Source organism: Palaemon carinicauda, chromosome 28 (assembly GCF_036898095.1).
Source record: "Palaemon carinicauda isolate YSFRI2023 chromosome 28, ASM3689809v2, whole genome shotgun sequence".
NCBI lineage: Eukaryota > Metazoa > Arthropoda > Malacostraca > Decapoda > Palaemonidae > Palaemon > Palaemon carinicauda.
In genome coordinates this window covers 1,184,020-1,328,198 of record NC_090752.1, presented here as the reverse complement: position 1 = coordinate 1,328,198, position 144,179 = coordinate 1,184,020, and the positions used below count along the sequence as shown (strand labels likewise).

Below are 144,179 nucleotides of genomic sequence, written 5' to 3'. Positions count from 1 at the left end.
TTTTTTTTTTTTTTTTTTTTTTTTTTTTTTTTTTTTTTTTTTTTGAAGCAGACCGCACTTGGCAAATTATATTCTCGAATAACGCTTCTATAACATATGAGTGTCGTTTATTCAACATTCCTTACACTGTTAAAAAAGCCGTATTTTTTATCGAAAAATTCTCCGTAAAAATATGCTGTTCTCAGCCGTATTCCATTAGAATACAGTGACCGTAATTTTACCATACTTTGTTATTATATTTCACGGGTTGGTGACCATAACATCACTCCTTTACGTCAATATATCCGTTTTTAAAACGGTAAAATAAACCTGGAATAAATGTTGCCAGACATATACAGTTTTTCTAATGCCAATTTTCAACAGTATACCTAAAGGTTATATTAAAACCGGCATTCCTTTTCAATCCTGACTATATGAAATTAGGCTTCTTAATTAGCACTAGGGTCATCCGTAGGTTAACGTGTTGTTATAGCTTTTCTATACACAATAGCCATCGTCGTCTTCGACGTTAGCCGTCTAAGTAAAACTTATTCCAGACAGCTTCGCTATCAAGTCAGGACTAAATTCAGTGTTTTCATTTGTTACTCGGTTTTGCTGGTAAGTCAAAAGTTGATTTTGCGTATATAAGATATTCTGCAATTAGAAGTGTACCGTGCATTGCCTGTCATTTTCTTCGTAACTGGAGGCTTGTTTCTAATCTATCGTAAGTAACTTTGTGTTGCTGAATTTTATAGTGAGATTACTATTATTTTATCGTAATTTTTTTTGTATCTAGAAGAATCTTGTGGTTGCTAAAGGACTTGTTCGACGTTCTAGATTCTAATCTTTAACGGCAGGTCTATCTTGTGCCTATGTTGTTAATTTTGTGGATAATAATTAAATTCGCTATCAAGTCAGGACTAAAATCAGTGTTTTCATTTGTCTCTGGTTTTGCGTACGTAAGTTGCATTTTGAAGTTTGTTTTAATCGCTAGTCATTTACGCTACTGGCTGTTCCTTTCTGTGATCAATCCAAAGGTATTTAGGTCAATTGGATTATTGTGAGTATTGAATATTGTCGGTTTTTTTTTTTTTTTTTTTTTTTTTTTTTTTTTTTTTTTTTTTTTTTTTTTTTTTTTTTTGTGAAATGAATATGTTTTAATGTCATTTTGTATCGAAGTATCGTATTGGTATTGGTGGATTTGAGGATGTTACTATATATAATGACAAGTCTACCTACGATGTCTATGTTGTTAAATTTGTGGATGACCATTTTTTTAAGGAATCTACATTAAAATTTACAGAAATCTAGACCTTGTGTTGGCCATGAAACGAGAGATTGTTATTAATATCGTTAAATTTATATTGATTAAATACTGTACACTGAGTATTCGTGATGTTGGAAAATTTAGGTATGAAAATTTATAAACTTTTTATTATTATAACTTGCTAAGCTGCAACCCTAGTTGGAAAAGTAGGATGCTATAATCCCAGGGGCTCCAATAGGGAAAATATCCCGGTGAGGTATTGAGCATGTTTAATTGGGACAGAAAATATGAAAATTGATAAACTTAATTATTATTATAACTTGCTAAGCTACAACCCTAGTTGGAAAAGTAGGATGCTATAATCCCAGGGGCTCCAATAGGGAAAATATCCCGGTGAGGTATTGAGCATGTATACATTTAATTGAAACATAAAAGATAATACTGAACACTGAGACTGTGATGTAAAATTATAGGCCTGGTTAAACTATCAATACTTAGCATGTACTGTCGTTCGTTAATGTCTTGAATTGTCGGGTGGTTAAATCGGTAGAACTTCAAAAGTTCAAAGTTGGAGCTAATGCTTTTTTGTTGACCAGGCGGACATGAGTCTTGTTATAGTTTATATATGACATATTTGTTTTTGACGTTGTTAATAGTTTATATATGACATATTTGTTTTTGACGTTGTTAATAGTTTATATATGATATATTGGTTTTTGACGTTGTTAATAGTTTATATATGACATATCTCTTTTGACATTACTTTTTTTAGAATGATTTATTGTTAATTGGTTCTCTTCGGTTATTTATTTCCTTATTTCCTTTCCTCACTGGGCTATTTTTCCCTATTGGAGCCCCTGGGCTTATAGCATCTTGCTTTTCCAATTAGGGTTGTAGCTTGGATAGTAATAATGATAATAATAGTAATAATAATAATAATAATAATAATATATTCTGTAGATACGTATATATGAAATTATATCGAATAGTGTTGATTGTTTTGCATTAACAAACTTAAAATTGGAAATGGCAATTTTCTGTTTTTGGCCATTTTACAACTGTAATCGGATAATTAGTGTAACTCTGTAAGTGTTATTCACAAATGAGTCCCTGCCAGTATATTTGATGCGAAAACAAGACCCGGTAATGCGAAAACTAAAACTTCATCGGTATTTGTGACAAGTTTCCCCCCTCCCCCCCCACCCCTGGGTTAATTTTGATGACTGCGCAGAGTAAAAAATTATTTTCTTAATCTCTAACGTTTTCAACGTTTGTATTATTTCGCGAAAACAAGACCTGATAATGCAAAAATTAAAACTTAATCGGTATTATTAATGTTTTCACTCTTGGGTTAATTTTGAAGACTGCACAGAGTAAAAACAATTTTTTTTTAATCTAAGGTTCTCAAAGTTTGTATAATTTCGCGAAAACAAGATCTGATAATGCAAAAATTAAAACTTAATCGGTATTATTAATGTTTTCACCCTTGGGTTAATTTTGAAGACCGCACAGAGTAAAAACATTTTTTTTTTAAATCTGTAAGGTTCTCAACCTTTGTATAATTTCGCGAAAACAAGACCTGATCATGCAAAAATTAAAACTTAATCTGTATTATTAATGTTTTCACCCATGGGTTAATTTTGAAGACTGCACAAAGTAAAAACAACTTTTTTTTTTTTTTTTTTTTTTTTTTTTTTTTTTAATCTAAGGTTCTCAACGATTGTATAATTTCGCGAAAACAAGACCTGATTAATGCCAAAATTAAAACTTAATCGGTATTATTTAATGTTTTCACCCTTGGGTTAAGTTTGAAGACTGCACAGAGTAAAAACATTTTTTTTTTTTTTTACTGTAAGGTTCTCAACATGTGTATAATTTCGCGAAAACAAGACCTGATAATGCAAAAATCAAAACTTAATCAGTATTAATGTTCTCACCCTTGGGTTAATTTTGAAGACTGCACAGAGTAAAAAAAAAAAAAATAATTAATCTGCAAGGTTCTCATTATATGTATAATGTAACTGAAAATAGTTTTCGTATTCGCATTGTTATGTAATTAAAAGTAAAGTTTTTGTATTCGCCTTATATTTTGCGTTCTTTCGGAGATCACGCTTAAGTACACGAACATTGACATAGGCACTTGAAACCAATCAGTTTGAAGTTGTAAACCTAATTTTGCGATATGTTAAAAAGCAAACGTATTAGTCATGATTTTGACAATATTATCAGAAAAATGGTAATGCTTCAAAATTTAGGCTTGGGCCAAAAAAACCACCACGTCCCTCAAGAGGGAGGTGGGCTGGGTAAGCCCTTCCCTAGAGCAAGGGGGAACCTTACCTTAAAGGTTTTGCATTTACTTTCCCTATTCTCTTCTGTAGGTAACTGGTAGCTGGAATTGACTCGGAATAATTAAATGAAATAGAGGGTGAATATGTAGAAACTTTAACTTGCATAACTACCTTAAATAAGTTTTTCCAGTCAAAGACCTCTCCAAACTCGCATCCTCCTCCCACACCTGTCTCCCACTCTCCCAAACCCTTCTTCTCCCACGCCTGTCTCCCACTCTCCCACACTCTTCTCCCACACCTGTCTCCCACTCTCCCACACTATTCTCTCCCACTCTCCCCAACCTGTCTTCCACTCTCCCACCCCCTTCTCCCACAACAGTCTCCTACTCTCACACTTCACCCACAATAGTCTCCCCCTCTCTCACCTCTCCCCCTCACACCCCTCCCCCCATCTCACACCCCTCCCCCCCTCTCACACCCCTCCCCCCACTCATCCCACACTCTTCTCTCACACCTGTCTCCCACACTCTTCTCTCACACCTGTCTCCCACTCTCCCACACCCCTCCCACATCAGTCTCCCACTCTCCCACATCAGTCTCCCACTCTCCCACACCCCTCACACCAGTCTCCCACGCTCTTCTCGCACACCAGTCTCCCACTCTCCCACGCTCTTCTCGCACACCACTCTCCCACGATCTTCTCGCACACCTGTCTCCCACACTCTTCTCACACACCTGTCTCGCACTCTCCCACACCAGTCTCTCCCACTCATCCCTCCCCCACTCCCATCTCTCCTCCCCCACTCTCATCTCTCCCTCTCCCCCACTCTCATCTCTCCCTCTCCCCCACTCTCATCTCTCCCTCTACCCCACTCTCATCCCTCCCCCTCTCTCCCACTCTCATCTCTCCTTCTACCCCACTCACACCCCTCCCCTTCTCCCCCACACTCTCACCCCACTCTTTCACTCTTACATCCTCTCTCACTGCTCTTGACAACTCGCACACTGCTCACTCGCAAACTTCTTCTCTCCTTCTTACTCTTCACACCCTTCTTTTAAGAGTTGTGTAATTAACTAGTTGTTTTCAATACTTCTGGTCTTTACTCTGTTATTTTTTTTTTTTTTTTTTCCGCGTGAACGATATAGGAAATGTGAACCTGATGATATCTCTTTTAGAACGTAATTAATAAGCAACATTAATTCGATAAAGGAAGGAATATCTTTAAAAAGTTTTCAATCGTCATTCAAATTCAAGAAATTGAACCCCTTGCTCCAGCGTTGGGGCCGGGAGACTTTTCGACGCTGAGTTGCAACTGGATATTATGGATACCGTATGCTAATTGACTATAGTCCATTTCTTTTATCGAGGCAGATTTGCACCGACTCGCAGCAGTGCCCTTTTAGCTCGGAAAAGTTTCCTGATCGCTGATTGGTTAGAATTATCTCGTCCAACCAATCAGCGATCAGGAAACTTTTCCCAGCTAAAAGGACACCGCTGCGAGTCGGTGCAAATCTGCCTCGATAAAATAAATTGACTATAGAATAGAAATCTAGTGCATTCTGTGTTAATGGATAATATTAGATTAATTTCTTTAAATACTCATTATGGAAGTTTAAATACCCCCTATTTATTGAAGTCCTCTATAAAATCTTATTTTCAATTATAAATATCCAATTTTTCAAGTTTTTTTTTTCTAGATTTTTTGATATATAAATTCTTATTTTCAATTTGGAATATACCGTTTTCATAGTGGTTTTTTTTTCTGTATAAAATTCTTTTTTTTATTTTCAATATCCAGTCGTCAAGGAATTTTTATCTAAATTTTATTCACTTTATAACATCTTATTTCCAATTTTAAATATCCAGTACGAATTTCGTTTTTTATATTTCATTCCATATATAACATCATATTTTCAACTATGAATACTCAGTTTTCAAGAAATTTGATTTATAAATTTAAATCGCTGTATAGTTAATAGTTTATATGTGACATGTCTGTTTTGACGTTGTTACTCTTTATAGAACGATTTATTGTTAATTTGTTCTCTTCATTTATTTATTTCCTTATTTCCTTTCCTCACTGGGCTATTTTTCCCTGTTGGAGCCCCTAGGCTTATAGCATCTTGCTTTTCCAACTAGGGTTTTAGCTTGGATAATAATAATAATAATAATAATAATAATAATAATAATAATATCCTTTTTTCCAATTGGGAAATATCCATTTTCCAAGGAATTAAGTTTTAGATTTTATGCACAGTATAAAATTCTATTTTTTTTATTTTCAATTGCTCGGTTTTTCAAGGAATTTCGTACCACTATTCACGATATAAAATCTCCTTTTCAAATTTAAATTCTCTTTCTCTAAGAATTTAGTAATAAATTATATCACTGTATAGACAGCTAAATATAAAAATAAAACTAGTGTGGACGAACTGCGAAATACCGTAATTTATAGCATGAAATTCAGTCTGTGACAAGGTTAGCTCTCAGATTATTGTTGTCAACCCTTGGTGTTTTCTAAGCAATGCTTATTTACTATGCGACATGTCACGTCAGCGATAAGAATAATTGACTGGCGCATAAACAAACGGATATACACATGATGTCGAAAACGCGCGCAAAAAAAAAAAAAAAAAAAAATGACATCTTTACTTTTCTTTATATTAAAGTCTTTTTGAAGGTCATAAATTTTATTTAACCACACATTCAGTATTCTATAAATGTACCCACTTTAAAATCTAGTTACCTTAATTCTTAATAGTCGTCAATCGTCAAAACTTTTCGTTCATATTCAAGTCTTTTTGAAGATCATAAATGTTATTTAACCAGACATTCAGTATTCTATAAGTATACTCTTTTGAAATTTAGTAACTATAATGAATAATAATCAAGAGAGAACATTTTCACTAAGGAAAAAAAAAATCTTGACTGTCATCAATCGTAAAAACTTTTCGTTCATATTTAAGTCTTTTTTTTTCTGTTTTTTTAACCCCATAAATGTTATTTAACCAAAGATTAGGTATTCGATAAATATATCCTCTTTAGAATTTAGTTACTATAATTTTTAATAATCGGAGAAAACATTAACACAAAGCAAATAAAGAAAGAGGTGTGGCCGATTACGATACAAATAAAAATAAATAAATACATAAATAAATAAAAAAATTAGCGCACATCTATGATGACTAGCAAACAACCTTAATACAAACAACTTCAGCAAATGGATCTGCCCCCTTGTACAATCACTCCCACTTCCTTCATTTTTCACCCATGTATACACCTACTCTCACCTTCCCTGAACTTATCCCCTCTCTGTGTTTTGACCTATTCTTTCCAAGCACTTTTAATTCACAACAGTATTCCTAACTGTCCATTTATGAGTGATTGAGTCACTCTTCCTAGGTCCCCAACTCTCTCTCTCTCTCTCTCTCTCTCTCTCTCTCTCTCTCTCCTCTCTCTCTCTCTCTCTCTCTCCATGACAAAAAGGATACAAACGCTATTCAATCAACATTGCAACTAAACGTAGGTGATGAATAGAGAGGCGCTCGGTAGAGCGCAGACCTCCGCCGCGGCAGCTTATTTCTCGACCTTTTGCTCTACCTTGACCTTTGACCTTAATATGTATTAATTGGCGTGGATTTTCATACACTGGAATATGAACCAAGTTTGAAGTCTCTGACAATGGTGTCCAAACTTATGGCAGATTACGTGAATTGGACTTTTTGCTTGACTGTGACCTTGACCTTTGACCTTAACATGTATTAATTGGCGTGGATTTTCATACACTCGAATATGAGCCAAGTTTGAAGTCTGTGACAACGATGTCCAAACTTATGGCTGATTACGTGAATTGGACATTTTGCTTGACCTTTGACCTTGACCTTCCAAAATGTAATAATTTCCAGCTTTTTACATTACAGTTAACCCCTAAAAGTTTCATTACTTTACGATTAAAATTGTGGCCAGGAAGCTATTCACAAACAAACACATGCTTGACCTTTGACCTTGACCTTCCAAAATTTAATCATTCCCAGCATTTTACATTAGTTAATCCCTGAAAGTTTCATTACTCTACGAATAAAATTGTGGCCAGGCAGGTGTTAAACAAAAAAACAAACACACACCCACACACACACACAAACATACAAACATGTGTAGAACATAACCTCCTACCAACTTCGTTGGCGGAGTTAATTACCTGTGAATATCTATATAGATATACTCGTCTTCAGACGAGATAAAACCTCGGCAGAGAATAGCCCATTGGATACCAATGCCACCTATCAGCAAGGAGGCTCCGATAGCGCTGTACGAGAAGTCCCGAATGAAAGATAGCCGTAATCCTACGCCAGCCAGCACCAACATGTTCATAGTCATTGCGCCTAGAAGTTTAGAAAGAGAGAATATTTGAATTCGTATAGGAGAAACTATATCTATATATGAAAAAGGACTTAACTAGTATTATATTCTCATAAAATGGGAAAATATTATTATTATTAATGAGTGTTTTTGGGGGAAGGGGGCAAAAAGAGTTTTAAGTGAAATTTAGAATGGCTGGAATGTGAGTTTACTTAGATTTTGGTCATGTGCGTTTATGTATTATTCGAATAGTTGGTAGGACTTAATGTTGAAATTCATTCTCTCTCTCTCTCTCTCTCTCTCTCTCTCTCTCTCTCTCTCTCTCTCTCTCTCTCTCTCTCTCTCTCTCTCTTTTCAAGCAAAGCTTTATCACAAGCATTGCATGAAACTGACATTAGCAGTATCATTAAGAACATTATAAACTTCATTAAAACTAACCAACAAATTAAAGTTCTTAGCTCCTGACAATATTGTGAAAATGGATAAAATCGTTAGAATGTTAATTCTCACACCCCCACAGTCTTCTCAATTCTCACACCCCCACAGTCTTCTCAATTCTCAAACACACTTAGTCTTCTCAATTCTCACACCCTCTTAGTCTTCTCAATTCTCACACCCTCTTAGTCTTCTCAATTCTCACACCCCCACAGTCTTCTCAATTCTCCTACCCCTTTAGTCTTTTCAATTCTCCTACCCCTTTAGTCTTTTCAATTCTCACACACCCCCACAGTCTTTTCAATTATCACACCCCCACTGTCTTTTCAATTATCACACCCCTACAGTCTTCTCAATTCTCACACCCCTACAGTCTTCTCAATTCTCACACCCTCTTAGTCTTCTCAATTCTCACACCCCTACAGTCTTCTCAATTCTCACACCCCCACAGTCTTCTCAATTCTCACACCCCCACAGTCTTCTCAATTCTCACAACCCCACGGTCTTTTCAATTCTCACACCCCCACGGTCTTCTCAATTCTCACACCCCACAAGTCTTCTCAATTCTCACACACCCCACAAGTCTTCTCAATTCTCACACACCCCACAAGTCTTCTCAATTCTCTCACCCCCCACAGTCTTCTCAATTCTCTCACCCCCCACAGTCTTCTCAATTCTCACACCCCCACAGTCTACTAGGTTCTCACCCCACCCCTTTAGTCTTCTCAATTCTTACCCCACCCCCTTAGTCTTCTCAATTCTCACCCCACCCCCTTAGTCTTCTCAATTCTCACCCCACCCCCCTACCCCCACAGTCTTCTCAATTCTCACACACCCCCAGTCTACTCAACTCTCACACACCCCACAAGTCTTCTCAATTCTCACCCCCCCCCCCCTCCAATAGTCTGCTCAATTCTCACACACCCCACAAGTCTTCCCCACAAGTCTTCTCAATTCTCACTCCCCCCAATAGTCTTCTCAATTCTCACCCCCCCCCCCCTCCAATAGTCTGCTCAATTCTCACACACCCCACAAGTCTTCCCCACAAGTCTTCTCAATTCTCACTCCCCCCAATAGTCTTCTCAATTCTCACCCCCCCCCCCCCTCCAATAGTCTGCTCAATTCTCACACACCCCACAAGTCTTCCCCACAAGTCTTCTCAATTCTCACTCCCCCCAATAGTCTTCTCAATTCTCACCCCCCCCCCCTCCAATAGTCTGCTCAATTCTCACACACCCCACAAGTCTTCCCCACAAGTCTTCTCAATTCTCACTCCCCCCAATAGTCTTCTCAATTCTCACCCCCCCCCCCTCCAATAGTCTGCTCAATTCTCACACACCCCACAAGTCTTCCCCACAAGTCTTCTCAATTCTCACTCCCCCCAATAGTCTTCTCAATTCTCACCCCCCCCCCCTCCAATAGTCTGCTCAATTCTCACACACCCCACAAGTCTTCCCCACAAGTCTTCTCAATTCTCACTCCCCCCCAATAGTCTTCTCAATTCTCACACACCCCCTTAGTCTTCTCAATTCTCACCCCACCCCCTTAGTCTTCTCAATTCTCACCCCACCCCCCCCACCCCCACAGTCTTCTCAATTCTCACACACCCCCAGTCTACTCAACTCTCACACACCCCACAAGTCTTCTCAATTCTCACCCCCCCCCCCCCCTCCAATAGTCTGCTCAATTCTCACACACCCCACAAGTCTTCCCCACAAGTCTTCTCAATTCTCACTCCCCCCAATAGTCTTCTCAATTCTCACACACCCCCTTAGTCTTCTCAATTCTCACCCCCCCCCCCACCCCCACAGTCTTCTCAATTCTCACACACCCCCAGTCTACTCAACTCTCACACACCCCACAAGTCTTCTCAATTCTCACACACCCCACAAGTCTTCTCAATTCTCACACCCCCCCCCCATAGTCTTCTCAATTCTCACACCCCCCCCATAGTCTTCTCAATTCTCACACTCCCCCCATAGTCTTCTCAATTCTCACACACCCCCAGTCTACTCAACTCTCACACACCCCCAGTCTACTCAACTCTCACACACCCCACAAGTGGGCCAAAATGTCTTTATTACTGACTATGATAGTGCTGGTGGATTGGGTTGATGTCTGGAACAAATCCTCCCAGGATGGAGTGGTGGTTGTTTCGAGGATGGGACCCGTCAGCCAGAGGAGCATATCTGCAATAAATGAAATAGTCTTAAGTCTTTAAATAGTCTTTATTTTAAGTCTTTGGCGTCCAAATCGTCTTTAGTTTTTAAAGTCTTTGGCTTCCAAATAGTCATTGGTTTTTAAAGTCTTTGGTGGCTTTCGAGAAGGCTTTAGTTTTTAAAGTCTTTGGCTTCCAAAAAATCATTGGTTTTTAAAGTCTATGGTGGCTTTCGAATAATCTTTAGTTTTTAAAGTCTTTGGCTTCCAATTAGTCATTGGTTTTTAAAGTCTTTGGTGGCTTTCGAATAATCTTTAGTTTTTTAAAGTCTTTGGCTTCCAAATAGTCTTTAGTTTTTAAAGTCTTTGGCTTCCAAATAGTCTTTAGTTTTTAAAGTCTTTGGCTTCCAAATAGTCTTTAGTTTTTAAAGTCTTTGGCTTCCAAATAGTCTTTAGTTTTTAAAGTCTTTGGCTTCCAAATAGTCATTGGTTTTTAAAGTCTTTGGCTTCCAAATATTCTTTGGTTTTTAAAGTCTTTGGCTTCCAAATAGTCTTCAGTTTTTAAAGTCTTTGGCTTCCAAATAGTCATTGGTTTTTAAAGTCTCTGGTGGTTTTCGAATAGTCTTTAGTTTTTAAAGTCTTTGGCTTCCAAATAGTCATTGGTTTTTAAAGTCTTTCGCATCCAAATAATCATTGTTTTTTAAAGTTTTTGGCTTCCAAATAATCATTGTTTTTTAAAGTTTTTGGCTTCCAAATAATCATTGTTTTTTAAAGTTTTTGGCTTCCAAATAATCATTGTTTTTTAAAGTTTTTGGCTTCCAAATAATCATTGGTTTTTAAAGTCTTTGGCCTTCAAATAGTGTTTAGATTCTAAAGCCTTTGGCTTTCTAAATAGTCTTTGACTTAGATACTCTTTAGCTGAAAGAGAAGTCTCTAGCTGTGATAGTTTTTGACTTAAAGATAAGTCTGTCTTTCAAATACGTCTTTTCACATAAAAACAGCCTTTCGCATTCACACAGTCGTTAGCTTTCGGGATAGTCTTTGGCAAAAAGAAGTCTCTTTCAAATATGTCTTTCTTTTAAATAAGTCTTTTTCACATAAAAACAGCCTTTCGCATTCACACAGTCGTTAGCTTTCAGGATAGTCTTTGGCAAAAAGAAGTCTCTTTCAAATATGTCTTTTGACATGCAAATAGACTTTGGTGTTCAAACCGTGAGACATTGTATGCTAGAGGCAGGATTTAATGATGGCATGCAGTACTTCGCCTATAATTGATATCACGCAAAGGCTCGGACTGTCTGTTCCAAAGCTTGGCTGGATTCGAGTAGCACTTTACGTTATTTCGAAGCTATTATTATTATTATTATTACTAGCTAAGCTATAACCCTAGTTGTAAAAGAAGGATGCTATAAGCCCAGAGGCTCCAACAGGGAAAATAGCCCAGTGAGGAATGGAAAAAGGGAAAATTGAATATTTTAAGAAGAGTAATATTAAAATAAATATCTCCTATATAAAATATAAAAGCTTTAACAAAACAAAGGAAGAGAAATAAGATAGCATAGTGTGCTCGAGTGTACCCTCAAGCAAGAGAACTCTAACCCAAGACAGAATCTTTTATTCATTAACAAATGGCAACACTGTGTGATACTCTTATTACTTTAACTACTACGAGAAACAGATCCTGTAGTTTCTGTAGGGAACATTGTATCATGTGTGCTAGGACCAGGGAAAACACGCCCAAGTATAGTAACGTGACCTTCTCTTTTTTTACCTCCGCCGAAGTTGGAATGACGTTATATGTTTTACCCCCTTTTTGTGTGTGTTTGTGTTCGTTTGTGAACAGCTTCCTGACCACAATTTTAATCGTAAAGTAATGAGTCTTGCAGGGATTAACTGTTATGTAAAAAGCTGGAAAGCATTAAATTTTGGAAGGTCAAAGTCACGGTCAATTAAAATGCCAACCACCTAGCCTACTATAGTTTCCAGAGGCCGTGTAATAGTGTTTTTTTTTTTTTTTTTAAATAACTCCTAAAATAACTGATGGGTTTCCATGATATCAAAGCAGGGAGCGCTTCATACAAAGGCCTAATTTTGGGAAATACTGTGCATTGCCAATTACGTTTCATTAACTTTTTTACTTTGAGAAAATGAGGCTAAAGCCAGTCTTAGCCACCCACACATTCGCAAAAGTGATGACGTCCCTCAGTGACGTTGTTATAACGTTTCTTCCCCTGTACCTCCCTTCCCCCGAATTGTTAAACGCCTGTTTAACTCCATAGATAATTGCCATATGACCTACCCCAAGCAATACGAAATTCTTTGTCAGTAAAAGTTCAGCATACCTGGTAATGTGATTCGTGACTTTAGACTTTACCTAAACACAAGACCAACCTTTTGTATCTTACCCACTCACTTACATTGAAGATCAAGAATGAGACTTATGACAGGAAACGAAAGAAGCCATGCTAACCCTACACTTCGCACTTCAAGCGAGTGTTGGTAAAGCAATAGAAATATAGTTTTCTTTAGGTTAAGCCGTAGGACTCATTCTTCCATACAACACAGGTTACTCGATACATCAATTGCCAGGAAGAAAATGACTGAGAGCATTGTTTGATATAATTTATCATATCAATTTCACCAGAGAGAGTAGCTTGAATTCCTTAGAAGGTAGACTTCTAAAAGATGTTTCATATAAGGGCATTGACATCGGCCATTTGATAAATTTTGAAATCATATATATATATATATATATATATATATATATATATATATATATATATATATATATATATATATATACATATATATATATATATATATGTGTGTGTGTGTGTGTGTGTTCATACATACATAAGATTTATTATATTTCAACCTATAGTTTTATATATCTATTTACGTTATAAGTACCAGTACCTATTTTTGTTACTTAAAAGGTATGTGACAAATATCATTTCGACTTTGTCACTGGAATTATACCAGACTTCAATTAATGAACCAATCAACCTTACTTTGAGAAATCCATTGACATTGTCTACATGCCAAGCTGATATACTCCTATCAAAGTATTCATTAGCTTTGCTTTTCCAAAATAATGTTATCACCAATTGCTGGAAACCATAGATTTATGAGGGATAAAAAAAAACAAGAATGGACACTTATACATTTTACTCATCATCACTCTCAAGGAAAAAAATTGTTTTCTATTTCTACTAATGTTTTTATTTAATTTTTTTTATTTTATTTTGTTTTTTAGTCGCAAATCTAAAATTTGTAGGAGTCCGAGTAGAATATCTCTCAGTGCGATTCCACACCCCTGTTTTAAACCTCTTCTATTATGTTTGATAATTTGTGTTAACCATCTAATCATTATCTACCACCATAAAACATTTTATTGCTCTTCCGGCTCATTTTATATGTGCAGTACACAGTCTTTCCTAACAGGGATTTACTCGGTAGCCTAATAACAATGGAAATGAAGGAAAGAAGGCAAGAAGGAAGGGGGGGGGGATTACTAGGATAGCCATAGGTGTAAACACCGAAGGAGGGTTGGGGGAACCTCTGCGTCACAGTTATGGGATTAAGTAACACTTCTTCGAAACGCTCTGAAGGAAGGGAAGAAGTTCCTTTTTTTTTTTAAGAGTAAACGGGTTAATTAAACACATCTGTCAATTCATTGTACCACCAAAAATTAGGCCAATGTTTGAAACATTCATTGCTGTAGTTTCATGGAAATTCATAAGCCGGTTTGTTAGATATTTGGGAAAAACACCATTACACGGCCTCTGGAAATGATAGTAGACGTTACTGATAGTGAGGAATCTTATCAGTAATTGAGTCTTTCTTTCAGTTGGTCCATTTTATTCGTCTCTACTTACTTTTAGAGTTCTTGTTTGCCTTTTGAAAGATTGATAGGTTAAAAACTTTCAAGTTTGAGATTTTAACATAACTCAATTTAAAAAAAGGTTAAGATATAACTTGTGCAAAATTTGAACTAGTCAATATTCCTCACTTGTTATAGTTAGAGACCTTTAGTTGAAGATTCCCCCCCCCCCCCAAAGGACCGTCACGGATTGTACAACGTTAAGGCGGTATACCATTAGACATTTTCCATTTTCTTTCTTTAGTCTTGACAATCCTGTTTAATGTTCTACGTAAACGTGTATCACGAAATGAGTGATGTATCGACATTTTCAGAGGGTGTTAGGGGAGAATTATGCGATCAAAGCAGAGTATTCGTCGATAGGGTTGTAGTAGCTTAGAAACGTCCTTGTCTGGGAATCTGTTGGAACGGGGGTTTCCTAAACTTGCTCTCGATAGTTATAAATAATGTGGACAATCTTAAACCATCTCTTTGTGAGTTAGGGATGAGGAGTTTTTGCGGAGCCAATAGATCTACCTGCTGAGTCATCAGCTGCCATTGCCTGGTTTTCCTTGGTCCTAGCTTGAATAGGAGCCTTGGTCACTAATCGTGTATGTATATATATATATATATATATATATATATATATATATATATATATATATATATATATATATATATATATATATATATATATATATATGTGTGTGTGTGTGTGTGGTCAGTCTCTATGGCATTGTACCTGTCCCTTGCCTCTGGCGTTCATGGACGACCTTTAAAAATTTAAAAGTACTAATAATGTCAAAGGGACGAGTTAGCTTTCACTTTCCTTTTGGAAAATACCAAAGTGAAATTGATTATTCGTACATCTCAATATTGATGTTATGCCACTTAGTTGCGTAGGTATTGGATGTTTGGAATTGGGCTACGTGGCCCGTATCTGGGACCGGGGGGTGGGGGGTCATTGTTGCATTTATATGCAACTGATGGTCACTGATTTGCAATAGATTTTAAGGGGTTGCGCACAGAGGGAAGAGAGGAAGCAAGTCGTTGTAATGGCAGTGAAGTAGAAGACTTGAAAGTAGGTGTTGTGGTGGCCGATGGTAACGTCCCTGACTGGTGAACGCCAGACTGGAATTAGACTCGCGTTCAAACTCGTTAGTTTCTTTGGCCACTGCAACCTCACCCTCCTAGTGAGCTGAGGGGGAGCCCATAGCTCTATCTGCTGAGTCATCAGTAGCCATTCCCTGGCCTTCCTTGGTTCTAGCTTGGGTGGACAGGGGGTTTGGATGCTGATCATATGCATATATGGTCATTCTCTAGGCCATTGTCCTGCTTGATAGGGCAATGTTACTGTCCATTGCCTCTGCCATTCATGAGCGGCTTTTAAACCTTCAAGCTAGTTAGCGAAGGGATATTTTTCATCGTATGGTTAAGATTATAAACTCTCTTCTCTTTGAAGTATTTTACCTGAATTTTCAGTCATTTCCATTTTTTTCTTCTTTTACAATTAATCTTCCAACTCTTCTTATATCACACTATTAAGAGAATTTTTTTTGCCCCAGTTTTTTCTATTCCAACCTGAATTTCCAATCCTTCCTTAATCGAACTAAGAGGAAAAGGTATTTTTTTCTAAAAAAAAAGAAAATAAGAAAAAAAATCAATTTAGAAATTGAAACTTTTCCCTTTCAAGTATTTAATTTTCAACACTAACTTTTCAATTCTTTGATCACCTTGTGATGAAAATGAAAAATGTCTAAAGCTTAATCAACCTAGAAGTTAAAATTACATAATCCCACCTAAAGTAAACTTTACCCTTTTACATATTTTTTCTTATTTTTGTTCTTTTACAACCTGAACTTCCAAATCTTTTTATCACATTATGAGGAAAATGGATAATGTCTTGAGCTAAAGAATTAATCTAGAAATTAAAAGTACAAATTTCTCCCTAAGAGAAACTCTGTTTTTTTCTTATTTTGGTTCTTTTACAATTGGAATTTCCAATTCTTCTTTTATAACCTTAATAGGAAAATGGATAAAGTCTTTTAACTAACGAATAGACTTTGAAATTAAAACCACAAATTTCCCCCAAGATAAACTTTTCCCTTATACATATTTTTCTTATTTTTTTCTTTTACAATTGGAACTTCCAATTCTTCTTAAATCACTTTAATGGGGAAAATGGAAATGTCTTGAGTTAAAGAATTAATCTAGAAATTTCCCCCTAAGATCAACTTTTCCCTGTTATGTATTTTGATTTTTTTTTTCAACCTGAACTTCCATTTTTTTTTTATCACCTTAAGAGGAAAATGGATAATGTCTTTAACTAAAGAATAGACTTTGAAATTAAAACTACAAAATCCCAGTACATAAGTCATCTTCCAAAAGCCGTGAAGAAATAGCTCGATATCCTTTGCAATATTCTACCTGAACTTACTATTTTATTAGAGCCTAACCTTCCACCTCATCTCTGATCACCCTATAAGGGAAATCTTAGGTATAAACTTGGAAATAAGTGCTAATAAAAGTCTTTTAGTTAAATAATTATTTTAGAAATAAGAGCTAAATAAGAAATCTTTTAGATAAATAATCAACTTGGAAATAAAAGCTTAAAAAGAAGTCTTTTAGGATAACTTAGAAACAAGAGCTAGAAAAAGTCTTTTACCTAAATAATCAACTTAGAAACAAGAACTAAAAAAGATATCTTTTACCTAAATAATCAATTTAGAAATAAGAGCTAAAAGAATTCCTTTTTAAGATAAGTCACCTTCCAAAAGCCGTGAAGAAATAGCTCGCTATCCTTTGCAGAATTTTACCTAAACTTACTATTTTATTAGAGCCTAAGCTTCCACCTCGCCTCTGATCACCCTATAAGGGAAGTCTTTCAAGTATCAACTTGGAAATAAGAGCTAATAAAAGTCTTTTAGCTAAATAATTATCTTAGAAATAAGAGCTAAATAAGAAATCTTTTAGCTAAATAATTATCTTAGAGATAAGAGCTAAATAAGAAGTCTTTTAGCTAAATAATCAACTTGGAAATAAGACCTTAAAAAAATTCATTTTTAAGATGTCTCCTTCCGAAAGACGAAGAAATACCTCGCTATCCTTTGCAATATTCTACCTGATCTTACTATTTTATTAAGAGCCCAAGCTTCCACCTCGTCTCTGATCATCCTATAAGGGAAATCTCTTACTTAAGAATCAACTTGTAAATAAGAGCTAACAAAAGTCTTTTAGCTAAATAATTATCTTAGAAATAAGAGCTAAATAAGAAGTATTTTAGCAAAATAATAAACTTGGAAAAAAGAGCTAAAAAAATTCATTTTAAGAGGTCGCCTTCCGAAGACGAAGAAATAGCTCGCTCTCCTTTTCAGAATTCTACCTAAACTTACTATTTTATTAGATCCTAAGCTTCCACCTCGCCTCTGATCACTCTATAAGGGAAGTCTTGTACTTAAGAATCAACTTGGAAATAAAATCTAAGCAATTCACCTTCCGAAAGCCGTGAAGAGCGTGATGAAAGTCCCCTGCACCAACAGAATCGATGAGGACGTCCTCGTCAGCCACCACATCGGCTGACCGTCATCCCCCGTGTTGGCGTCCACACCCTCGACGGGAATCGATACGCCGCAGTCGTTTCTAACTTCCGATGACACGAAGCACCTCCTCTCGGAGGAGTCCTGCTTCGGGGAGAACCCAAGGGCGGGGCGTTGCTTGCGCCCTGCGGTAGCACTGAGCCCGTTCAGGTGGACGCCCGGGGTGAAACAGTCGTTTTTTAAGCGGGCCGGTTGGGGAGAGTTGGCTGCTTTGAGACAGCCCACTGGCATGATTGCTGTGTAATTTCTTCTTTATCTATATTATCTGTTATTCATAGATGAAATTTTATATATATTTGCATTAATACATCAAACATTAGTTTAATTACTTCGATAGAAATTGGAGAGTTGTGTCGTAGAGGAATGTGAAAGGGTACAGAGCATTAAAATTATGTTGATTTGATGTGGAGGCTGCCTGGCTGCTTTGAGACAGCCCACTGGCATGATCGTTGTGTAATTTCTTCTTAATCTATATTATTTATCTGTTATTCATAGATAAAATTTTATAGATATTTGTATTATTATATCAAACATTGGTTTAATTAATTAGATAGAAATTTGAGAGTAGTAACATAGAGGAATGTGAAAGGTACGTGGTATCAAAATTATGATTTAATGTGGTTGGCTGGCTGCTTTGAGACAGGCCACTGGCATGATTTCTGTGCAATTTCTTCTGTCTTTTATTTATCTGTTATTCACGGATAAAATTTTATAGATATTTGTAGTAATTCATCAAATATTAGTTTAATTACTTCGATAGAAATTGGAGAATTGTGTCGTAGAGGAATGTGAAAGGGTGCATAGTATAAAAAATATGGAGATTTAATGTGGAGGCTGGCTGGCTGCTTTGAGACAGCCCACTGGCATGATTGCTGTGTAATTTCTTCTTTATCTATATTATTTATCTGTTATTCATAGATAAAATTTTATAGATATTTGTATTAATACATCAAACATTAGTTTAATTAATTAGATATAAATTGGAGAGTTGTGCCATAGAGGAATATGAAAGGGTGCATAGTATAAAAATTATGATTTAATGTGTAGGCTTACTGATAATGCATAATGCAGATGAATAGTTTTATTTGATTTTTACAAGTGTTTAGATATTTAATAACCGAATAATGTATGAAAGTAGGTTTGAGACAAATATGTATAATGTTTACACGGCTATTTAAGATAGAGAATAGATCAAAACTGAGAAGACAGTTACTTTAGTAGGTGCAAAGTTGTTGGAATAGAGCAAAACTTGAGAAAGGACAGTAACTTTAGTAGGTGCAAAGTTGTTGGAATAGAGCAAAACTTGAGAAAGGACAGTAACTTTAGTAGGTGCAAAGTTGTTGGAATAGAGCAAAACTTGAGAAAGGACAGTAACTTTAGTAGGTGCAAAGTTGTTGGAATAGAGCAAAACTTGAGAAAGGACAGTAACTTTAGTAGGTGCAAAGTTGTTGGAATAGAGCAAAACTTGAGAAAGGACAGTAACTTTAGTAGGTGCAAAGTTGTTGGAATAGAGCAAAACTTGAGAAAGGACAGTAACTTTAGTAGGTGCAAAGTTGTTGGAATAGAGCAAAACTTGAGAAAGGACAGTAACTTTAGTAGGTGCAAAGTTGTTGGAATAGAGCAAAACTTGAGAAAGGACAGTAACTTTAGTAGGTGCAAAGTTGTTGGAATAGAGCAAAACTTGAGAAAGGACAGTAACTTTAGTAGGTGCAAAGTTGTTGGAATAGAGCAAAACTTGAGAAAGGACAGTAACTTTAGTAGGTGCAAAGTTGTTGGAATAGAGCAAAACTTGAGAAAGGACAGTAACTTTAGTAGGTGCAAAGTTGTTGGAATAGAGCAAAACTTGAGAAAGGACAGTAACTTTAGTAGGTGCAAAGTTGTTGGAATAGAGCAAAACTTGAGAAAGGACAGTAACTTTAGTAGGTGCAAAGTTGTTGGAATAGAGCAAAACTTGAGAAAGGACAGTAACTTTAGTAGGTGCAAAGTTGTTGGAATAGAGCAAAACTTGAGAAAGGACAGTAACTTTAGTAGGTGCAAAGTTGTTGGAATAGAGCAAAACTTGAGAAAGGACAGTAACTTTAGTAGGTGCAAAGTTGTTGGAATAGAGCAAAACTTGAGAAAGGACAGTAACTTTAGTAGGTGCAAAGTTGTTGGAATAGAGCAAAACTTGAGAAAGGACAGTAACTTTAGTAGGTGCAAAGTTGTTGGAATAGAGCAAAACTTGAGAAAGGACAGTAACTTGGTACTCGAAATGTAGGAACGTATTCAATAAGGAGGTGAAGGGAACAATATTGTGTGGCTACGTACTATTCATTAGCTCGCCTATATAAAATTTCTAGATATATGCACATCAGTTTGTTCTTAATTCAACAGACACATGAGGAATGTTGTAATGCCTCATTTTACTTTTATCATAAGCCAGGGTTGTTATTATTAATATAATTATTACTAGCCAAGCTACAACCCTAGTTGGAAAAGCAAGATGCCATAAGCCCAAGAGCTCCAACAGGGAAAAATGGCAAAGATGCTAAAAGCCCAAGAGTTCAAGACAGTGAATGATAGGCCAGTGAGGAAAGGAAATAAACAATATGAGATTGTTAGCAATTAAAATGAAATATTTTGAAAAACGGTAACACCAAAATAGATATTTCATATATAGAGAAATAATTGGCAATTAAAATAAAAAAAACTTTAAAAGACAATAGCACCAAAACAGTAGTCTTTTTTCATATATAAACTATAAAAAGGCTTATGTCAGCCAGTTCAACACAAAAAAACATTTGCTGTAAGTCTGAACTTTTAAAGGTGCTGGAATAACTTTATTTGTAATAAAAATTCCTACACATAAATATATATAATTAAATATACTTTTCACTTTTCATTTTGATCGTAAAACAATAGTTCCTCACTTAATAGAACAAGACTGATTAAATCCTTAAATCCTTTGGTTCCTGTAGAAGGCCCTCGCGCATAACACAACGACTCTTGTACTACTGAAGACGGGACTAAAATGGTGGGCAGTTCCAGGTGGTTTTAAATAGTTTTACCCCCTGAGGAACAATGAGACTCTATTGAATAGACTATTTACGTTCCCTTTTGACATTAGTTTTGTTTAGATTTATCTTTCATTTGTGTTGGACGCTGATGTTTTTAATACAGAGGTTGCATCGTCAAATGTTGTTGTTGTTGTTGTTAGTAGTAGTAGTAGTAGTAGTAGTAGTAGTAGTAGTAGTAGTAGTAGTAATAACAATAATAATAGTAGTAGTAGTGTTTATTATTATCATTCTTTATATTATATATTTTATTTATTTATTCATTATTAATTATCATTATTTTATTATTTACTATTGATCATTATTAATTATTATTCGTTATTTATTATTTATTAGTATTTTATTATTATTTATTAGTATTTTATTATTATTTGTTGTTGTTGTTTACTAAGCTACAACCCTAGATGGAAAAGCAGGATGCTATGCCCAACGGCTCCAACAAGGAAAATAGCCCGGTAAGGAAAGGAAATAAGGAAATAAACAAAATACAAGAGAAGTAATTAGCAATTAAGTAAAACGGTAACAATAAAATAAATATCATATATAAACTATAAAAACTTCAAAAGAAGAGGGAAAAAATAAGATATTAGACCAGTGTACCCTCAAACAAAAGAACCCTACCCCAAGACAGTGGAAGGCCATGGTATAGAGGCTATGGCACTACCCAAGACTAAAGAACAATGGGTTGATTTTAAGAGTTGGTTGGACTTTATATCTTGACAGTAGTTTAGTTATTAATGCTGGGTAAAGTCCTCGATAATGACTTTAAAAAAAAAAAATTAGTTTTTTTCATATGTAAATAAGTACTATTTTTGATACAATAAGCCTAGGTACCATTTTCAATTAATGTACTAAAAAAAATTTCATGTGCAAACTGTATAACTTTTTTTTATAACACTTGTCATAGTATAGAAAGAAAAAAGTACTTAAAAAAAAGTAAGTTTTTCATGTGCAAGTAAATATATTTTTTTTACAATTGTCATAATTTAAAAAAACAAAAAACCAATGCAACGTTGTAGACGTGCAAGTAAGAATGAACGTAAGAATGGACCAGCCCAGCGGGACGTTCTTTTGTATGTAAACAAAGATAAATTTTCTCTGCTTACTGATAGAATCAGTTTAAGGCTTTTCAGCCTGTCTCTTGTGTACTTCAAATAACTGTAGTGTAAGTACCTGTATATTTATGTTTATTTATTGTTTTAGGTTTGTGTTAATTCCATTGCGTTCGGAATTATAGAAAGTAGGTCCCTATATATGTACTATATGTATACGCGTGTATGTGTGTATGTAAGAGTATAGATGGGGGTGTATAGAATGGGGGCCCCTAAATATGTATAATCTGTATACTTATGTATGTATAGGTGGGTATGTGTATAGAAAGTGGGTCCCTAAATATGTACAATATGTATGAGAGAGAGAGAGAGAGAGAGAGAGAGAGAGAGAGAGAGAGAGAGAGAGAGAGAGAGAGAGAGAGAGAGAGAGAGAGTATAGGTGAGTATGTATATAGGTGGGTATGTGTATAGAAATTGGGTCCCCATGTATGTACAGTATGTATATGCGTGTATGTGTTTGTATGTAAGAGTATAGGTTGGCATGTGTATAGAAAGTATGTCCCTACATATGTACAGTATGTATACGTGAGTATGTGTATGTATAGGTGGGTATGTATATAGAAAGTGGGTCCCTATATATGTACAGTATACGAGTATATGTGTATGTATAGGTGGGTAGGTGAATAGAAAGTGGGTCCCTACATATTTACATTATGTATATGAGAGTATGTGTATATATTGGTGGGTAGGCCTATGTGTATGAAAAGTGGGTCCATATATATGTACAATATGTATACGCGACTATGTATGTATAGGTATGTCTATGTATGTTTATATCTATATATCTAATTTTATTAATTTAAGACGTTGTCCAACTTCATTTCCTATCTAATCAAGATATAATTTCTTGCCCATTCCAACGATCTTAGCGTGCAAGAAAACTTGTCGAAACCCTTTCTACTGGACACTTTAAAGAAGGGACACTTATCCCAAGGCGTGTGTGTCCCGCCATATTGATTGATAATTACGTAAAGTATTCTCGCGTGTGACTTATTACTTCAACAGGAATATAGTGTAAGCTAATGTTGTCAATTATAGGTAGAGGAAAAGTTTGCGTTTTGACAGATCATTGAGAGAAAGAAGCCTTTGCGTCTCTTCGCGTGGCTATAAATATACACTCATCTTATAATCAGTTATTAGCCAATTTAGACTTATTTCTGTATTGTGCAACTGTTGTATATGGGTAGTTTTCTACATAAATAGTTGAGAGACAGAAAACATATAATTGCCAGCGTTGTTATTCTTAGTTAAGATAAGAGTAACAAATAGTTTAACAAAAATAACTTTAAATCTCCCCATGTAGATTCTTCCAGCTATAAGTTTGTGTAGACTTTTTTAATGCATCGAATCTCGGATGTGAATAAATGAAATATCAGTAAAAAATAAAAAGTATAGATTATTATAGTAAATGTACATTCTAGGATAAAAAGGCTAGTATTAGTATCATTTTCGAAGTGAGCGTAATTTTTTCAATAAGAAAAAAGTAGTTTTTTCCCTAAGTTAACATTGTAAAATAATACCAGGTATTATTTATAGTAAATTATTTAGTCTTAAATATTCTATTCTCGTTTTACAAAATATATCATAACAGGTTAAAACACCCCCCCCCCCCCAAATTTTTGACGTAGGTGGAAAATACGAAAGCGTCGTAATAGTTTAGTCAGTGTTAGAACACCCCTCGTTTTCTTTCTCCCTTAGCCAGTCCATTTTCTATAATGAATATCTGTTCTAATGGCCACTTACAGAGAGAGTTTGACATTGTTTCTTTTGTTTCCCAATTTATTAAAATAAAATGGAGGGTCCACAGATAATCCCCAATATAAGAGATCTACACAGGCCACGGACCATTACTAATTGCGTGTGATAAGTCTTATTCTCTTTGGTTATGTCGTCAGAGTTCCCATCTTAGGGGAACTACGAATTACTGGAATCCCCAGATTTACTGGAATCTCCAGGTAAATACTGGAATATCCAGGTAAATACTGGAATCCCCAGGTAAATACTGGAATCCCCTTGGAAATTACCGAAATCCCCTACAATATCACTGAAAACCCTTGGAAATCAATAAATGTGTTTTTATTAATTTACATTACTTTTTAGTAAATTAATTAAATAAAATTTGTATTTTAAAGCATTTTTATATATACCCTTTTAAAGACACAATATATAAAAGGGTACAGAACCTAACAAACCCATCTAACCTGACCAATAGTTCCCAGGTCACAACCCCTAGCCGGGGGCAACCGCCCGGACTCCCTTCCCAGGTCACAAACCTTCTCAGGTCACAACCCTAGCTAGGGGTAAGCCCCCGGACCCCCTTCCCAGGTCACAAACCTTCTCGGGTCGCAACCCTAGCCAGGGCAAGCCCCCGGACCTCCTTCCCAGGTCACAAACCTTCTCGGGTCGCAACCCTAGCCGGGGGCAAGAGCCTGGACTCCCTTCCCAGGTCACAAACCTTCTCGGGTCACAACGCCTAGCCGGGGGCAAGCCCCTGGACCCCCTTCCCAGGTCACAAACCTTCTCAGGTCACAACCCTAGCCAGGGGCAAGCCCCCGGACTCCCTTCCCAGGTCACAAACCTCCTCGGGTCACAACGCCTACCCGGAGGCAAGCCCGTGGACCCCCTTCCCAGGTCACAACCCCTAGCCAAGGTTCTACCTGCAAATATATAAAAAATATAAATGCTAAAAACATAAAAATAGCTATTTTAATAAAAACTTAATATTATTTATCAATTTCTAAGGGTTTGCAGTGATATTGTAGAGGATTTCGGTAATTTTCAAGGGGATTTCCAGTATTTACCTTAAAATTCCAGTGAATCCGGGAGATTCCAGTAATTCGAGGTAGGCCCTACCGCCATCTTAGGGCAATTTTTGGTGCGTTTAACGCTTTGCTAGGTTAACCTGTTCTCATATTTTCTTTTGGCCTTTGGTGCTTTGCTCTTAACTAAAAATATAATAGATAGCATATTGTAAGGACCATGAGGAATATTCCCTTGCAGTTAATTGATTTAACAGGTGAAGTAGTTTTCCATTTAGGCCTATTCTCTTATTTCCCCTGTAAATGTGATTAAGCCCCCAAAGACTTTGAAAGCCCCCATGACACTTGGTTTGTACTGTAGTAGCTCGCTACTTAATATCATTTTTAATCTCGCAGGTGAGTGCCAACTATCTGCCTATTCAAACCAGTGCTTAATTACTTAATTCAGCAAATTACCTGCACTTTGATCATTGGTTTTACTGAATAGTTGTATTGTAGAGTTTCTGTATTTTACAGCATTGGTGTCGAGTTTCACTGCTAAATATTTGCACCAAAAGAACGGCAAATGCCTGGCAACGTTTATTCCAGGATTTTTACTAGTTTTAAAAACTGGATTTATTGCCATGGAGTGATATTACGGTCACCAAGCCGTAAAAGATAACATAGTAGGGTACAATTACGGTCGCCTATGTATTACTGAAATACTACTGAGAACAGTCAATATTTTACGGAGAATTTCGCATTAAGATTACGGTTGTGTTTTTTTTTTTCTTTCGATAGATGCTTTAGTGATGTCTCGTCTGGGGGGGGGGGGGGCGTCGACGTCTGCTTCGTTTCCCAATTCCTGTATGTCGAAACTTTTCGAGCGACGAAAGTACCTCAACCTGTTGTTAGTCGAAATTATTAATTAGCCTGGTAAGATAGGTTCTCTCTTATTTCTGTTCTTCTCTAAATATGATAAAACCCGTATATGACCTTAATTTGAAGTAATTCATTGCTTAATAGCAATATAATTATATAAGTTGTATAATGCATTGACTCATTAAAAGGCTAAATACTTCGAAAACTATTCTAGATATTGACATCCCATTTTCTTCTGCCCATTATAAGATATAATTATAGTTATAAAGTCGAAAGGGAAATATTTTAAGTGTTTTAGAATTTAACATACTCGTTCTTTCATAGGGCCTCGTCAAAATAGTTTACGAAGATTACCTGTGTTTCTGTACAATCAAGGCTGTGTACAATACTGTAGTGTCACTTAAGCAGTTCCTGGAGTACCCAGTGGCAAGATTATTAAGAGTAGGCCTACACTCTCTTAATCCTGCCCAGCAGTTGGCCTGTTTAATTTCCATTTCGAAGGATGGGTGAATTTATGGATAATATGGGAACATTCAGCGCCAATATGCAACCGTAGGGCAATCCTGCACCATGCATCATAGTCACAGATTGGAGGTAAGAAGCATAAATCTAAAAAAACCAGGTAGTTTAAAGACCAATAGACCTATATCGTGTGAGATGTATTGACAACACTTAGGGAATTCTACCTTTCTGTCTAACTCTACTTTCGTATCACAAAATAAAGCTAGAATTTGTCATCAATAATGATCCTGCAAATGTGCTTAGAATATGAAGATATGGCCAAGATGGCTAATGGGATTATGGGACACGCACTAAGTCGGTTAACCTTCAACCTCCCCCTCCCCTTCACCTGTCTCCCCCCTCATTCTCCCCCACGCTTCTCCCTTAACTTCATTTCTCCTACTCGTTTCTCCCTTAACCTCATTTCTCCTACTCTTTTCTCCCTTAACTTCATTTCTTCTACCCGTTTCTCCCTTAACCTCATTTCTCCTACTTGTTTCTCCCTTACCTTAATTTCTCCTCCTCGTTTCTCCCCCACCTTAATTTCTCCTACTCGTTTCTCCCCCAACTTCACTGCTCCTCCTCGTTTCTCCCTCAACTTCACTGCTCCTCCTCATTTCTCCCCAACTTAACTTCCTCCTCATTTCTCCCCAACTTAACTTCTTCCTCACTCTCTCTCCCTCTTCTCCCCAACCTCACCCTCGTTTCTCTCCCAACCCTTACCCTCACTTTTCTCTCCAAATCCTTTCCCTCACTTGTTCCTCGCTTCTCCCCCATCCTCAATTCTTCCCCACCCTTGCTTTTCCCCCAACCAAGATGCCGCATGCCGGAGACTATCGAACAAATCGTATGATTGCATGCCAAATATAGTCGAAGGCCCTGGTTCACCATAGGGTTTCGCCCAAGCCCAGATTGCAATGTAATTTAATGTCAATATGCTTGTAATTGAATGATAGGGGTAATCAGGTTATTACGTAGAATATACTTGTGTATATTGAGGTAGATTGCGCGCCAAAGTAGCACCTTAGTTGCCTCATTGTTTCGAGGTGTGAAAATTGGGGACTTGATGGAGCATACGGATACTCGAAGTGTTTTGGGATTTATCTTAGGATTTTATTTTATTCTTGATTTTTTCAGTTTCTTTGGATAGCCTATTAACTCGTTAACTATAGCTAGGTGAATTATCTGCAAAAGTTTTTTTTTTTTTTTTTTTTTAGCTAATAATTGATAACTCGGATGAGTTGAATTTGGGTGAATTATCTGCAAAAGTTTTTTTTTTTTAACTAATAATTGATAACTCGGATGAGTTAAATTTGGTAAGAGTAATTTCAGTTTGATTTTATAGTAATATGATTAGTAATCAGGAATAGTGGTGTCTTATCCTGGTAATCAGGCACTGTGGCGAGTGATCTCGGGTTCAATGGTGGGGTTAAAAATGATGATTATAGAACTGTCATTGTATGGACACTCATAAGGTATCATCAAAACCTTTAAGGCCATTACGTACATTGACTATGGAATGGGTGTTAGAGAAAATATTCTATTTGGTTGAGTTAAGAAAAGACTAGATTTACTTTGAGTAACTATGGATTTACTAAATGTCTACATAATAATACAATGTAGTTGTTAACTTCTTAAAACTATCTGTTAAAAGTTCATTATGTACATTCACAAATCAATCCTTATTAGAGTGAAGAAAATATTTGAAGTTTTAATCAATCTTGTACCAATCAGTAAGTGTTTTATATAATTTTATTATAGCTATTTTTTATAAACCTTTAATGGTCTTCACTTGATGAGACATTAACTTTTCTTCCAATGTCTTTTAGTTTATTACAAAGTGATCATTTAGATCTAATGGATTTTGCAGTTAAAAAGTATACTATTTCACATAGTTGCCTACTTCCACCTTTTATTTCTTCTAAAACAGCGCGGGGTAAGAATGCTAGCTTTAGTTGTTATTAATGCCCTATATTATTATAAATTAGTGTGCTTATTTTTTCCTTTACACCATACCTTCTACTACTTGTGAGGAAGAGGATTACACAGTCTGATCTGTACTTCTCCCTTTACACAATACCTCTAACTACTGCCTGTGTGCCAGATATCTATCTCGCTTGTTCTGCACTTCTTCATTCACACTACGTCTTCTTCTATTGCCTGTGACACAGATGTTTACCTCGTCTGACCTGTACTTCTTAGTTTATATTATATGTTCTACTTACTATTACATGTGTGCAAGACTTAAGCCTTGCCAAATCCATAGTTATTCCTTTTCACTAAATTTTATTACTGCCTGCATGATAGATGGTTACCTTTCCTGGTCCACAATTCTTCCTTTACATTATACCTGCTACTATTACTGCTCGAGTGCCAGATGTTTACATTGCGTAATCTGTACTTCTTCCTTTACACTATACCCTCAGCTACTGCTTGGTTGTCAGATATCTACTAGCCTGATATGTACATCCTTTACACTACTTTCTACTGGATCTTGGGTGCCAGATATTTACATTTCGTAATCTGTACTTCTTCCTTCACACTAAACCTTCTACTGCTGCTTAAGTGCCAGATGTTTTTATTCCCAAATCTATAATTCTTTCTTTACACTATACCTTCTACTGCTACCTGCGTACCAGATGTTTGTATTACCTAAGCTGTACTTCTTTCTATACACTATACCTTCTACCGCAGCTTGGGTGCCAGATGTTTACAGTGCTTAATCTGAAGGCCTAAATCTTCCTTTATACTATACCTTCTACTACTACCACCTGTGTGCCAGATGTTTAAATTTCCCAATCCTTACACTATACCTTCTACTACTGCCTGTGTGCCAGGTGTTTAAATTTCCCAATCCTTACACTATACCTTCTATTACTGCCTGTGTGCCAGGTGTTTAAATTTCCCAATCCTTACACTATACCTTCTACTACTGCCTGTGTGCCAGGTGTTTAAATTTCCCAATCCTTACACTATACCTTCTACTACTGCCTGTGTGCCAGATGTTTAAATTTCCCAATCCTTACACTATACCTTCTATTACTGCCTGTGTGCCAGGTGTTTAAATTTCCCAATCCTTACACTATACCTTCTACTACTGCCTGTGTGCCAGATGTTTAAATTTCCCAATCCTTACACTATACCTTCTATTACTGCCTGTGTGCCAGATGTTTAAATTTCCCAATCCTTACACTATACCTTCTACTGCTGTCTGTGTGCCAGATGTTTAAATTTCCCAATCCTCACACTATACCTTCTACTGCTGCCTGTGTGCCAGATGTTTAAATTTCCCAATCCTTACACTACACCTTCTACTGCTGCCTGTGTGCCAGATGTTTAAATTTCCCAATCCTTACACTACACCTTCTACTGCTGCCTGTGTGCCAGATGTTTAAATTTCCCAATCCTTACACTATACCTTCTATTACTCCCTGTGTGCCAGGTGTTTAAATTTCCCAATCCTTACACTATACCTTCTATTACTCCCTGTGTGCCAGGTGTTTAAATTTCCCAATCCTTACACTATACCTTCTACTACTGCCTGTGTGCCAGATGTTTAAATTTCCCAATCCTTACACTATACCTTCTATTACTCCCTGTGTGCCAGGTGTTTAAATTTCCCAATCCTTACACTATACCTTCTACTACTGCCTGTGTGCCAGATGTTTAAATTTCCCAATCCTTACACTATACCTTCTATTACTGCCTGTGTGCCAGATGTTTAAATTTCCCAATCCTTACACTATACCTTCTACTGCTGTCTGTGTGCCAGATGTTTAAATTTCCCAATCCTTACACTATACCTTCTACTGCTGCCTGTGTGCCAGATGTTTAAATTTCCCAATCCTTACACTACACCTTCTACTGCTGCCTGTGTGCCAGATGTTTAAATTTCCCAATCCTTACACTACACCTTCTACTGCTGCCTGTGTGCCAGATGTTTAAATTTCCCATTCCTTACACTACACCTTCTACTGCTGCCTGTGTGCCAGATGTTTAAATTTCCCAATCCTTACACTACACCTTCTACTGCTGCCTGTGTGCCAGGTGTTTAAATTTCTCAATCCTTACACTATACCTTCTATTATTGCCTGTGTGCCAGATGTTTAAATTTCCCAATCCTTACACTATACATTCTGTTACTGCCTGTGTGCCAGGTGTTTAAATTTCCCAATCCTTACACTATACCTTCTGTTACTGCCTGTGTGCCAGATGTTTAAATTTCCCAATCCTTACACTATACCTTCTACTACTGCCTGTGTGCCAGATGTTTAAATTTCCCAATCCTTACACTATACCTTCTACTACTGCCTGTGTGCCAGATGTTTAAATTTCCCAATCCTTACACAATACCTTCTACTACTGCCTGTGTGCCAGATGTTTAAATTTCCCAATCCTTACACTATACCTTCTACTACTGCCTGTGTGCCAGATGTTTAAATTTCCCAATCCTTACACTATACCTTCTGTTACTGCCTGTGTGCCAGATGTTTAAATTTCCCAATCCTTACACTATACCTTCTGTTACTGCCTGTGTGCCAGATGTTTAAATTTCCCAATCCTTACACTATACCTTCTACTACTGCCTGTGTGCCAGATGTTTAAATTTCCCAATCCTTACACTATACCTTCTGTTACTGCCTGTGTGCCAGATGTTTAAATTTCCCAATCCTTACACTATACCTTCTGTTACTGCCTGTGTGCCAGATGTTTAAATTTCCCAATCCTTACACTATACCTTCTGTTACTGCCTGTGTGCCAGATGTTTAAATTTCCCAATCCTTACACTATACCTTCTGTTACTGCCTGTGTGCCAGATGTTTAAATTTCCCAATCCTTACACTATACCTTCTGTTACTGCCTGTGTGCCAGATGTTTAAATTTCCCAATCCTTACACTATACCTTCTACTACTGCCTGTGTGCCAGATGTTTAAATTTCCCAATCCTTACACTATACCTTCTACTACTGCCTGTGTGCCAGATGTTTAAATTTCCCAATCCTTACACTATACCTTCTACTACTGCCTGTGTGCCAGATGTTTAAATTTCCCAATCCTTACACTATACCTTCTGTTACTGCCTGTGTGCCAGATGTTTAAATTTCCCAATCCTTACACTATACCTTCTACTACTGCCTGTGTGCCAGATGTTTGAATTTCCCAATCCTTACACGATACCTAATATTACTGCCTGTGTGCCAGATGTTTAAATTTCCCAATCCTTACACTATACCTTCTACTGCTGCCTGTGTGCCAGATTTTTTAATTTCTCAATCCTTACCCTATACCTTCTATTACTGCCTGTGTGCAAGATGTTTAAATTTCCCAATCCTTACACTATACCTTCTACTGCTGCCTGTGTGCCAGATTTTTTAATTTCTCAATCCTTACCCTATACCTTCTATTACTGCCTGTGTGCAAGATGTTTAAATTTCCCAATCCTTACACTATACCTAATATTACTGCCTGTGTGCCAGATGTTTAAATTTCCCAATCCTTACACTATACCTTCTACTGCTGCCTGTGTGCCAGATTTTTTAATTTCTCAATCCTTACCCTATACCTTCTATTACTGCCTCTGTGCAAGATGTTTAAATTTCCCAATCCTTACACTATACCTTCTATTACTGCCTGTGTGCCAGATGTTTAAATTTCCCATTCCTTACACTATACCTTCTACTACTGCCTGTGTGCCAGATGTTTAAATTTCCCAATCCTTACACTATACCTTCTACTACTGCCTGTGTGCCAGATGTTTAAATTTCCCAATTCTTACACTATACCTTCTACTACTGCCTGTGTGCCAGATGTTTAAATTTCCCATTCCTTACACTATACCTTCTACTACTGCCTGTGTGCCAGATGTTTAAATTTCCCATTCCTTACACTATACCTTCTACTACTGCCTGTGTGCCAGGTGTTTAAATTTCCCAATCCTTACACTATATCTAATATTACTGCCTGTGTGCCAGATGTTTAAATTTCCCATTCCTTACACTATACCTTCTACTACTGCCTGTGTGCCAGATGTTTAAATTTCCCATTCCTTACACTATACCTTCTACTACTGCCTGTGTGCCAGATGTTTAAATTTCCCATTCCTTACACTATACCTTCTACTACTGCCTGTGTGCCAGGTGTTTAAATTTCCCAATCCTTACACTATACCTAATATTACTGCCTGTGTGCCAGATGTTTAAATTTCCCATTCCTTACACTATACCTTCTACTACTGCCTGTGTGCCAGATGTTTAAATTTCCCATTCCTTACACTATACCTTCTACTACTGCCTGTGTGCCAGATGTTTAAATTTCCCATTCCTTACACTATACCTTCTACTACTGCCTGTGTGCCAGGTGTTTAAATTTCCCAATCCTTACACTATACCTTCTACTACTGCCTGTGTGCCAGATGTTTAAATTTCCCATTCCTTACACTATACCTTCTACTACTGCCTGTGTGCCAGATGTTTAAATTTCCCATTCCTTACACTATACCTTCTACTACTGCCTGTGTGCCAGGTGTTTAAATTTCCCAATCCTTACACTATATCTAATATTACTGCCTGTGTGCCAGATGTTTAAATTTCCCATTCCTTACACTATACCTTCTACTACTGCCTGTGTGCCAGATTTTTTAATTTCTCAATCCTTACCCTATACCTTCTACTACTGCCTGTGTGCCAGATGTTTAGATTTCCCAATCCTTACACTACACCTTCTACTACTGCCTGTGTGCCAGGTGTTTAAATTTCCCATTCCTTACTCTATACCTTCTATTACTGCCTGTGTGCCAGATGTTTAAATTTCCCAATCCTTAAACTACACCTTCTACTACTGCCTGTGTGCCAGGTGTTTAAATTTCCCATTCCTTACTCTATACCTTCTATTACTGCCTGTGTGCCAGATGTTTAAATTTCCCAATCCTTACACTATACCTTCTACTACTGCCTGTGTGCCAGATGTTTAAATTTCCCAATCCTTACACTATATCTAATATTACTGCCTGTGTGCCAGATGTTTAAATTTCCCAATCCTTAAACTATACCTTCTACTACTGCCTGTGTGCCAGGTGTTTAAATTTCCCATTCCTTACTCTATACCTTCTATTACTGCCTGTGTGCCAGATGTTTAAATTTCCCAATCCTTAAACTATACCTTCTACTACTGCCTGTGTGCCAGGTGTTTAAATTTCCCATTCCTTACTCTATACCTTCTATTACTGCCTGTGTGCCAGATGTTTAAATTTCCCAATCCTTACCCTATACCTTCTACTGCTGCCTGTGTGCCAGATGTTTAAATTTCCCAATCCTTACACTACACCTTCTACTGCTGCCTCTGTGCCAGATGTTTAAATTTCCCAATCCTTACACTACACCTTCTACTGCTGCCTGTGTGCCAGATGTTTAAATTTCCCATTCCTTACACTACACCTTCTACTGCTGCCTGTGTGCCAGATGTTTAAATTTCCCAATCCTTACACTACACCTTCTACTGCTGCCTGTGTGCCAGATGTTTAAATTTCCCAATCCTTACACTACACCTTCTACTGCTGCCTGTGTGCCAGGTGTTTAAATTTCTTAATCCTTACACTATACCTTCTATTATTGCCTGTGTGCCAGATGTTTAAATTTCCCAATCCTTACACTATACATTCTGTTACTGCCTGTGTGCCAGGTGTTTAAATTTCCCAATCCTTACACTATACCTTCTGTTACTGCCTGTGTGCCAGATGTTTAAATTTCCCAATCCTTACACTATACCTTCTACTACTGCCTGTGTGCCAGATGTTTAAATTTCCCAATCCTTACACTATACCTTCTACTACTGCCTGTGTGCCAGATGTTTAAATTTCCCAATCCTTACACTATACCTTCTACTACTGCCTGTGTGCCAGATGTTTAAATTTCCCAATCCTTACACTATACCTTCTACTACTGCCTGTGTGCCAGATGTTTAAATTTCCCAATCCTTACACTTTACCTTCTGTTACTGCCTGTGTGCCAGATGTTTAAATTTCCCAATCCTTACACTATACCTTCTGTTACTGCCTGTGTGCCAGATGTTTAAATTTCCCAATCCTTACACTATACCTTCTACTACTGCCTGTGTGCCAGATGTTTAAATTTCCCAATCCTTACACTATACCTTCTGTTACTGCCTGTGTGCCAGATGTTTAAATTTCCCAATCCTTACACTATACCTTCTGTTACTGCCTGTGTGCCAGATGTTTAAATTTCCCAATCCTTACACTATACCTTCTGTTACTGCCTGTGTGCCAGATGTTTAAATTTCCCAATCCTTACACTATACCTTCTGTTACTGCCTGTGTGCCAGGTGTTTAAATTTCCCAATCCTTACACTATACCTTCTGTTACTGCCTGTGTGCCAGATGTTTAAATTTCCCAATCCTTACACTATACCTTCTACTACTGCCTGTGTGCCAGATGTTTAAATTTCCCAATCCTTACACTATACCTTCTACTACTGCCTGTGTGCCAGATGTTTAAATTTCCCAATCCTTACACTATACCTTCTACTACTGCCTGTGTGCCAGATGTTTAAATTTCCCAATCCTTACACTATACCTTCTGTTACTGCCTGTGTGCCAGATGTTTAAATTTCCCAATCCTTACACTATACCTTCTGTTACTGCCTGTGTGCCAGATGTTTAAATTTCCCAATCCTTACACTATACCTTCTACTACTGCCTGTGTGCCAGATGTTTGAATTTCCCAATCCTTACACGATACCTAATATTACTGCCTGTGTGCCAGATGTTTAAATTTCCCAATCCTTACACTATACCTTCTACTGCTGCCTGTGTGCCAGATTTTTTAATTTCTCAATCCTTACCCTATACCTTCTATTACTGCCTGTGTGCAAGATGTTTAAATTTCCCAATCCTTACACTATACCTTCTACTGCTGCCTGTGTGCCAGATTTTTTAATTTCTCAATCCTTACCCTATACCTTCTATTACTGCCTGTGTGCAAGATGTTTAAATTTCCCAATCCTTACACGATACCTAATATTACTGCCTGTGTGCCAGATGTTTAAATTTCCCAATCCTTACACTATACCTTCTACTGCTGCCTGTGTGCCAGATTTTTTAATTTCTCAATCCTTACCCTATACCTTCTATTACTGCCTGTGTGCAAGATGTTTAAATTTCCCAATCCTTACACTATACCTTCTATTACTGCCTGTGTGCCAGATGTTTAAATTTCCCATTCCTTACACTATACCTTCTACTACTGCCTGTGTGCCAGATGTTTAAATTTCCCAATCCTTACACTATACCTTCTACTACTGCCTGTGTGCCAGATGTTTAAATTTCCCAATTCTTACACTATACCTTCTACTACTGCCTGTGTGCCAGATGTTTAAATTTCCCATTCCTTACACTATACCTTCTACTACTGCCTGTGTGCCAGATGTTTAAATTTCCCATTCCTTACACTATACCTTCTACTACTGCCTGTGTGCCAGGTGTTTAAATTTCCCAATCCTTACACTATATCTAATATTACTGCCTGTGTGCCAGATGTTTAAATTTCCCATTCCTTACACTATACCTTCTACTACTGCCTGTGTGCCAGATGTTTAAATTTCCCATTCCTTACACTATACCTTCTACTACTGCCTGTGTGTCAGATGTTTAAATTTCCCATTCCTTACACTATACCTTCTACTACTGCCTGTGTGCCAGGTGTTTAAATTTCCCAATCCTTACACTATATCTAATATTACTGCCTGTGTGCCAGATGTTTAAATTTCCCATTCCTTACACTATACCTTCTACTACTGCCTGTGTGCCAGATGTTTAAATTTCCCATTCCTTACACTATACCTTCTACTACTGCCTGTGTGCCAGATGTTTAAATTTCCCATTCCTTACACTATACCTTCTACTACTGCCTGTGTGCCAGGTGTTTAAATTTCCCATTCCTTACACTATACCTTCTACTACTGCCTGTGTGCCAGATGTTTAAATTTCCCATTCCTTACACTATACCTTCTACTACTGCCTGTGTGCCAGATGTTTAAATTTCCCATTCCTTACACTATACCTTCTACTACTGCCTGTGTGCCAGGTGTTTAAATTTCCCAATCCTTACACTATATCTAATGTTACTGCCTGTGTGCCAGATGTTTAAATTTCCCATTCCTTACACTATACCTTCTACTACTGCCTGTGTGCCAGATTTTTTAATTTCTCAATCCTTACCCTATACCTTCTACTACTGCCTGTGTGCCAGATGTTTAGATTTCCCAATCCTTACCCTATACCTTCTACTACTGCCTGTGTGCCAGATGTTTAAATTTCCCAATCCTTACACTATATCTAATATTACTGCCTGTGTGCCAGATGTTTAAATTTCCCAATCCTTACACTACACCTTCTACTACTGCCTGTGTGCCAGGTGTTTAGATTTCCCAATCCTTACACTATACCTTCTACTACTGCCTGTGTGCCAGATGTTTAGATTTCCCAATCCTTACACTACACCTTCTACTACTGCCTGTGTGCCAGGTGTTTAAATTTCCCATTCCTTACACTATACCTTCTACTACTGCCTGTGTGCCAGATGTTTAGATTTCCCAATCCTTACACTACACCTTCTACTACTGCCTGTGTGCCAGGTGTTTAAATTTCCCATTCCTTACACTATACCTTCTACTACTGCCTGTGTGCCAGATGTTTAGATTTCCCAATCCTTACACTACACCTTCTACTACTGCCTGTGTGCCAGGTGTTTAAATTTCCCATTCCTTACTCTATACCTTCTATTACTGCCTGTGTGCCAGATGTTTAAATTTCCATATCCTTAAACTATACCTTCTACTACTGCCTGTGTGCCAGGTGTTTAAATTTCCCATTCCTTACTCTATACCTTCTATTACTGCCTGTGTGCCAGATGTTTAAATTTCCCAATCCTTACACTATACCTTCTACTACTGCCTGTGTGCCAGATGTTTAAATTTCCCAATCCTTACACTATATCTAATATTACTGCCTGTGTGCCAGATGTTTAAATTTCCCAATCCTTAAACTATACCTTCTACTACTGCCTGTGTGCCAGGTGTTTAAATTTCCCATTCCTTACTCTATACCTTCTATTACTGCCTGTGTGCCAGATGTTTAAATTTCCCAATCCTTAAACTATACCTTCTACTACTGCCTGTGTGCCAGGTGTTTAAATTTCCCAATCCTTACACTATATCTAATATTACTGCCTGTGTGCCAGATGTTTAAATTTCCCAATCCTTAAACTATACCTTCTACTACTGCCTGTGTGCCAGATGTTTAGATTTCCCAATCCTTACACTACACCTTCTACTACTGCCTGTGTGCCAGGTGTTTAAATTTCCCATTCCTTACACTATACCTTCTACTACTGCCTGTGTGCCAGATGTTCAGATTTCCCAATCCTTACACTACACCTTCTACTACTGCCTGTGTGCCAGGTGTTTAAATTTCCCATTCCTTACTCTATACCTTCTATTACTGCCTGTGTGCCAGATGTTTAAATTTCCCAATCCTTAAACTATACCTTCTACTACTGCCTGTGTGCCAGGTGTTTAAATTTCCCATTCCTTACTCTATACCTTCTACTACTGCCTGTGTGCCAGATGTTTAAATTTCCCAATCCTTAAACTATACCTTCTACTACTGCCTGTGTGCCAGATGTTTAAATTTCCCAATCCTTAAACTATACCTTCTACTACTGCCTGTGTGCCAGATGTTTAAATTTCCCAATCCTTACACTATACCTTCTACTACTGCCTGTGTGCCAGATGTTTAAATTTCCCATTCCTTACACTATGCCTTTTACTACTGCCTGTGTGCAAGATGTTTAAATTTCCCAATCCTTAAACTATACCTTCTACTACTGCCTGTGTGCCAGATGTTTAAATTTCCCATTCCTTACACTATACCTTCTACTACTGCCTGTGTGCCAGATGTTTAAATTTCCCATTCCTTACACTATACCTTCTACTACTGCCTGTGTGCCAGGTGTTTAAATTTCCCAATCCTTACACTATACCTTCTACTACTGCCTGTGTGCCAGGTGTTTAAATTTCCCAATCCTTACACTATACCTTCTACTACTGCCTGTGTGCCAGGTGTTTAAATTTCCCATTCATTACACTATACCTTCTGCTACTGCTTGAGTGCCAAATGTTTATATCGCCAAATCTGTATTTCTTCCTTTACAGTATATTTACTACAGCCTGAATGTTAGATGATAATCTCTCTTGATCCATACTTCATCCACTTTATCAACTGTGCATTTCCAGGTGGTTATGAAGCGACATAACCTTATTGGACTTGCACAGAATCTTTATGGGCATGATGCAGGTGATCTAGCAAAAAGTATTTCACTTCAACCACTGCTGTTTCAACCAAAATTAGTCGGATCCTCAGAGGAAATAACTGCTAAATTGAGGTGAGTCACTGTTATTGGATATATATATTCGTTAGGCCTTGAATAATTAAGGACCAGACTATAAAAACTCCCAGACTTCTTCAAGCATGTTAGCTATATTTGTATTTGCTTTATCTTTATTAGCTGTAGAACCGAAAATTTACTCTAAGCATTCTAAGTTATACATCTTATTTGAAATATAATTATATGCAAATCCTTCTGTATCTTTATGAATTGGTGAACATAGATAAAATAGTTACTGATATCCATAATGATACCTTGGAACAGTAATGTACAAAAGGGCCACAGAGCCCAAACTGACATGTTTAAAATCAATATATGCTACCTTGAGGCCCTTTTTCTAACGTCTAAAAATGACACTTCCCTGCAGGGGGCAGGAAGCACTAACATTGTTATGCTTAGTGATAATGACGGATAACGGTAACGTCATTTGTCTCAATTGGCCCTTTTGGCTGTAGAAATATTGTCCCAAGGTTAAGGCACTGATGAAAATCCACAGATACATTAATTCTCTGGTATGCTTCCATAAGGACGTCATGGCCATCTCGCCCAAAAATAGATTTTTCACTTCGCTCAAAATCCGTTTTTTAACGATTAAACCTCGCAGGATTTATAAGAATAAAATGAGAAGAGGCTTTGCAGCAGTGTCCCACATTATATTAGGATATATTTTTATATATGTTTGTGTTTATATTCATGTATATTTATATACAGTAGTTTATATTCGTGTAATATTTATATTCAGTAAGCTTACATTTAACAATATCAATATTCAAATGTATTTATATTTGTGTTCTTATAATATATGTTTATATTGATATATACTTTTATAGATTCCTACTTTCATATATTAAAATTTGGGCTCTTATGTAAATTGGTTTGGTATTTTTTGGGGTGTTGTCTTAAAAGTTTGTGAAGGGTCAAAAATATTCCATAAATACAAACTTTATTCGTGTAAAAGTTTTAAGAAATGTGGATTCAAGGGAGTTAGTTTAAATAGATATATATTACCCAATGTGGTATTTTTGTATGCTAGTTTTAGTCTTCTTTATGTGTTCTTGTATGCTAAAAGTTTTAGGAAGTATGTATTTAAGGGAGTTAGTTTAAATATCTTTACTGTTCAAGAGACCATTTTGAAAGACGACGAAGTAGAAAGTCTGTGTTGCAAACTGTCAATTAGATTCAAAAGCATGGAGTTTTGGCATCCTGCCACATTATTTTGGCTCACGAAAAAGGACGTCCAAGGTGAGAACAAAAATTGTCCTGATGGACAGGAGGACTTAAGTATGAATTAAGATTGTCAATGAAAATGGAGGAGCAGCTCAAAGTAATAATGGAGGAATAGCAGTTGAGTAAGAAACTTAAAAGAGAAGTATATAATTTTCAATTGAAAGGAGAAAATCAGATGTGAAAGGAACTGGGGGAACCTAATGGAAGTATAAAAAGGGAAGGTAATTTAGAGATAAAGAAAAGAAAGAATGAAGAGTGAGTGGACGAATGAACTGGAGTTATAATGGACCAAGTGATAAAGAAATGGCAGTGTACCAACCGTGTGTCACACAGGAGAGTTTCCTGTACTTTGGGTTGTTAAAAGTGGAATAATAGATTAAGGAAAGTGATAATGGGGAAAGGAAATATTAGTAATAGGGAATTAGGTAAAGGCATTAAGCATGTAAGGACAGCGAAGATAAAAAGGGGAGAGGTAAGGTAAGAGGGATAAAGAAATAAAAATAAAGGGTCAGGATTAGAATGATGATGAGCATGAATGGGAGATGTTAGAAGGGTAAGAAGAATATGATTTAAGGCATGAATACAGGAGTAGATATAGCTTCTTTGTAATCGAAGAAGGAAACTAGAATGAATTTAGTAGTGGGAATGATAGTGAGAGTGGACCTAAAGAAGTATAAGAGATAGTGTATATGAGAGAAGTACCCCGATGTTAAAAAATAAAGTACATAATGGTATGGATGTATGTGACTTTTTTTTCCCTGATTAGGGCAACTATTGTCTAAGTATAGTGATAGCAATGGGTTCGGACTCTAAGAGTTATGTGATTATTTGACTGGATATTTGTTAACTATGCATAGGGTGATAAATGAGTGTAGGAAATGTTGAGTATCGAGTATGAAAGTGTAAAGATTAGAACAAATGAACAGGCAAAACATACGAATGGAATTATTAAGTGTAGGCATAGAAATTAGTTTGATAAGGCACGAACGACTGAGTAAATAAATATTTTATATATGTCTTTTAAAAACTTTAGCAAGGGGAAGAAGTATGGCGATTAAAGGATGAATGAGAATAGGGAACTAAGGAATTAATTTTTTGCTACTTTGCCTGGGAATATATGTTTGTTCATTTGAAAATGAATGAGAATGCAAGGGACAAGAGAAGGGTTGACAAAGGACGATATTTGATGTGATAGTTTAAGATTGCATGTTTTATAGGTGTATGAAAGAAATTAAGCCATATAAGAACTGGAATAGACTAAAGTGTGCCAGAATTATCTGATATCAGCACAATGTACATGAAACACCAGTGATTGCACGTTAACCTATCCAATATAGGAGACCCCAGAGAATTTTAAAATGCTAAATTCTTTCTCCTGAAGCATGGACTTCTAAATTCGTCAAAACCTTACACTAGTGTGAGCTGTAAGATTAAGTTTTATCAACATTTTACAAGTACCATCAGTAAGAAATAAAACTGCCATATCTTTGACAGAAAAGTATGGATGGATGTGTCTCTCGTGTACCAATTACTACCAAGACATAGTCTACTCGATATTTAGCCTTGCTGGCATCCATTTCCTTACACCAAGATAGATACTGACTTGTCTCCTGGACGTTTTCTTGTGGACCCCAAATGGACATAGGCAAGTTCAAATTACTCATTCTTGCATTTCTGCATCACTGTCCACTTCAGTAATTCAAAATATTAAGGCATTTGAGGCACACTTCTAACAACTTTATTCTTTGCATTAAAGAAGTTATTCGAAATCTTGAAATAAACCATTGAAGAAATTACTAGAAATCCTAAAATAAAAAATTAATTTTCTATCTGATACTAGACTTATATTGTTACTTTTCCCCACATTATTGTAGTGTAACTTAACAGTCTTGTTTTATCATATTATTTTGGATTTGCCTCTTGTCAGCTATCTAAGTATCATCCTAACATTTAAAAGTATTCTTTTAGAATTTTGATTTTATAATCGGGGTATACATAGGATTTTTGGGCTCAAGCCATGTCGTCCTGATGGAAGGTTCCTTCAGTAGCTTCCTTTGGGTATATATGACTACTCCATCAGGACGACATGGCCATTTCACCCATAAAATAGATTTTTCGCTTCGCTCAAAATCAGTTATTTTTGCATGTTACTTCTAAACTATTTATTTGATAAACTAAAAGAAAGGTTTGCAATCCACCCTCTCTTAGTTGTGGAAAAGTACTGATATTTTTTTTTTTATTTCTTGTTAATTTTTTGTATTTTCATTCAGTAGTATGAACTTCCTTGTTCATTGTCCCAGCACTGAATATTATGGCCCAATCATGAAATTATACTTTTGCTTTTATTATGTTTCTGAAACTAGGCATGTTCTTTTTCATCTTTTTTTTTCCAATTATGCTTTGTATGCTAGTCAGTGTGTTCCAGGGAGGGATTACCATGCCTTAATACCCAGGAAAAGTAAATGGGCCTTTTTTATTATTCTTTCTGAAACTTGTTGGATTATTTTTTCAGCATTTTTTTTTTCATTGCATGCTTCAATCATGCTTTGTATGCTAGTCAGTATGTTCCAGGGTGGACTTTCTAAGCCTTATTACCCTGGAAAAGTAAATTGATCCACTTTGCAGTTCCTATCACAGCTAGCACATAGGGACATTTGAGCATTGCTCTTTTGCTCATTATGAGCATTGCTCTTTTGCTCATTAGTCTTATCACAAGAGGTGCAGGTCTTGCTAGTCTGGGAGGCAAATGTACCGGCTTCATCTCCCACAAAACTTATGTCTAGGTCAGCTTCTGTATCACTCTTCTTAAGTCAAGGATAAGTGGTAGTGCCTTCTTCCCAGTCTGGCTGTTCTCACCTGCTCTGACTAATGTTTAGTCTGTCCACTCATTCGTTCGTTCGTTTTAGATTGTCCGGGCCTTGTGCCCAGACCGGGGCTCTTTGACCATCAGTCTTAACCCTCAAGAGTAGGAGACCTACTCCATTTTGTCACTCGTTTCTGTACCCAATGAAAATCCAGCCTGTGGTGCTTGTTGCTTTGGTTTTGTATGTTTTAGTATTGAAGAGCTTTTTTTTCAGCTTCTCCTCCATAAAAAAAGGGTTATTCAAGAAAATCTGAACCATGCAATTGTCTTGACTGACTAGCTTGCATCAACCTACATTGCTTGTGATTCATGTTCTGTCTACTGTAAATGTTTCTTTCATTGCTTAACTCATACTTGTGACTGGTGATCTGTTGTCTATGCTGATCATCCTGTGTAAGTACTTGCAACAACTAATTTGCTAACTATACATGTGAATTCAGCTGCTCTGCCTGTGTTTTTCCCAATGGCACTTGGATGGTTCCCTTTTCCTTATAAGCTATGGGTTGTTTGCAGCTTCATTAGGCTACTCTTCTTCCTCCAATTGCTCTTCCTGTGGTGACTGTGTCTTCATCTGGAGTTCTTGCCACTCCTCATTTAACTGTTGCACCCATTGCTTTTCCTACTCATCTGTGGTTTTATGTCTTTCTACAGTAAATGTTACTGTTGTGCTTGCAATATTTTTTTTTCACCTGGGATATTTCAGACTCCAAAATCATCTGCCAAGCTTACTATCCCAAAAGTACCTACTGTTTTGCTCGGTCTGTACTGTACCTGCTGGTATCCTCTTAATCTCTAAACGACGGTTGCTATTGCAAAATTTCTATACATGGAATGCTCTGAATGCCTTCCTTGCCACTACCTCCTGTAGAGGTTTCCAGCAATTTTAAGTATATCTACCTAAACTGAAGGACATCCAGTTGCTAGGATGCCTAAACCTTTGTGTCTTACATTTGTGAAAGTTCAAGCAGAGGTCTACAGTTTACTTATGAGAAATAGAAAGATGGCTACGACAAGGAACAGAACCCTTGTCAGTGAAGATTTTGAAAGTCGTCCTGAAATTCATCCGAAAAATATACATTTTTCTAGAAATCATAGTCACTCCTGGTTGTCAGATTCTCTCATAGCGGACTAAAAGTCCTCATCAGTCCCATATATTTATCTGGTTGGAAGATACTCTCACAGAGGACTCTTACACAAATGAACCCATCTTCTCAACCTAATTTGGTTAGAATTATGCATTCTCTGAGGAATCCCCATCAACTTCCTCTTAATTCCAAGTGACTGTTAGTCCTAGTCAAATCTACTGCAACACCCCGTAAAAGAATTCTGTTTCTTGAGATCTTGGCCACTGTGAAACCAAGAAAGTCTTTAGTTTCCTGCCCAACACACCCAAGGTTAACAATAGATAAGAACCTTCAGGTCATCATTTGCTGCTCCTGTACCATCTTTCCACAACTTTTTAGTAGAATTCTGTGACAAGGAATTCGATAATGACGCTCGAGACACTTTTGAAGTGGGTAATACTATTAGCTTCCAGTAACCAAAAAATCTGGAGGAGGCCTCTGCTGCAAAGCTGCTGTTAGTAGAGAGTTTAGTGGATTCTCGGAGACTTTTGTTACTTCCTCTTACCATTATGACTAGAGACATTGTGGCCTTGATGGCCTAAATTGGATTTAAGAATTTGGGCTAGATCAGCATTGGGTCTGTGAGGCCGTTCCTCACCCAATAGCATTTGGTGGGAAAACTCCAGTCACACTGAAGTGAAAGTTAAGAAGAGAGCAGACAGTAAAAAGGAACTGGGACCAGAAGTAGAGGACTATGCCCTAAGTTTTGATAGGGGCCAAAGGAATGCCTTAGACCTTTTCAGGTAATGCCTACAGAGCACCACATTAGGTGCAATGATGGCACTATACACCTCCTGGATGTCATAAAAGTGGGGATTGTAAATCATTGGTTCAATACGCTCTCTACTGATGTAGAAGGTTAAGTCAAAGAATCATGATGATACTGTAACACCTAAACTTTCCTCTGTTTATCAGACTTTTATCTTATCAGCTACATTATGATGGTTTTTTCTCAGTCCTTGGTTTATCGACATTAACTTTTCTGCTAAATCAAGACTATTTTAACTTTTCTGCTAAACTAGGATTATTTTTTACTGGGTGATCTATTTTGTATGAAAAATATTAAAATTGTATAAGTAGTAAAGTATAGACTAGATTTTTGTTAGTTATAGGATATTTTGAAATTGAGTGTAAAATATACTACAGGGTCTTCATCAACTTACTTAACGAGTTTATTATAATTATTCTTTAATCTCATTTAGGAAGGAACATACTTATATGAAGATCAAACTTCCAAATACAGATAATAAGTTAGGGAGTACTGTATTCAAAATCACATGTGTATTCAGGAATGATTATTGTTCTGCAATCTTCACACAGAATGTCAGCAGAGGCAGTTTGGATTTGGCTATCCTGCACAAGACTCCAGAAATACCTAGTCAAGTGGCTAGAGATTGTAGCAACAGCATCAGTTAAGGCAACAGTTGCAGTCCTTATAGATTGACAGCAACTGGGACATCCCACAAATCTGGAGAAGGGCCTTATAGTTTCATTCTTGTCATGGTAAGCTACACTTTGTTTTTTACTTTGTCGACCAGAGGACAGAATCGGGAAAATATTATCTATCACTTGATAGTATTGAACACCAACAAGTCACGCAACAGAGTATTGCCAGTTTCTAATTTGTAATCTTGTATCACTGAAGAGGTTATGCCACACAAGCTTCAGGATGTTAACCCTGCAACCTCTTTGTCCTAAAGGATCTTGAAGGCTACAGTGGTGGCAAGATCCACTAGGTCACTTGTCAATAGAAATTTATAGTTCATCAACCCCTAGAATTCTCTTCATCCACAACTGCGTGTCCATCTTTGGTCAGCAGACAGGGACTTAATTTAACCATATTAACATCCAGGAGTCGACAGCCTTCCAGCTTTTATCTCCATTACTGGTAGGAAGTATCACCTGAAACATTGGATGATGCAAGTGCAAACTAGCTCAAATCCTGTCGATAAACAAAGCAGCCATGGGAAAATGGTTAGAGCTATGCCTTATGGTGAAGAATTTAATAGGGGATAAGGCCAACAACTAGGGATCCTGACCCTGTCTGTACAATAAAAGGATATCTTGTAGATAACTGAGTGATGAAATTAGTTGTTTCTGTTGGAATGGTTATTGGTTATTGGATGTAGACAAGAAATATACTTTGCCTCTGCCAATCCCAACAGTCTGAAGGCCGGATGCAATGCTGGATTCCTAGAACATACAGTTGGACCAACTTTGAGTCTTGGTAGAGATGGTTTTGTTTGAACTTGCACATTAGTGAAAGTTCAAGCAGAGGTCTACAGTTTACTTATGAGAAATAGAAAGATGGCTACTACAGGGAACAGAACCCTTGTCAGTGAAGATTTTGAAAGTCCTCCTGAAATTCATCCAAAAAATATACATTTTTCTAGAAATCATAGTCACTCCTGGTTGTTAGATTCTCTCATAGAGGACTAAAAGTCCTCATCAGTCCTATATATCTATCTGGTTGGAAGATACTCTCACAGAGGACTCTTATACAAATGCACCCATCTTATCTCCCTAATTTGGTTAGAAACAGTCTTGTGCGTTTTCTGAGGAATCCCCATCAACTTCCTCTTAATTCAAAGTGACTGTTAGTCCTAGTCAAATCTACAGCAACACCCATAAAAAAAATTCTGTTTCCTGAGATCTTGGCCAATGTGAAACCAATCAAAATCTTTAGTTTTCTGCCCAACTACACCCAAGTTTAACTAAAGATAAGAACCTTCAGGTCTTCATTGGCTGCTCCTGTACCAGATTGCCACAACTTTGGTTTAGTAGAATTTTTTAACGAGGATGATTCGGGAAAAACGCTCAAGACAGACTGCTTGCACAATGCAACCAGTCTGTGGCTAAACTTTTGAAGTGGATATTTTTAGCTTCCAGGAACAACACAATCAGGAGGAGTCCTCTGCTGTAAAGCTATGGCTAGTAAAGTTTAGTGGACTCTTGGAGACTGTGAACTCTTTTTACCATTCTGTCTTAGTCTTTGTGGCCTTGAAGGCCAATTTAGGTTAGAGCAGCATTGGGGTCTGTGAAGCCATTCCTCACCCAATAGCATTTGGTGGGAAAACTCTGCAGTAACACTGAAGTGAAAGTCAAGAAGAGGACAGATGGTAAAAAGGAACTGGGACCAGAAGTAGAGGACTACAACAAAAGGGCAGATAGGGCCAAAGAAATGCTATAGACCCTTTAAGGTAATGCCTACACTGCACCATATTAGGTGCAATGAGGGCACTACACACCTACGGGATGTCATGAAAGTGATGATTAAAAATCATTGTTTCAATAGGCGCTTTACTGCTGTAGAAGGTCAAGTCAAAGAAAACTCCTTCATGATGATATATAACCCCTAAACTTTGTCTTTGAACTTCTCAGCTAAATCATGATACTTTTTCTCAGACCTTGGCTTATCAGAGTTTTAACTTTTCTGCTAAATTAGGATTATTTTCTACTGTGTATTCCATTTTTTAATAAATACTGTATATTAAAATTGTCCAAGTAGTAGAGTATAGACTATATATTATTGTTAGTTATGTGATGTTTTGAAATTATGAGTGGAAAATATACAACAGGTCTTCATTAACTTGTTTGGGGAGTTTATTATATGGTATTCTTTAATTATATGAAGATTTTTAACTTGTTTGTAAATATACTTATATGAAGATCAGATCTCCCAATACAAATAATAAGTTAGGGAGTGCTGTATTCAGGAATGATTATATTTCTGTAATCTTCACACAGAATTAGTCGGCAAAGGCAGTTTGGATTTGGCTACCTGCACAGGACTTCAGAAGTACCTAGACAAGTGGCTAGAGATTGTAGCAACAGCATCAGAGTTAAGGCAACATTTGCAGTCCTTATAGGTTGACAGCAACTAGGACATCCCATAAATCTGGAGAAGGCCCTTATAGTTTCATCAATCGGGTCATGGTAAGCTACACCTTGTTTTTTACTATGTCTACTAGAGGACAGATTCAGGAGAATACTATTACTCGGTAGTTTGTGCACCAACCAAGTCGCGCAACAGAGTATTGGCAGTCGTTAATTCATAATTTTGTATCACTGATGAGGTTATGCCACACAAGCTTCAGGATGTAAACCCTGCAGCCTCTTTGTCCTAAAGGATCTTTAAGGCTACAGTGGTGGCAAGATCCACTAGGTAACTTATCAACTGAAAGTTCTGGTTCATCAACCCCTAGAATTCTCTTAATCCACAGCTGGTGGTCCATGTTTGGTCAGCAGACAGGGACTTGATTTAACCATATTAACTAGGGATCCTGACCCTGTCTGTACAATAAAAGGATATCTTGAAGATAACTTAGTGATGAAATTGGTTCCTACTGTTGGAATGGTCTTTGGATCTATACAGGAAATGTTCTTTGCCTCTGCCAATCCCAACAGTCTGAAGGCTGGATGCAATGCTGGATTCCTAGAACATACAGTTGGACCAACTTGAGTCTTGGTATAGATAGTTTTGTTTATATTCTCTAGACCCTTGTAAATAGCACCCCAATTCTGCCATCACTAGCAGTTGTAGACGGAAATCCTTTGAAAAATCCAGCGTGTTTAGTGTTAACACGAAATTTTGTATGTTCTAGTAATATTCTCAAAACTACCACATCAATGAACCATCCTGTTGAGCCAGAACTAACAATTTAAACCAATCAAAGTTTTGTAAATTCTTTGGCTGATCCAGCCAGAAACAGGGTTCCCTAACTCAAGGCTGACTTCCATGCCTATTCTACAAATCGAAGATACAGAGCAGTAATCAGAGAAGATTAACTTATTGCTTTGGAAGATTTAGGGTCTAACATCATTTTGATAAACAAGTACAATCCACAATTGCTTTCCTTCACAAAGCTAATGCCAGGTCTCCTTACAAGCAACATCGTTTGTCATGGAACCAAATTTGACAAGTATTCTTCATTACTTTCACTTATTTTGGAAGGGGAAAGTGAACACCAGGTGTTACCAGGCCATAGTGATTAGTCTCTATAGTTCCATGTTTGTTGAGGTGCATTTTATAGCGACTCTGCATTACTCATTACATTGCTTATTACCTCGCTTTGTCTCAAGTTTCCCAAGGTGATACAGAGTACCGTAATGCTGTCTTAAATCCCCTGGATACTAGCAACCAAGTTTGTCTTAAATCCCCTGGATACTAGCAACCAAGTTAGGAAAAATCAGTTTGACATACATTTTCTCTAAATGGTAATTCAGGCAATATGTGATTGATAGAACTGCGGTGGAATAGATTAAAACCTGAAAACTTAAGTTTCTTCTAACTCTTGGCATTTTGCATACAGTATACGCTTGTAATAAGGAGAATAGTTTGTAACTAATCAAAGATTTCACAAGAATACATGTTAACAAATGTGCATTGTTTTAATTTTGTCCAAATAGCAAATTAAGTACAATCTGGAGACTAAAGACTGCTAATATGGGCATTTTATGATTGATGAGTTTGAAATTTAAAAGTTTTGTTAATAAATATTATTGCAATAGTTTCATATCGCCAATTCTCACTTTTGAAAGATGTCTTAACACAAACAGGGATACAGTATTATGCTTAAATTTTTTTTTTACGTTGATATATGTAGTCTGCAGTACCAATATTTTTACGTAGGAGATATGTATAATTGCAATAACCTATGGTGATCGGGAGTGGATATTTTTCTTTTTAATTATTTTTTGTATTGAATATCTTAGTTTTCACTAACTGTTACACCACCAGTTGCCAAATAATTCTACTTTAGTCCAAATATCAATGTACAGTATATAAACCATCTTGAATAAACCTCTACAATTTAATACAGTATCAAAATAAACATTTAAACATGTTTAATGGCAATGTTGTGAGCTATGCACAAAGTGGAACAGAAAGATTGGTATTCACTTAGCAAGAAAAGACCCCTTTTCTGAATGCTGACAAGTTGAAAAGTGAAGCCAGCACAAATTTGACTTTAAATTAGACTTGTAATTCAGACATCAAGCATAAGAAACCACAACAAATGGAGTGGTAGAGAGTGAGTTATACTCCCTACAAACAAAATTACCTGCTCACGGTAGATCTAAAACTGATCGGCAGAGCCATCAACCCATCAAAAATACTTGAATTTGTAAAAGGTGCAACTTCATTTCAAGTGCTGTACTGTATAAATCATTCAATAATAGGGGTAACAACCAAAAGTTAAACTACATGTCTGTAAAAAGTATATTTAAATTCACAATCACTACAAAACCCCAACAATATTTGAAGTCTAAATTCACAAACAGTAGAAAGTCCAAAAAGTATTTGTAACACTACCTTAAGTATAAGTATTGATGAAAATCATCTTTTATAAAGTTATAGCATATACTGTATATCTTATATTGCAATAAAACAAATATTAAAATAAGTATGTTACAGTGTAGTGCTGTATATAAACTATAATGTGGAAATAAAATTCAGAACTTAATTGGTTTTGAGCACTTTCAACTTTTTTGAAGAGGTGAAACTATTTGGTAACTTCATTTTTCCATTCAAAAAGTTATATTTAATAGCACTTTTCCATTCAAAAAGTTATATTTAATAGCACTACTAACCATTAATAACACTATTAACCTGAACATTCATTACAATAAATTGAGGGACAAAATATTAATTTGAATGATTAAAATTTAAATTTACAATCAAATGAATTATCAAAACTTTTTAAGTATAAAGTCTGGTCTTCTATAACTTTGTGTACAAATTTGTCCCGTGAATGAAAACTTATTTCCCATTAAAATTCTTCTGGAATTCAAACCAAACAGATTTTACAATGACGAGATAGCCATATTCTCGTTCTCATACCCATATTGCCAAGGCCAATTGGATCCAATGTGACAGGATCTCGAAATTGGAAAATAATGAAGTTCTCTCCTTCCTTGCTTTCCTGAATACAAAAACTGCAATTCACTATTAGTTGTAAATAAATTTACACATATAGGTTGAAGAATTATAATGTCCAAAGCACTAGCTGCTGTTTTCATAATTAAAACTTAATCATTAAATGCATAGCAGAAAAAAATAATTCTAAATTTAACAATCGATTCCAATTTACAAAATGTTTATTTTCCTTATCTGTTTTTAAATCTACTTTTAGCTGAATTCAGTAGTTGTCCAGACTATCATAATGGCATTTTAAAAAACCTTCTGTAACATCTATAAATATTATACTAATAATCCTCTATTTCATGTTGACCAGGGTGTAAACCATAATGGACTTTATCTTCTTTCACATAAGCCCACGCCATTCGAGGAGTTGAGAATTTAGTAGCCACATCACCTTTGCAAGAAACAGCTATAGCTCCACCAAAGCCATTTACACGCGATTCCATGTACAACAGGCTCTCATCTAAGGCAGGTAAAACTCCTTTCCCTGAAAAATTTGTTATCATTAACTTTAAAGTTGTTTATATCCATTAAAGAAAATTTATTTACCAATACTTTAAAAAGTTGTGCAGTATTACTTAAATGACCTCGCTGAAATAAATTATATAGTTAGGAATCTAATTTACAAGGCCTTTATTAAATAAAATGTCTTATTTTCCAAAATAAAAAGTTTATTTTTTCTGACCAAATTCTTTTTTATACTTATCAGGAAGCTTACTGTGCAAAATGGTAATTAAAGTAAAAAAGTAGAATTCATAATACTTTAAGTTTATACTAACATTAAAAAAGTAGATTTTGTGTACATCAAGTTAGTTCATACCCTTTATAGACCTACTGCTTTTGTCAATATTAATTTCGTTTTTTGAAAGTAAGGGCTTTATTCCTCTCACTTTACATATTTATCTGTTCCATGAACAAATCTGCCACGGCATGAGGAGCCCAACCCTCAAGTTTGCCACATGCCATGCGGTGGTCCTAGAGTCTGCCTAGCAAACGCCGGACAGGGACCTTGCGAAACCAGACTCCCCCAGGAAGGCACACGGATGTTGTGAGAACAGCTGCCCTAATTTAGTCACATGGAACATGGATCTAGTGGGGAAAAAAGCTGCCTCCATGAAGTAACCCGGACCTTTTGAAAACAGCTGCTATAATGAAGTCGCATGGTCCTTGCAAGAGCCATCGGCCCCATGAAATCAGTTTCTACAATTTGTCATAAGGTTAAACTTTCTATGAGAAGCCACCATGTGATTGCATCCTGTTGTCTTTAAGTCTCCAATGCCCCTACCATATAGACACCTCTTAGCAGCCACTATGGGTTATCTTTTCTGCTAGCAAGCATTTATGTTGCTGCACTTTCTGACTGTGCCACCCATGTTCTCCCTTTAGCAAACAACTGCCAAGGAGCCACACAATCTGCAAGCAGTCAACGTGGAGACACACCATTTACAAGCAGGAGACACACCATTTACAAGCAGCAACCACGGAACTACACCAACTGCAAGCAGCCACCATAGAGCCCCACTATCTGCAAGAAAAACGCCGGAAAGATTCGTAATCTGCAAATAGCCTACCAGGAAGTCTCTTAATCTGCAAGCGGATTGCCAGAAAGCTGCTTATTCTGCTAGCGGAATGACAGAAAACCCCTACATCTACAAATGGGTAGCCAGAAAGCCTCTTAGTCTGCAAGTGGGATGTCTGAAGGCCTAATGGTCTACAAGCGAGACCTCAGAAAGCCTTGGTTTATCAAAGTGAAATGCCAGAAAGCCTCAAAATCTGGATGTAGAACACCAGAAAACCTAGTAATCTGCAAGCGGGAAGTAAGAGAGCCTAGAAATCTGCAAGCTGAACACCAGAAAGCCTCTTGGAATGCGAGCAGGCCCCCCAAAAGCCTTTTAGTCTGTAAGCTAACAGCCGGAAAAACTTGTGGTCTGAGCGACACACCGGATAGCCTCGTGGTTTGCAAAAGAGTTGCCGAAAAACCTAGTTGATGCTGAAAAGCCTCAAAATCTGCAAGTGGGATACCAGAAACTCTAGTACTGTAATCTGGAAGCAGGACGCCAAAAAGCTTAGTAATCTGCAAGCGAGACGCCAGGAAAAACCTTGAAATGCAAGCCAAACGATAGAAAACCTAGTGACCTGCAAGCAGGACGCCAGGAAGGACAATATTCTGCAAGCGGGACGCCAGGAAGGACAATATTCTGCAAGCGGGACGCCAGGAAGGACAATATTCTGCAAGCGGGACGCCAGGAAGGCCAATATTCTGCAAGCGGGACGCCAGGAAGGCCAATATTCTGCAAGCGGGACGCCAAGAAGGCCAATATTCTGCAAGCGGGACGCCAGGAAGGCCAATATTCTGCAAGCGGGACGCCAGGAAGGCCAATATTCTGCAAGCGGGACGCCAGGAAGGCCAATATTCTGCAAGCGGGACGCCAGGAAGGCCAATATTCTGCAAGCGGGACGCCAGGAAGGCCAATATTCTGCAAGCGGGACGCCACAAAGCCTAGTGACCTGCAAGCGGGACGCCACAAAGCCTAGTGACCTGCAAGCGGGACGCCAGGAAGGGCAATATTATGCAAGCGGGACGCCAGGAAGGGCAATATTATGCAAGCGAGACGCCAGGAAGGGCAATACTGTATTATGCAAGCGGGACGCCAGGAAGGGCAATATTCTGCAAGCGGGACGCCAGGAGGGGCAATATTCTGCAAGCGGGACGCCAGGAAGGGCAATATTCTGCAAGCGGGACGCCAGGAAGGGCAATATTCTGCAAGCGGGACGCCAGGAAGGGCAATATTCTGCAAGCGGGACGCCAGGAAGGGCAATATTCGGCAAGCGGGACGCCAGGAAGGGCAATATTCGGCAAGCGGGACGCCAGGAAGGCCAATATTCTGCAAGCGAGACGCCAGGAAGGCCAATATTCTGCAAGCGGGACGCCAACTGCCAATATTCTGCAAGCGGGACGCCAGGAAGGCCATTATTCTGCAAGCGGGAGGCCAGGAAGCCCATTATTCTGCAAGCGGGAGGCCAGGAAGCCCATTATTCTGCAAGCGGGAGGCCAGGAAGCCCATTATTCTGCAAGCGGGAGGCCAGAAATCCTGATATTCTGCAAGCGGAAGGCCAGAAATCCTGATATTCTGCAAGCGGGAGGCCAGAAATCCTGATATTCTGCAAGCGGAAGGACAGAAATCCTGATATTCTGCAAGCGGAAGGCCAGAAATCCTGATATTCTGCAAGCGGGAAGCCAGAAATCCTGATGTTCTGCAAGCGGGACGCCAGGAAGGCCAATATTCTGCAAGCGGGACACCTGGAAGGCCAATATTCTGCAAGCGGGACACCTGGAAGGTCAATATTCTGCAAGCGGGATGCCAGGAAGGTCAATATTCTGCAAGCGGGAGGCCAGGAAGGCCAATATTCTGCAAGCGGGACGCCAGGAAGGCCATTATTCTGCAAGCGGGAGGCCAGGAAGCCCATTATTCTGCAAGCGGGAGGCCAGGAAGCCCATTATTCTGCATGCGGGAGGCCAGAAATCCTGATATTCTGCAAGTGGGGAGGCCAGAAAGCCTTAATATTCTGCAAGCGGGATGCCAGAAGCTCGGTAATCTGCAAGCAGGATGTCAGAATGCCTGTTAACGAGCGTCCAGCTTCCAAATTACCGGACTTTCTGGCATCCCGCTTACAGTTTAACTGGCTTTCAAGCATCCTGCTTACAAATTTTTAGGGTTTCTGGTGTCCCGCTTGCAGATATTTAGGGTTTATGGTGTCCTGCTTGCAGATATTTAGGGTTTCTGGCGTCCCGCTTGCAGATCTTTAGGGTTTCTGGCATCCCGCTTGCAGATTATAAGGCTTTTACAGCATTCCGTTTGCATATTACTGACCTTTCTAATCTCCAAGCGGCACGCCAGAAAGCCCAGTAATCTGCAAGCGGTACGCCAGAAAGCCCAGAAATCTGCAAGCGGCACGCCAGAAAGCCCAGAAATCTGCAAGCGGCACGCCCGAAAGCCCAGAAATCTGCAAGCGGCACGCCCGAAAGCCCAGAAATCTGCAAGCGGCACGCCAGAAAGCCCAGAAATCTGCAAGCGGCACGCCAGAAAGCCCAGAAATCTACAAGCGGCACGCCAGAAAGCCCGTTGATCTGCAAGCGGCACGCCAGAAAGCCCGTTGATCTGCAAGCGGGACGCCAGAAAGCCCGTTGATCTGCAAGCGGCACGCCAGAAAGCCCAGAAATCTGCAAGCGGGACGCCAGAAAGCCCGTTGATCTGCAAGCGGGACGTCAGAAAGCCCGTTAATCAGCAAGCGGGATGCTAGAAAGCCCGTTAATCTGCAAGCGGGACGCCAGAAAGCCCGTTACTCTGCAAGCGGGTTGCCAGAAAAGACCTTAAAATGCAAGCCAGACAATAGAAAGCCTAGTAATCTGCAAGCGAGATGCCAGAAACTCTAGTAATCTGCAAGCGGGACGCCAGAAACTATAATAATCTGCAAGCGGGACGCCAGAAACTCTAATAATCTGCAAGCAAGTCGCCAGAAAGCTTCGTAGTCTGCACGTGAGTTGACAGAAAGCCTAGTAATCTTCAAGCGGCAAGCCAAAAACGCCCTTGACATGCAAGCTAGATGGTAGAAAGCCTAGTAATCTGCAAGCACAATGCCAGGAAGCCTCGTAATTTGCAAGCAGGTCAACAGGGAGGACTTTAAAATGCAAGCCAGACGATAGAAAGCCCAGTAAACCACAAGCAGGAAGCCAGGAAATCCGCAAGCAGGATGCCAGAAACCAGCCAAGTAATCTGCAAGCGGGACGCCAGGAAGCCTTGTAATCTGCAAGCGGGACGCCAGGAAGTCTTGTAATCTGCAAGCGGGACGCCTGGAAGCCTTGTATTCTGCAAGTGGGACACCAGGAAGCCTTGTAATCTGCAAGCAGGAATGCCAGAAAGGCTCTTAAAATGTAAGCAAGTAAGCAAGTGGCCAGAATGCCTAAGTAATCTGCAAGCGGGATGCCGGAAAGCTGCCTAGTAATCTGCAAGCGGGATGCCAGAAAGCTGCCTAGTAATCTGCAAGTGGGAGCCAGAAAGCTGCCTAGTAATCTGCAAGTGGGAGCCAGAAAGCGGGATGCCGGAAAGCTGCCTAGTAATCTGCAAGCGGGATGCCAGAAAGCTGCCTAGTAATCTGCAAGTGGGAGCCAGAAAGCTGCCTAGTAATCTGCAAGTGGGAGCCAGAAAGCTGCTTAGTAATCTGTAAGCGGGACGGCGGGACGACAGAAAGCCTGATTAATCTTCAAGCGGGCGCCAGAAAGCCTGATTAATCTTCAAGTGGGCGCCAGAAAGCCTAATTAATCGGCAAGCGGGACGACAAAAAAGCCATTAAAATGCAAGCGAGCTGCCAGGAAGCTTCGCAGTCTGCAAGCGAGCCGCCAGGAAGATACGCAGTCTGCAAGCGAGCCGCCAGGAAGCCTTGTAATCTGCAAGCGGGATCCCAGGAAGCCTTGTAATCTGCAAGCGAGTATGCCAGAAAGGCCCTTGAAATGTAAGCAAGCGGCCAGAATGCCTAAGTAATCTCTTAGCGGGTGCCAGGAAGCCTCCTAATCCACAAGCGGGACGCCAGAAAGCCCGGTAATCCGCAAGCAGGACGCCAGAAAGTTACATGAAACACCAACATCTCAAGCATACTTTGGAAACTTTGCTCAGGGTGTGGGCATAACTGTAGTCACTCTCTCTCTCTACAATCTGCAAGCTGTTTATCCATATAGGTACACTGCAGAAGGTCCTATACCTTGCAGGCAATTCCTGGAGGTTCCTGTCGGGGCAAGCCTATTCTGAAAACCAATGCTGCTGCAGGCACATACTGGAAGCAGTTTTCATTGCCATGATCAAAGTTTAGAAGCTGCCACTCCTGATGATACAACTTCTGACATTCTTTCTGTCCATTTTGCAAAATGCTATTTTTGGCATTTGTTGATTTTTATAATGTATTATTGTTTCCTCTGCTGCAGGTTTTCTCACGTGAACAACTAATTTCGTTACAAAATGTCACAATTCACAAGAGTAAAATTACAAATTTAAACACTAACCTGCAGACATTGTTGCTGCAACATGTCTGGCTAGACATGCTCTAATAATTGCCTCACCATGACCAGTTGTGGACACAGCCCCAACCTGCAAATCAATAAAGATTAACTAAATAAATTCAATGTTTATCATTACGCTTTCCTTAAACTCTAGGTCATATTAATCTCTCAATTTTCCAAATATATATATATGAATCAGTCTAGTAGCATTTCATTGAGGAAAAGGATATTATGGAAGGTTTTAATATCGATCCCAATACGATCAGTGCTAGTAATTTATAATACAATATAGTACGATACATAAGTAGCTTCAATTAATAGGGAAATCCCAGTCTAGTGCTATTATGGAAAGCCTGATAAAATAGCAAGTCTAACAAGGATGGGGTAATGGCTTTTATTAACAATATATTCTCTCAAAACACTTATTTGCCATCTCTTCTATAACATTCCCTTTTATAACATTCCAGAAAACCTACCATGTCGTCTGCATATCCACCAGCACCAACAATGGGACTGTCCCCAACGCGACCAGGCATCTTGGCTGTAATACCACCCGTAGATGTTGCACAAGCTGTCCGACCAGTACTGTCAACTACTGCACAACCTACTGTATCATGGCCATCACCTTGGACTGGGCTGAAATTTACACAAATGTAACTAATTATTGTATAATAATTGAATCATGCTGCTTAAAAGTACTGAAATATTCATAATAAAGTACAGTTTTTATTAAACCAAATTTAATTTCTGATCAAACTCTTACTGTAATAGACACTATAATATTATGTTAAATACATGCATGTACTGTACAACATAATCAATTACATCCTTGAAATAAAGAATATACAATGATAAAATTTTCTTAATCTCCACAAGATCGCCTAATAATTCAATAATTTATCTACAGCCATATGGTAAACATTAAGGTGGCCTTCAACACTATTTTAAAGTCCTTACTATCAAATATCCAGAGAGTAAATAACACTCAACCCATTCATGTACTGCAATTCGGCAAGATATTATATTTTACAAAACTCAGTAGCTGAAGAAAGTTATTGAGGGTAGTGAAAATTTTTATTTGTCTTTAACAACCATTAAAAAGGGAATGTGAAAGAAACCTGATGAAAATATTACAAAATTAATTCAAAACATAAGAGAACAATGAAATACTATAATGTTGAAACAAAGTGGTTTTCTTTATCCTTATTCAAATGGTATTCAAATTACCTAACACTGACAAAATAATCATCAATATTAGCACATATCTAATGATATACATTAAACTATTCAAGAAGATAAAATGGTAAAGAATACGTACAGTATAAACTTTTGTCGGTCGGTTTGTATTAAAGCCAACGCTTCTTGTTGGCACAGGCCTTTCCCTTGGTCGGCCCATAAAAAACTTTAGCGGTTATCCTTTGGGCTTTATACTTGGCAAATAATTTACAAAAGTTCTACATGCATAATATAGTATGGTCTAATATAATACACTTACAATACTGTATATAATTTTAAAAATTATTTGGATCATAAGACAGGACTCCAGTAAAATAAATTTAGAATTTTTTTATACCAGTTTTGATACAAAAAAATTTGACTACTTTTATAATCTCCAAACCCTTGTGAGAGGATTCCTAAATTTATTTTGTTTTGTTTGTTGTCTTCATAAGATTAATAGATAAATTTCATTTTAAAACAAATTGAAGAGATTCATCTCTATATGATGGGTTCAATACCAGAAGACATAGACGGAACATAATGGGTAGGAGTAACGTTACAAGAATTAGCGAGCGTAACAATCTCTAACAAAAATAAGAACTAACTATAATATATCTATCAAAGGAAGATGATATATGCAGAATACCTTTAACAGCAAATTAGAAAATATATTAAGTTTATACAATGGAAAAATTATAATACAACTGAGAATCAAGGCAAACTACTTGAATCAAGTTAACGTGTGCATATTGCAGGTCGGGTGTGAACCCAACACCGAACAGTATTATACTATGCATCAAATATAATGGAAGGCATCTTAAGATGTTCAGGACTACCAATATAGATGAAGCTATTTTTTTAAGTATAATATAGACAGTATATAAAAATATCATCTTGGGGGGAAAAAGGAGAACTATACTGTTCGTAAAAGGACATACATTACGCAAAATACATTTCTCTAACTGGGGGATAAACTGCCTTGTGATGAACAGACACTAAAAGGGCACTGTAACTAATCTTCTGCTACCATCTATGCTGTGCCATGCAGGGCACAAGGTGAAGAATGGAGTTTTGATAGTAAAAATGGTTATTTCTATGCTCACCCAGAAACAGGTGGGTTCTTTTAAACAGGTAAGCACTTATGGCTAGAGGAATAAGGACATTCCAGCAATTTTGTATTTCCTGGTGAGGGCATGAACTTAGGAGTAAACATGGTCAGAATTTCCTTCTGCCCTTATAAGTAGTCTAATAGGGGATCTTTTGTAGCGTATGCCTCTCCAGGAGAGCCTGCATGATTAGGTTTGCTATCGCTCCTAGGTGAGAACTGGAGATTAGACCAACACGCACGAACAAAAGTGCGTGAGCACTTAAGAACATATGAGTACCCAGGAGAGTATTCCTCACTAGGTGAAGGTACAATTATAATCTCGCTACAATGGCCTGGAGGGCACTGGCAAACAGATTGGCAATCTCGTCGATAAGCATTTGTGTGTACAGAAGAGGTAAGAGCTATCTATTTGAGGGGTTCTCTCAAACATGCGAGTGCAGAAGGGGGGTTGTACACAAGCAAGTGTTTAACTTCACATGCATACTCATTTTCTGAAAAATGAAAACAATTTTGGGACGTTCATCTTTCATGGAATGAAAGCCCTTTGCAGCAAGTGTGTTAAAAATGAGGATCCACCCATTGAGATGATAATTCATCAGAAGAACGAGTGTGTGATATGTTAGCCATACACATAGTCAATTGAAGCAAAAGCATCAGGTCTGACCAATGTTTCATATAATTTGATTACCGATCGTATCATACCTGATCAAAGAAACCAATCGTAATCTTCACAATCACGGTAACTGATCATAAGGTTCCCGATTGAGGTGAACAATTATAGGGTTCCTGATTATGTTAAACAATCATAGGATTTGAGTACAATAATCATTTGTAACTTTTCCAATTGCAGTAAATGATCATAGGGTTCCCGATTGCAATAAATGATCATAGGGTCCCCAATTGCAGTAAATGATCATAGGGTTCCCGATTGCAGTAAATGATCATAGGGTTCCTGATTGCAGTAAATGATCATAGGGTTCCCGATTGCAGTAAATGATCATAGGCTTCCCAATTGCATTAAAAAATTGTAGGGTAACCGATCATGAGTCTACCAAACACGGCGCATGACCAATTCCATGGGAAACACCAATCGTGGAGAACAAGCACGAGGTGACCTGTTTGCAGGACACAAGGAAACCTAGGTGATCATGAATGCAATATCTTGTACCCCATATGAGCGATGTGAACGGTTATAGGTTCCTCTTCCATCATATTCTATATCGGAAGAGCAGGAATGAAGCAGATACCAGAAGTTCTGCGACCCCAACGACGACTTTCATCACGTGGCGTCGAGCAAGTGCAGTGAAAACCTAAACTTCGATACATGAAGTGACCAATCGCATACCAATAAGCAAGCTCAGTAAACACTTGAACTTCGTACCAAAATGTATTCTAGGGTAAGTAAGAATTTCAGATATGTAACCTCTCGCCTAGCACAAGTCGAGAACATACTAGATGTCCAACTTACTCTGATTGGTGAAGGGCCTTTTCTCCCCCGATTGAGAGAACTAGAACTTGATCTCGTATGAAACCAAGTGCTCGAAACAGGCCACTGACCTCTGGTATCACGAACCTCTCTAGGTACGTACTGCTTCCCATCAAGGGCATGAAGAAAGATTAATCAGACCTTTGAGGGCACTGCATTTAGTACATTACTGACTACGATGGCAAAACTGCAACTATTAATGTCTGTTCCCGAAGGGATGACTCTCGGTATGGAGTTTTTCCTTCGCTCTCTGGGATCATGCAGGAAAGGAAGAGAAGGGCAAGAGTCTTATTTCTATCAAAAGTGAACGTACTTATTCTTGTTAGAAACAAGCACAGGTACCTGGTGTGTGAGCTCCTGTACCGCATACCGATACGTAATTTCGGGGAACGTTCTGGTGAACATACAATTATCAAGTTTCTAACGACAATTATTATGAGTACTATTATTACCACTTAAGCTACAACCCTAGTTGGAAAAACAGGATGTTATAAGCTCAAGGGCTCCAACAGGGAAAAATAGTCCAATGAGGAAAGGAAATAAGGAAATAAATAAACTATATGAAAAGTAATGAATAAAGAATATAAAATACCTTAAGATCAGTAACAACAATGAAATAGATATGTCATATAAAAACATCCACTGCAAGTTTAAACTTCTGAAGGCGAATGAGTGCTATAAGAAGAAGGGGAGCAAAAAGGTAAGGATATACTGATGTAAAAGGGTGCATAAACAGTTGCAGGCATACTCCTGTAGGAGAGCACTCTAGAGCACACATGAACAAGTGAGGGCTCACTCCTGTAGAAGGAACGAGTGTGAAAAGATGAGAGCACACTCCAGTAGGATCACGAACACTGATGAGCAGTTGGAACGGGTTAGAGTAGGCTGAAGGAGATCATCTTCTATACTTCCTCCTACAGGAGCGAGTGCACTCACAGGAAGAACTAAAGAGTGCATGCACAAGCAAATGGGGACGCTGTCTTGTAGGATCGCTCACAAGCTCTGGTAAGGGTGCACTTATATAAGATCACACAAACAAATGAGGCAAGGACAGTCTCCTGCAGTAGAGCTTATGCAGCTCCAGCAGAAGAGCATGCGCACTTAATAACACGATAGTGGGCTCGCAAACAGTCGAGGGTGCGCTACTGTAGGAGAACGCCCGTACAGAAAAGACTGTCTCTCCCACTGGGAAAATAATGCTTTGAATCATGCAAATGCTACTCCTGCCAATCAGTCTTTAGGGCTTCTCCGTCATAAACGGGAAAAAGAAAAGCCACGCCCTCCAATCTCGACCAGCAGTGTGTGACGAGAAAAATGAGCAATCTCGGGTATTATCTGCATTGTCTTGTCGTCTCTTGGGATTCATCATCTTCAATCAGTCTTCCAGAATTAGGTAAAGAAAGGGAAAAAGAGAAAAATAAAAGTGTGCAGTAAGTGAAGAGACAAAGTTATTTGGTTTTCTGGCCTCTAGCGATGACTATCCAAGGAAAGGGATCCCAGGAACTCTATTCAGAGAAAGTACCACCAGGAGATATGTCTTTAGCGCTTTCTGGACACAGGAAGATGCTGATAATAAGAAAAAGGCCAGCACCCTCCCCTTCAACTCATTATCAGCAGAGATTCTTTCCCACTTACAAGGAAATAAACAGCAACAAGATTAGTATCAAACAGGAACAAAAAAGTGTATAGAAGCAGGTTACATAGACAACTGACAGTCGGCTACAGTTATTGAAAACAAGGATACACCATTCTTAAAACAGCTGGTTAACAATGACAGAAGTAAGTCTGTCCTCCTCAGTGGCTGAAAACAAAGGGGCTACTCAAGGTGCTGAATTGGGAGAAGGGGGCATCCTTGCCGCTTGCCAGTAGCTACCGACAATGCTTTATAAATTTTAACAGCTAAGTTCCAACTTAGCTGTAGAGAGTAGAGGTCCCCTTTTTGTTTTGTTTCATTTGTTGATGTCGGCTACCCCCCAAAATTGGGGGAAGTGCCTTGGTATATGTATGTATGTATGTAAGTTCCAACTATGCTGAGAGGACACTCCAATCAAAGGACGATGTTTGCATCCAAGTAAGAACAAATAGTCCGCGATCTCAATGCAGAGAGGATTTTGCAAAGTGATAAGAAAGGTACAGCGACAGTTACGATAGTAAAATGGGAATAGCAAGATGAAATATCAGTATGAAAACCCAAAAAATAATACATACATACATATACCAAAGGCACTTCACCCAATTTTGGGGGGTAGCCGACATCAACAAGAAACAAAACAAAAAAGGGGACCTCTACTCTCTACATTCCAGCCTAACCATGGACTCAGCCGAGTTCAGCTGGTACTGCTAGGGTGCCACAGCCCAACCTCCCACATTTCCACCACAGATGAAGCTTCATACTGCTGAGTCCCCTACTGCTGCTACCTCCGCGGTCATCTAAGGCACCGGAGGAAGCAGCAGGGCCTACCGGAACTGCGTCACAATCGCTCGCCATTCATTCCTATTTCTAGCACGCTCTCTTGCCTCTCTCACATCTATCCTCCTATCACCCAGAGCTTTCTTCACTCCATCCATCCACCAAAACCTTGGCCTTCCTCTTGTACTTCTCCCATCAACTCTTGCATTCATCACCTTCTTTAGCAGACAGCCATTTTCCATTCTCTCAACATGGCCAAACCACCTCAACACATTCATATCCACTCTAGCCGCTAACTCATTTCTTACACCCGTTCTCACCCTCACCACTTCGTTCCTAACCCTATCTACTCGAGATACACCAGCCATACTCCTCAGACACTTCATCTCAAACACATTCAATTTCTGTCTCTCCATCACTTTCATTCCCCACAACTCCGATCCATACATCACAGTTGGTACAATCACTTTCCCATATAGAACTCTCTTTACATTCATGCCCAACCCTCTTTTTTACTACTCCCTTAACTGCCCCCAACACTTTGCAAACTTCATTGACTCTCTGACGTACATCTGCTTCCACTCCACCATTTGCTGCAACAACAGACCCCAAGTACTTAAACTGATCCACCTCCTCAAGTAACTCTCCATTCAACATGACATTCAACCTTGCACCACCTTCCCTTCTCGTACATCTCATAACCTTACTCTTACCCACATTAACTCTCAACTTCCTTCTCTCACACACCCTTCCAAATTCTGTCACTAGTCGGTCAAGCTTCTCTTCTGTGTCTGCTACCAGTACAGTATCATCCGCAAACAACAACTGATTTACCTCCCATTCATGATCATTCTCGCCTACCAGTTTTAATCCTCGTCCAAGCACTCGAGCATTCACCTCTCTCACCACTCCATCAACATACAAGTTAAACAACCACGGCGACATCACACATCCCTGTCTCAGCCCCACTCTCACCGGAAACCAATCGCTCACTTCATTTCCTATTCTAACACATGCTTTACTACCTTTGTAGAAACTTTTCACTGCTTGCAACAACCTTCCACCAACTCCATATAACCTCATCACATTCCACATTGCTTCCCTATCAACTCTATCATATGCTTTCTCCAGATCCATAAACGCAACATACACCTCCTTACCTTTTGCTAAATATTTCTCGCATATCTGCCTAACTGTAAAAATCTGATTCATACAACCCCTACCTCTTCTAAAACCACCCTGTACTTCCAAGATTGCATTCTCTGTTTTATCCTTAATCCTATTAATCAGTACTCTACCATACACCTTTCCAACTACACTCAACAAACTAATACCTCTTGAATTACAACACTCATGCACATCTCCCTTACCCTTATATAGTGGTACAATACATGCACAGACCCAATCTACTGGTACCATTGATAACACAAAACACACATTAAACAATCTCACCAACCATTCAAGTACAGTCACACCCCCTTCCTTCAACATCTCAGCTTTCACACCATCCATACCAGATGCTTTTCCTACTCTTGTTTCATCTAGTGCTCTCTTCACTTCCTCTATTGTAATAATGGAAAAAGGTATAAAGAAAGAAATTAGAGTACTTATAGACAAAATTTTTTCTAGAAAGAAGAGTAAAGAAAACAATACTTAAACTAAAATACTATAATGAAAATCTGACAGGATAAACAGTACATATGATGATCATTGCCTGAAACACAGTTCAAAAAAGTTTTGAGCAACTGTAAGGTTTGTAAAATACTATATGAAATTGTATAAAATTTTGAGTTACTATATTGTATTCACTTAACCCTTTTACCCCCAAAGGACGTACTGGTACGTTTCACAAAAGCCATCCCTTTACCCCCATGGACGTACCGGTACGTCCTTGCAAAAAAATGCTATAAAAATATTTTTTTTCATAATTTTGATAATTTTTTGAGAAAATTCAGGCATTTTCCAAGAGAATGAGACCAACCTGACCTTTCTATGACAAAAATTGAGGCTGTTAGAGCAATTTAAAAAATATATACTGCAAAGTGTGCTGGGAAAAAAATAACCCCCTGGGGGTTAAGGGTTGGAAATTTCCAAATAGCCTAGGGGTAAAAGGGTTAACACACTTGCAAGATGAATAAATGGAAATATGAAAAAATGCTCTCCTAAGCCTGAATAATACTGTAACATTATTCAACTTCACTGTAACAGTTCAATACTACGCGGTAGCTATAACAATTTGACTAACTAAATCTTACTGAAGAGACTGTGCATCAATTTTACTTACTCAATTTTATTGAAGAGACTGTAAACAGTTTTGTTATACTGCTTGAACTTCGCTAATTTCTCCCTTGCATACGGAGTGATAAGCGTGTCAGGATCAACTTGCTGTATTCCATGTTCAACGGCAAACTTATTAGCCCCTTCCCCTGTAAAAATTGAAAACAATAATCAGGAAGTTAGAATATTCAATTACAGATCATCACTATTACATACATACATACATATACCAAGGTACTTCCCCCAATTTTGGGGGGTAGCCGACATCAACAAAGAAACAAAAACAAAAAGGGGACCTCTACTCTGTACGTTCCTCCCAGCCTAACAAGGGACTCAACCGAGTTCAGCTGGTACTGCTAGGGTGTCACAGCCTACCCTCCCACATTATCCACCACTATGACAAAAACTACTGTATATCCTAAATGACAATCAATGTACCATAAAAAGTTCTCAAATCATCAACTTAACCACTTAATTCAGTTTAAAAACTCACCCTAGTTTTGTAACCTATTTTCTTAACTTTTAAGCAAATCCTAACTTGCAAAGGAGGATCCTTATCATTCACTTCAAATTTAGTGCATATAATTATCACATTTTTTAACCCTTTTACCCCCAATGGACGTACTGGTACGTTTCACAAAACTCATCCCTTTACCCCAATGGACGTACTGGTATGTCCTTGCAAAAAACTGCTATTTAAATTTCTTTTGCATATTTTTGATAACTTTGTGAGAAACTTCAGGCATTTTCCAAAAGAATTAAACCAACCTGACCTCTCTATGATGAAAATTAAGGCAGTTAGAGCAATTTAAAAAATATATATTGCAAAATGTGCTTGAAGAAAAGAAATGCCTGGGGGTTAAGGAGTGGAAAGTTCCAAATAGCCTGGGGGTAAAAGGGTTAAATGAGTTTAATGGATAAAAAAATCATTACTTTACACTATTCCTTATAACCATTACAGCAAACCAAGACCAAAAATCTATATCAGAGTATTGGTAACTCTTGAGGTAACCTTTGATCAAAATTTTGATTGCATGTAAATGCAAGCAACCAAATGCCATCACTTCCTTATGACCCTTCTCCTGCCTTGGTCTGCAATGCCAGTCACCTCAGGCAGCTTCGTGACTATATCTACATTTGATACTAGATTGATTAGGTTTACTATATCCTGGTACAACCTGAATGGATCCACTCAAGTGTTTTCTAATTCTAGAAAAGATCCATTCTAGACTTTCATAAGCGATAGTCAAACTAATAAAATAAGTCTGACCACAAAAGTAGACCAGGTAAAGGGATATTGAATAATATTATTATTATTATTATTATTATTATTATTATTATTATTATTACTAGACAAGCTACAACCCTAGTTGGAAAAGCAAGATGCTATAAGCCAAGGGCTCCAACAGGGAAAAATAGCCCAGTGAGGAAAGGAAATAAATAAATGATGAGAATAAATTAACAATACAGTATATCATTCTAAAAACAGTAACAGCATCAAAACAGATATATCCTATATAAACTATTAACAACGTCAAAAAGGGATTTTGACGAAGGAAAAATCTATTTCTGGGGAGAGACCTGTGGCGCCCGGTGAAAAGTCCTTCTTGTATATGTCTTTTCTGATAAAACCTTCCAATTATACCAGAGAAAGATAAAAGCATGGAATGCTGAGGTTACAACCCTCGCGCGAGCACCTTTTAGGTGTCGTGTATAAAGCAAAGGCGCGTGAAATCCACTATTCACAGGTTGTCTTCCATTTAGTTAATTCCTTCGTCAAAGGGATGGGCCGATACAACGGCCCTAGACACACCCCCACCGCCGCACCACCCACGCCACGACGCGAGCGCCATCTGAACAACATCCTTCTGTAATGGTCATGACGGCTTGGAAAGGAAAGGGTGGGATCGTGTAAAATAAAGGGGGAAGGGTTTCACCGGGCGCCACAGGTCTCTCCCCAGAAATAGATTTTTCCTTCGTCAAAATCCCTTTTCTGGGTCGATCTGTGGCGCCGGGTGAAAATGTACCAGAGAATGCCTTCCAAGCCCAACAATAACTAATTTAATGAGGGGAGAGAAACAACACCATGTAAAGAAAATCATAAATAATTAAGGTAAACAAACATGATAACTGGGAAGCCTCCGAGTATCAGAGGAAACATGCTACAAAACTGACATGGCTAAGAATATCCCAACCCTGTAACAACGGTAATCAATAATAGTTACAAACGTAACCTAATCTGTAAAAAACTTAGGGCTAACGAACCACCAAGGAAGCGGCGACGTGGTGCGAGTGGCGGGTAGGAGGGAGAAGAAAAGAGATGGATGAAAGGAAGAACAAAAGATCACTGGGGAGAGATACGGCTCCCAGCTGCAACTGTTGGGTATTTAAGAGCCTGTAAGTTCATTAGATAGTGGCGTTTGAAGACCATAGGAGATTCTCAACCCGTGAACTTTATAAGGTCATCTAAGTCCATCTTCTGGGGGAAATGATCCCGGATTGGCTTGTTAAACGAAGTATAGGATCTATAGCCTAATACCACGTATGGGAATGGTACCTCCTTGTTCTCTGATAAACAAGGGGCCAGACGATCGGGTAGCAGTCGTGGCTAAAAAGGCCCTGAGAGTGGTGACCGGAAATAGAAAAGTATCTTGGAGAAGAGGAATAACTTTCCAAGGGGACCACCTATTTTGGGGGTTAACGGCCGAATCATATTGGCGAATTGTCGAGTCCCTTTTGTCTGATTCGATGAAGAAATCGTTTTCCGGTTCAATGTTCGAGTCTCTACGAGCTGCCAACTTCCTGTAGTCCACAAGTTAGGGTTTTGGACATCCTTGAGTAATCTGACACAGTGAGTTTGGAATACTCGGGTCAGTTTGAGGAACGGGATCCGGATGGGACGGAGTTTCCACTCGAGGAGGAGAGGAAACCAACTGTTCTTGGGCAGTAAGGTGGTACTAAAGCCACTGCGCCCCGGAAGGAGCGCAGTCGGTGTTAAAGTCTTTAGAAGATTCACTGGGAGAGATAGGGAAATCTTCCTCTAATGGTTCCAATCCCGGGGTAATTCGTCCATGGCATGAGCCCGAGGGTCCAGGATTGGGGTCACATAACAAGGAAGTTTGTGATTGATCTGAGATGTGAATAGATCTACCTGGATGCCTGGAACGAACCTGAGTATCCACCGGAGAGAAATTCTGACTCCAGGGAACTCGTCCTGGATAGTGAGCCCGTTCTCACATCCTGGCCTCCCGCTAGGTGAGGTGCTGACAGGAACCAGTTCTTTTCTGTTGCCCAGGCGAAGAAAGTGACCAGGATCTGATTCAGGTTGGGTGACTTTGATCCTCCCCTGTTTCCGTAGTGTACCTCGTCTGTGCTGTCTGACACTACTCTGATGTGTGTCGACCTCGGAGGAGTCTCTCTCTTCAGGGTCAAGAACACTGCCATGGCTTCGAGAACCTTGATATGGGACTGTTTCATGGCTAGTGACCAAGAACCTGAAACATCTGATGTTCGGAGAAATCCCCCCATCCACTTAGAGACACGGCTGAATGGAATGTCACTTGTGGAGGTGGGAATTGTAGAGGAACCGCTTTGGAGAGGTTCTTCGGTTCGGACCATGGGCGTAGTCTCATTTTCCCGACAGAGGGGATCTTCGAGACCTTGTCTTCTTATAGGTACTGTAGTTCTCTTTCTCCAAAATCGATTGATGTCTTGAGTTTGGCTTTTATTAGGAGATCTGTTACTGAAGTGAATTGGGAAAGGCCGAGGATACTTTCTAGGCTCTTTGGACACCTGTTTGTGCTTGAGAAATTCTTGATCTTGGAACCTATTCCTCTTACTTTTGGAAGGGGGAGACAACGTGTTCTTCGAAAGGTCCCACTGAATGGCTAACCATTCTAAGTGGCCTGATGGTCGCAGGCGAGACTTATGGAGATTGACCCGAAACCACAGGTTGTCGATCGATCGAAGTAATTCCTTCGTAGCTCTGTTGCCTTCTATGGCCGGCCGGGCCCAAATGAGCCAACCGGCCAGATAAGCAATGATCTGTATCTCTTGGTTCCTGAGTTGTTCTAACACTGCCTCTCCCAGTTTCGTGAATATCCTGGGATCAATGTTGAGGCCGAAGGGCATGTCTTGAACACAAAGGCTTTCCTGCTTAGGTGGAAACCCAGATAAGAAGAGAAGTTTCGAGCTATAGGCGCAATCTAATATCGGTCGGTAAGATCGACAGAGGTGGTGACGGTCCCACGGGGAAGTAAGGTCCGTACCTAAGAGATAGTCGTTTGATTGCTTTTTCTTGAGTAACCCTGTGGTGTACTCTTTCAGGACGGGAGTGTCTTTCTGGGAGAAGGTCACTAGCGGAGGAGGAGGACCTTGAGGCCATTTTCATCTCAAACCGTTAGAGACTATGCTATGATCCCACAGACCGAGTCCAATGGACACGAAAGTGGTAAAGTCTTCCCTCTACCGGGACCACCTCGTTGTGAGGTAGTGAATCTAGGTCCTTCCCTTCTCCGAGCCCCCTTTTTTCTAGGTCCGCCTTGATGTCGGGACTGTCTTCTACTCCTGTAGCTTCCTCTCTGGTGTCCATGAAAGGAGCCTGAGGGTTCGGATCTAGGGCTGCATGCAGGCAAAACATCCCAACGGAGTTGGGCTGAGTACCTGGGGAATCAGTGAGGTAGACCACCTGATGATGGGGGGTCAGATACAAAACCGTCGAACCAGAGGAAGGCTGTGATGACGAGTGGGAAACCGACTATCGATTCCTGTCTGATAGAGGTCTCAGACAGAACGTACTTCCCACAACTGACCCGATCAGACCAACAAACGTGTAGGTCGAACTGGAAGGGCAGAGCCTGGAATTATCGTACCCCCCAGGCTGACAACATCCTGGTCCAGACAGATCGGGCCTGCCCTTTAGGAAATAATACCGTTACCTTCGGTACCTTGTCTAAGCTAACCAAGGCAATCTCTTTCAATCGAACGAATCCGTTGAATGGGAATTCTAGTACCTGGAAGTAAAATCTAGGTCCCCCAGAGGGAGGACGTCTATTCCCTCCAGATTTATGGTACCACCTATATCCGAGTTCCTGAACGGCACTGACTCACCCCCATACCTTAGAGCTCGTCATAGCCCCTTGGATTTCCTTAGAATGTGTTGCTTTTAGCCGTCACAGTTTATGCCGGGTAACATGAACATTAGGATCCTTTAATGGTCCTAGGTCGGTGACGTAGGTAATTGCAAAGCTGAAGGCTCAAAACTCATCCCCACATACCTGCCCGTCCATGGGGTCGTTGTCCAACCTTAGAGAGGACACTCCGAGGAGATAGGGACCTCTAGATGGAGCATTCCTTCCCAACTTCGATACCCAAGGGTGGAGAGCCTCTCTTGCAGGCCAGAGAGAATCATCATCATCCTGATGGGAACCATGCAGGCGAACCTTCTGTAACACAAAGGGGACATAAGTCTGGATGTTCCTTGAACTTTGGTTAGCGATCCTATTCACAGGCTGGGATCAGCTGTATTACTCTTAAAAAGCAATTTTAAAGACAAGTTATTTAATGTATTATCTTCTGGGGTATAGTGCGACACTTGTATTCATGAAATGTGACACTGTTGGCGCATTCGCCACTGGGTGGAAATTTATTTCTATATGAACACTATGTTGTATGGATATTTATCCATATCTAGACATAGTTAGAATTGACTATGCATAAATATAGGCATAATTAATGTATTTCTATTTGAACACTATGTTGTATGGATATTTAGCCATATTTAGACAGTTAGGATTGAATATGCATAAATATAGGCATAATTAATTTAATTCTATTTGAACACGATGTTGTATGGATATTTATCCATATTTATACATAGTTAGAATTAAATACATGCATAAATATAGGCATAGTTACGTTCATAAATAATATTATTTTTTATTTTTTTTTTTTTTTTTTTTTTTTTTTTTTTTTTTTTTTTTTTTTTTTTTTTAAATCCTTCCCTTTACAGGTAAAACAAAAGATTGGCCACCCGTGGTCTGAGTGATCTCCGACTGTACCGGATCTCCGGTAACCATCCCCGGTACAAACAAAGGTCCGTCATAGTGACAACGTGAACCAGAGGAAATCTAATATTAACCTCAATGCTGACCGCCTGTACGATATCTGGTTAAGCCGTAGATTCGATGAAAAAGAATCGTAATGACGATATTGTGATTATTCATGAAAAAGGGTTCATACCTTGATTCTGATCGTCTGATTGATCTCAGTTTGTACCGGAGAACCAGTGACAAAGGTCCGGCAACGTGAAAACGTGATCCTCACCGGTACGATAACATTCTCTAAAACTGAATGTCTGTGTTATCTCCAGTGAAGCCGGATATTCGATGAAAAAGGGACCGTAATAATGAAACTGTGAAACCCTCATCGGTATCACATTGTTAACTCCGGTTCTGGACGTCTGCTTGATCTCTGTTTGTATGGGAGATCCGGTAGCAAAGGCTAGTCCCCGTGAGATCGTGACCGTCACCGGTACGATAACATTAACCTCAATGAATGTTTGAGTTATCTCCAGCGAAGCCGGAGATTCGATGAAAAAAGGGGCCGGAAAGGTGTAATCGAGATCAAACATGACAAAGGTTCGTGTGCAAAAAGGTCTCAGCCGGAGTCTGAGTGCCGGATTTCACCGTTGCACTCCAAATATCTGACCAGTTCTCACCCAATGAGTATCCATTATAGAGGCGTATAACTCAAGGCGGAGCTAAACATAACTCAAGGCGGAGCTAAGGGTGTCGGTATAAATCGAACCCAATTAATGACTCATACACCAACGTTCCTACTAATAGTGTTAGCTATATTAACAGTAACCACATCAATAAAACGTGTATAACATTAAACGTACTATCATCAACTCTGATAATAAGAGGAGGCCTGAATAACTCGTGAACGTATAAAAACGGAGAACGGGAAAATCACCTCCCTTACTCGAGCTAATAAACGAACACCTTATGTTCTCACTCTCAAGGTTACATAATAAAAGCTAACATCACACAATAATATAAGGAAAGTAAAATAAAACTGATTGTTTTTATTTTATTTTTATTTTTTCCTTTTTCTTTTTCATTTTTAGTCATTGTAATAACCAAAAACGAAGAATAACGACAACGTAACCAATAAATAAGGATATAGTCTAAATCGAGCCTTCCTGGGGCGAGTACAAACTAACAGACTAACAGACTAAATCGCAAACGTTTAAATCGCTATTCGGCCAAAATCATTGTTGGCACTATAATATCCAAATGTTTGTATATTTGTAATTTACCTAATGTCTGTTAATGACATAAGGATAAATAACTTAAAGCAATCTGCCGACCTGCGAGGGTCGGGGAAGCAGTGACATGCCCTTAAAATAAATATAAACACCAGCCTTAGCTAAAGGCAAGGCAAATATAAGTGTTAAGTGTATGGGCGACCTCCGGTGAAGCCGGAGCGTAATGAGATGTCCTGAATAATGCCGTCTTAGCCAAAGGCAAGGCAAATATAAGTGTGAAGTGTATGGGCGACCTCCGGTGACGCCGGAGGATAATGAGATACCCTGAATAATTCAATTGTGGCTAATAATTCAATTGTGAAGATATAAAAGCCAAGCCGCAGCTAAAGGCTAAGGCTTAGATCATAGCAAAGCGTATTTACAACCTCCGGTGAGGCCGGAGGGAGAAGAAAGGTCCTGAATAATTATTGTGAATAAAAACACAATTGTAATAACAATGGCTATTGTGGATATGGCCGTGGCCTGAGACCGCAGTAAGGGCCACCGGAGGGTCGTATCTAAACAATATGAAGCCCGTCCCATGTAGTAAACAATATATAAATATAACAATAGAACGAAAGTCATTGAGAATCCCTCAAGCCGGAGTAGAACTCAAGGCGGAGTGGAAAACGTTCATAAACTACTCCCGAGCCGTAACGGGGAGAGGACGAACACGGACCAAAAAGGGATTTTGACGAAGGAAAAATCTATTTCTGGGGAGAGACCTGTGGCGCCGGGCGAAAAGTCCTTCTTGTATACCTTTTCTGATAAAAACCTTCCAATTATACCAGAGAAAGATAAAAGCATGGAATGCTGAGGTTACAACCCTCGCGCGAGCACCTTTTGGGTGTCGTGTATAAAGCAAAGGCGCGTGAAATCCACTATTCACAGGTTGTCTTCCATTTAGTTAATTCCTTCGCCAAAGGGATGGGCCGATACAGAGGCCCTAGACACATCCCCATCGCCGCACCACCCACGCCACGACGCGAGCGCCATCTGAACAACATCCTTCTTTTTGGAATTCAAAAGTGTTGAATGGTTTCGTTGTGCTCTCGGTCTTTTTTATCTATCGTGGATTTATTTTGTCATGTCCGAAGCTCCATCTTCACACATTCCAATGTTAAGTACCATAGTTTGTTTTGACAGTATTTTATTGTACCGGGCTTGTGTTTTATATCCAGTATAGTCTGTTTTATTATTCCCGTCTGGCCTTTCATGGCGGCCATTGTTCACTTGTTTGGGAATTCATCTTTATCTGCCCGTTTAGTACTCTGTCACTTAGGTTCTTGGTTAAGTCCCTGGCCTTATGCCTTTAGAACCGTTATTATTTTTATTTTTATTTTTTTTTGTGTATTTATGCTCATGGTACTTTTTGCAAGTAAGTCCAGCCTACGATCGAGATAGCGATTTAGCTTTGTTTTTGTTTAGTAACCGCCCGAGGCGTTCGTCACTCAACTCGGTTAAAGGAACAGTGCTATTTATTTCAAGTTTTAACGGATGCTATTCTTCGATCGTAGTGTTATATGGATGTACATTTTTATTTTATACGTTTATAATAGTGTTTTGTGATTTTTAGTCCTGTTTTTGTGTCCAAGAGAGCGGGAGATTGGGGTCCCCGTTTTCTGTTCGCAGTCACGAGTTACCCCTTTCTCTCGTTTTCTTTCTTAGCTCCGGTGGGGGAGCGGATTTCCCGTTTTCCGTTTTGTGCGTTCAGCGGGTTCTCCCTCCCTCACCTCTCCCCCTCTGGGTGGATGATAACTTACGAGTTATTTATTTTTCGTGACTTTTCAATTGTTAGCGTTATTTTGGTCCGTGTTTCGTCCTCTCCCCGTTACGGCTCGGGAGTAGTTATGAACGTTATCCACTCCGCCTTGAGTATAACGCTAACAATTGAAAAGTCACGAAAAATAAATAACTCGTAAGTTATCATCCACCCCGAGGGGGAGAGGTGAGGGAGGGAGAACCCGTTGAACGCACAAAACGGAAAACGGGAAATCCGCTCAACCACCAGAGCAAAGAAAGAAAACGAGAGAAAGGGGTAACTCGTGACTGCGAACAGAAAACGGGGACCCCAATCTCTCGCTCTCTTGGACACAAAAACAGGACTAAAAATCACACAACACTATTATAAACGTATAAAATAAAAATGTACATCCATATAACACTACGATCGAAGAATAGCATCTGCTAAAACTTTAAATAAATAACACAGTCGAGTGACGAACGCCTCGGAGGGGCGGGCACTAAACAAATACAAAGCTAAATCGCTATCTCGTTCGTAGGCTGGACTTACTAGCAAAAAGTACCATGAGCATAAATACACAAAAAAATAAAAATAATAACGGTTCTAAAGGCATAAGGCCAGGGACTTAACCAAGAACCTAAGTGACAGAGTACTAAACGGGCAGACAAAGATGAATTCCCAACAAGTGAACAAACAATGGCCGCCATGAAAGGCCAGAAGGGAATAATAAAACAGACTATACTGGATATAAAACAAAAGCCCGGTACAATAAAATACTGTCAAAACAAACTATGGTACTTAACATTGGAATGTGTGAAGATGGAGCTTCGGACATGACAAAATAAATCCACGATTGATAAAAAAGACCGAGAGCACCACAAAACAAATCAACACTTAGTATTCCAAAAAGAAGGATGGTGTTCAGATGGCGCTCGCGTCGTGGCGTGGGTGGTGCGGCGGTGGGGGTGTGTCTAGGGCCGTTGTATCGGCCCATCCCTTTGACGAAGGAATTAACTAAATGGAAGACAACCTGTGAATAGTGGATTTCACGCGCCTTTGCTTTATACACGACACCTAAAAGGTGCTCGCGCGAGGGTTGTAACCTCAGCATTCCATGCTTTTATCTTTCTCTGGTATAATTGGAAGGTTTTATCAGAAAAGACATATACAAGAAGGACTTTTCACCCGGCGCCACAGATCGACCCAGAAAACAGATATGTCATATATAAACAATAAAAAGACTCATGTCAGTCTGATCAACATAAAAACATTTGCTCCAACTTTGAACTTTTGAAGTTCTACTGATTCAACTACCCGATTAGGAAGATCATTCCACAGCTTGGTAACAGCTGGAAAAAAATTCTAGAATACTGTGTAGTATTGAGCCTCATGATGGAGAAGGCCTGGCTATTAGAATTAACTGCCTACTGGGATACTATGCTTTCTGGCTACTGTATAGGTACTGTCACATTAGGTAACACCAAATTTTTTAATTTGAAAATGTTGGTCATGCAACTAACTATGAATTCTAAGCGAGCCTAACATTGTTGAAGATACAATGATTATTGTAATTTGTTATCCTTTCCCAATAAATAAACTAGAACCACTTGAAATATGATAGCTAACCAGGTAGTAATACCTACATTCATACATATACCAAGGCACTTCCCCCAATTTTTGGGGGTAGCCGACATCAAACAAATGAAACAAAAAGGGGGACCTCTCCTCTGTAGTAATACCTATGGATACGAAATCAACTAATTCTGGAGTGGCTTTCAATAACATGATTTTTCCATATAATGAGTAGAGATTGACAGACATGTAACATGATTCCAAAATGCCTGACATTTTCACAAAAAAACACAGCTACGAAAAACACGTCCGAACGTTCGCGGGTGCTAACAAGGAATGGTGGGAGTAGGATAGGTGGTGGGGGGGGGGGGCAGTAGCTGTAGTGCACGACACCTCGTAGTAACGGGGGATTTTGGGGAGGGAGAAGTCTAATTGGAAAGGGATCTCTGGTAATGGTATCACTCGCCCCAGTTTTAATACCAACACCCTTTAGGGGTGAGCGAGCTGGATATATTTCTAGCATTCCATGCAACTTTTTTCTCTGGTATATTTAGCAGTATTTATACCTTTGAAATGGTGCTTTAAGGAGCACTTCACGGAGCGACACAGGTTGAGCCCAGAAATAGATTTTTCCTTCGTCAAAATCCCTTTCTTATACCGAGTATTTTTTCATAATAAGAGGCGAAAAAATCTTTGTGTCATTTCGTAAAATGATTTTTTCGTTTATAGAAACTTTCGTAACAACAGTTTTCACTGTATCTACTTTGAACAAAACTTGTATCAAACAGCACATTCACTCAAATAGCTAAACTCTTCATAGACAATTCCCAAATCAATATTTACACAATCACTTCACATAGCAGTTGGTTCCTCAGTACATAAAACACCATTTACGATTCTTCTTAAGAGGGACATAACCAGCTTAATTGCCTTATATCAAGCATAATGAACGTACTGTGCATTATTTTCACTTACAGTATACTATATTACCTTGCTTATTCCATGAAATACTGAAGAATGTTACCAACATACGGATGCATACCACAAAAGAATCAGATACAAAAAGTGCGGAAAACATATTTCTGATTACTGTATTACTTGTAACCTTAAAATCTCTTAATAACATTATATAAAGTAAGATATAGGGAAGTTTTTCTTAGAAGTCACCTGTAGATCTGATATTTTATTAGCAGGCACCACCAATTTGAGTGAAGGTCACAGTAACTAGTGATGTAGTACCAGCAGCTGCCCTCCAGAAAGGTAGATTTTTCAAGAAATCAAAAAAATTGCCAATCTTTTCCCTCCCCAAGTAACTCAGCAATGAGTTCCCAGCAACAGACTCTGTTTTTAAATTTGGGCACCTAGACAGATTTCCTTCCTAAAGCTCAAGTCACACACTTGTCATGACGAAACCATGTAGTCCCATACAAGAAAAAAAAAGTGTGGAACACAACCCTATGGATGCAGCAGACACACTTACAGCAAGGGGTGTCGTCCAGCCAGACTGATAGTGCTGCAGAATGCCTAGCCCCATGAGAGGGTAGGTGTCAAGGGTGGAGTACCAGGAATATGGGATACGACGGGCTAAAAGACAAAGGAAATAACTGAATGCAGGAAAAAATGGATACAGATAATCTGGAACAGCTCCCGTCCAAGCAAACAGCCCACATGAGGTACTTGCACCATCAAGAATTCCAACCTTTAACAGCCCAGATGGAGTTTTTTAATAGCATACAGTACTGATCCCTAATATGGCTGCACCCATATGAAAGCTGATTTTATGGCTGTTGACATTTATAAAAGATCTTGATTTGGTGCTTCAAAGTCACAGAAGGAGCCTGAATACCTGGATTCTCTGCATAGTACAGAATATAGTATTTGCAATTGTTGCTCTCAAAGACCTTTCTTAATTTCTGTCTCAAACTGATAAAGAGCATCCAATAAATTACTGTGGTCAACTTTGTAGAATGCCTCTTTCTGAATACCTGTACTTTTATTTACATACTTTCCCTTTAAAGCTTAGTCTACCACAGTCTCCTCCATAGAACAATTTTCCAGAAGATATATGAAATAAAAACACCAATTACATTCACCTAAGTTTCACTGCAACATTTTGCTTAAGTTTGAGATTCTGTTGGAAAAATCGAAAGGATTTTTTCAAATTCAAAACCAAAAATGTGGCTGGTCCATTGGTTCATTCTTGTACCATCACGGAGCCTCACACACTTAATTTCCATGACTATTTGTTGCTGGTATATTGAGGTCTAGATAATTACCTCTTTGATAGCAGCATTTGAATAGACAACAATATTTGGACAGGGATGTATTGGCTATGAAAACTGACATGTATTAGTACCCAATCATTTCCTGTTAAAAGCTGCTTAAACTGATAAGAAAGCCTCCTGATTTTTTTAGTGGTTCCCTTTCTTTGATAAAATCATATGATTTTAATAATAAAAAGGAGACTGACTGACTTTGTACATCTTAAAACTTATTGGAGTTCCCATACCATATATAGAAGTATATTTTACCATGCCAGTGCAGGATTTGAAAAGTAACAAACTATAAAGTACTTTGAAAAGTCAACCATAGTTTTCTCCAACATTTTCAGACTATTAGGAGCAGGGAAAAAGCTCACACATTGTAACTTACATTAGAAACACGTACAAGAAAAACTGGTAATATCTAACCAATTATTCACCCCTCACTGGATAGTCAAGGAGGGAAAACAAAATGGCACCATAATCAGATGTCAATTCAGCCCACTCTTCTTCCTTCTCACTTACAAATGGTATATAAATTCAGAATCATCAACATTATGATGCAACTTACCAACAAGAAGAACATGAGGGGTTTTCTCCATGACGAGTCTCGCAACCTTAACCGGATTCTTGACATTACGAATTGCCCCGACAGCACCCGCTTTCATCGTCGTGCCTTCCATTATAATGGCGTCCATTTCTACTTGTTCGTCGTAAGTAAGAACACTTCCTGTTCCTGATATGAAAATATTTTAAAAGCAACAATAATAATATAAATAAAAAAATGTTATTTTTATTAATAAAATAAATTTTTGAATATACTTACCCGGTGAACATATAAGCTGTCAGCTCTGCTGCCCGACAGAAAAACCTAAGGACAAAATACGCCAGCGATCGCTATACAGGTGGGGGTGTACATCAACAGCGCCATCTGTCGAGCAGGTACTCAAGTACTCCATGTAAACACAGAACCAATTTTCTCCTCGGTCCACTGGGTCTCTATTGGGGAGGAAGAGAGGGTCCTTTAATATATGATCACCGGGTAAGTATATTCAAAAATTTATTTTATTAATAAAAATAACATTTTTCAATATTAAACTTAGCCGGTGATCATATAAGCTGATTCACACCCAGGGGGGTGGGTAGAGACCAGCATTACATGTTTACATTATTATGAGCTAAGTATTTTGTAATTCATTTTAGCAGTTATTCAAAATAACAAACATAAAATAAATAAGTACCTGGTAAGGAAGTCGACTTGAACAATTACTCTGCCTTTTTAAGTACGTCTTCCTTACGGAGCCTCGCGATCCTCTTAGGATGCTGAGCGACCCCTAGGATCTGAAGTATCAAGGGTTGCAACCCATACAACAGGACCTCATCAAAACCTCTAATCTAGGCGCTTCTCAAGAAATGACTTTGACCACCCGCCAAATCAAGTAGGATGCGAAAGGCTTCTTAGCCTTCCGGACAACCCAAAAACAATAATAAAACATTTCAAGAGAAAGATTAAAAAGGTTATGGAATTAGGGAATTGTAGTGGTTGAGCCCTCACCCACTACTGCACTCGTTGCTACGAATGGTCCCAGAGTGTAGCAGTTCTCGTAAAGAGACTGGACATTCTTAAGATAAAAAGACGCGAACACTGATTTGCTTTTCCAATAGGTTGCGTCGATTATACTTTGCAGAGATCTATTTTGTTTAAAGGCCACGGAAGTTGCGACAGCTCTAACTTCGTGTGTCCTTACCTTCAGCAAAGCTTGGTCTTCCTCATTCAGATGGGAATGAGCTTCTCGTATTAACATTCTGATAAAATAGGATAAAGCATTCTTTGACATAGGCAAAGATGGATTCTTAACTGAACACCATAAAGCTTCAGACGGGCCTCGTAAAGGTTTTTAAATAGAACTTAAGAGCTCTTACAGGACATAAGACTCTTTCTAGTTCATTTCCAACCATACGATAAGTTTGGAATATCGAACGATATTGGTCAAGGCCGAGAAGGCAGCTCGTGTTTGGCTAGAAAACCAAGTTGTAGAACATGTAGCCGTTTCGGATGAGAATCCGATGTTCTTACTGAAGGCATGAATCTCACTGACTCTTTTAGCTGTGGCTAAGCATATCAGGAAAAGAGTCTTTAAGGTGAGATCTTTCAGGGAGGCTGATTGTAGCGGTTCGAACCTGTCTGACATAAGGAATCTTAGTACCACGTCTAAATTCCAACCAGGTGTAACCAAACGACGCTCCTTCGTGGTCTCAAAAGACTTAAGGAGGTCCTGTAGATCTTTATTGTTGGAAAGATCTAAGCCTCTGTGACGGAAGACTGATGCCAACATGCTTCTGTAACCCTTGATAGTGGGAGCTGAAAGAGATCGTTCTTTCCTCAGATATAAGAGAAAGTCAGCTATTTGAGTTACAGAGGTACTGGTCGAGGATACGGATACTGACTTGCACCAGTTTCGGAAGATTTCCCACTTCGATTGGTAGACTCTAAGGGTGGATGTTCTCCTTGCTCTAGCAATCGTTCTGGCTGCCTCCTTCGAAAAGCCTCTAGCTCTCGAGAGTCTTTCGATAGTCTGAAGGCAGTCAGACGAAGAGCGTGGAGGCCTTGGTGTACCTTCTTTACGCGTGGCTGACGTAGAAGGTCCACCCTTAGGGGAAGTGTTCTGGGAACGTCTACTAGCCATCGAAGTACCTCGGTGAGCCATTCTCTCGCGGGCCAGAGGGAAGCAACTAGCATCAACCTTGTCCCTTCGTGAGAGGCGAACTTCTGCAGTACCTTGTTGACAATCTTGAACGGAGGGAATGCATATAGATCTAGATGTGACCAATCTAGTAGAAAGGCATCTATATGAACTGCTGCTGGGTCCGGGATTGGTGAGCAAAATATTGGGAGCCTCTTGGTCATCGAGGTTGCGAAGAGATCTATGGTTGGCTGGCCCCAGGTGGCCCAAAGTCTCTTGCATACATCCTTGTGGAGGGTCCATTCTGTTGGAATTATTTGTCCCTTCCGATTGAGACAATCTGCCATGACATTCAAGTTGCCTTGGATGAACCTCATTACTATTGAAATGTCTAGACCTTTTGACCAGGTGAGGAGGTCCCTTGCGATCTCGTACAATGTCAGAGAGTAGGTCCCTCCTTGCTTGGAGATGTACGCCAAAGCCGTGGTGTTGTCCGAGTTCACCTCCACCACTTTGCCTTGAAGGAGAGACCTGAAGCTTTTCCAGGTCAGACGTACTGCCAGTAGCTCTTTGCAGTTGAAATGCATTGTCCTTTGACTCGAGTTCCATAATCCCGAGTATTCCCTACCGTCTAATGTCGCACCCCAGCCTACGTCCGATGCGTCCGAGAAGAGAACGTGGTTGGTAGTCTGAACAGTCAGGGGAAGACCCTCTCTAAGGTTAATATAGTCCTTTCACCAAGTCAGACAAGACTTTATCTTTCCGGAAACCGGGATCGAGACCGCTTCTAGCGTCTTGTCCTTTTTCCAGTGAAAAGCTAGATGGTATAGAAGAGGACGGAGGTGTAGTCTTCCTAGTGACACAAATTGATCCACGGATGACAGTGTCCCTACCAGACTCATCCACAGCCTGACTGGGCAGCGTTCCTTCTTCAGCATCTTCTGGATGGATAGCAGGGCTGGGGGCTGATCGTCCAGCAACGTCCTCATCAGAGGGTTCCTCATCCGAAACTGATGAGGAAACGGCAACGGAGTGGGCAACGTCTGACTCGCTGAATCCGGTCGCACTGGTGGATGCGTGACGGAGCCGGACGCAATATCATGGCACTGCTGCACAGTCTGTGAACTGTCAACAACCATGGGAGCGCGAGGAAGTACAGCGTCAACCCGAAACTGTCTAGACTGCTGGGTTGTGCAGTCAACACCCTACCGGGTTGCTGAGGTTGACGCACTGCGTCACAACAAGTCACCTCTGCTGGTTGTTGAACGTCTTCCTAGTGACACACTGAACGTCAACAACCACCTCCGAGCGTAGCTTAACGTCAACGTGCGACTGGCAACCCACACTGGGTCGCATCGGTGGAGGAACCACCTCAACTGGCAGACGCGAGTAGGATACCTCAGCGTCAACAGGGCGCACAACCAACCGGTTGGAAGGTTGTTGGCCAGAAGGTTCTTCTCCGCATTTAAGTCCTCTATCAAGGACACAAGCTTGGACTGCATGTCTTGCAGCAAAGCCCATTTAGGGTCTACGGGAGCAGGTGTGGCAACAGACGGGGTTAGCGACTGAGGCGGAACCATTTACCATCCCTGGAAGCCTTGTTATGTGTGACATAATAGTACAGCAAAACTTCAAAGGCTCGACAAAAGTTGAGAAGTTGACCTGTAAACAACTTGGAGCGTCTCCTGGCTAGGCGCCAGGGCGAGTCTACCAGAATTGAGAAGTCTATCTGGGCATAGGCATGAACTCCCAAGCCGAGAACTTCTCTCGTGTCCTATCAGACTCTCACTCTATAAGCCAGTTTAAAAGAAGGGAAATCAAAGGCTGTATCCCTAAAACTCCTCCTGGTGCAAAAACCAGTCGCCTAGCCAACGTAACGCTCTCTAGGAGAGCGAGAGAGCACTAGCTTAACAACAACGGCTTCGAAGTAGCTAGGCCTAGTGTAAGTTCTGACGTTTAGGCGAACGAGGAGCAGCAGTTACAAGATCCGGACGAAGATCCTTAAAAAAATCATCATGATTTAATAAAGTCCATAGGAGGCTAAGCAGCTTAAGGCTCCTCTCCAAATGACAGAGTCCTCAAAGGAATATCAGTAGGAGGGAGAACAGCACTTTCTCATCTACAGGAACCTTGTCCGATAAAAGCTAGGTTATCTCAGTGAGTCTCTCACTGGTGCATTAGTAGCAGACCAGAAGGCAACGTCATGTAACTGCTTGACAGTCTGTGAACTGTCAACAACTGAACTGTCAACCACAACAGGTGCGTGAGGACATACAGCACTGGTGCATTAGTAGCAGACCAGAAGGCAACGTCATGTAACTGCTTGACAGTCTGTGAACTGTCAACAACTGAACTGTCAACCACAACAGGTGCGTGAGGACATACAGTGTTCACTCGAGACTGCTTTGACTGTCTATACTGAGCAGTCAAAACAACTCTAGAATGCGGAGGTTGACGCACCGCGTCAAAACAAAACAACTTAGGTTGTTGTTGTAACTCGCGAACGTCAACGGAGGGTAGCGTGCGTCTGTGAACGTCAACGTGCGGCTGGCAGGGTACACTGCGCATGGGTGGTGGAACTCTCACAGCCGGAGTGCGGGAGCAGGTAGCCTCAGCGTCTACTGTACGCACAACCGTGGTTGGTTGTAGGCTAACGGGTGCAGCGTCAACCTTCTCCGCACGATACTCCTGCATAAAAGATGCTAACTGTGTCTGCATAGACTGTAGCAAAGACCAACTAGGGTCTACAGCAGCAGGTGCGGCAACAGACGGTGTTACTGCCTGTTGCGGTACCACTTTGCCTCTCTTAGGAGGTGTGCAGTCATCGGAAGACTGCAGCGAGTCCGAACTGACCCAGTGGCTACACCTGGGCCGTTGGACTTGCGCGGAAGGGACCGACTTGCGCTTAATAAGCTGCGAGACCTTGGTCCATGGTTTCTTACGAGAAACCTCTTCCGCAGACGAGAAGTAAATGGGCTCTCTCATCTTTGTGTGGGTGGGGCGATCTTGGTAGATACGCCCGAAACCACGGAGGGGAACGTTTGTTCGTTGATCAAGGCCTGACGAACCCATAAGTCGTTCGACATTACTTCTCCCCTGGGCTTGGGAGCTTGCAAGAGGTCCCGGACTAGGTGAACGACAGGCACGAACAGACGAACCCTCGGACGCAACACTGTAACACTTTGCGCATATCACTTTATCACTTCGATTTTCTGTTTTGCACTTATTTCACTGAAATCAAAACTTTTACTGATTTCTACCTGAAACACGCAATTCTACCCTTCATTAAAAGGTAGTAATTGCGAAAACAGTCGTATAATGCAGCTCATTAATACTAGCAAAAACAGAAAACATATATAAAGATAAAGAATTCAGTGGCTGGGAAAGAGACTAAACACTAGTTCAAATAAACTACGTTTACAATCTCTCACCGCACATAGCCTGGGGACAAGAATAAAACCCTAGAAACGTTTTACCTTCTTCCCCGTACAGCGACTAGGGAGGAGAGTAACACGAGAACAACGTTACCCGCTTGAACGGAATGTTTTTTTCTCCTCTCTCTCCCTCCGTCTCTAACTCTCTCTCTCTTTCTCACTTGACTTCACACCTGAGAGAAAAGCCCAATTATATATCGTCAAAAAAACATGTTATTTGGCTAAAGGAAAAAACTGAAAGGTTTTCCAAATAAAAAGTTCCTTTAATTTAGAATTTAAACCATTTAAGCTAAGAAAGAATGAACGAAACGTCAGAATCGATTTACTCTTACTGCAAAGTGAAACCGTGATACACTCTCTCTCTATCGTAACGATAGAGCGCATGTTGAACGTCCTGAACGTCAACAACTGCGTAGTCTAAAAAACTAAACGTTAGTTCATCTTTGAAAACAGTACGAAGACTATCAAAGAAATTCTTTCATAAAACATTAAATTTAAAAAGTTTTAAATTCTTTAAAGGCTAAATACGATATAACGGGCTCAACGTTGATTAACTTCGGTTCCAAGTTAGGACCGCCTACTATCAGGAAAGGTCGCATATAAACAAAACATAAAAATTTATTTTTATATGTTTATAATAAATGGAAAGTTAATCGAAGAGGCCTAACAAAGGCGGAGAGATATAAAATATATAGATCTATAACGTGTTGAGCAAAATTACTAAAAACCTAAACACACTTCCGTCTAAGGGAAGGGTCGGCCATTTAAAAGTGAAAGAGAGTTCATACTCTCTTTGTCACCATAATTAAATCTATCCAAAACGAGTTCAAGTTTTGAGATGAAGATAAAACCCCTGCATAGCAAAAGCTTAAAACTAGAATAGTGTACTTCACCAAATAGTTGTGAAAACAAATCCAGTTAGTAACAGCGTATTTAGTAGGTCTTGCCAGTGGCACGACAGAGAGAAAATTGGTTCTGTGTTTACATGGAGTACTTGAGTACCTGCTCGACAGATGGCGCTGTTGATGTACACCCCCACCTGTATAGCGATCGCTGGCGTATTTTGTCCTTAGGTTTTTCTGTCGGGCAGCAGAGCTGACAGCTTATATGTTCACCGGCTAAGTTTAATATTGAAAATTTTAATGTTGAAAAGATAATGGCTTAGGTTTATTAAAACATCTCAACCAATTTTCTAAACAGAATTCAATAAACTTGCAAGTTAGAGAGAGACCCAAGTAGTTAAGGAGAAATACACTTCTTGAATCCTTGCTTGATTATAATACAGTAATCCCTCACTTATACAATATTTTCACACTTGTGAGATCCATCTAGATTTCATTTTTACTTACAAGTCATGCACCAACACTACCGTAAACTTATTTGTGCAGGTGTGACCTACTCTTTTCATTGTAAGGGTAAACAGTAAGTACCAACTGTGTAGATACAAAACTGTAGTGTACATGTCGTATACGGTACCTAATGTACTGTATATATGTATATAAAGAACTGTACAGTATGTACAAGTGTAGGTTTATATAAAAATATACATCAACGTCTCTCTCTCTCTCTCTCTCTCTCTCTCTCTCGCTCTCTCTCTCTCTGCATGGAGATTTTACAATGGGTCTATACTTAAATAAAGTAGGATGGGTCCTTGATTACATCATTTTCTTTTACCTACCATTGTCATAGAGGCGGCAATAGACGAAAGAATAAGGTATATTTTGAAGAAGAAAAACGTAAAATGACAGTCTTAGGGTAGATATGATTCAAGGCCAACAGTTTAGAAATTACTCTACTATATGGGTAAAACCAGCTCAACATATAACAATGGCAGTGCATCATATGAATGCACTGAAAAGTGGATTATTACATTCACAATTGTCATTTCACTAGGATACAACCCTTTCCCAGTGCGTCAAACCAGGAACTTTCACACAGAGGATGACCTCCATCCAACCCTCAATAAATACAGCCTTAGAGCCTACAATGTACTTCATTTTGGCAGCCACCTTATGAGACCACGAGTGAGAGTTGCCATGTATCGTATATGTACAGTAACACTTTTTCGTGTATTTAACAAGGAGAGGTCTGTACAGGATACTTCTTTCCAAATATCAAATTTTTATCATCTATTTGAGAGAGAGAGAGAGAGAGAGAGAGAGAGAGAGAGAGAGAGAGAGAGAGAGAGAGAGAGAGAGAGAGTTACAAGGATTTTTGAGGTCTCAAAGACTTTTTAGTCCATCCACAGAGACTCCATTTGCTCTTTGGTAGAGCATATGGTTTAAGCATTTAGAGAGTTCTTATGATCTTGTTTAACTTATTCTTGAACTCATTTACAGTGTTACTGTTCACTACATCTGCTATTAGTCTATTATTATTATTATTATTATTATTATTATTATTAAATGCTAAGCTACAACCCTAGTTGGAAAAGCAGGATGCTATAAGCCCAGGGGCCCCAACAGGGAAAATAGCTCAGTGAGGAAAGGAAACATGGAAAAATAAAATATTTTAAGAATAGTAACAACATTTAAATAAATATTTCCTATATAAACAATAAAAACTTCAACAAAACAAGAGAAAGAGAAACTAGATACAACAGTGTGCCTGAGTGTACCCTCAAGCAAGAGAACTCTAACCCAAGACAGTGGAAGGCCATGGTACAGAGGCTATAGCACTACCCAAGACTAGAGAACAATGGTTTGATTTTGGAGTGTCCTTCTCCTAGAAGAGCTGCTTACCATAGCTAAAGAGTCTCTTCTACCCTTACCAAGAGGAAAGTAGCCACTGAACAATTACATTGCCGTAGTTAACCCCTGGGGTGAAGAAGAATTGTTTAGTAATCTCAGTGTTGTCAGGTGTATGAGGACAGAGGAGAATCTGTAAAGAATAGGCCAGACTATTCGATTTCTGTGTAGGCAAAGGGAAAGAACCGTAACCAGAGAGAAGGATCCAATATGGTACTGTCTGGCCAGTCAAAGGATCCCCTAACTCTCTAGCGGTAGTATCTCAACGGGCGGCTAGTGCCCTGGCCAACCTACTACCTATTCCAAGTATTTGCTATTTTGTAAATCAAGAAATTGCCACATTGAGTGGTGTTCTATATTTTCAATTCCAGTTTGTATCCGTTACCTCTGGACTGTGAGAGAGAGAGAGAGAGAGAGAGAGAGAGAGAGAGAGAGAGAGAGAGAGAGAGAGAGAGACAGAGAGTACGTTTACATACAGAACATCCAAATTCCTGAATCTACATAGTCAGCAATAATCTTTGTGTTACTTAATCATATGCTTGGCAAGTAGCCTTGCATCAAGGTACCATACAGTACACTACTCGTGAAAAAACAACTAATGTCTTATATGTACAGCACAGTAGAAGGTGTTGAAGTGTTACATAATGCAATACTTTTAGTATATTTCCCCTTATTAATTTACTTTATCAATTCAAAATAGAATTTTTACAGGGGCTTAGTATAAGAGTGTCATTAAAAAAATATGCTATGAGCCCTTAGGCTTATAGCATCCTGCTTTTATACTTGGGTTGTGGCTTAGCTAGTAATAACAATAATATGAAATATGCAAGTTTAATAACAGAAAGCGCCTCCAATAAATGCCGCTATTAAACTATAATTTTGATTCATGGAATTTGGGCCAAAAATGGTTTGTCATAAGTAAAAACATTACACATTTATACACACCATACCTGCATCAAAAACAGGACAGTCTTCAAGAGATATCACAGCCGCCTCAGCTACATCCGTGGCAGATCCACCATCCTTCAAAACCTAATAAATATGATGAGAAATGTTTAAATTTACACAAAATAAGACATCATATAAAAAAAGAAGACTGGAGTAAAGTTAATTTTACCCAAGAGCAATTTTCAGGTAATAGCTTCGATATAATTACAATGCAAAAATATTTGAATTAATTTCAGATTTTCAAGATAAAATATCAATCATATATTTCGCCCTATGCTTATCCCTGCCAGGTTTTAGTGAAGCCATAGCTATGCAACTTGAAAGTCATTAAAGTTTATGGCAGGCATAACTTTTTTTTTGTGTTCCAGACTTGAACAATTTTATCTTCAATTGCCTTCTTACCACCAATATTATCATTATCATCAATACTTGTTAAGCTACAATCCTAGTTGGAAAAGCAGAATGCTATAAGCCCGAAGGCTCAAACAGGGAAAGTAGCCCAGTGACAAAAGGAAATAAAGAAACTACAATACAAGAGAAGTTCTGGTAATTAGCTACTGAAATAAAATATTTTAAGAACAGTAACAACATTAAAATAAAGCTTTCATAGATAAACTATAAAAACTTTGAAAAACAAAAGGAACAGAAATAAGATAGAATTGTGTGCCCGAGTGTACCCTCAAGCAAGAGAACTCTACTCCAAGACAGTGAAAGACCATGGTACAGTGGCTATGGCACTATCCAAGACCAGAGAACAATGGTTTGAGTTTGGAGTGTCCTCCTCCTAGAAGAGCTGCTTACCATAGCTAAATAGTCTCTTCTACCCTTACCAAGAGGAAAGTAGCCAGTGAAAAATTACATTGCAGTAGTTAACCCCTTAAGTGAGGAAGAATTATTTGGGAATCTCAGTGTTGTTAGGTGTATAAGGACAGAGGAGAATGTGTGTGTAGGCAAAAGGAAAATTATCCGTAACCTGAGAGAAGGATTCAATGTAGTACTGTTTGGCCTGCCCATTGAAATCACTAACAAGTACTTCTTTTGTACTTATTACTTCTTTTATACTTGTTAGTGATTTCAATGGGCACCATCCATGGTGAACAAATTCAGTTTCTCCCATTGATCGCCAAGGCTTAAGAAATCTGGACTCTGCCGCTGAATCAGCCTGTGACAAATCATTAGTGAGGGAACTCACAAGTCTGGTAATTGCTTATATCTGGTGTACTCGGACTTCCCACATTATAAAAAGCAAGTTTAGTCCTCCAATAGGGACACCTGATCATGCTTTGGATTCATTATAAGACTGAACAGCCTGTCCCTTACGTGTCATACTCTTTAATTATACAGTACTGTATACAGTTTATATAAAATCTCAAGTAGACTGGAATAGCATTTTGGGACATCTTTAGCAATTTAATTGGTCACAATTGTATAAAGGGACTGAGCCTGATGTTCTCTTTAATGCAAATCTAGTCAAAATAATCAATAGGCATATCCCTTTTCACAAGTAAAATAGAGTGAAGGACAAACCATGGTTCAATCGTGATTTTATAAAGAGGTGCCTATTTGAAAAACAGGAGGCCTATCATCTTTTGAAGAGTCAGAGATCAAACTGGATTTGAAATAAATAGACTGTACTCCATTAACGGCAATTGCTCAGAAAATTTACCATTCAACTGAAAAGGAATACAATTTAACCATAAAAGAAACTTTTTCTGATACAACCCTGAAGCCTAAATGGTGGGATACTCTCAAATCTGCAACCTTTGGTACAGTTCCATATCTCGTGCTCCTCAGGGTAGTGTTCTAGGCCCATTACTTTTCATACTATATACACAAATGTGGTTTGGCGTAGAAAAAAAGCTTGTTGCACATGCAGAGGATACTACTCTCTTTGCCTTAATTCCATCTCCTCACAATGGATATGGGGTTCTGGAATCTCTTCATACAGAAATAACCAGAATTGGTGCAAGGTGCAAATTATGGGGCATGAAGTGGAACTCTAAAAAACTCAAAGAATGATTGAAAGTAACTAAAGAACAGTGGCTACTCATAATCCAGATCTCTGCATTGATGTTTCTTCAACTATACAAAACTCATTTAAAATTTCAGATGTGATTCTTGATTATAATTTAATTTTGAGAAACTTATTTCGTTTGTTTCTTCTTCGATCGCATACAAAAATAAGCTTATCGAGTCTTAAGATTTTTGTAAATAAATCTATTTTGAACAAATATTATAATTCTTTCATTCTACCCTGATATGAGTATTGTTCTCTTGTCTGGTCTTCAGTCGCTAACTCCAGTCTTAATTGGTAGGACAAAACCTTGTGATCTATTTAAATTCTTATTCATGACCTTCAAACAGTAATAATCTCTAGCACAATCGTTCAGTTAGTTCTTTATGCATGTTGCATAAGATTTTTCATAATTATGCCCCAGTCTTAATACCGACACACTTTAGGGGTAAGCGAGCTGGATATATTCCTGGCATTCCATGCAACTTTTTTCTCTGGTATATTTAGCAGTATTTATACCTTTGAAATGGTGCTTTAAGGAGCATTTCACTGGGCGACACAGGTTCCTCGCCCTGAAATAGATTTTTCCTTCGTCAAAATCCCTTAATGATGACCATCCTCTGCATTCACATCTTTCTAGACTGTACCATCCTGTATGCAGTACTAAGGATGTTATTCATTCTAAGTCTTGTCTTTTCCATCATAAGGCTTACTGTACACAGTATTCTAGAAGTTCTATTTCAGCTGTGACCTGGTTGTGGAATGATCTCGCTAAACAGGCAGTTGAATCAGTGGAACTTAAGGAGTTCAAACTTTAACGAATGTTTTTATGTTGAACAGGTTAACAGGTCTATTTTCGTAGTTCATATAGTATATAACAGATCTATTAGGACATTACTGATCTAAAGATATTTTAATTTTTCATTCATTAATTTTCAATACAGTTTATTTTCTTATTTCCTTTCTTCAAAGGGCAACTTTCCCTGTTGAAGCTCTTGGGCTTGTAGCATCCAGTTTTTCTATCTAGGGTTTAGCTTAGCTAGAAATAATAACACACTAATGCTTATAGAATTTTTCATAACTATTCTTGTTGCCAAACACAAAACCCAAAGGGGTCTCCTTTTGTAAAGTGACACCAGTGACAACCATCTATCTTAAGCTGAAGAGAAACTGGTACCCTTCAGATTACAGATTTGAGGGCCCCCAACCATTTAAATTCTTATCTGGGGCCAGCAAAGGTTTATCTTATGATCTGACTGTACTAATTTTCAACTGAAGTATATACGCACCAAAGCCACAGCTCTTATCTGGGTTTAATCATTCCATGTAGTCTGATTTACTCCTTTTCTATAGGCTATACTCCTGTTCTACTAAATAACCAAATGTATAATACTAGTAATGCTATTAACTATAAAAACTACTTGGAGCTATTTCCCAACAGATAAAAGTGAGAGAAAGGTGTTGGATATGATATAATCTGTAAGGATGAATATGCATTATGCAACCAAGAAACCAGGCTCCCTTCGCATCTTCCGCAGAGGCGACAGGGCAAGTGAAGGCTTTGGAACTGGTTTTAAATGACAAGGGAAACTTCTTTGCCAAATACTAGGGTTGTGGTGGCCAGTGTGGTAACGTCCTTCCCTGGTGAATGCCAGACTGGAGTTTGAGTCCCACTCAAACTAGTTAGTTCCTTTGGTCACTCCAACCTTACCATCCTTGTGAGCTATAGATAGGGGGTTTGGGAGACCCTATAGGTCTATCTGCTGAGTTATCAGCAGCCATTGCCTCGACATCTTTGGTCCTAGCTTGGGTGTAGAGGGGGCTTGGGTGCCGATCATATGTATATATGGTCAGTCTCTAGGGCATTGTCCTGCTCAATGGGGCAATGTCACTGACCCTTGCCCCCGCCATTCATGAGCGGCCTTTAAACCCTTGAACAGTTTGACATTCAAGATCCAAAAGATTAAGAATGTTTTTCCAAATTCTTATCACCAGGAATCAAGCAGTTCTATGAAGAGAATAAAAAGCAGTTTTGGAAAGAAGAGAAGAGAATGAGGAAGGGTGGATCGAAGAGTGAAGAGAGACAAAGACGAAAATGTAAGGTTGTTGACAGAAGAGGAGGCAAGGAAAAGATGGGCTCAATATTTTGAAAGGCTGCTAAATTTTGAGGATGATAGGGAGGAAAATATAATTGCTGTTGCAGGTGTTGAGGTGCCATAGATGGGGGATAAGAAAGACAGATTACACAAGAGGAAGTGAAGAGATCACCAGATGAAACGAGAGCAGGAAAAGCACCTGGTAAGGATGATGCGAGGGCTGAGATGTTAAAGAATGGGGGTGTGACTGTGCCGGAATGGTTGGCGAGATTGTTTAATATTTGTTTTATGTTTCCAATAGTTCCAGTGGACTGGGTGTGTGCATGTATTGTTCTACTACACAAAAATAAGGGAGATGTGCATGAGAGTTGTAATTTTAGGGGTAGAGTATTACTTTGTTGGGAGTTGTTGGAAAAGGGTATGATAGTGTTAATAAGATTAAGGATAAAATAGTGGGTGAAATTTTATGTGCAGGGAGGCTTTAGAAGAAGTAGTGGTATGGATCAGATTTTTATAATTATGCAGATATGCGAGAAATATTTAAGACACGGTCAGGAGGTATATTTTCCACTTATGGATCAGAAGAAAGCATATGATAGAGAGTTGATGGGGATGCAATGAGGAATGTGAAATATTTAAGAATCGGTCAGGAGGTATATTTTGCATTTATGAATCATAAGAAAGCTTATGATAAAGAGTTGATAGGGATGCAATGAGGAATGTGATGGGGTTATAAAGAATAGGTGGAAGGTTGTTGCAAGTCTTGAAGAGTTTATACAATGACAGTAAAGCATGTGTTAGGATAGGGGATGAAGTGACGGAGTGGTTTCCATTGAGAGTGGGGCCGAGAAAGGGTTGAGTAATGTAACCATGGTAGTTCAATTTTTTCTTTTTAATGAAGCTGTAAGACAGGTGAATGCTCAAGTGCTTGCTCAAGGATTGAAACTGATAGATGAGAGTGATCACGAGTGGGAGATGAATCAGTTGTTGAGGATGATACTGTATTGGTTGCAAACTCGGAGAATAAGCTGTGTTGATTAGTGACAGAGTTTGGAAGATTGTACGAGAAGGAAGTTGCAAGTTAATGTGGGTAAGAGTCAAGTTATGAGGTGCACAAGAAGGGAGGGTGGTGCTAGATTGAATGTCTTGAATCGAGAGTTACTTGAGGAAGTAGATCAGTTTAAGTACTGGAGTTCTGTTGTTGCTGCAAATGGTGGAGTGGATGAAGATGTATGTCATAGAGTAAATGAAAAATGTACTGTGATGTGTTGGAGACAGTGAAAGGAGTGGTAAAGAACCAAGTGTTAGGGATGAATTTAAAGAAGAGCTAGAGGAAGGGCAAGGTTTGGGTGGATGGATGGAATGAAGAAAGACCTGGGTGGCAGGAGGATAGATGTGAGAGAGGCATAAGAGCGTGCTAGGAATAAAAATGAATGGTGATCAATTGTGACAGTTCCACTAGGCCCTGCTGCCACCTCGAGTTACCTTGGTGACCATTGTGGTAGCAAAAGTAGGGGAGTCAGCATATGAAGCTTCAATTGTGGTGGAAGAAGGGGGAGGGTAGGCTGGGACACCTTAGCAGTACCAACCAAACTCAGTCGAGTCCCTCATCAGGCAAGAAAGAACACTTTAAAAAAATACCCTTTCGTTTCTTTTTTGGTGTCGGCTACCTCCCAAAATTGGGAGATGTGCCATGGTAAATAGATATAGACAAATAGAAAAGTTTATTTAGTAATATGAGAGGATTACTGTAAAATGAAAAGAAAATCAGATTTGACTTAATACCCAACTAAGGCACCAGCCACCTGTTGAGATACTACCGTTGTAGAGTTATTGGGTCCTTTTACTGGCCAGATAGTAATACATTGGATCCCTCTCTGGTTATGGCTCATTTTTCCTTTGCCTATACATACACCAAATAGTCTGGCCTATGCTTTACACATTCTCCACTTTCTTCATACACCTGACATCAATAAGATAACCCCCAAAAAAACTTCTTTACTCACGAGGTTAACTAGTGCACTGTAATTGGTCAGTTGCTACTTTCCACTTGGTAAGGGTAGAAGAGTCTTTAGCTATGGTAAGCAGCTTTTGTAGGAGATGGACACTCCAAAATCAAACCATTATTCTCAAGTTTTGGGTGGTACCAAAGCCTCTGTACCATGGTCTTCTACGGTCTTGGGTTAGAGTTCTCTAGCTTGAGGGTACACTCAGGCCCACAATTCAGTTATATCCTTTCCTCACTGGGCTATTTTTCCTATTGGAGACCTTGGCCTTATAGCATTCATCATTTCCAACAAGGGTTGTAGCTTAGCTACTAATTATTATAATGATAGGAGCTGTGGCTCTGGTGGGTATATGCTTCAGCTGAAAATTGGTACCATTTGACTACAAAATAAACCTTTGCTGGTACCACATAAGAATGGAAATGGTGAGAAATCTCAAATATGCAATCAGTAGTGTACCAACTTCCCTTTAGCATAAAACAGACTGTTGTTACTAGTGTGTCCAAAAACCAAAGAGACTCCTCTGGCTGGCGTGTTTGACAGCAAGAATATTAACTAAAAATTCTATAAGTATCATTGCTCTCATCCAGAATCTTAAAAGAATAGTTTACTTTTAATTCCTGTAAAATTAAAAATCCTGAACTTTATCTTAAGACTTTTAAGTGAGTAGACCCAAATCATAATTCTACAATGTTTTTTTTTTCAAAGACAAATGATCACCTAACTCCCAAGTTGTCATTTTTTAAATCATTATCTGATAACAGCACTTTCTGCCCTCTTTGCAATACTACAATAGGTTACTTGCCGTACCTGCTACGTTTGCTTTGGCAGCTGCATTGTATAAAATACAACTGATATTTAAAGTATATGCAGTGTTCCTTATTGTCAAGTAATTTTCATCTCCTCACTCTGGTTCATTCCCCCTACTTTGCTATCAATAACTCTGTCTTGCTTCAATTCCAGCCTGTGAACTTCAAATTACTTCTATGTGGTCTGCTAATCCTATCCAGTTAAACTATGACAATACGCTACAATCCTTTACTCTTATAAAACTAGCATTACTATTTTTATATCACTTTATACTGTATCAATAATAATACAAAAGTTAAAACTTTTGTTTCTACCAAGTCATCAATATGGATATAAGACAATGAATTGTTACAGTTGGCTTCAATAATACTGGTACACTTTGCAGGAAACTAAGATATCTGACAGCTGCACATTGTAGCAGGTAATGCTGCATTTAGAAAAAGATAAAACTAATGGCAAAGCTGTCTGCAAAACGAAGTACCTGAGCTAATAAATAATTTAATATAAAGCCATTTTATCAATTTTACAAAAAACTGTAAAGAAAAATATTGTTACTTGCTTAACCACACTTCATAAAATTACTAAAAATTATTTTGATCATGTGTTTATAACACCAGAGACTGTTTTACAGGCAGTGTTGCTAAACACAGCATTACTGCTACAATTTAGCCTGCGGATATCAGACATCACCTTAAATTCCTGTGGAGTCTATCTGAATTAACGTAGTCAACTGCACCATAAAAACTTCCTGTGAAGTGTATCTGAATTAACGTAGTCAACTGTACCATTAAAAACTTCCTGTGAAGTGTACCTGAATTAATGTAGTCAACTGTACCATTAAAAACTTCCTGTGAAGTGTACCTGAATTAACGTAGTCAACTGTACCATTAAAAACTTCCTGTGAAGTGTACCTGAATTAACGTAGTCAACTGCACCATAAAAATAAAAAAACGTGTAATTTAATTTCCTTTACCTTATACCCACAACGGGCAGCCGCTTTCACCCCAGCCAGACTTTCAGACCAGAGATTTTCAGGAATAGCCCATGCACCCCCATGAACAACCACTACCGGTTCAACTTCCGACATTATAGATCTTGCGAGCGGATATTTCCCACCAGTCTTCCTGTCATTAAACAGGTCAAGTCAAGGATAAAAAGCATTTAAACAAATACTTGTAAGAACTTTTAATAACTTTATTGAATCTGATCAGTCAAAATATTATTGCAAATCTTATTAATAATACAGGGTTTAACATAATGAATGTAAAATTTTAGATCAATATTCAGTAAGTTAATAGCTTACCTATTCTCTAATTTTAAAATAAAGAAGCACCATATATTGCTTTTCTATGATAATACTATGTACACATTACACCGCTGGATAACTGGAAGTTCCCTGAAAATAAAAAATATATGTCAAAAGATTAAACAAAAAAACAATTATAGTATATAGCTTGGCCTCTCTTAACCCTTTTACCCCCAAAGGACTTACTGGTACGTTTCACAAAAGCCATCCCTTTACCCCCATGGACGTACCGGTACGTCCTTGCAAAAAAATGCTATAAAAATTTTTTTTTTCATATTTTTTATAATTTTTTTGAGAAAATTCAGGCATTTTCCAAGAGAATGAGACCAACCTGACCTCTCTATGACAAAACTTAAGGCTGTTAGAGCAATTTAAAAAAAATATACTGCAAAATGTGCTTGAAAAAAAAATAACCCCCTGGGGGGTTAAGGGTTGGAAATTTCCAAATAGCCTGGGGGTAAAAGGGTTAAAATTGGCCGAAATACTAACAATAAAAGTTTGTACACCCTCAAAACACATATGATGCAATAAGAAAATTGATAAACTGTATTTGACCCTTTATGAAGGACTATGCAAGTACATAAAATTGCAATATTTGTACAAATTAATTTGTTAAATGCATGATATCATCACTGTATTAAAAAGGGATTTTGACGAAGGAAAAATCTATTTCTGGGGCGGCCTGTGAGAAAGGTCCTTCTTTGTACCTTTCCTAATATAAATCTTCCAAATATACTAGAGAAAGATAAAAGCATGGAATGCAGAGGTTACAACCCTCGTGCGAACACCTTGTAGGTGTCGTGTATTAAACAAAGGCGTGCGAAAACCACTATTCACAGGTTGTCTTCCATTTAGATAATCCCTTCATCAATGGGGAGGGCCGTGACAGGCCCTAGAGAACATAGTTAACCTACCCCACCGACACCTACCACGCACGCCCTCTAGGACATCCTTCTGATTTTGGACTTGATCGCAAGTTGAGATTGATTTTACACAGTGTTTTTCGAAGAGTTTCTCGTTATTTCAACATGACTGACGTTGCTACTTCACCCTTACCAATGTTAAGTACCATAGTTTGTTTTGGCAGCTTATTGCAGTACCAGGCAGGCGTCACAGGCCTCTTCCCAGAAAGATTTTTCCTTCGTCAAAATCCCTTTTCTGGGCGAGGGACCTGTGTCGCCCAGTGAAATGCTCCTTAAAGCACTATTTCCAAAGGTGTAAATACTGCTAAATATACCAGAGAAAAAAGTTGCATGGAATGCCAGGAATATACCCAGCTCGCTCACTCTAATAGTGTCGGTATAGTAACTGGGGCGTGTTAGAACCCCTACCAGCGGTCCCTTACCAATTAGTCCTCTCCTTCCTCAATATCCAGCGATACTGCGAGGTGCCGTTCTACATTTTACCAGCACAATGAAACAAATTTAACGGCACAATGAAACAAACTGAACTCTTACAGAAGTGGCCAGAATAAATTTAAGAGAAAAATATACAGTATACATTATATCTAATGTATAAAGAAAATAATTACAGTACATAGCAAACAAAAAATATACTAAAAGATAAAATCTACAATAAATAAAATAGCTAATTTGATCAATCAATCCCCTGCTTCTTAAAAATGTTAAATGTTTAAAAACAGTGAAACTCTGATTCTGATAAAATGTCAGAAACTTTTCAGACCAAAACAAATGTCCTCTAAAGAACTCCGAGCCTCTTTTTTCAATTCATACAGTACAGTAATCCATTTTGCGATCGATGCAGCCCTGTCTATACACACAAAACGTAAAAGTGTTTGTCTAATTGGAAAGGGATCTCTGGTAGTGGTATCACACGCCCCAGTTTTAATACCGACACCCTTTAGGGGTGAGCGCGCTGGATATATTTCTAGCATTCCATGCAACTTTTTTCTCTGGTATATTTAGCAGTATTTATACCTTTGAAATGGTGCTTTAAGGAGCATTTCACGGAGCGACACAGGTTCCTCGCCCAGAAATAGATTTTTCCTTCGTCGGTTCCTCGCCCAGAAATAGATTTTTCCTTCGTCGGTTCCTCGCCCAGAAATAGATTTTTCCTTCGTCAAAATCCCTTTTCTAACCAGTGCACACCACTTTTTATGCATTATAAATTAATTCTCCAAATCGAGTATTATTACTGATAAAACTATGGGAAGATATCCCTACCACTCTAATTCTGCTTATATTCAGGCGGTACGTGGGAAACGATAATCATAGAGAACAAGTGCAAGGAGCCTTATCTTGCCAGTATACGATAGGAATGTTTACGTGAGGACAAGACACGAAGTGAAGAAGCACAAGGAAAACTCAGCGTTCGTGAATGGAAGATCGTATAGTACATACAATCGATGAAAACAATCATTGGTTCCCCCTTCTACCAGTATCGTGTGCTCAGATGGCTGGAATGAAGCCAATACCCGAAGTTCTGCGACCCAAAAGTCACTAAATAACCAATTACCATCCAATCGAGCAGAGTCAGACAAGTACACTGAACGTATGAACTGCTTACCAAAACGTTTTCTCAGGGAAGGGTATATCCCAGATACATAACCTCTCTAGAACATACTAGGATACTTCTCCACAGTACCGTAGATACATTCCTGGTACATTACATGCCTTCCACACAAGCGTGGTGAGAGATCAGTCAAAGGTGTTCTCGTTACTCGGCTGTAGATGAGGAGACCCATCGAACTGGTCACACAGAGACTGCTCAAGAGGTGACAAAGTGTTTAGACACCAGAGGTAATCAGGAATGTAACACTTGAACCCTTAGTGCATACCAGTGAATGTACCCCTGGCAGTGATTATGCACATGATGGTGATTGTGCACGTGGAGGCAATCATACGCATGCAGATGCACATGGAAATTCACGAATGTGAAGATGATCATAGACGTTACTTCGGGATCACGGTTGAGGAGCATGGTCTCTCGGAGATCGTTGAGCTCTTGTCAGTGAAGTTTCATCTCATGGAGACTTGGGACCAGGAGCAACCTTCTTTACATTTATGCATGGGGAAGGTATTCTTTGCTTGTGAAAGCCAGGAGAACATTCCGAGAAGTCAGCAATATCAGGAGAACTCATCAAGGCCACATGTGAAGCAAGTGGTCACCTACAATGTCAACGAAGCGTTCGGGGAACACCCATGGCAAGAGAAGGGCAAGCGCAAGGCTCTGCACCCTGAACAGCAGCAGTTGTGCCTCGTCTATCACAAGACTTAGCACTGGTTACACAGGCACGGGCCTAAGTACTGTACCTAGTACTTTAATGACTTCCCGAGGGTTGGGTTTGGTACAGCACTGTCGCCCCACGAAACCATGCTGAGGAACCCGAATGAGAATCCGGAAAGTCCGACTGAGAGGTCGTTCCATGCTTCAGTGACTTCTCGGCAGACATCACATCCAAAGATTTGGATGTAGTCTTTGGAACTCTGTAACATGCATAGGGGAAGCAGAGGAGGAAGGGCTTCTCTCTCTCCCGAAAGAAAGGGCAGAGAAGAGCAGTGACCTTTCTTCTCAACCACAAGTGAGCATACTCAGCTATACAATAGTTGTGATAGCATACGGTAGTTTCTTCTTGGTATTAGACAATAGCAGGCTCTCACTTCTGGAACAAGACTGAGCACAGGTAAAAGGCGTGTTAACAACATTACGAGTATTCAGATACTCCCTAGTGTTGCGAGCTTTGAATTTCTTCCCACTATGGGACAATCCTTGTCTCTAACTAAAAAAGGGAGGATCTTGGAACGCACCGTCTTTCCCACAGGATGAAAAACGACAAGCGTTACGCATATATGACTCCTATCAATGGGACTTCCTAGACTTCTTTGATGGTGTCTTCTATTCATTCTTCTTCAGAAGTAGCAGTGAAGACTCAGCAAAATTGAGGCAGAGGAAAAGGAAGACACTGAAATTGGTGTACTCAAGAGTCGTGCAAGCCATTGACATTGCTCTCTCGGAGGCCATAAAACCATGGCCAAAACACCTCAAATTAATCAATCAACCATGACCAGATGAACATCCTTGCCACTATCCAAGATCAACATGTGCTGAAGGAAAGAAGAAAGGTGTGGCCCCTTCCCTTTGCACTCAGTGAAGGAAGCACTCTTCTTTTGAGAGAGCCGATATCCAAGGAAAACTATCTTTCCTAGGTTAACGTTGTCGTTGTCACCACTCACACGAGGGTTAGAACAGAAAGACATGCAGTCCGACAAGAGTAAGTATCGCAAAAAAACTAAGAAATACTGTACTGTTATCAAGATACCCTGCATATCCTTGGCCTCTTCAATTAATATCCATCATACACAACCTTCTATGAGACTATTTATTCATACAAACAAAAAGATTAAAAGAGTCAGATGAGGATACCAAGAAGTATGTCAGTATTCTCCACCAGAGGCGGAAGACAAAGCGAAGGTAGCGCTACCTGCTGGGTGGAAAAGGTTTACCAGGAACTCGATAGCCATCAGTGTTTAAATTGTTAAAAATCTTAACTGGCATTCCAGCTTTGCTGAAGGCACACACTACCCCTATTAAAGATCAAACGGTTGTATTACCTATAGAAACAAACACAGTACATGTATTCTAATAGGCTAATCTAGCAGATTGCATTAGATAAAGTTGGTTTAAATAATTTATAAAGAATTTCTATTAAAAAAGAAACTCACTTAACAAAAGCAGCAAAGGAAAGTAGTATTAACCATTTTACCCCCAAAGGACGTACTGGTATGTTTCACAAAACTCATCCCTTTACCCCCATGGACGTACCGGTACGTCCTTGCAAAAAACTGCTATTTATATTTTTTTTTGCATATATTTGATAATTTTTTGAGAAAATTCAGGCCTTTTCCAAGAGAATGAAACCAACCTGACCTCTCTATGATGAAAATTAAGACTGTTAGAGCAATTTAAAAAAATATATATACTGCAAAATGCTTGAAAAAAAAACCCTGGGGGTTAAGGGTTGGAAAGTTCCAAATGGCTTGGGGGTAAAAGGGTTAAAGGCAAGAGGATAAGGGTAGGAAAGGGTATAGAATGAACACAATGGGTCCACGTAGGGACCGCGTAAGACACAAAAGGGGGGTCGAGGACACAAAGGGTCGCACTGGGTAAGGAGAGAGCGTCGAGATGTGATCGCGACGCGACCAGAGAACTTGCTGGAGATCGAGACCTGAGCAAGCATGCTCTCTGACCTGGGGTTAGCCTCAGGGCGTGTATCACTCCACCTGAGGTTATCCCTCAAAGAAAACGGGACTAGGGTAAACTACACAAAACTCTGGTCGGTTGGGAGGAGATCCCAGATACTCCTAAGAAAGTAGTTCGAGGTAAGTACTCCGTGTTGGAACAAACATGAAATAAAAAATAAGCGAGTTAATATGCAATACCGTACATGAATTTCTAATGAATTTGTCATATGAAATTGATGAGCCCAGGGTTTCTTAGCATTTTTTTTCTGAATGATTAATGAGGACTGGGGCAGAAAAACTTGGGTATCAATTGATTAAAATGTAAACACCATTTCACTATCAAAATCCAGTGTTTACTTCTGGGAGACTGATGGTAAGAGACTGCGCATGCATTACTTGCATTCGCTTTTGGCAGCTGCTGTTTTTTGTATGACAATATTACTTAACTTTTAAATCAATTTTAAGTTCTTCCAAATATTTATGCACAAATTCCCTGATAAAGTTTTACAAGAGCCATTTTTTTTACCTCCATTTCAGTTCCAGCATGACTACAGTCAGAAGTCTCCCAGAAAGGAATTAAATAATTTCTAAATTTAGTGTAAAGTCACCTATTTCAGTAATTGATTATGATGAAAACGTTGTCTGTTCATTGTACAGTACAGTCTCGCTATTGTAGCTCATCAGAGTCAAAAAAGGGATTTTGACGAAGGAAAAATCTATTTCTGGGCGAGAGACCTGTGCCGCCCAGTGAAATGCTCCTTTTAGCACCATTTCTAAGGTATATAACTGCTATATATTACCAGAGAAAAAATTGCATTGGAATGCCAGGTTGAACCCAGCTCGCTCACCTATATAAGGTGTCAGTATAATACTGGGGCATGATAATTCACAACCAGAAGTCTCACACCATTTAGATATATCCTCTTCAAAACCCCCGCCACAGTGAATAATGACTCACATGAATGCCATAAGCAGATCATCCAAGTACAGCTTAGCAGAACAGAAGAGCTGCAAGATTACACAGCTCTATGTTTATTTTTAAACGAAGTAAGGCATGGTGAAGCAAAAACCATTTGAGGAACACAATATAAACTGGAGGTGCACTCAGTAGATCGCTGACCTCCGCTGCAGCAGCTTATTTCTCGACCTTGACCATTGACATTTACATGAAATAATTGGCTTGGATTTTCATACACTCAAATATGAACCAAGTTTGAAATCTCTTTGACAAGGATGTCCAAACTTATGGCTGATTACGTGATATTGACGTTTTGCTCATCCTTGAGCTTGACCTTTGACCTTCCAAAATTTAATCATTTCCAGCTCTACAAAACAGTTTAAAATCCCTGCAAGTTTGATTACTTTACAATTAAAATTGTGGCCGTATGGTTGATGATAGGAATTTGACCATTTGCTTGACCTTGACCTTCGAACTTAGCATGTATGAATTGGCACAGATATTCATACATTCAAACACGAACCAAGTTTGAAGTCTCTGTGACAAGAATGTCCAAACTTAAGTTGTTCCGTAACTGACATACAAACCACACTATCTAATAGGAGTATTACTTTCGGCGTAGCTGAAATGACGAGCCATTAGAATTTTAAAGAGGGTTTACTACCCCACCGCTAGTTAGCGGGGTGTAGGGGAGGATAGCTTGCTAACCCCCCCCCCCCTCACACACACACACACACACCTGTGCTTCAGCTCACTTTGCTCTCGGCTCGGGTGGTAGTCGGACGTGTCCGCTCTCACCCTCGCCTCTCTCTGACAGCCATTAATGTCTTTTTGCTTTTTCTTCTACAGGTTTGAGTGTGAAGTTGGCCTCTGCGAATATGCGCACCTGTCCTGGATTACCCGACCGCCCCTGTGGAACATTCATGTCGGCAGTCGAGACGGACCCTCACACCCTTTTCCCTTACTGTAGAGGTCAACGGTGTGATAGAGGTAATAAGTGTGGTGAGTGTAGGGAGTGGTCTACCTCCCAGTGGGAGAGGTTTTCTCGGCGACGTAAGAAGAAGTCCAGGCGGGATATTTCTCCTTCGAAGTTTTCTTTGAAAGGAGAAAATCCCAAGGACTCTTCATCCGTGGCCCAAACCTCCTCCGAAGCTCCCGCTCGATCGGTCTCTTTCGAGAGACCGTCGAGTGGTAGCGTAGACCGTGGTTCTGTTTCCCGAACTCGTGGTTCGAGAGATGGCGTTGCCTCCCCTAGCGAGGCAGCTCCACCTCTCCCCCCGGGGTAGGATCTTAATTTGTCTAATTTGTTTCAGCTTTGGTCTTCCTTGGTGCTCGAGGGTTCGCCCTCCAAGGAAGCACTTCTTGACATCATCCGATTGGGTGCCGCTGTCAAGCAATCGCAGACTTTGGCAGAGGTTGATCCTCTGTCTATTGTCGACGTTATGGTGTCGGAGGTATCCAATGCGGTATCTCCTAATACCTCTGCCTCTTCTCATCCCGCAGTTGCTGAAGGCTTAGTTTCTCCCGTTCCTGCTCAACCTATGAGGGAGAAACCAAGTCCAACAGTCTCTCCTGCCGGTGATTAGTTCACTCACAGAGACTCCTCTTCGGAGGACTGCTGAAGGTTAGCTTGCTGATCCAACGGCTCCCAGAGGGTGTACTGTATACGTCGCAAGGCTCGCCTTCCTCTTCGCCGGAGAGGCCTTCCTTCACCTTATAAGACGGTGAGGCGGTGCCTCTTCGGTTCATCATCGTCGTTGCAGTCTGACGCAGAGGAGCCTCGTCATCAATCACCGACTGTTCCTGCTACGACCCTGGACCTCTCTGCGGATCGTTCGCGATCCCCTTCGGTGGAAGGTCGTCCTATCAAAGGACACGTCGACCTTCCACCCGACAGACCTGCTGACCTGCCGTCGCCGTTCCTGGCAGCTGATGCACTTTACGTGCCATGCGCCCTAACGATCTCCTGCCCATAAGGATGTTCCTGAGATAGCGCGCCAGCCCTCTCCTGCTGTTCCTGAGATAGTGCGCCAGCACTCACCTGCTCACCATCAACCTACTGCGTGCTAACACCATGCGCGCCAACGATCTCCTGCGCGCCCACGATCTTCGGATCTGGGGCGGTAGGGAAGTCTAAGACTTCACCTACTCGTCAGCACTCGCCAACACGCCATCTGCTATCTCCTGCGCGTTGTCCCTCGCCAGCGCACAACCGTGCGCCCACGCCCATCCCCTATAGCAGCTACACACCGCCAGCCTGATGTGCGCCCACAAGAGGCTTGCAAACGAACACAGGTTCCGACTGCGCGCAAGGGATATCTCTCCTGCGCATGCGCGCCCTACGACATCTTCTGGGCGCGCGATCTCTCGCCCGCATGCCCACAGGCCCTTCATCCTGATCCGCGAACATTCACCCGCGCGCGCGAGCGTACAATCAGCCTCCTGCGCACTCTCCTGTGCACGCTTCTACGCGCCATCGCTCGCCCTCACGCGCACGCATCAGCAGCCCCGAGCGCCCGACCCCAGGTATTCCCCAGCGCGCTCCCCCCCGCAATCGCCAATATCCTCCCGCGCGCGAGGCTGCAGGACAACGCACAGCAAGGTCGCCATCGCCACATTCCCCACCCCTTTCCCCGCAAACGCAGAACAGCGCGCTCGCCGGTGGAGGGGAAGGTTCCAGAAAGGTCCAGGGACATTTCTTCCTTTTCTTTTCAGGCGAACCCCCCAATGGAATTTCCTCCCAGGGAGCAGTCGATCCCTGTCCCTATCAGCCAGCAGCCGTGGTTTGGGGCACTAATCAGAGCGGTTACACAGGCTTTTAAGCCTGTTATCTCTGAATTGGGCCACAAATCCTTGGCTGCGTCTACCCCCCTGAAGAGAAAAAGGAGGAGTTTCGGACGCGGTGACTTCTCCGAGGACCAAGCTGTCTCCTCGTAAGCCTTCGAAGCAGACTCCCGCCCCCACCCCAGACTTTTTCTCCCTCCTTGTCGGGCGACGATTTCCCGTCCTCAGGGGAGTCGCATGAGGCGAGACGTTCCCCCATTGCACCAGTGAGGGAAACCCCACCTCGCGTTGGAAAGTCTTCTCAGGTAGGGGCGGAGAAGAGCCTACCTCCGTCGTTGTTGGAGTCCTGCATCCCTCCCAGGAGGGAATCGAAGGACTCTAAAACAGTACCAAATCCTCGACAAGACTTAGGACGGAGCCAACCAGTCACTCGGAGAACGTCCGCGATTCTCCCGGAAGAGCCTTTGGGGACAGGAGACTTCGCTGCGAGTCCAACATCCGGAGGAGAGCTACAGGAGTCAGAACATGCATTTTGGCAGGTTCTGACCCTTATGAGGACTCTCAATGGGTTTGCCGACCCAGAGACTCCCCCTCGAGAGGGCAAAGACACGGTCTTGGACCAAGTATTTGGGACTCAAAAACCTAAGGCCAGTGCGGCTCTGCCCTGGTCTCAGGGGGTTAAGAGTACCAGGGACAAGATTGCGGTCCAGCTCTCTGAGTTAGCCTCCTCCAGCCGATCCAGTGCCGGCAACAAGCTTCTCCCACCTCCTCGCGTACAGCAGAGGAGGTACTTCGAGATCTTGGAGGAGCCTTGTTTAGCTCTTCCCCTTCACCATTCTTTGGAAGAGCTTACCAGGGGAGTCCCTCTTGAGAGACTCTCCAACCGGCAGGTCTCATTCTCGGTGACTGAGATCCTTAATCAGGAGAAAGTTGCGAAGTGTGCTATGCAGGCCATTTCGTAGCTGGATATCTGGTTAGGGACCTTAGGTATCCTGATACGTTCGGAGTATTTCTCCAAAGAACGTACCAGGAAAGCCATGGAGACCTTTCTACTCTCAGGCACTCGCACGATCGAGTTTCTGGCCCACCAAGTCTCGAACTTGTGGGCGAACACCATCCTGAAACGTCAGGATGCGGTGGCTGATAGGTTCCATCAGAAGGTCCTTAGCACCAAGATAAGCAGGCTCAGACATTCTTCCGTGGAGGGAATGAATCTGTTTGAGCCTAAAGATGTGGAGTATGCTGCTGAGAGGTGGAGGAAGTCCCACCAAGACTCCATCCTACATAGGGTTTTGAAATCCAAGCCCTATAAGCCTCCAGCGCCCCAGCAGCCCCGTCCTACCAAGACCTTGAAACAGACAACGGCAACGAAGACAGTGGTGTCTAAGCCCTTTCCTGTCAAGGACAGGAAAGGCAAAAAGTCCTCCAGGGGAGGGAAAAATCCTAGAGTGAGCAGCCAAGGCCGCAAATGCTAGGATTGGCAGTCCCCTTGCATGTCCACCAGTGGGGGGATGCCTTCAAAGTTGCGCACACAGGTGGCAGCAACTCGGGGCCGATTCCTGGACGATTTCCGTAATCAGTCAGGGATATCGCGTCCCGTTCACATCTCTACCTCCCCTGACGACGAATCCAGTGTCATTGAGCTCCCTTGCCATGGGATCAGCAAGGGGGCAGGCCTTTCGGACAGAAGTCCACACCATGTTGAAGAAGGGCGCTCTCCAAGAGGTCCTCGACGGGTCCCCAGGCTTCTTTAGTCGACTCTTTCTTGTAAAGAAGGCGTCTGGAGGCTGGAGACCAGTCATCGACCTCTCGGCTCTGAACACGTTTGTCAAACAAAATCCGTTCAGCATGGAGACCGCAGACACGGTCAGCCTTGCAGTGAGACCACAAGACTTCATGTGTACACTGGATCTGAAGGACGCGTAATTCCAGATCCCAGACCATCCGTCTTCAAGGAAGTACTTAAGATTCAGCTTAGACAACAAGGAGTACCAGTTCAAGGTGCTGCGTTTGGGTCTCTCTACAGCACCACAGGTTTTCACCAGTGTTTTCACCCTAATATCGTCGTGGGCACACAGGATCGGCATTCGTCTCCCCCGTTATCTGGACGACTGGCTGATCCTAGCAGACTCGGAGTCATCCCTTCTTCAACACCGAGACAAACTTCTGGGACTTTGTCAGGATCTGGGGATCATGGTAAATCTCGAGAAGTCCTCTCTGCTTCCCACTCAAAGACTGGTATACCTAGGCATGATTATAGACACCAATCTCCACAAAGCCTTCCCATCGGACGACAGGATTGCAAGGCTGAGGAAGGTCGCAAGGCCTTTTCTCAGATGAGAAGAGCTTCCAGCCCAATCGTGGTTACGTCTCCTCGGTCACCTCTTATCTTTGGCTCGTCTAGTTCCCAACGGTCGCCTCAGGATGAGATCCCTCCAGTGGCGACTCAAGTCCCGGTGGAATCAAGGTTACGATTCCCCGGACGTCATGATCCCTATGGCACCTGCGGAACGGACGGACCTCCAGTGGTGGGTGACAGACGAGAACCTACGAAGAGGAGTGGATCTTCTCGTCCTCCCCCCGGATTTGATGCTGTTTTCGGACGCCTCAAAGAAAGGGTGGAGGACCCACGTTCTGCACCACAGGACCTCAGGCCTGTGGTCAGAATCAAAAGTGCCTCCATATAAATCTTCTAGAGATGAAGGCAGTTTTCTTGGCCCTTCAACAGTTCCAACAATACCTGGTGGGTCACTCTGTGGTGGTGATGAGCGACAACACCACAGTAGTGGCTTACATCAACAAGCAAGGAGGTACCTTTTCGAAGCAGCTATCCCATCTTGCAGTGGAGATACTGAGATGGACCGAAGTCCACTCGATTCCACAATCGGCACGTTTCATCCCAGGCAAGAGAAATGTGCTCGCCGACAATCTGAGCAGAGCGACTCCGATAGTGAGTACCGAGTGGTCTTTGGATCATCTAGTAGCCAACAAAGTCCTGACTTTGTGGGGTTCCCCAACTGTGGAGCTGTTCGCAACAGCTTTGAATTTCAAGCTTCTACTGTACTGCTCCCCAGTCCCGGATCCCAAGGCGCTCTGGCAGGATGCCTTTCAACAACGGTGGGACAACATCGACGTGTACGCCTTTCCCCCGTTCTGTCTGATGAGGAGGGTGCTCAACAAGATCAGAATATTGGTCAATCTTTCAATGACCCTCATAGCTCCGCTATGGCATCACGCGGAATGGTTTTGCGGACCTTCTGCAACTCCTAACGGAACTTCCGAGAGAACTCCCTCCGCGACACGATCTACTCAGACAACCACATGCCAACATCTTCCACAAAGCCGTAGCTTCGCTACGACTTCACGCCTGGAGACTATCCAGCATCTCCTCGCTGAGAGGATTTTTGCAACAAGTTGCGATCAGGATGTCTGGACATCTGCGAAAATCATACGCATATGTGTCTACCAGGCAAAGTGGAAAGTCGTCTGTGGTTGGTGCCGTGGAAGGAGTATCTCTCTACTCAATGCCACTATTCCAACAATAGCGGAGTTCCTCGTGTATTTGCGAGAAGAAATTCGCCTTTCAGTCTCGGCGGTGAAAGGCTATCGCTCAGTCTTAATTCTAGCCTTCAGGGTCAAAGGAATGGACATTTCTTCTTCGCTAGAACTTTACCTACTCATACTAAGTTATGAACTTACCTGCCCTCAGTCGGAAGTGAGACCACCTCCATGGAACGTGGTTCGAGTTCTCAGGTCTCTTAAGAGACTTCCCTATGAACCATTATGCCAGGCTTCAGATCGCCACATAACTTGGAAGACGGTGTTCCTACTAGCTTTGGCTTCGGCCAAGTGAGTCGGTGAACTTCATGGTCTCTCGTACGACATCGCCCATTCAAGGGGATGGGGGGAAGTAACGTTCAAATTCGTCACTCAGTTTATTGCTAAGACTCAGAATCCGAGGGTGGCGGATCCTCGGTTCGACTCCTTCCAGATTTCGAGTCTCCGTTCTGTAACAGATGACCCAGATCATCTCCTACTGTGCCCAGTAAGGAGCTTGAGGCTATATCTCAAAAGAACGGCTGCAATCCGTCCTCAGGTACAAGCGTTGTTTGTTAGCACTGGGAGGACTAAGAGGAGGGTCACCAAAAATACCATATCGGCATGGATTCGTAGGGTCATACATCTGTCCCTGAATCCAGACCCTCCTCCGTCACGTCGCCCTAGAGCACATGATGTCAGGGATGTAGCTACATCCCTGGCCTTCAAGAAGAATTTCTGAGTGATGCAGTTTCTTCAGGCTGGGGTGTGGAAGCGTCAGACGACCTTCACAGCCCACTACCTGCAAGACGTGACCCCCAGAAGGCTCGATACGTTCTCTATTGGCCCTGTGGTGGCTGCACAACAGCTGGTTTAAAATCTCAGGCTCCTTATTGGACAAGTAGCAGAAGGTTAAGGGCATTGTTACCCGGTCTTATTCTGCATGAATGAAAAGGTTTGTCTGGCCCTTATTCTTTTCTTCATCTTCCCCTCTCTTGGGGAAAGCAGCATCCTGGGTTCTCTGCACAGCTGACCTCAAACCACTGCAGGTAAACCATGTTTCCTTGTGTTCCTAGTATTAAGCTAATACTGTCACATCCCCATACCCTGACGAGGTGGTATTGGGAGAGTCCTAGCCTAGAATTCCATCAGAACAACTCCAGGTCAACTTCCTAGGACGAGTCACGCTTTATTATACCTTCACACACACCTTGCGTAGGCCGCAGTCCTTGCGTAGCAAGGTTCTAGCGAGGTGCAGGGACTCCTTATTTTTGAGTGCTGACACACTCAAATAACGAGCCCCCGGGCAAAGCCAAAAGCCAGTACTGGCTGGGACGTTACACCCTTCCTAATGGGTGAGTCACCCTTATTAAATAGCGTGGTTTGTATGTCAGTTACGGAAGAAATGACAAATTCGTAGATAATTTGTATTTTTCCTAACTATACAAACCTTACCTATTTAATCAAACTTGCCCGCCAGCCCTATCCCCCTTGAAGTCCTACCTCCAAGCAAAGTGAGCTTAAGCACAGGTGTGTGTGAGGGGGGGGGGGGGGGTAGTAGCAAACTACCCTCCCCTAACCCCCGCTAACTAGCGGTGAGGTAGTAAAACCTTGTTAAAATTCTAATGGCTCATCATTTCAGCTACGTCGAAAGTAATACCCCTATTAAATAGCTAAGATTTGTATAGTTAGGAAAAATACAAATTATCTATGAATTTGTCATGCTAATTACGTGATCATGACCTTTAATCTTGTCCTTCCAAAAATTTAATCATTTCCAGGTTTTTACATAACAGTTAAACCTTGCAAGTTTCATTACTCTACGATTAAAATTCTGGCTAGGAAGGTCTTCTCTAACAAACAAACACACAGGGGGTAAAACATAACCACCTTCCAACTTCATTGTCAGAGCTAATTACAGTACAAGGTAATTATGATAGTTTAATTTCACAACTTACCTGAACCATATATATTTCCAACTGGTTATCTTGTGTTTATTAAGTATTTCTGAAGATTACTAATGGTACAAACCACTCATTTTTGGGGTTCCCCTCTTCAAACCTAGGTTTCCCCTTGGGATCCACCATAATTTTAATATATGGGTACATACAAACATAAACCAAGGCACTTCCCCCAATTTTGGGGGGTAGCCAACTTCAAACAACTGAAACAAAAAGGGGACCTCTCCTCTCTACGTTCCTCCCAGCCTGACAAGGGACTCAACCGAGTTCGGCTGGTACTGCTAGGGTGCCACAGCCCACCCTCCCCCGTTATCCACCACAGACGAAGCTTCATAACTCTGAATCCCCTACTGCTGCTACCTCCGCGGTCATCCAAGGCACCGGAGGAAGCAGCAGGGCCTACCGGAACTGCGTCACAATCGCTCGCCCTTCATTCCTATTTCTAGCACGCTCTTATATGGGTGAGGTAGGAAAACTCATGAACGGGTGCTTTGCCCCAATATTCACGATCAGAAATGGATCAAACACAAGATAGCGAGTAGGAAGAATATAAGGTTCTTGTATTTGACTAAAAATTAAAGTATTATATATCTACCGATAAGAGCATTATGTATCCTATTCTGACTGACTGTTGCAGAAACACTAGACTTTCTTCTTAGTGATTTCATACTTTGTTAACCCTTTTACTCCCAAAGGATGTACTGGTATGTTTCACAAAACTCATCCCTTTACCCCCATGGAGGTACCGGTACATCCTTGCAAAAAAATGCTATTTAAATTTTTTTTGCATATTTTTGATAATTTTTTGAGAAACTTCAGGTATTTTCCAAGAGAATGAGACCAACCTGACCTCTCTATGACGAAAATTAAGGCTGTTAGAGCAATTTAAAAAAATATATACTGCAAAATGTGCTTGAAAAAAATAACCCCTGGGGGTTAAGGGTTGGAAATTTCCAAATAGCCTGGGGGTAAAAGGGTTAAAGTAGTAAATAAAATTTTGCCTCTTTTATTGCCGCTTTTAGTTGTTTTATTATGATGGAACAATGATAAGCAATTAAACTATATTCATTAGGAATGAATTTTCAGTTTTGCCTATACTATTCTATACCAATTTAGAGAAGTCATAGACACATTTGCTTATCAAGCGAATGACAATTTCCCAATTTCATAGAATTCAACCCAACATCTTCATTTCAAGACAATCAATCAAGATGGATCAGCCTTTCAAACTATATATATCGCAATTCAAATGCATACTTTACACTTTACACTACTTTTCTAAGTTGCTTTCAGTTCATCTGGTTACTGAAGGCAAACAAAAGATCCTTTGTAGTTGGTTGGGACGGACCGATTCAGTACATGATGTGGGTAAATATTTACTAAATTACGATACAACAATATCCCAACGAATAAAATAAAATATTTCTAGTGTATTTACTGGTATTCTGAACTGTTATGGTGCAAACAAAAAGGGGAACAATTTATCAATATTTTTAGCATATTAAAACTAAATTTATAACAGAAAAACATTTTTACCACCATTTTAAATGAGAAACAAACAAAAGAACATCACTTAATCCTTTTACCCCAAATGGACGTACTGGTACGTTTCACAAAACTCATCCTTTTACCCCCATGGACGTACCGGTACGTCCTTGCAAAAAACTGCTATTTACAATTTTTTGCATATTTTTGATAACTTTATAAGAAACTTCAGGCAGTTTCCAAAATAATGAGACCAACCTGACCTCTCTATGACGAAAATTAAGGCTGTTAGAGCAATTTAAAAAAAATATATTGCAAAATGTGCTTGAAACAAAAAAACGCTGGAGGTTAAGGGTTGAAAAGTTCCAAATAGCGTTGGGGGTAAAAGGGTTAACCTACGATTCCCAACCAAACCCAAGAGCCATATCCGTTATTTGTTTACAAGACCAAGTTCTCCATTTACTCCCAAATTATGCAGTCCTGCAGCTCTCCTCTTCTTGTACAATAATTAGGTTTTTTAAATTTTGGGAAAGCAAAAAATGGCAAGATATGTTGAGCAAGGGGGTGGGGCTATAAGAAAACTATCTTGGTTTCCTCACTAAACGACATAGAACTGATATCGTCAACATAGGCAACCGAACAGAAGTTTGTGATGTCAGCGTACATAAACAGAAGTTCGTGATGCCAGCGTACATTTGATATACTGTATAATTAAAATATATGTTAAATTAAAGATAATTACTCATTTTTTAATTCAGTATATATTTTGAATATATATCAAATGTACGTTGGCATCACAAACTCTATTAGGTCGACTATGTTGACGATGTAAGTTCCAGGTAGTTTACCGAGGAAACAAAGCTAGTTTTTAATAACCTCTCCTCCCCCTCAACATATCTTGTCCTTTTTTTCTTTCCCAGTATTTAAAAAACCTCCTAATTACTGTCCAAGAAAAGGAGACCTGCAGAACTGCATGATTAGGGAGTAGATGGAGAGTATTGTCTTGTAAACAAATATCGCCGTATCCTTACCTACCAGGGGGGGGAGAGTATCCCAGCCCACTACGACCACCCTTAAGACTGCCATTCCTTAGCTTACCCCAAGACTAAGTCTAAACACTGTTTGCTTCCCAAACAGCTACACTCCTGGGAAGGTAACACTATATCATAATATTGCATATATCGTAAAACTAGCTGCATAATATATTTAAGACAGACAATATTCCCACTAAAAGCAGAAATTCTGGTTAAACTTCGTTAGGATACATCAGGGTACATCTCTCTAACTATTTAATGGACGCAAACATATATATCAATTTCGAAGAAAATGGGAGTTTTCCTATAGGAAAACCATATTTTGTATAGGAAAATGTTATCCTGACCGGTGTGACGGTCTGAACGATCCCACGGTCTCAGAATTCTCCTTGATAATCTGCGCATGCGCGAACATTACCGTTTGCCAGTGCATACGAGGTTGATGTTTTATATTCCTGTAATGTTAGCAAGCGCAGTTTAACATTACCGCTTGCAAGTACATACGAGCTTGATGTTTTATTTTCATGCGAGCGAAGCGAGCTAATGACGGAAAAGAACCATTATACAATGTCAAGGAGAATTCTGAGACCGGGGGATCGTTCAGACCGTCACACCGGAACTAAAATAAAACTAAAATCCCAATTAACTACATACACCTCAACTCTTTAGTGTTAATATGAAACTCAAAGGATATATCTACCTTCAAAACATCAAAAACTAAAATCCTTTTTGCAGCTTCTCAATCTCAGCTTGGGTTTGTTCCATCTTCCTTCTCAGCCGTTCCCTTCTTCCTTTCAACCACTCGATCCTCCAACTCTTGAACTGGTACCCACATACAAAACCGATGAGCAGCGTGACGCCCAAAGTCACAGATAACGCATTTGAACTCAAGGTCACTTCGTGATGTGCCATAATAAGAAAATACGCCGGAATTTTGAGTCCAGTTGCTATGTGCTCGACGGCCTGAGGGTGAATACTAACCCAACGTGACTTTGTTTACGTCTTCGCTTCAAGACAAGTTCTTCTTCTTCTTCGACAGCCGTGGAAGAAACCTGGTCGTCCTTGATCGTTTAACAGACACTTACCTTCTTTGATAGTTTAATCAATTATAATCTATTGTTTGCTTTATCAAATTATAACTATGATTAAGTATGTAATTTCAGCCTCTGGGAAATAAACATATAAGGTTTATGCTAATTTACTTTGGGTAAATTTGAAATTATTCATGTAGAAGGTGTTTTCATTTGTAAAAACTATTTGTTACTAAATGTATTTTTTGGTTTATGTAAATTATTACTAGGTTTTACTTTTGTACTTAGCTTTTGTTCATTTATGTAAATTGAAGATAGAGTGGGCTGTCTAGCAAGACTAACAGCTCCTTTTGACCACTGTTTGTCAATAAATTGTTTGAATTTGAATTTGAATTTCTCCTTATTACACTTTAAATTTTTCATTCAATACATTGTAATTTATTCTATGGTTTTTCCAACATATTCTCGCTCACTAACTTAAAACAAAAGACGCTTTGTAAATATATGTAAAGTATTGGAAAAATTTCAAGTACGAGAATTAAAGTATTGTAAAATTACCGTAAAAGTATATTTAATACCACTGATGTAAATGCATTAATTGCCATAAGTCATCACTGTCATAGCTATGAATGGTACTTAAGCTGTCCTCAATTGTACTCAACTGATTGATAGCTTGCACTGCTAGGTATCAGTTAGTACTTTACAGCATGTACTTTATTAATGAATAACTAAGTTACATTGGCTTAGTTCTATTCCACCAAGTAAATGAAATGTTAATTCCACCCACTACAGTAAATGTAGCAAAGCATTTAATGATAAATTTTCATAACAGTGAAAAGTTATAAAAAGATGTACAAACACAACTTCAATGGGGTCATGGTCACACATTTCAAAACGATTTTGGGATATTAATCGCTCTCTCTCTCTCTCTCTCTCTCTCTCTCTCTCTCTCTCTCTCTCTCTCTCTCTCTCTCTCTCTCTCTCTCTCTCTCTCTCTCTCTCTCTAATATTTATTGGTGCACGCTCTCTTGAATATAATAATTTCATAAATTATCAATAAGATTATTCAGCTTCATGCACAGCCTTGACGGTGTTCCCATTATCTTAGTGATAAGGATATAATACTTTCAACGAAATACTAGAAATGAAGACAATGATAGAAAAAGACTGAACAATCATTATTCATTATATTTGTTTTTAAATGAAAAATATGTTACATTCGTGTTTGAGTACAAACTATTAGAATATTGGAATATCCTAGTTTCCTTTGTTCAGTGGATTATTTTTTCCAGTTGGAGCCCTTGGGCTTATAGCATCTTGCTTTCTTCAACTAGGGTTGTAGCTTAGGTAGTAATAATGATAACAATTGTGGGCCTTATGTAATATACAGTATATAGTATACAGCAAATAATCATAACATATAAGAACAAAGTTTGCCAGAAAGTTGATAAATATATAGCTAACAAATAGAGATCTACCTCTTCTCTCTCACCGTTATCCCTACATTAAGGGGTCGGTTGCCTGATGCGCCCTCTCCAGTTTCTTCTATCAAAGGCATCCTCTTCCACCAAACCTCTTCTCTCCATCTCATCCTTCACCTTATCTCGCCATCAAACTCTCTACCTTCCTCTTGATCTTCTTCTAGCAGGGTTTCTCCCAAGCTTTCCCCACCATTCATCCTCAACACATGCCCACACCACCTAAGGCGTGACACTCTTCTCACCTCTGCAGTCTTCACCACGTAGGCCATACTTCATTTTCCAATCTTTCAAGTAGTTATTCTCACCTCTGTCCTCTCATGTTTTGCTTCCTCTCTTTGTCTTTGAACCCACATTTCTGATCCATAGGTTAACACTGGTCTTATTACCGTGTTATAGAACTTGCCTTTTAGCTTGATTGGCATTTTCTTATCACATACCACTCCCACTACTTCCCCCAAAAGCGGCTTTTATCCTATTCTCAACTTTAGCCTTGCATCCTACATCCTGATTTATAGTAGATCCTAAGTATCTGAATTGTTCCACCTGTTATATAACCAAGCATCTACTTTTACTATCTCGTCACTGCTTTCCTTACTGCTCACCATAGCTTCAGTCTTATCCAGATTTACTCTCAAGATAACCCTCTCCAAAGTCTCTTGCCACTCTACAACCTTCTTCTGCAAGTCTTCCTCAATTTCTTCCCGCAGAAGATACCAAATTATCTACATATACAAACTCCCACAACACTTCATTTCTAATCACTTTGCTTAATACATTCATGACCACACCAAACCAAAAATGACAATGATTTAACCCAACACTAACTTCAAAAAATTTCTATTTCCATACAGCTATTATTACTTTAGTCCTTCTTCTTATGTACATCATCTCTACCATTCTACTCAACTTATCTAGGACTTTCCTCTTCCTAGAGAACCAAAATATAACTTACCAGTATCCTGTTATTATACCACAAGTCTTCTCTAGATCTGCAAAAGAACAGAAGCTACTGGTTTCCCTCAAGCCTCTTCTCATGTAGCTGTCTTACTATAAAGATGGCATCCAGTACCTTTGTCCCTCATGAATCCATACTGTTTTTTCCCAATCTTTACAATCTCTCAAGTAGCTGCTCAGAGAGTTTCAAGCTATGTTCTGTTAGTTTAATTCCATTGCAGTTACCACAATTGTTAACATCACCTTCTGCTTAATCATAAATACCATTAGACTTTCCTCCCAGTCTTAAGGTCTATATGATGGTCCACAATTGAGACAGCAGTGTAGGCTCATCCAAATCAGGAACTCTGATACGACTGGTGTGAGAAACCCATATAAAATGATGGGTAAATATTTAGACAGATATGCACATATTCAATCCTTCCCACTTTCCTTACTACAACATAGCAGTTGTGGTTTCAGAGTGTACCTCTCAGGGTACTCCACTCCTTACCCGGGGGACGGAAGAGACCGAGTAGTTATACATCTGGCAATAACGGTCATGACTGAAAAAAAAAATATATATATATATATATAGATAGATAGATAGATAGATATATATATATATATATATATATATATATATATATATATATATATATATATATAAAATATACACTTGCTCTTTATTGTGTAGAGGAGATGATGATGATGATGATGATGAAATTCAAAACCAAAAATCGGATTACAAAACATTGGGTACCTACAGGAAGTAGGTATTTTCTCTTTCAGCAATGATGGATTTGATTGGATTATAACTTTAAAGCAATAAAGGCCAGGCACTGGGACTGATAGAATCATTCAGTGCCATCATACATGTTAAAGCTGTTAAAAACCATACTCACTCTTGGCTGCGAGCCATTCATTCTAGTTTAAAGGCTTAAAGGCTGCTCATGAATGGCAGAGGCAAGGGACAGTGACACTGCCCTAGCAAGCAGCACAATACACTAGAGACTGACCATGTATCATATGATCAGTGCCTAAGCCCCCTTTCCACCAAAGCTAGGACCAGGTAGGGCCAGGCAATTGGTGCTCATGACTTAGCAGATAGACATATAGGGTCCCCTAAAACCCCATCCTTAGCTCACAAGGATGGTAAGGTTGGAGATAATAAAGGAACCATCAACCCCCATCCTTAGCTCACAAGGATGGTAAGGTTGCAGATAATAAAGGAACTAACGAGTCTGAGCGGGAGTCGAAGCCCCGTCTGGCGATCACCAGGCAGAGACGTTACCAATCCGTACACATCCCTAGCAATGCATTATATGGGTCACAAAGAAGAACGATTCAACTAATTTGCCAAATTTGAGAAGACGAGGCTATGGTTCATGTACAGAATACTGTATCACTAAAAGTTATCTTTCGTAAATCAACATTTTGGTTCCAGTTAAAGGTTCGGTGTAGTTCACACAGCAAGTTCGATTCAAGTCAGAAGAAGGATGCAGATTTAGATTCACAAAGTGATAGGTCAGCTACTTTTCTGTGAACAATAAATTGGATGGGAGAGTTGGTTGCAACTCAGTGGTTTACAAAATCAGTTTTCACAAGTTCATGCAAAAGAAACTAGTTTTACTAGAAATTTACTTGGCAATGGGTGCTGTAGTAATTGTGAGATATGGTATATAGTATGGTAAATAAGAACTTAACTGTTACAGTAATTTATTTGTTTATACTTTCAGTTATACCTTTATTTTTTCTATGAGTTAATTCAAGGTTTTATTCACCATACAAACATTACATTTAAACTGTTGATAGTGGGTAGTTTGGAATACAACTGGTTAACCACAGTGATTAAAAGTTTATTTGGTGTTAGGATGTTAACTTTTAAATGAGCCTTGGATAGTTGATACATTTATCAATCCCAATTGATACTATTCCATTTCTATCCTTCATTATCCAACCTTCATTGGGGTATGTGAAACAGCAATATAAACAGCAGGGGAGATTAAAAAAATTAGCAGGTCTTTAATCAAATTTATTATATCTATGCTCGCCTAATGTTCATATTCATGGCTGGGTTTACGGATTGATAAGAAAATTTGCAGGCATGGACTGGCATAGAAAGGACATTTCTGAGGCCTTTGTCCTGCAGTGGATTAGTTACGATGATGGTGAATGTTGTTATTATTATTATTATTACTTGCTAAGCCACAACCCTAGTTGGAAAAGCAGGATGCTATAAGCCCAAGGGCTCCAACAGAGAAAGTAGCTCAGTGAGGAAAGGAAAAAAGGAAAAATAAAATATTTTAAGAAGAGCAAGAATATTAAAATAAATATCACGTGATAAACTATACAAACTTTAAAAAACAAGAGGAAGAGAAATAAGATATGAGATAAAACTGTGTTTGATTGTACCCTCAAGCAAGAGAACTCTAACCAAGACAGTGGAAGACCATGGTTCAGAGGCTATGGCACTACCCAAGATTAGAGAGCAATGGTTTGATTTTGGAGTGTCCTTCTCCTAGAAGAACTGCCTACCATAGCTAAAGTCTCTCTTCTACCCTAACAAAGAGGAAAGAGGCTGCTGAACAATTACAGTGCAGTAAGAAGAATTATTTGGCAATCTCAGTGTTGTTAGGTGTATGAGGACAGATGAGAATATGTAAAGAATAGGCTAGACTATTCGGTATGTGAGTGTGTAGGCAAAGGGAAAATGAACCGTAACCAGAGGAAAGGATCCAATGTAGTACTGTCTGGCCAGTCAAAAGACCCCATAACTCTCTAGTGGTGGTATATCATCAGGTGGCTGGTGCCCTAGCCAACCTACTACCTACAGTACACATGAAGCTCTTCCACTTCATCGCCAGTGATGTCGAGACTAATGATCAGGTTTTCAGTTTCAAAAACTGAAATGCACGAGAAAATACGTCGTTCCTTGGAATAGTTAGTTGCAATCAACTGCCAAAAAGCAGGATAGTAACAAGAGGAAAGGCATTTTACTGGGAGTAAACAGGAAACTTTAATTTTGGGGTAACCATCGACATAGCTTTAAATAAAAGTACTATGAAGATCAGGCAGTTATATAAATATATTTTATAAAAATCCTTATTCTAATAATGGCATTGCTTGTTTTCAGTTTATAATGAGATAATTTAGTTTACCATTTCCTTTTTCTTCAATTAATAAAATAAAAACATTAAGGAAATCATATTGTTACCAACCATTCATTAAATAATTGCTTGACTTTGCAAAGAAAAATACAAATGCCCTTTGGTGGGGATGAGATTATAATCTACCACTTGTACAGTAAGCCTTTGAGCAGGATCGAAAGAAAATTTTCATACGTAAGCTAAGTCTTCATTCATAAACTTTTGTTATATACAACAGTACTGTACTGATATTTTCATAATGAATGTACAGGTCAACTTACAAAACATTCAAATACAAACAAAACACCAATAAAAATCATATATCCCAGATATTGCATCAAAAGTTCACAATAAAATTCTGCAATAAAAAGATATCAAACAATTTAATGCAGTAGGCAAGACAAAAATTGCAATATGAAACAGGATTATTAGTTGACTTTGGTAGATGAAAATCGTAGGCATGAGTTAGGTGAAACCTAGCCTAGGACAGAATTTAACCCTTTTACCCCCACCATGAGGTTAAATGTCGAGCACATTTTGCTATATATTTTTTTTAAATTGCTCTAACAGGCTTAATTTTTGTCCTAGAGAGGTCAGGTTGGTGTCATTCTTTTGGAAAATGCCTGAAGTTTCTCATAAAATTATAAAAAAATGTGTAAAAAAAACATGTAATTAACAGTGTTTTGCAAGAACGTACCAGTACGTCCTTTGGGGGTGAAAGGGTTAACAACACTACTTACAAACAGCCATCTTGGAACCTGTTAAGTTTGTAAGTTAAAAACTTTCAATATGCGTTTACTAATTCATAGATTAAAAACAAAATCATTCCATCTCTCACAGTAACTCTTAGAAGTAGGTTGCGTAAAATGGCGCAACGTGGATGTTATTTTTGTATTCAATATTCAGCTGTATAGTCAGAACTAATGTCTAACCATGTAAAGACTGGGTATTACTCCTACTGTACTTCTTAATTATAACTTATAAACTGTTGAAGGCAACACCATTAAGGTTCTTGCACAGGTACACAAATGTAATACTGTATATACTTGTAGTCACCTTATTTCAGGGCAATCAAGGTCGCTAACCTGTGACATTTAACGCATGACAAAGACGTGTAGTCACCTTATTTCAGGGCAATCAAGGTCACTAACCTGTGACATTTAATGCATGACAAAGACGTGGTCTCTCTCTCTCTCTCTCTCTCTCTCTCTCTCTCTCTCTCTCTCTCTCTCTCTCTCTTATAAATTAAAAGTTAGGGCCAAGTTCTACCTGGCAAGGTGGTTAAATATTAAAAAACCTTAAAACAAAATAGTAAGACCGTATTAACACAGATATAACTAACATACAATCTACACAATTGGACCCTGTTTTATTTAAATCTTTTCACTCAAACTATGTTCTTACGATGACACAGCCAACGCAACTTGACACATTGAAAAACAAGAACTATGAATTAAAACTTGTCTCTGATTTTGTCAGTAAGAGACGAGCAAATAACTATTAATACATTTTTCTTTCTCTTATAATTAAAACAGACTAATGCTTAACATCAACAACTTCAAATATTTCATATCTCCTTATGGGTAGACATTTCCTCACAATTATTTGCTATCATGAAACAAATCCAAAATGGAAAAGCAATATATTTAAACTCTTTAAAGTTTAACAACACTTCATTGAAAACAGTGAAATAAAACTAATTTGAAATACATAGAAAATATAAGTTTCAATATAATATATATTGTATATAAATATTTACATAAAATATGTGGATTCCTAACTATTCCTTAGTCTTACGATTAAAAAGCTAAATAAACTGTGTTAAGGAAATTGATTGTGCAACACCTCTGACCATAACACTTTGCACCATCGGACATTTCGCACCACTGGATAGCAGCAAGTCTGGAAACACTTTGCACCACAGGACATTTTGCTCCACTGGATGGCATCCATTCTGAAAAATTATAAAAAGATTGTCAAATAATTAAATACTGTAAAACAATTATATAATTTCTTAAAATAAAAGCTAATTTTCTATCATACAAACCTATCACTTTACTTTAGACTAATTGTGCACCTACAATGCCTTCGAAGATTACCCATTAGGTTTTTTCAGTACCTGCAGACAGTGTGTGTATTTTTTGCTGTATTTGTTTACTTTTGTACTCAAAACTTGACAGCTTAAATAGAAGATTGGCTTTTTCCTTAGCATTACATTAAATGCAGAGCTTGAAAACCCTTTTGATGAGAAATTCACAAAAATACAGAGGACTAACTTACCTAGCCAAAGGTATGGTTAGCCAAAAGACTGTCTAAAGATTAGACTCTCATCTCTAAGGCTCATATGGGGTAGGCATAAGACATGAGAACATGGCACATATCCCACTCCAAGGAAATGTCTCGTACCTCGGTGAAGCGAGGAGACTGATCACTGGCACCTCTTACCCCACCAAAAGCCAACTTCTCTCCATTTGGAACAGAAGTCTCCTTGAGGGGACACCAAGATGTACTGCAATGATTAAGGGGAAGAAGGAAAAGGTAAAGGCTGGGGTCCTTTATCACGATCAACCATGCGCCTTACTGCATGTCAAGACACCTTACCAGTCTAGGTTGTGTTCTCAATACTAGACTGCTTCTCGTGCTCTCTCCCTCGTATGAGAAGAGAGATCGGTCAGGCAACATGGAAAGGGGAAAAGAAGGGCTCAGCCCATCATCCTGACCAGCAGTTTGTGTACTCTATTCAGTTGGAGGAAAAGACCACAGGGGACTTTTCAAATTCTACAGTAACAACACCAGCGGTGACACAACCTTCAGCACCTTCAGAAGAGAAGTAGGAGAGCATGAACTTAGTTTGATCCTCTAGACAAGAGGGAAAGAAAAAAGAAAAAACCCGCAGGTTTGTCTACCGATGCAGGTGTGAAGGGCCAAGGATTTGGTCCAAAATCTGTGACAGAGATTCAATAAGTTCTCGAACCTAAGGAGAGGAGGGAAGCAAATAACTCCAAAGGATTATGTTCACAAGATTCACTCCAAATCATATGAGAAAGGCAGCAGAGGCGAGATGAAGGAACACTCCTGCTGCAGCAACCGCTGTGTAGAACTATGAGCTACCTGCCTGGGGGTAGCGTTTAGGTGGGGGATTCCTTCAGGAGTGATGCGGTGCCCTAAGAATGATAGTTTGTTGGTGCCAAAGGCACACTTGTCATACAGGACTACAAGGCCGTTCTGTTGTATGTGGTCAAACACGATGCACAAGTGACGGAGGTGTTCCTCTTTGGTGGAAGAGAACACAAGTATGTTGTCCACAGAGCGCATGCACAACTAACGAAGGTTTTATCACTGAGGGTGTCGGCATGTAAAGAAACATGTACCAAAAAGTGATGTAACGGAAGAGGTGACTTCGTCCCTGAGGCACACGACACATCAGCCCACTAATAGTAGAAGAAGTAGTACTAGTAGTGATCGTGGTATGAAGACAACATTCTTGAACACTGACAAGGACTGGAGAGCCAATGATTAAGACTGCGGGAACGAAAAGGACTGTACAGTACTTGTGTGAAACCACAAGTTCTGAGAGCTGGGTGTGATTTTAAGAGCCAAAATTGACACTTGTGCTATACCCAGCCATCCATGGAGAGTGCTGGGCTAGGTTCCAAGAAGGAAGTGTGTGCTAAACTCCCTTAACTGCATGTCGTGGGAAGCACTACCGAAGTAGCGCAACTCGAAGAGACCGAAGGATGATGATCTGTCGTCTAGATGAGGATACTAGTATCTCCGATGAACAGAGAAGGAGTCTCACAGGGAAGAGCAAAGTGCTTGTTTGAAGTGAGGATCGCAGATGGTAGAGTTAAGCGATCCAAGAAATGAAGCCAAAAAACACACCAGGGACGAGGCTGCCACTGTCGGCAATTATCCCCACAAGCAGGAAGATTGCCAAACAGTGGCTGGTGAAGGGTCTCTCCTTCAGACGGGAAAGTTCCAGCACCTGGAGGCGAACCTCCGGGAAGCACTCTCTGCTTCCCTTCAATGAGCTATAGCTCAAATCAAATGTCGACATTGAGTGTTACCTGAGAAAAGCTGAAGATTGTTTCTGTGTTCCCTCCAAAGGACTCCGAGGAGTTATAAATAGCAATTGCACCAGAGAGGACCGATCCCGCGAATGGGAAAAGGCCATCGTCAGCGTGATAGTCAGGAACTGCCGTAGGCGAAGAAGGTGGAGACTTGGCCAGAACAGCAACTCCCCCAGGAACAGGGACATCCGACTTCACACTCCTTGCATCAGCTGACTTAACTAAATGAAGAAATACGGCATCGCTAGCAATGAGGAAAATACAAAAAGAATGGAAAAAAAAACCCTCGGGAGGAAAACCTAACTCGCGAAAAGGAAAGATGTCCTCGAGAGGCACAGGAATATGCTAAAGACTAAGCACTCCCTTCACCGGCTGCCATCACCAAACGAAGGAGAGGGGCATCATTAGTGCTGTATCAAAATTAGATTAAAACAATTCAATTCAAATTTAGCTGGAGAAAAACCACTCAGGAGAACAACCTAACCCACGGACAGGAAAGTGTCCATGAGAGGTACAGGAACATACTGTACTAAAGACTATACACTCCCTTTGCCGATAAACGTAGAGCAAGGAAGTGAGGCGTCGTCAGTGAAGAGGAGCAAGACCGATGTCAAGCTTTGAGTAGGACGCAAGCGGCCTTCCCTCTGATGAACTCGCAGAGAGCAAGCAACACCAGCCTTCGAATGGAAATTGAGAAACCACAAGAGGGCGACTCCCCTACAGTGGAGGCTGGGTCACTGTACTCGGAGAAGCGGAGGAGGCCACTAGCCTACTGTTTTTTAGGCGTCAAAGGGGGGAAGAGACCGTAAGACGTTTCTCCGCCCTCGAGAAACGCCGCACTACGCTGGCACCAAAACAGCAACACTTATACTATAATGATATAAGAATGTTTATATATAGATGAAAACATTACATGTTTAAATATACAGTCTATAAAAACACACGTAAATCATAGAAAAGTCAAAGGCCAGTAAAAAAAAAGAAAAAAAAAAAGTTGGGCACAAGGAGAAACGAACGTCTACTCTCACCGAGCCAAAAGTAAAAAGAGACGAGACAACACAGGTGTGTGTGAGAGTGGTAGACAGCTACCCATTAACTAGCAGTAGGTTGGTTACAACTCGCTAAAAGTCTTATGGCTAGTCTTCCAGCTTCGCTGAAAGTATAATCCCTATACAAAGCGAGGGTTTATATTAGTGTCGGAACAATCAGTATTTCATTCTGTTTTGCTTTCAAGTTTATGTACTGTGTTATCTATAGACAACTTCCAGTCAAGCAAAACTTACTGTACTTTGTGCCTAGAAAATTTTATTAGAACATTCATCTTTCAATTCCTCTCAGGACCACTTTATATTTTATAAAAAAACATTTGGTGAAGTATCTTCCCTATGAAATACTGTAAAGTTTACTAAGGGAGACATGTCTCCCACTGTCTTGGATTAGAGATTTCTTGCTTGAGGGTACACTCGAGCACACTATTCTATTTTGTTTCTCTTCTTGTTATTTTGAAGTGTTTAGACTTGTTATTTTCAAGTTTTTATAGTTAATATATGAAAGATTTATCTAAATATTATTATTATTCCCAAACTTCTCTTATAGTTTTTCCTTATTTCCTTTCCTCAATGGGCTATTTTCCCTGTTAGGGCCCTTAGGCTTATAGCATCCTACTCTCCCAACTAGTGTTGTAGCTTAGCAAATAATAATAATAATAATAATAATAATAATAATAATAATAATAATAATAATATTTATAATTAGACCGCCATATTCTTAGCGATGGGGTTGAAAATGAGTTATGGGGCATGGCCCTCATCATACCCGACAAAAACTACAATTTTAATGTAGAATAGTGTACGGTATTAACCCTTTTACCCCCAATGGACATACTGGTATGTTTGACAAAACTCATCCATTTACCCCCATGGACGTACTTGTATGTCCTTGCAAAAATCTCCTATTTAAATTTTTTTTTTTGCATATTTTTGGTAACTTTATGAGAAACTTCAGGCATTTTCCAAAAGAATGAAACCAACCTGACCTCTCTATGACGAAAATTAAGGCTGTTAAAGCAATTTAAAAAAGATATATTGCAAAATGTGCTTGAAAAAAAGAAATGCCTGGGGGTTAAGGGTTGGAAAGTTCCAAATAGCCTGGGGGTGAAAGGGTTAAATAGGAATTTGTAAATGGCATAAATAAAAAGGTCTCTTCAAACCCACAATTTAGCATGCATAACCTATAATCAGACACTCCAAAATCAAACAATTGTTCTCTAGTCTCGGGTAGTGCCATAGCCACTGTACCATGGTCTTCCACTGTCTTGGGTTAGAGTTCTCTTGCTTGAGGGTACACTCAGACACGCTGTTCTGTCTAGTTTCTCCGCCCCTTGTCTTATTAGTTTTTTATCGTTTATATAGGAAATATTTATTTGAATGTTACTCTTCTTAAAATTTTATTTTTCCTTGTTTCCTTTCATCACTGGGCTATTTTCTCTGTTGGCACCCCTGGGCTTATAGCATCCTGCTTTTCCAACGAGGGTTGTAGCTTAGCAAATAATAATAATAATAATAATAATAATAATAATAATAATAATAATAATAATAACATAGATCTAAATAACGCCTTAGCTAAATCAACCTCATATAGGCTATGAGAATCAAAATAAGTGGGTTTGAAAAGATCTTTTTGTGTTATTTCACAAATCTTAACTAATGTTGTAATATACTAAAAAAAAAAAAAAAAAAACCTTATGACTACTACTAGATATACACAGAGAAATTCTGAATAAAAAAAAAAATTATGAGGTTATGAGTACTTTTCAATTTATATTGGACAGGTGCTAAGAGTTAACACGTATCCTATAGTCAAGTCTTTTTAGTAAGGCAGATTTGCACCGACTCGCAGGGGTGCCCTTTTAGCTTGGAAAAGTTTCCTGATCGCTGATTGGTTGGACAAGATAATTCTAACCTATCAGCGTTCAGGAAACTTTTCCGAGCTAAAAGGGCACTGTTGCGAGTCGGTGCAAATCTGCCTCACTAATAAGAATTGACTATAGGATGTTTCATATCTAGAAATGCTACTTCAATTAATGCACAAGAAAAAGGCCGCTGGAGTATATGTATGATGGCGATCACCTGTATGTATGATGACGGCTAAGAATACGGCAGTGTAAGGGGGAGGTTGCAGGGCCTAAACCCCGTTAGGTAAGTAGGTAAGGAAACGGCTCATAGGTTAGGTTAGGGGGGGAGCCTTTATATATCAGCGGCCAGTTCCTTCAGTGGGGATTTAAAATTGACATCAACTAACCTAAACTTTCCTCCCTAACCTAACCTACAAGCCATGGCCTTACTTACTTAGCGAACAGTGGGGCTGACAACCCCCTGCGACCGCCACTTCCACTGCCATATTCTAATTGTAACTACAGGTGGCCGCTATCATACATATACCCGTAAGGGGCAAAATGGGTGAATGCATGATAGCAGTCACCTATATAAATGACGGGCGACTAAGAATACGGCATCATAAGAGGGGTCCAAGCTAGGTAAGGACACGACTTGTGGGTTAGGTTGGGGGGGGGGGGATTTTAGGTTAGTTGGTGTCCATTTTCAATGCAAGCGGGAGGATCTGGCCGCTGAAAGCTTAAGTTAGTTGGAGTCCATTTTTTATCCACCCTAGAGGTAAAGGCCGTTGATATACAAAGGCTCCAGGGCGCCCAACTGGAAAGGAGGGACACCAGAAAGGACACAGCAATCAAAATCAAGTTATGTATGGGTACCTTAGGGTACCGTAGGAGACAGCTAACTGGTTTCATTATAACTAGGGTACAAAGGCAGATAAAGTTGGCTACGGCATAAAATCTGTGATTGGAATTATAGTTATCAGGCAAAACTACATTCAACATACTTATTCTTATTATTATTATTATTATTATTATTATTATTATATTCTAAGCTACAACCCTAGTTGGAAAAGCAGGATGCTATAAGCCCGGGGGCCCCAACAGGGAAAATAGCCCAGTGAGGAAAGGAAATAAGGAAAAATAAAATATTTTAGGAATAGTAACATTATTAAAATAAATATTTCCTATTTAAACTATGAAAACTTTAACAGAACAAGAGGAAGAGAAACTAAATAGAAAAGTGTGCTAGAGTGTACCCTCAAGCAAGAGAACTCTAACCCAAGGCAGTGTAAGACCATAGTACAGAGGCTATGGCACTACCTAAGAATAGAGAACAATGGTTTGAAGAACTGGTTAACTTTTATCTTTAGAATATTATTCATTAAAATAGGAAAAACTTCATTTAACTAATCACTATTCACTCGGTAAAATAGATTTGCGGATACTCTATCACTTAATAGATAGGTGCAAAGCTTCTTAGTCTAATCTTATACTTATTAAAAAGAAAAAAAAAAGCATTAATAACATCGTAATCTTTAACATGTTAAATCTATTCAGTTGGGAGAGGACAGAAAAAACCCAAGAAAAGAATTATGGGGAAAAAAAAGAAAAAAAGCATTAATAACATCGTAATCTTTAACATGTTAAATCTATTCAGTTGGGAGAAGACAGATAAAAACCAAGAAAAGAATTATGGGAAAAAAAAAGAAAAAAAAGCATTAATAACATCGTAATCTTTAACATGTTAAATCTATTCAGTTGGGAGAGGACAGATAAAAACCAAGAAAAGAATTATGGGGAAAAAAGAAAAGAAAAAAAAGCATTAATAACATCGTAATCTTTAACATGTTAAATCTATTCAGTTGGGAGAGGACAGATAAAAACCAAGAAAAGAATTATGGGGAAATAAAAAGAAAAAAAAGCATTTATAACATCGTAATCTTTAACATGTTAAATCTATTCAGTTGGGAGAGGACAGATAAAAAACAAGAAAAGAATTATGGGGAAAAAAAAAGAAAGAAAAAAAAGCATTTATAACATCGTAATCTTTAACATGTTAAATCTATTCAGTTGGGAGAGGACAGATAAAAACCAAGAAAAGAATTATGGGGAAAAAAAAGAAAAAAACATTAATAACATCGTAATCTTTAACATGTTAAATCTATTCAGTTGGGAGAGGACAGAAAAAAACCAAGAAAAGAATTATGGGGGAAAAAAAAGAAAAAAAAAAGCATTTATAACATCGTAATCTTTAACATGTTAAATCTATTCAGTTGGGAGAGGACAGATAAAAACCAAGAAAAGAATTATGGGGAAAAAAAAGAAAAAAACATTAATAACATCGTAATCTTTAACATGTTAACTAATCTATTCAGTTGGGAGAGGACAGATAAAAACCAAGAAAAGAATTATGGGGAAAAAAAAAGCATTTATAACATCGTAATCTTTAACATGTTAAATCTATTCAGTTGGGGGAAAAGAACTAAAAAAAACCAAGAAAAGAATTATGGGGAAAAAAAAAGGAAAAAAAGCATTAATAACATCGTAATCTTTAACATGTTAAATCTATTCAGTTGGGGGAAAAGAACTAAAAAAAACCAAGAAAAGAATTATGGGAAAAAAAAGAAAAAAAAAGCATTTATAACATCGTAATCTTTAACATGTTAAATCTATTCAGTTGGGAGAGGACAGATAAAAACCAAGAAAAGAATTATGGGGGAAAAAAAAAAGAAAAAAAAAGCATTAATAACATCGTAATCTTTAACATGTTAAATCTATTCAGTTGGGAGAGGACAGATAAAAACCAAGAAAAGAATTATGGGAAAAAAAAAAAGCATTTATAACATCGTAATCTTTAACATGTTAAATCTATTCAGTTGGGGGAAAAGAACTAAAAAAAACCAAGAAAAGAATTATGGGGAAAAAAAAAGGAAAAAAAGCATTAATAACATCGTAATCTTTAACATGTTAAATCTATTCAGTTGGGGGAAAAGAACTAAAAAAAACCAAGAAAAGAATTATGGGAAAAAAAAGAAAAAAAAAGCATTTATAACATCGTAATCTTTAACATGTTAAATCTATTCAGTTGGGGGAAAAGAACTAAAAAAAACCAAGAAAAGAATTATGGGAAAAAAAAGAAAAAAAAAGCATTAATAACATCGTAATCTTTAACATGTTAAATCTATTCAGTTGGGAGAGGACAGATAAAAACCAAGAAAAGAATTATGGGGAAAAAAAAAGAAAAAAAAAGCATTTATAACATCGTAATCTTTAACATGTTAAATCTATTCAGTTGGGAGAGGACAGATAAAAACCAAGAAAAGAATTATGGGGAAAAAAAAAAAGAAAAAAAAGCATTAATAACATCGTAATCTTTAACATGTTAAATCTATTCAGTTGGGAGAGGACAGATAAAAACCAAGAAAAGAATTATGGGGAAAAAAAGAAAAAAAGCATTCATAACATCGTAATCTTTAACATGTTAAATCTATTCAGTTGGGAGAGGACAGAAAAAAAACAAGAAAAGAATTATGAAGAAAACTAGAAGAAACCATTGAAGAAAAAGTGAGGGGGAAAAAATAAGATTTATAGAAGGAAATGGCTCACAGCCTTATATCCGATAAATATATCTGGATAAGGCAGTCCTTATAATGCAGAAAAGATTAAATATACTCAATTTAAAAGCATATTTCAGGGGAAAATATGAAGATAATTTGTGCGACCTAAACCAGGATGTAGATAATAAACATTTATTTTCATGCCCAAAATTATGACAATTAATGAAACTAGAAATAATAATAATAATAATAATAATAATAATAATAATAATAATAATAATAATAATAATAATAATATGAAGATAATTTTTTGTGTGACCTAAACTACGATGTAGATAATACTGAACATTTATTTTCATGCCCAAAATTAGGACGATTAATGAAACTAGGAATAATAATAATAATAATAATAATAATAATAATAATAATAATAATAATAATAATAATAATAATAATAATAATATCTGTAAGGCAATAGACCGGCGCCCTAGCAACAAGCCTCTGATAACTTCTAGGTGGTTTTATTTTATCTTTTTTTTTATATATTGTTTCGTCTTTTTCTCCAAATAAGGTATACAATTTATCTCTTCCTCTCTATGTATCTTTCACCAAATAGAAATATCCCGTCTTAACCCACATTAATACGAAAATGTCCATAAATGATTTCGTGAACCAAAAAACCTTTCCTTTCCTCCTCTATCCACTCTACCTTATTACCTAACATTGCAAGAGGGTCTGCCCCTCTCTTTTACTCTCCTCCTATACTTCTTTTTCTCACTTTTTCTTCTCCTACCCCTCCCGAGTACCTACCTTCGGGCTATAAACTGAGATTGTATCCAGGGGTACTCTTCCTTATCCTTATCCCCTATTCCCCACTTCCCTATCCCTATCCTGACCTGACCTGACCATAAATGATGCGTAGATGTAGATATTGGCTTAGTAAACCGGGCAAGTATTGACGCAATGAAAATAATTGTCCTAAATTAATTGAAAAAAAAGTCCTTTGGGATCTATAGTATCCTACCTTTTTTATAATTACTGTAGAGCAGGGTTACCAGATTATTTCCACTGGATATTAATAATAATAATAATAATAATAATAATAATAATAATAATAATAATAATAATAATAATAATAATTTTAATATTAATAATAATAATAATAATAATAATAATAATAATAATAATAATAATAATAATAATAATAATAATAATAATGATAAAATTGTCGTTTTTTAAACCAAAATTATCGTACACACTTTGAACATGATTATTAAGGAGTAACATATATAGCTTATTTCAAGGTATTTTAGCATAATTGCTTAATCAAACACACACACATACATTGTATACACCCAAAGTATGTATCGTACATCGTACCGGACCCAAAATAATCGTACATTTACGATAACTATTGTACGAATGGCAACCCAGGCATAGACGCAATGAAACTACTTGACCTAAAATAATTGGACATAAAAAGTCCTTTGGGATCTATAGTATCCTACCTTTTATATAATGCATAGAAATGTCCCGTTTTAACCCACATTAATACGGAAATGTCCATAAATGATGCGTAGATGTAGATATTGGCTTGGTAAACCGGGCAAGTACGGACGCAATGAAAATACTTGACCTAAAATAATTGGAAAAAAGGGTCCTTTTGCATCTATAGTATCCTACCTTTTATATAATGCATAGAAATGTCCCGTTTTAACCCACATTAATACGGAAATGTCCATAAATGATGTGTAGATGTAGATATTGGCTTGGTAAACCGGGCAAGTACAGACGCAATGAAAATACTTGTCCTAAATTAATTGAAGAAAAAAAAAAAGTCCTTTGGCATACATAGTATCCTACCTTTTATATAATGCATCCTGTATTAAAATTCATCTTCAATGAGTAGAATCGCATCCCTTTTTCGAAGCATATCTTTCCGCAACTCATCTCTCTTTTCTTTCAATTGGGTGTTTCTCCAAGTTTTGAATTTGTAACCACATATGGAGCCCACACAAACGCCAAAAATAAAGATATACATTTCGTACATGATATGTATGTTGAATAACACGAGAACTGTGAAGGACTGGGTGGGGCACACGGGATGCAACAAGCGACTCAACCGTTGCAATTACGTTTTGCAATCTAAAGGACTCGGGTCAGGGTTGCCAGGTTTTCCAAATGAGAAAAGGCCAAAGTCTGATCAACTGAAGCTTTAAAAGGCCAAGCTAATAGTAGAAAAAGGCCGAAAATATAGAATTTAAAACTAACCCATTTTCAAAAGGCCGAATTTAGGTATCTAGCACGAAAAAGGTCCAAATTTGGAGTTTTTTGGCCCGAAAAAGGCCAACCTGGCAACCCTGGCTCGGGTGGCATTCTTCGACCTGGTTCCATACGTGTATTGAAACGTCAAACGTATACGGTACATTACCTAGTGGTAAATTGAGTTCTTATTAAGGTATATTATGCCTAATGTCATAACTAGAACTTATAAATGTGATTACATTTAGCTCTTAAACGAAGCTACAAATATATTATACACTTCTCAGATTAGTTCGTCTGCAAAGTTGCCTACTTAAGTTTGAGCTATTTCCTACAGGGCAGGTGTTATTTTTTTCCACAAATTGAACATATATATATATACCATGAAACTTCTCACTATAAATACAATCTATTCATACCCCCCAAACAATAAAAAAAAAAACAATAGTATATAAACATTATTCTACATAATTCTTCTTAGGTTTGAGGTAGTGACGGTCTGACAGAATAGCACCCACACACAAACACATTCCTTAGTCTTTTGTTTTTATTTCTGTTTCTTCTTTTTTTTTTTTTAATACAACCAGTTATTTTACAAGCATATTTCTTTCGACTGTCATCCTCAATGTCTGTCTAGAGATTATTTGTGACGACTAATGGAGTCCTTTTCATTATCATTTTGAAGTTTTGTTTTCGAAGTTCGTTCGTCCGTGGAGATTGCCATGCTCTTGTCCTGGAGATTGCCATGCTCTTGTCCTGGAGATTGCCATGCTATTGTCCGTGGAGATTGCCATGCTATTGTCCATGAAGATTGCCATGCTATTGTCCGTGGAGATTGCCATGCTCTTGACCTGGAGATTGCCATGCTCTTGTCCTGGAGATTGCCATGCTATTGTCCGTGGAGATTGCCATACTCTTGTCCGTGGAGATTGCCATGCTATTGTCCATGAAGATTGCCATGCTCTTGTCCTGGAGATTGCCATGCTCTTGACCTGGAGATTGCCATGCTCTTGTCCTGGAGATTGCCATGCTCTTGTCCTGGAGATTGCCATGCTCTTGTCCTGGAGATTGCCATGCTCTCGTCCTGGACAGCCCGTAAACCTTTGGAAGAATAGACGGTTAGCTTAATATGTTCTTCTGCTCACTTCTGGATATATATATATATATATATATATATATATATATATATATATATATATATATATATATATATATATATATATATATATATATATATACTTACAAATTACAATAATGGCAAAAAAATATGTTTTTCGCTATTATTATTAAATAGACTGCAGGAAAAATTAGGCATATAAGAACATGAAGTAGAACGATATGAAAATACAGTTTATTGGTTACGTGTCACTGAAATTCCTTGAAATGAATTCGTAGATGAGACTAAAACGTTTTCATTCTCTTTCAATTAATGCCACGTCTTTCGAATGGCAAAGATGGTTTTTGGTAGAATAGAGAGAGTTTTGATTGCGAATATGAAGTATTTCATCACGTACAAAACTTGTACAGACATATCAAATAAATAACATATAGAGAGAGAGAGAGAGAGAGAGAGAGAGAGAGAGAGAGAGAGAGAGAGAGAGAGAGAGAGAGAGAGAGAGAGTATTGATTACGTTGGAAAACAAGTGTAGCGCGAAACGTATACGAGTAATGATTCTGTTCTGTTACATCACATTTAACATTATTTAGACAGTGATGATCGAACAGTAAGCAAACAATACACATTGTGAAATGTTGAATGCTCCCGAATGAACATGATAAAACAACAGTGGAGGTTCTGTAGAGAGTAGGGTTCCCCTGCTGTATATTTTACTTTACTTTGATGGCAGCTTTTCCGATCCCATATACAGCAGGCGAACCCCACTCTCTACAGGACCTCCACTGTCGTTTTACCTTGTTCGTTCAGAGTATTTATCGTTTCAGATCACGTATTATTCATTTACTGTTAAATCGTCACTGTTGTAGGATTTCTTGAATAAAAACGTCTTCAGTTTCCTCTTGAAAGCCTTAATGTCTTCAATCATTCGAATGTTTCGCGGGAGCTTATTATAAAGTCTCGGGGCCGAATCTTGAATAAAAACGTCTTCAGTTTCCTCTTGAAAGCCTTAATGTCTTCAATCATTCGAATGTTTCGCGGGAGCTTATTATAAAGTCTCGGGGCCGAATCTTGAATAAAAACGTCTTCAGTTTCCTCTTGAAAGCCTTAATGTCTTCAATCATTCGAATGTTTCGCGGGAGCTTATTATAAAGTCTCGGGGCCGAATCTTGAATAAAAACGTCTTCAGTTTCCTCTTGAAAGCCTTAATGTCTTCAATCATTCGAATGTTTCGCGGGAGCTTATTATAAAGTCTCGGGGCCGAATCTTGAATAAAAACGTCTTCAGTTTCCTCTTGAAAGCCTTAATGTCTTCAATCATTCGAATGTTTCGCGGGAGCTTATTATACAGTCTCGGGGCCGCATATTTAAAGGTTCTAGAGCCTAAAGTATACATATATCTAGGTTTCTAACAGTTTTGAAGATATCTGTCACTATTATCGTATTGTAAAGCAGCAGAAGAAATTCAATTATTATTATTATTATTATTATTATTATTAAGCTACAACCCTAGTTGGAAAAGCAGGATGCTATAAGCTCAGGGGCTACAACAGGGAAAATAGCCCAGTGAGGAAAGGAAACAAGGAAAAATTAAATATTTTAAGAACAGTAACAACATTAAATTAAATATCTCCTATAAAAACTATAAAATTTCCAACAAAACAAGAGAAAGAGAAATTAGATAGAATAGTGTGCCCGAGTGTACCCTCAAGCAAGAGAAGAAAGGAATTCGAAATGAGGGTAAGGTGAAACATTGAAAACAATAACTCAAACCAATTACTAAATGATTACTGTTGGTTTAACGTGTAAAAAAGGAACACAGGTTCATAAAAAAATGAATTATACCGTTATGAAATGGATCTATGAATTTTGGTCTTCACCCAACGGGTTAACTACTGCACTAGAACTCTCCAGTGGCTACTTTCCTCTTGGTAAGGGAAGGAGAGACTCTTTAACTATGGTAAGCAGCTCTTCTAGAAGGACACACCAAATTCAAACCATTGTTCTCTAGTCTTGGGTAGTGCCTCTTGTCTTCCACTGTCTTGGGTTAGAGTTCTCTCGCTTGAGGGTACACTCGGGCCCACTGTTCTATCTAGTTTCTCATCCTCTTGTTTTGTTGAAGTTTTTATTGTTTATATGGGAAATATTTATTTTAATGTTACTATTCTTAGAATATTTTATTTTTTCTTGTTTCCTTTCCTCACTGGGCCATTTTCCCTGTTGGGGCCCGTGGGCTTATAACATCCTGCTTATCCAACTAGGGTTGTAGCTTAGCATTTAATAATAATAATAATAATAATAATAATAATAATAATAATAATAGTCAGGTTAGGTAAGGGTACGTTAGGATACTGTAGGAGACATTCAACTCTCCTTATACAGTAAATAGGGTAATATGGCATAACAGCGAACAGTCGACTAAGGCATAAAATACACCTCTTTTTTGTGACTGGGAATGTCCACTGACACTTTCTGTTATTTTCTGAATAAATGTTCGAAAAAATATTGGTTTATTTTCATGTTTTTGAGAATATCACTTAGTACATAGTGTAATGTTGACGTCCGATTGAGATTATTCTCAATAACATGAAAATAAATCAATATTTTTCGAACATTTATTCAGGAAATAACAGAAAGTATCTGTGAAAATTACCCGTGCCGCCGTTGATAACCCAGCAATTTGAGTTCAATTATTTTTTTATTGTTTTGTCTTTTTCTCCACATCAGGTATAGAATTTCTTTCACTGAATAAAAATGTGTGTCAATTAGTCAGTATACGACTTGACTTGAATTGAAAATAAAAGATCATTTGGGTTCTTACCTTTTTATAATGTATCTGGTATCAAATTATGTCTTCAAGTTTCCGAATCTCCTGTCGATTTCGATTGATCTCTTTCTTCAACTCATTTTTCTTATATTTTAAAAACCGGGTTCTCAAATTCATGCCTAGGGCACCAATAGCGGAACCAAAAAATGTGAAAAAAAGTATAAAGTAAAAAAAGTCCATGATTTATGTGTAGCCTTTCGTTAGATAATAAGAGAACTGCGGAGTATTGTGTGGTTCAGCCGGGATGCAGCAAGTGAATCTAAAAAATACAGTTACATCTGTAAATTACAGGACCCACGTGGCATAAGCGATGATGGTTCCACACTAGACAAGTATTGAAACGTCTCTGAAGTTCTGAACGTGTATGGGACATTGCTTATACTAAACTGAGCACTTTAAAACGTGCACTATGACTAGTACCTTAACTACACCTTATAAAATTGATAAATATTGATCTCATAAACAGCTAAATCTAACAAGACACATTAAAAATTTTAAATGATGCAATTTCAAGTGATGTACTTGACTTGTAGTTCGCGTGGGCGTGAATCATAGTCACAGGTGCTCTAACTCTCTTCTTACAGGTGCTACCTTACTGACGTATCATTGTGCAATTGTTCTGGGTTGATACTTCTCTTTGAGCTAATTCCCACTAATGATTGCTATTTTTCCACACAAATTGAACAAACTTACCTGCTGAAACTTCTCAATATGCATATATTAAACTCTTCAAGAAATACCACAAAATGGTATATACAGCTCCATTTTCGTCTACATAATTCTTCTACCTGACGGACTGACTACAGATTCCACACAATGACAACAGCCACGTCCACACACACATTGAGACGACACTTGGTTTATTATTATTATAATTATTATTATTATTATTAGCTAAGCTACAACTCTAGTTGGAAAAGCAAGATGCCATAAGCCCATGGGCTCCAACAGAGAAAAGTAGCCCAGTGAGGAAAGGGAACAAGGAAAAACGAAAACAGCAACACCATCAAAATATATATACCCTAATTATTCATTTTTCTTTTGTTTTAATACATCCTCAATTTCTAAATATGGCTACTGGCAATGGAATATTCAGCCCTTGCAAATCTAATTTCTCTCTCTCTCTCTCTCTCTCTCTCTCTCTCTCTCTCTCTCTCTCTCTCTCTCTCTCTCTCTCTCTCTCTCTCTCTATATATATATATATATATATATATATATATATATATATATATATATATATATATATATATATATACTTTGTTTTAGTAGGAAAAGTCCACTCAAAAGTTACAATATGATCTACTGTCCGCTTCTGTCAATTTTCATAAATTAGTGTTCTTGATTTCAACAGATGTTCATTTAGTGAAGATGAGCTACGTAAAAACAACAAAAATGTTACGCATACACATAGATAATTTCGAAAAAAAAATCTCGAGAGGTTATGAATATCATACATTTGGGTTAAGAGTTCTCTTGCTTGAGGGTACAATCTGACACACTATTCTGTCTTATTTCTCTTCCTCTCGTTTTTTGTTAGTTTTCATAGTTTATATAGGAAATATTTATTTTGGTGTTGTTGCTATTTTTATATTTTATTTTTCCTTGTTTCATTTCCTCACTCGGCTATTTTAACTGCTTTTCCAAATAGGGTTATAGCTTAGCAAGTGATAATAATAATAATAATAATAATAATAGAGGGGTAGTATTTTATTTAATTAATTGCTAGGCTACAACTCTAGTTGGAAAAGCAGGATGATATAAGCCCAGGGGCTCCACCATGGAAAATAGCCCAGTGAGGAAAGGAAACAAGGAAAACTAAAATATTTCAAGAACAGTAACAACATTAAAATAAATATCTTCTATATAAACTATAAAAGCTTTCACAAAACAAGAGAATGTGAAATAAGATAGAATAGTGTGCCTGAGTGTACCCTCAAGCAACAGAACCCTAACCCAAGACAGTGGAAGATCATGGTACAGAGGCTATGGCACTAACAAAGACTAGTTAACAATGGTTTGAATTTGGAGTGTCCCTCTCCTAAAAGAGTTGCTTACCAGAGCTAAAGAGTCTCTTCTACTCTTACCAAGAGGAAAATGGCCATTGAACAATTACAGTGCAGTAACCCCTTGGGTGAAAAAGAATTGTTTGTTGTCAGTTGTATGAGGAAAGTGAATATGTAAAGAATAGGCCAGACTATTCAGTGTGTGTAGGCAAAGGGGAAATAAACCGTAACCAGGGAGAAGGATCCAATGTAGTACTGTCTGACCAGTCAAAGTACCCCGTAACTCCAAGCGGTAGTATCTCAAAGGGTGGTTAACAGTTAACATGGAAACTAAAGACAAAAATCTAAGTCGTGTTATCTTATGATACTGGTAAGCCTTCAACTTTCATTATAAATAGGTAAAGGGGTAAAACAGCGGACAGTCGACTATGACATAAATTGTGTGATTGACATATAGAGAACAAGTTAACTTTTACCCCAAGAATACCTTTCATTCAAATAGAAACACATCACTTCACCCTTTCACCCCCAAAGGACGTACCGGTACGTTCTTGCAAAACACTGTTAATTACATATTTTTACATATTTTTGATGATTTTATGAGAAACTTCAGGCATTTTCCAAAAGAATGAGACCAACCTGACCTCTCTAGGACAAAAATTAAGCTTTTTAGAGCATTTTAAAAAAAATTATATAGCAAAATGTGCTCGAAATTTAACCTTATGGTGGGGGTAAAAGGGTTCATAACTTCAAGTCCTGTCCAAGGTCGATTGGCCGAGGCATAGCCTTGCAACGGCACCTCTAATAATACAGCGATTTCAGCTTACCTTATATATTGTTTTGTTAATATCTATCTATTAGGGCTCAGCCACACCAAGAGTCTGGATTCACGATTTTAATAAACAGAGAATGGAAAATGAGTTAATTTTGACATCAATGTCGCCAGTCTCGTTCGTACGGGGACAGATTTAATGAATATCTACATATTTCACAAGTCTTTTGATTCTTGGATGGCAACATCCTTCCTGGATTCAGGCTCAAAAAATACAAACGTCGAACTATAGACAACCTCAATCTCTCTCTTACTAGGTATTATAATTGCTTCAAATATGATAAGTTCACGAAAAATCATTATCCCTTTCATTCCAGAATTAACTAGCATTTGCATAGGATATATTGTTTAAATGTACATACGATTCTTTTCACATTTGAAATTTCTCTACATCTTTATATATATATATATATATATATATATATATATATATATATATATATATATATATATATATATATATATATATATGTATGTATGTATATATATATATATATATATATATATATATATATATATATATATATATATATACAGTATATATAATATATATATATATATATATATATATATATATATATATATATATACTGTATATATATATATATATGTATATATATATATATATATATATATATATATATATATATATATATATATATATATATATATATATATATATATACAGTATATATATATATATATATATATATATATATATATATATATATATATATATATATATATATATATATATATATATAACTAAATGGTGATTAAATAGGTTGCCGCTAGCCGCGCTTGGTCTGGCCGGGCCCTTAGGCTAATAGGCAGGTAAAATAAAATACAACTTTACTTGAAATTATTTCGTAATTTCTTACCTTTATCCAATGTATCTGGTATGCTAGTTGCCTTCCCCATCGATATCTTTCAGCAACTCATTTTTCTTTTCTTTCAAATAACAGTTTCCCCAAGTTTCGTATACGTAGATACAAGAGCCTACAAAAAGAACACCGACGAAAAAGTAAACTTTATTATTAAATTCTTTCTTTTCTTTCAAATACCAGTGTCTCCAAATATCGTATATGCAGAAACAAAAGCATCCCGAAATACAACCGAAGAAAAAGAAAAAGATATTATCAAATACTCCCATGATTTGTATATGGAGCACAAGAACAGAGAAGCTTTGTGTGGATCAGCTGGGTTGCAGCAAGCGAATGAAGCAGGGTTGCCAGGTTTTCCAAATGAGAAAAGGCCAAAGTCTGATCAACTGCAGCTTTAAAAGGCCAAGCTAATAGTAGAAAAAGGCCGAAAATATAGAATTTAAAACTAACCCATTTTCAAAAGGCCAAATTTAGGTATCTAGCACGAAAAAAGGCCAAATTTTGAGTTTTTTGGCCCGAAAAAGGCCAACCTGGCAACCCTGGAATGAAGAAATACAATTGCATTCCGCAAATTTAAATGACCTACGTGGCTTAATCGATCTGGAACCTTACCAGACAAGTATTGAAACTTATCTAAACGTGTATGAGTCATCGCGTAAAATCTATTAAGTCGAGCACTTCTTAAGGTATATTATACCTACGTTCATAACTACACCTTATAAGCTTCTGTCCATTTTTATAAAATTTGAGTTCTTGATTTCAACAGATGTTCATTTGGAGGAGTTGAGCTACGTAAAAACAACAAAAATGTTACGCATACTCATAGATAATTTCGAAAACATTCTCGAGAGGTTATGAGCATCATACATTTGGGTTAAGAGTTCTCTTGCTTGAGGGTACACTCTGACACACTATTCTGTCTTATTTCTCTTCCTCTCGTTTTTTGTTAGTTTTCATAGTTTATATAGGAAATATATATTTTGGTGTTGTTGCTATTTTTATATTTTATTTTTATTTTTACTTGTTTCATTTCCTCACTCGGCTATTTTAACTGCTTTTCCAAATAGGGTTATAGCTTAGCAAGTAATAATAATAATAATAATAATAATAATAATAATAATAATAATAATAATAATAATAATAATAATATAGGGGTAGTATTTTATTTAATTAATTGCTAAGCTACAACTCTAGTTGGAAAAGCAGGATGATATCATGGAAAATAGCCCAGTGAGGAAAGGAAACAAGGAAAACTAAAATATTTCAAGAACGGTAACAACATTAAAATAAATATCTTCTATATAAACTATAATAGCTTTCACAAAACAAGAGGATGGGAAATAAGATAGAATAGTGTGCCCGAGTGTACCCTCAAGCAAGAGAACCCTAACCCAAGACAGTGGAAGACCATGGTACAGAGGATATGGCACTATCAAAGACTAGAGAACAATGGTTTGAATTTGGAGTGTCCTTCTCCTAGAAGAGTTGCTTACCAGAGCTAAAGAGTCTCTTCTACTCTTACCAAGAGGAAAGTGGCCATTGAACAATTACAGTGCAGTAACCCCTTGGGTGAAAAAGAATTGTTTGTTGTCAGTTGTATGAGGAAAGTGAATATGTAAAGAATAGGCCAGACTATTCGGTGTATGTAGACAAAGGGGAAATGAACCGTAACCAGGGAGAAGGATCCAATGTAGTACTGTCTGATCAGTTAAGTACCCGGTAACTCATAGTCGGGTTATTCTATGATACTAGGAAGCCTTTAACTTTCATTATAACTAGGGTAATGGGGTATAACACCGGAAAGTCGACTATGACATAAAATGTGTGATTGAAATTACAGTTATCACCCAATGTTCCACTCAATGTGTTTATAAGATATAGAGAACAAGTTAAATTTTACCCCAAGAATACCATTCATTCAAATAGAAACACTTCACTTCATAACTTGGTTCCTGGTTCCTTATTGCTCACTCCGCAAAATAAGCTTATTCTTATTATTGTTATTAAGTTTATATCACCTGTGCCTTAAATAAATCAATAATGAGATTCTCAATCTGTACTTTTATTCCCTTCTACCTTGAAATTAGATAGGATAACACCTTGCTATCCTCAGTTTTGGCAACCTAATGTGGTCAGTTTGGACTTCTTAAATCCTGTCCACAGTCAACTGTTTATTTTCTCCACATCAGAGATAAAATTTCTTCCACTGAATGAAAATATCTATCAATTAGGCAGGTATAAACACAAAATAAAATACAACTCGAACTGAAATAGAGAAAATGTTAATTATCTTTCGTAGTTTCCTACCTTTTTTTCAGCGTATGTAGTATTATTATTATTATTATTATTATTACTATCCAAGCTACAACCCTAATTGGAAAAGCAAGATGCTATAAGCCCAGGGGCTCCAATAGGGAAAAAAAGCCCAGTGAGGAAAGGAAATAAGGAAATAAATAACTGAAGAGAACAAATTAACAATAAATCATTCTAAAAAAAGTAATGTCAAAAGAGATATATCATATATAAACTATTAACAACGTCAACAACAAAAATGTCATATATAAACTATAAAAATACTCATGTCCGTCTGGTCAACAAAAAAGCATTTGCTCCAACTTTGAACTTTTGAAGTTCTACTGATTCAACAACTCGATTAGGAAGATCATTCCACAGCTTGGTAACAGCTGGAATAAAACTTCTAGAGTACTGCGTAGTATTATAATTGCTCTTCAATTTGGATAACCTCGTGACCTATTCGATTGATATCTTTCAGCAACCGATTTCTCTTTTCTTTCAAATATCTGTTTCTCCAAGTTTTGTATTTGTAGAAACAAAAGCCTCCAATAATAAAGACGAAAAAGTAAAAGATGAAGTTATCAAATTCTTCCATGATTTGTATATGGAACACAAGAACAGATAAGTACTGTGTGGGTCAGCTGGGTTGCAGCAAGCGAATGAAGCAGGGTTGCCAGGTTTTCCAAATGAGAAAAGGCCAAAGTCTGATCAACTGCAGCTTTAAAAGGCCAAGCTAATAGTAGAAAAAGGCCGAAAATATAGAATTTAAAACTAACCCATTTTCAAAAGGCCAAATTTAGGTATCTAGCACGAAAAAAGGCCAAATTTGGAGTTTTTTGGCCCGAAAAAGGCCAACCTGGCAACCCTGGAATGAAGAAATACAATTGCATTCCGCAAATTTAAATGACCTACGTGGCTTAATCGATCTGGTACCTTACCAGACAAGTATTGAAACTTATCTAAACGTGTATGGGTCATTGCGTAATATTAAATCGAGCACTTCTACCGTATATTATGCCTAGGTTCATAACTACGCCTTACAAACTTGATATTCATTCAATAAACATAGCTAGAGATAGATTTGTTAATCATGTAGGCAGTAGGTTGACCTAGGCACCAGCCACCCGTTGAGTTACTACCATCGGTGAGCTATGGCGTCTTTTGACTGGCCAGACAGTACTGCATTGGATCATTCTCTCTGATTACGGTTCATTTTCCCTTTGCCTACACTTACACCGAATAGTCTGGCCTATTCTTTACATATTCTCCTCTGTCCTCATGCACCTGACAACACTGAGATTACCAAACAATTCTTCTTCAACCAAGGGGTTAACTACTGCACTGTAATTGTTCAGTGGCCACTTTCCTCTTGGTAAGGTTAGAAGGGACTCTAGCCATGGTAAGCAGCTCCTCTAGGAGAAGGACACTCCAAAATCAAACCATTGTTCTCTAGTCTTGGGTAGTGTCATAGCCTCTGTACCATGGTCTTCCACTGTCTTAGGTTAGAGTTCTCTTGCTTGAGTGTACAACCGGGAACACTATTCTATTTAATTTCTCTTCCTCTTGTTTTGTTAAAGTTTATA

At 38.9% G+C, this 144,179-nt stretch overlaps 2 protein-coding genes and 2 long non-coding RNA genes across 6 annotated transcripts in view; 1 reads left to right on the top strand and 3 right to left on the bottom strand.

Moving 5' to 3' along the window:
- The window catches only part of LOC137621369 (ammonium transporter Rh type A-like), a 34,661-nt gene extending 16,484 nt beyond the window's left edge, over window positions 1-18,177 (bottom strand). Inside the window, exons 1-3 of the mRNA XM_068351667.1 lie at window positions 17,841-18,177; window positions 10,418-10,518; window positions 7,734-7,917 (exon numbers count right to left, since the gene is read on the bottom strand). Coding sequence (XP_068207768.1) covers window positions 7,734-7,917; window positions 10,418-10,518; window positions 17,841-18,175 — 620 coding nt within the window. The 5' untranslated portion in view covers window positions 18,176-18,177. The remainder of the gene's footprint in view (window positions 1-7,733; window positions 7,918-10,417; window positions 10,519-17,840) is intronic.
- Window positions 18,178-26,064: 7,887 nt separating this feature from the next.
- Window positions 26,065-57,699, top strand: LOC137621423 (uncharacterized). 3 transcript variants are annotated; one of them, XR_011040213.1, is made up of 6 exons: window positions 26,065-26,323; window positions 41,410-41,560; window positions 45,223-45,405; window positions 47,650-47,838; window positions 51,138-51,296; window positions 57,344-57,699. It is a non-coding gene; the product is annotated as an uncharacterized lncRNA (long non-coding RNA). The 3 variants fall into 3 exon arrangements; XR_011040214.1 differs by lacking the exon at window positions 26,065-26,323 and adding an exon at window positions 38,565-38,685 and having other exon boundaries at window positions 51,177-51,296; window positions 57,344-57,698; XR_011040212.1 differs by lacking the exon at window positions 26,065-26,323 and adding an exon at window positions 38,565-38,685 and having other exon boundaries at window positions 57,344-57,697.
- Window positions 50,130-114,297, bottom strand: LOC137621421 (isoaspartyl peptidase/L-asparaginase). Its single transcript, XM_068351720.1, has 9 exons — window positions 113,967-114,297; window positions 96,304-96,396; window positions 95,974-96,124; window positions 88,077-88,158; window positions 78,833-78,997; window positions 65,383-65,524; window positions 57,353-57,512; window positions 56,880-56,964; window positions 50,130-51,311 (listed from the first exon to the last, which is right to left on the bottom strand). The coding sequence occupies exons 3-9, from the start codon at window positions 96,085-96,087 to the stop codon at window positions 51,109-51,111; spliced, it is 951 nt and encodes a 316-aa protein (XP_068207821.1). The 5' UTR covers window positions 96,088-96,124; window positions 96,304-96,396; window positions 113,967-114,297; the 3' UTR covers window positions 50,130-51,108.
- A 5,620-nt stretch (window positions 114,298-119,917) lies between these two features.
- LOC137621420 (uncharacterized) lies at window positions 119,918-132,536 on the bottom strand. Its single transcript, XR_011040211.1, has 3 exons — window positions 132,244-132,536; window positions 121,012-121,814; window positions 119,918-120,945 (listed from the first exon to the last, which is right to left on the bottom strand). It is a non-coding gene; the product is annotated as an uncharacterized lncRNA (long non-coding RNA).
- Window positions 132,537-144,179: the final 11,643 nt, after the last annotated feature.

What these genes read in the sequence shown, in the direction of transcription:
- LOC137621421 (XM_068351720.1), bottom strand. Translation starts at nt 96,087, where the DNA reads ATGTCGGAAGTTGAACCGGTAGTGGTTGTTCATGGGGGTGCATGGGCT. An exon ending in AGTCTCTTCAATAAAATTGA is followed by an intron (nt 57,513 to 65,382) that starts GTAAGTAAAATT and finishes TGTAAATTTCAG; the next exon opens with CCCAGTCCAAGGTGATGGCC. An exon ending in GTGGATATGCAGACGACATG is followed by an intron (nt 56,965 to 57,352) that starts GTAGGTTTTCTG and finishes ATTGATTTGCAG; the next exon opens with GTTGGGGCTGTGTCCACAAC.